Below are 102,463 nucleotides of genomic sequence, written 5' to 3' on the forward strand. Positions count from 1 at the left end.
CTCTAAATGAAATCGACAAAGATGGAGCCCACAACCGTTTTGAAGGAATAAGGTGAACGAATCCCATGAAGGACATTGTCTTCCACAAGAATAAATACAAAATCCTAAAGTTCAATTATGTGATTAACTTTAATTGTCTACACCATTTTTTTCTACCCATCATTACATACAATCCAGGGGGTTGGACATTTGAAGATTGTGTCACCACCATGTTTTAACCAACTGTTTCAAAGATTTTAATCAGAGTGGTTTGGTAAAGTTCCCCAAAACCGTGTTCATATTGGTGTTATATGAGAAATTAATGCTAAGTGTTTTTTTTTCTTAGGTAAATATTATTTTATAAAAAACGGATGAAAGAAATAAGAGACAGTTTCATTGCACATGTTGTATAATAAATAGAAAAAAATGCAAAAAATAGTCTATGTGGTTTACCTTATTTGCAATTAGTTCATTATAGTATCAAAATGAATTCAGATATCCTTGAGGTATTCCTTAAAAATAATTTACTCTCTGCAATTAAATTATCTCAACTAATTTAACAAATTTCGCTAATGTGACATGTCATAACCAATAAAATTATAATGTGTGTTATATTTAAATCATTGTCATATTAACGAAATTTGTTAAGTTAGTGGGTACGGAATTTGATTGTAGTAAATAAATTATTTTTTTGGCATACCTCATATACCTATGAGTTCATTTTGATATCATACAGAGTTATAATTATAAATCACATAAATTACATGGACTGATTTTGTACTTTTTCCAATTGTGGGTATCTAAAAGAAAACTGATCACCTAAACAGGAAGCTTGCTGTGTAAGGTAAAAGACAAACTAGGTATGGAAAGTAGAGAATTAAAAGAAATATAAGATAGACTATGCTTAAAAGAAAACTAAACTACCAAAAGGAAAGTTGTGCAATACAAGGAATTTGGCTTTGGTGGGAGACTACAAGGATTGCCGGTTGGAATCCCGATCGGACAGGAGTTCAACTAGTAGATTTTGCTAGAGCTTTCGAAAGACTTGATCGCACTTTTGTTTGAACGGGGTGCGATGAGCTTCTCTATCTTGCACGGAGCTTTGCTACGTCAAACATCATCTAAGACACATTAACAAACATATTTTATCTGTCGTGCAGCCAAGATAATGCAATAGTTGTATTGGTTTTAACATTTATTCATCAATTTCAACATCATTTGATGTAATAGTAGCAAAATTGTATGACTAAGCTGCTGCCGGATCCTCTTGATACAAAATTCATGGATGATCAAACACTTTACTATAATAATTAATATTTACAATAATTAATGGTGTATATATTCCTGTTGTTATTTGGTGTGATATCATATCAATATATATTTAGTTGAATTGGGTTTTGTCCTATTACAGAGATTATGATTAAAAGGTGTGAGAGCGGATTTGATTTAAAAATTATATTCTCATTCTCAATGTAATGATGGGCATGAAATTGAAAAGTGAAGTTATTTGTAATATGTTGTTCCTCCTGTTGGGAGTGGTGTTGTAGATAATGGTTTTTTAGTCATCACTTTCACATACACACAAGCACACATTAGTTGAAGAACATAAAGAATTGATCAAGTGGCATATTGTATGGCCAGTTTTCTTCTTCCGTTACTTCTTTTCTTTTTTTTTTATATATATATATATATATATATATATATATATATTTGTTGATTTTTCTTCTTTTAATTATGATGTTGATGTTACTTTTCTGAGATTCCATTGTCAACGACAAAGAGACTAAGACCATAAATCAAAATGCAAAACTGCATTCAGATTGCTTTTGGAATTCTATTTTTTTGATGATAACGATTGCATATATCTGCCAATTAATGGAAAGCTCCCAAAGACTAGGTTTTGATTGGAAATTGTCCATAGGTACTGGCATTGGAATGAAATGGTCCTTTCCATAAAGCAACCAGCTAACCAAAAATTGGAGCGAGATATGATTTACAATAATTTATTGTTGGAATTGCTAGCAATTTGAGCTGCAATTATGAGTCCCCCCTCTTCAGATGAGTAATATTAAAAATTCCTCTTGTTTTACTCAAAAAATGATGTGGTTTTTAAAATTACCATTAGGGTTATAATTAATCACTATTGAATTTTGATCAAATAATAATTTTAAAAGTCATCTCATTACTCTATTCAGATCCTTGCTAGAGATCTCAATCTCATATGGGTTGTCTCTTAATTTTAAGAGACATGTTATTCCTTCATCTCCTATTTTTCTCTTTTTCAAATTTACCATTAAATCTGTAACACCTGCATGTAGGTCATACGATTTAATGGTGGATTTAGAAAAGAAAAAGAAAAAAAGGAATGGAGATGAATTGAAGATGAATAAGAGAAGAAAAAATAGAATTTTTCCTCTAATTTTAAGAAAGTCTCAATTATTGCCAATTAAAATTAAAAAGAAGAAGAAAAGAGAATAGAAAAATGACAGATAAATATCCAAAAAATTGACTATTTTAATCTCATATAAAAAAACAATTTATACCCAAAAAAAATAGAAACATGGTGACAAAAAGAAAAAGAAAAAGAAAAAGAAAAAGAAAAAAAAAATATATATATATATATATATATATATATATATATATATAAGTGAATTTTCTCATTTTTGAGCTTGCTTCAACAATTAACTCTTCTAGCCCAGTTCCTCTGGGCCCAAATAGCGTAACCCAATTAAACAGATCCAACCCAATCAGGATTGCGATTAGCTTTTACTTCAAATTCAAACAGTTCGACCAGAATTCGATCAATTGCTCTCTCGTCGTCGATTTCACGCCAAAAAGCTAGGGTTTTGATCTTTGGATTTTTCCTGCCGAAGATACCCTTCTTCACCAGGGACCATGAACTGCGAAGTTTGCCAACTCAATGAATTGGTAGAGCATTCTCCACACACGCACACAGTCAAAGAAAATCTTTTGATTGAGTTAATCCGTGTATGATTCTATACAAATTTGTCCTATTCTTTTAATAAATGTTTGTTCGTAGGAAGTGGAGCACTTTGAGATACGAGAAGTTCTACGCTGTAAGATACTGTTTCAAATTTTGGCTTTTTTAAAAAATATTTCTTAGCGCTTTGGCTTACTATATTAAGCTTTTGGTTCTTTAATTTTATTAATATGGGAAATTTATAACTAGGGTGTATTATTTTTTTTTGAAAAACTAGGGTTTATTACTAATATATAAATATATTACCATTTATAAAGCTGTGTTATTTGGTAAGCTATATTACTGGTATATGCTATTTGGTAGTCATTTTTCAGATTTTGATGTATTATTCAAGTCCATTAATCTAACTTCAGGTTGAGCAATTCAAGGTATTTTGTTTTGATACGAATTACTTGGACCCTGTCTCTGTGTGAGGGAGGAATCTGTGACCCTTTTTCAGATTTTTTTTATTTTTTATTTATTTTTATTTTTTTTATTGACTGAGGTTGGGTTGTGGCACCATTTATTCGAGTAATGTTATAAGTCTTCCTAGAGTCATTCTAGGGTTCTCCCAAATGTGATGTGACTTTTAAAATTACCGTTGAATTTGAGCCATGATGCATTGAACTTTGATCTATTGGTGATTTTAAAAGCTACATCACATTTAGGATGACCCCAAGAAGACTCTAAGAAGACTTATAGCATTACTGCATTTACTCAACTCCGGTTGGGTGTGAAATTGGTTTTCTACCAGTGTCATCATTTTATCATAGTTGCAGCGGTAATGAAGATTAGAGGATAATGTTGGGAGACGCTTTTGTTTATGGCAGCATTGAAAGGATATTATGGCTAAGCAGATTAGAATAATATGCATTTTGTGCAATATTTATTTCTCTGCATGCTGTACTATGATAACACAATACAAAGGATGAGAGGACGACATGGGGGAAAATTCCATGGAGAATTTAGTTTGTTGTATGTGAGGATTGGTGATCGGTTATCTTCCTAATGCCCATGGCCGTGTTTAGAGTTGAGGTTGTTTCTGGTTGTATAATAGGCATAGCATGCCCAAGTGATTTTAATTTTTTGTGACAAACCATCTAAGTTTTTTTTTTTTTAAAGTTACATACTGTTGTTTATACTATTATTTCTATATTTTTAGCATTGACTACATCTGCACCTCAATTAACTTACTACTGTTTGTTTTAATCTTATCTGAAAACTCAATAATAATGGGTGCAGGCATACTACACACGGTTGTGTTTCATCGAGCTTTAGGTCTAGTGCGGCCCAAAGACATTGATTTGGAACTTTTTGAAATTACATATGTAAGTGATCTGTATTTCTTCTGTTGATTAGTTGTTCATTTCTCATACTTTTTAAGTAGTTAAGGCTCGGTGAAGTAGTCGGGACTTAATTTCCAACATAGTGCATTTCCTTTGCTTATTAGATATGTAACAATGATTTACAACAATTAATTGTTGTGTTGTGTGGCCTTTTACTTTTCTTGACTGAATAACGTTGTGCAGCAAGTTCCCACCAAAATAATGCATTCACATACCTGTATACTTCGAGAAATTGCTTAATGCCAATTGCAAATCATGTTACACTGCACTAGTAGAGACATATACCTACCTGTTTTGACACCTAAACAAGAAACCCAAATAATTTTTTCTTTGTTATTTAACGTTGGCCTAAGATAGCAAAATGACTACCTTTTTTGCTGGACATTAACAAGATTATGTTATGGCATCTTATAAAGCTTTTTTGAGATGTACATTCCTACGTGAAACAGTTTCATTCTAAATTGTACTTTTCCATGGGTGGTTGAAGATATTAAGCCTTTGATTTTGTTTACCTGTCTTGTTGTATAGGTGCAATGTGGCGATGCAGAACTTGAAAAGAAAATAGATGAAAAGATTGACCAATTCATTGGTTGGGTAGAGAAACACCCAAACAAGAAAAGTCAGGTTTGTGGTTAGCCAGTAGTTATCAGTTACCATGTTATAGGATATGTTGATAACTTGTAAATATCCTAAAGACCTTTATAAATTGGTAGAATTCTCTTAAAGGCTGAGACTATCAATCTTTAAAGTTGCATTCGCCACTTGACTAGTATGTTCTTATTTTTGCCTTTTGTCATTGTTGAACATGTTTTATCTATCAGGGACATGGACACACTGATTTGTGTGCATAATGCATATCAATTTTTTTTAGTTTGAATCCACTACTCAATTCTTAAAAAAAGGATTGGAGTTTCTGTTTCAGAAGATACCATTATCACATATATTCATTTTCCATTTTCCTTATATTTTGAATCTTGCCTTTTGGAGTTTATTCTAGCATATTGCAGCTTTTTATTTTTTTTTTACGAGCTCATAGATTTTACAATTAATAGTGGTTCATACAGGACTTTTGCATCATACCTTTTATTTGTTGTCAGCACTTCTTTTGCATCATTCTCTGTTAAGATGTAGTTTGCACATTTTTCTTTTCGATCTCACCTATTTACTGCTGCATTAACGACGCAGATATGCTTATCGTTCTATGAAGTGAAAAACAGACAGCCTTCTTGGTTCATCGCTAATAAAGTTGAACGCCTATATTGGGAACAATGGTATATCAATTTGAATGTAGCCCAACATACCAAAGCACATTCTAGCAAGTCCCATCATTCCAAAGTTGTAGTTGATCCCAGAGGTGCAATTCTTATTGTAAATTGAAATAAACATTTTCAAGTGCTTCACTCTTCCAAGATAAACTGATATCTTCTTTCCTCATTCTATTGAGTGCAGAGAGTGCACCAGAGGAGAGAAGTGCTCGCAGGGCAGCACTTGAAGCATCTCTCCGTGAGGTATTGTTTCAAATAATAAAATTTGTGAATGAGAAAAAGGATCATGTTCCTCCCATCCCAACTCTTGAAGGTGTTGTCTGTTTTCCCTTTGAAATCACTATCCCAAGGTGGGTTGTCTTTCCATATCATTTTATTTTAGTGGTGTCAATTTAGCTAGTTAGTTGTTTAATATGTTTATCTGCAAGTGCTATTATTTCTCATCTTCTATTTTGGAATATTTTCAAGTTTGTTGGTTCTTTTATTTTTTTACACTATGTCATAGAGTGGCTATTTATTGGACGAGTTTTATGCTATTATGAAGGCAACGTTGTGTCTTTTGGGCATGTTCATGAATTTTAGGTAATGAATTAAAATTTTCAAATACCATTCTTCTATTGCTTGATGATATTTCAGCAAAATAGATAATATGAAGCTTACAACATGTTTCTAAGGCAGGGAAAAATACTTATGTATTGAAGTTCAACTGTGAGCTAATAAACTGGAATCTGCAGTAGTAAGAATATTGAAATGCAGGAAAGGCGTGGTGCATTTCAATATTGTGTGGTTCACTCTCTGCCTGATCTATTTATGAAAACCATCCATGCATCAGTACCATTAGGTTTGATCTTGGCAAGCTATTCTTTAATGATAATGAATTCAAGCTTAGAACTGTGTGTTAATCCTTTTTTACTGTTCTTGCGACTGAACAAGCGGTTTTTGTGTGGAACAAGTGTATTTAGAAGTGTGTTCCTTGGGGTCAGATTAGATTTATTGATTGCCCTTCATGCCTTAATATGGTCCTGTTTCATATAATCAGTTCTGTTAGAAAATTTAGCTGAAGCTCATGCGTGGAGTGCTGATTTTATGTTCTACCTCCATTGGCCAGTTCTTCGGATTCTTTTGGAATGGACATTTTCAAGAGGATGCTCCAAACTGGGCATCCAACCATGCTGAGCTGATCATCAAATTTCAGGAGCTATACCACTTATTGCCATCGTAAAATGGATTCTTATGTACATGGTGTTTACAAACCTGTATATATGAGGTGGGTGCAGAGAGCTGCTGAGGTCGATTCTCTGGAATGTATGTGGATCCTAGTTTAAGATTAAGTTTATTTTTGTAAATTTTCTCCCTTTGAAAATAAATCCCCCACCCTCCATCCCCGGGTCACATTTTCGATCTCTCTCATGTTTATATCTTTTTATTATATACTGAATCGATACCAGTTTGATCGACCGGACCACATTCCACAGAGGTCATGATGTTGTTTCACATATTATAGGTAAATTCTAGGAGGTGCCCCTGACCTATTTGTCTGTATCATGCGTGGGATGTAAATTTTCATCCCCAAGCAGGGATAACATCCTAAATTAAATTCCCAGTTGGGTGTCATCTCCAAGCAATGCATCAATTTGCAATGCGGGTTTCCGATCTTTAAGCCTCTTTCAATCGTCCTCGCTCGTTGGGATCTCTGTAAAATCCCGACGGAAGTAACAAAAATGACCAAAATACCTTTTTATTAAATAAAAAATGTCTAAAAAGGAAAGAAAAAAAAAAAAAAAATCATGTGGGTCGTTTTTTTTTAAAGCCAACAGCATAGTTGTATTTGCATAAATTTTATAGCAAAGTAAGGGTAATTGAAAGAAGATGAAAGATAACATTGTCAAATTTTTAAAGCTTATGAGGATATTGAAAATTGGTCGGTAGTTCTTCCTTTGTTTTTTTTTTGAAGGGTAAATAAAGTTTCTTTCTTTTTTTTTTTTAAAGGAAGTGATATGTTAATGGTGACAAGAATAAACATATGACAATATTGTATAGGTCTTATATAACTTTTAATACATGTAACCAAAAATTTGGTTAAAAAATATTTCCTGGCTTGTTTTTAAAAAGTATATTAGAGCATTTCCATTAAGCTCTTTAAATTTCTTTAAATTTAACTTTGAAAATGTTTTTTTATTTTTTTATTTAACTAGCCACTTTTTAAAATTACCAAATATCAAACTCTCTAAATATTTATAGACTTAACTAAATATTTTTTTTTATTAATAAATGTAATTACTATGGAACTCACTTACTTTGATTTCATGTGAAAGATTTACCAAGATACCACATCAATAACCAAAATAATATTAAAAAAAATAAATAAATTTTGCTTTTGGTGTCTTTATATTTGGCGAAGAGTTAAAGCAAGTATTAAATTTAACGTTGAACTAATAATTTGATCAATCTCGTTAAAAGAGCCAAAAAAAAAAGAGCGTGTCAAGAGTCTTTTTGATACTCAACACTAGTTACCTTTCGTCCCCAAGAGGTAGCTTAATCGGCTAGAATTACTCATAATAAAACGGAGGTTATTAGTTAAAATCCCCCTCCCCTCCGATGAGAACATGATAAAAAAAAAAAAAAAAAAAAAACATTCGTTACCTTTCTCCCGGGAGATATAAAACGCCTTATCGCCACATGGAGAGATAAAAAGACGAAAGAGTCCTCCATTGCGCACCGTTTCGGCAACAACCACTGCTCTTCACTGAAAACATCCAAAGCTCATCTTCCTCTCCCGCTCCGATCCTACCATTTCTGAGGTAACACAACCAATCCCATCTTTCATATTCCCACTCTACCAAACAGCATTACACATCCATATCTACATGCCCCAATACGCATAACTGTGCACCCGTTTCGATGGCTACGATCTGCTAATTAGGGTTTTGGTTGCAGGTCAAGACCAGAGAAGTGAGAGAAAAAGGCAATAGCGATCTATGGGAGGTGGAGCAGATCACGGACATGGGGAGGCGGCCCACGGGGACTTCCGGGCCAAGGTGTGGAGCATGACGGGCGGCCCAAACTGCAGGCCCAAGCACTGGCGTCGCAACACCGCCATCGCCATGGTGGGCGTCTTCCTCATCTGCATCCCCATCGCGATGAAGTCCGCCGAACTCGAGGTTCGCTCTTCTCTGATCTCTTCTTTTTTCTTCCTTCCTTCTTGTTTTTCTGTGCGTTTCCTAGTCAATGTTTTAGTTTCTGTGTGGCTGCTGAGAAATGTAGGAGATTCAGGAAAATTGAAATTATGGATCTTTGGTTAGTCACCATTTCGGAGGTGATTTTCAATGTCTTGCGCGTGAAATACTGGTCAAAGAGCTGAAATTTTGGTTGTTGTCATGCAAACGAATGGATTCGGGACGGCAATTACAAAGCTGTTTCTAAGAACTGTGGATTTAGATAACAACTGTTTTGTGGGTTTATGAAGTTTCTTGAGTAGTTGCCTTTTGTATACATCCTGTATACTAAGGTGTCTCCTTTTTAGTAACGGCAAAATTTTATTATAATTGGTTTTGGAGGCTGAGATAAACAATTCTTCACCAGGATTGCGTGATTAGCTTGCTAGAATAGGGCACTTGAGTTGCAGATTAGCTTTCCTAGCCAGATTCCAACGTTTTGTTGGTCGAATAGCCTTCTTGTGTAGAAAAAGGTCGAATAGCCTTCTTGTGTAGAAAAAGGGCTGAAGGAACCAGTCCATGACTTAGCATTGGTGGAATGCTACCTCCAATTCCCTGTATGTTTGATAGAGCCATAGAATTCCCCCCCACTGATCGGAGTACGCCGATTACCCCCCTAACTGTACAAGATAGTTACCACCTATCATACAAAACACGACACCTTATTGATCGTATCAACTAGGCTAATTCCATGTACTTTATTGATCTGGCTAAAGTGCAAACTTCTTCCTTGCAGTGGTGGTCGGTTATGCTATTCTAAACTGCCACTTCATAGAAAATGTACCTTTTAGTTGAGCGAATGCATGGGACTATGCATTCCCTCTCTACAACAGATTAGTAGGCATGCCAAATTCTCATTAAACACACAGACACCCCCACCCACTCACCCACAGACACACCTGTTTTGTTGGTAAGTAATCACACACATGCCACATTAACTGCTTGTCTGTCATATCCTCTTATTCGTAATTTAGACACTTCTCTTCAAAAAGTTTGGTCCATTCATAGTTTTATATATTTTGTTACCATTTTCTATTAGTTGGCCTCATCCATATTGTGGCATTATAGTGCTCCGACAATTTAGTTTTAGATCTGTGTAAACTAATTTGTATGATGTCTCATATCAATTGATGAATGCCGCTTGGAAATTTCTAATCTTGAGGATAAGATGTGGTTCCATCTCATATATTGGATTAGGTATTTTGTGCCTGAGCTGGGCTGTGCTTGTGGTAGATGGTGGCATGGGTTTTTTTTACAAAGGCATAATTTGCATTCGACTAAGGTGTAAGCATCTTTCTTATGGGAGCTGAGAGTTTGTCAGTGGTATATTCTTACTTGAGGTTCGGTTAGGTTTGTTGTTAGTTACAATCACCTTGTTAATGCAAAATGTTCATGTGCACTGCATTAGAAGTGCCGCAACGTGAGAAAATGACTAAAGATTCCACTTCCATTTTTTTTCTATTCAACTAAACTCAAATAAGTCTTAATTGCTACCATCAATTACCTTGATTTGGAGAGAGTTGTTTTTGTTTTTTTTTTTTTGGACAGTTGCCATCAGGGCTGAAGGGAGGGGGACACCAAAAGGGCCATGGAGCCCCCAAGAATCTGGACCTGTATATGCTGCATTCCAGCATTCCTCTTATTCACTAAGATGAACCTTCAATGTAATCCAATGTTTGCAAGAAGGTTTTAAGTAGTAGTTAATGTGTACATGAGTTATTTGAACAAAACTAGCGAGGTGTTTCTCTTGCGTACTTCCTATGTACCCGGATTGCGCCTTTCTCTTTTAATGATTTCAATTACTTAAAAAAGTTATTTGAATAGAACTACATTCTTGTAAGTGATGATTAAGATGTGCAATGTACCATTCTTCAATGTTGTGCGTTCAAAGTCCGTTGACGTCTCTGTTTTGAAAATCAAATTGCTGATAATTTAAGGCATGACAGTCTACTAATCCTTTTGGCCTACGCATAATGGGAGTAATCAATAATCAAACTGCAGATCAACCTCAGGTCCAACCCATCAACTGGTGAACTTTCAATTATAAGCCCGGAACCTGCCCCGTCTTAAAGATTCATTTTCACAACCAGAGGCCTTTAGATAGCTTATCACCAACCCATGACCCAGCTCTCATGCTGTTGCTGACATTCCAATCATCAAAATTGTAAGGGAGCAATGTTCCCAATCAGGCTACTTCAATTCTGCCCCTCTTATAATCTAGACACACAAGATAAGAATTCATAACATTATATCTCATGACTAGATATTTTGTATATGCTAATTGATTTAAATTGTAATTTTGCATGGAAAGTGTTACAAGAAGTATGCTGTTCTGTAAGGACTCGAAAGTTTAGTAGTAAGTCAATCGTACATAATACAATTTTTTTTTTTTTAGATTTTATTTTAGTGGTATACATCCATCCTCTTGTAGATAAAAAAAATCCTAAATTTGACCCTAGTGGCCTTTCTGGCACGTAAAACATTTATTGCCTTTTAGGTAATTGGGTTTCGGGTTACTTTTATTTGGTGGTTGGCCGTGTGCATACACTTTTATATGTCATTCTATGTTTCTTGTATTTAGGTATTTTTTGGCATTTGTGATTCATCAAAAAAAGATCTGTTTGGCATTTGTGATGTGGAAGCTTCCACATTTGCGTCTAATATATCATCAGAAGTATCATTCTTCTCATTCTTTTTGTGACTTGGGACTACAATAATGGTTACTTGCCGGTTACCCTGTACATTCTTTTCATACATCATCAGAATTATCATTTTTTTAAAAAAAAAAAAATTAAATTGGCATCTGCACTTAGAACTCCTAAACAACATGTTTTCTGATGTGAGTTAGATGTCTTTTTCCTTGAATTACTTCGAAACAACACTATATTCTTCGATTACTTGATTTTGTATAAATTGATAGAGGACTAGTTCGACTATTTGAAACGTCTTATTTTCCCCACTGTACATATGTTCTTTTATCCTCTTATTATGGCCAAGATGAGTATAGCTAAGAGGACTTCATTTTCTGCAGCAACGGCCACATCATCCTGTTCGCCCAATTCCTTCACAGCTCTGGTGCAAGAATTTTGGAACTAAAGACTACTAAATCTGTCCTGGACTGTCATGTGAAGAAGTGTTAATGGAGGTTGGGTATCTAATTTCTTGCTGTTTGCTAGCATTCCTTGTATCTGTTGATTGCAGAGAATATGGGCAGTCTTCTAAGACTTGCTTTGGTAATGCTTTATAAGATAAGGATCTAGGCCACAGTGTGGGTTACCATCTTGTTATTTTATATATGACAAAAATAAGACGACTGTTTTGCTTGTTTTCATTATGAAGACTTATAAGATGGCCTACAAGTTCTGATGTTGAAAATCTTTTGATTCTTGTTTCAATCTTGTTGATGTTTTGGCTCAAAATTTTGAAGTTGAAAGGATGAGGATAGCGGTAGCTGGAAACGATAATAATTTGATGAGGACTGAATTGGTTAAAACTTGTTTGCCCTCCCATTGCCCATAGAAAGTGTGAAGATTAAATCCAAGGTATGTATCACAGTTGTATTTTTTGATGGCCTCACTATTTTATCGATCACCTAAATAAGTTCTCTGCCCCATTCCCAATTAAAAAGAGGGGGAAAGAGAAAAAGGTTCAAGTCCATCCGATTCTATAAACTGCACCCACCTTGCATTCTAGCTACATTGCTTCCCCATATGTGAAGTATTGTGCATCAGTGCATAAATATTTTATGATGCTCTCACACTATCTCTTTCTTTATGCTTTATCAAGAATAATTAAATGGTATAGAGAAAGAATAGATAACCGGATGAAAAATGTATTTGAAAAGCTATTAGAGAATCCATTATGGATGTTTGGCCGAAAATAATTACCTCGGTTTGCGCCTAAAGATTTTGTTCCTGACAGTAGCTGGGGTAAGAGTCGTAAGACTCCCTCCATTGCACTCTAATAGAATCATATTCCACTTTATTAGGTTAGCATTAGCATTAGCATTTTGCAATGGACCGCCGCAGGCCAATTTAGACACGGCCATCAAGTTCTCCTGAAGTTTCCCTTTTGCTCTTATTCTCCTTGTTTATTATTTTTCTATTCTGATTTTGATTCTTATTTCTTGGCTGAGCACAACCATCTGGGGCAGCCAAATCCCATGTTCCTAAAAATGTCCAGGTATTTTTGTAGCCACCAAATCTCAAATGGGCGAGGCATATTCTATACTCTTTTGACTTAATTGGAATAATATCAACTCAAATAATTCAATATTTTAGCTAAAAGAATGGCAGCAAATGGGAAAAAGAATGGTTTGACCTCACAGGAAACCAAATAAAAGTTCCTTGGCGTAGTCGTCTTAATCCATACTTTATTTTTTATAATAATTGGTTAGAAAAAGGAATAATTAAGTTCACACGGTAAACCTTTTGCCAGTGGGGTTTACAATTCACACGGTTATGACGAGATCATTCTCACTTTGTTTTTAATGGCCCTCTCTCCTTTTCCCAACTTTTGATCTTAATTAACACTGGTTAATTATGTCATCTAATTTGCCACATGCATTAATTTCGTCAACTTTTAGCCAACAAACATATAACATGAGCGATGAGCCATCAATCGTTACGCTAACTTCGGAGAAATTTTTGGTATAGAGATATTTTATAGACCGTGATTAGTGTGTTTCACCATAAAGTTTTTGTTAAAATATTTATTTTTATTTTTATTTTTTATTCGTTCAAATTGTTGAGATAAATAATAATTTATCATGTTATTAAAGTAAACGTCTTAAGTATCATCTTGTGGGCTTCTCAAGAAGAGGAAGCTAGAATGGAGGCAACGATCTTTGAAATGGTAGATGAGATTTTTCAGGGACTTGAGTGATGTCAGGGTATTAAAAGGGTTATAGTGTTACTAATCAGGGAGTTACTTTTTAAGATGAAGTGCGTGACGGCATAAAACCAAAGGATATCGCCAATCTAGTTGCCAGAGCTTCCCTATAATTTTTATTTTTTAAAGACAAAAATATTTGCAACCAACTCAAAACACATAAAAACTCAAATTGTTTTCTCCCTTCCACCAAATTTTTATTTTGGTGGAAGTTTGATAAACTCGCAAGTAGTCAAATACGACCTTTTGGCATTCTAGCAAAAGGCCGAAAAGAGATCCACGTGCCAAATTTTTATTAGTGCAAGCATCAACCTTTCTCAATGGTCCCTTAACTACACAAAAACCTTGACCCCCATCTAATAGAAACCAGTCCACGTGCTACCTACAACTCGTAATTTTCACTATAACCCAAAGGTAAAAAAATAAAAATGAAATATATATAATATATATAACATAGTTGCCCGTTTCTTCTCCGGGCAGTCCTACACCAATCCATCCACCATCCACAATCGAACTTTCGTACATTCCATCCTTGCCCGGAAATCTCGGGCAGCTACTGTGCACTCATTACTTTCCATATTCAACAGCTTCAACTGCCGGTTTCTTCGTAGACAACAAGGGGGGGTAGACGCAAAAACTCGGTACAGAATTTTTATTTTTGTATAAAAAAAAAGGTAAGAGAAAAAGATCGTATCCTTATAAATACAGCAAGGCCTCAGTTTGTCAACACTAACATTAGTTACTTTCTTGACCTAGCGTAAATTTTCTCGGGAAAATTTGCCGAGAAAGACCGGGAAACCAGGAGCGTAGGTGGGCTAGAGCCCGTGCTCCTGAATTTCGTTGAGTTTTTAAGTTGCAGATTTTGGTTGATTTTTCAAGGGTGTAGAATGTGGAAGCTTGCGCGATTCGCCGCGGCAAATCTGAGCCGATCGAGGCGGTTCTCGACAGCGATTCCTGGCCCGTGTATTGTTCACAAGCGTGGTGCTGATATTCTCCACGATCCCTGGTTTAACAAGGTCAAAGCTTTCTGCTTTTTAAATTTATTTGTTAATCAAAGTGTTTTTTTTTTTTTTTTTGGCTTAGTGCGCGGTTTTGTGATTAATTCCAGTATGATTGTGGGGAAATTTGTTTACTTGAAGTTTTGTGCTTTTATGGTGTTTTCTATTGCCTTTGAAAGTGAAAGTTATGTTTGTTTTAGCTTTTCGAAGCGAGAGAAGTACTTTCAAACTGCTATTTAAGCCGTACTTTTGAAAAAGTTGATATACTCGGGAATTATGTGGATTTTCTTTTTGGTGTGTGTTTTTAGCAACTTGAGAAGTGGTGGTGATACTCTCGTTGAAGGATGAATCTCAATAAATTACAGATTCGGTTTATTTTGGTTGTATAGCTAAATAGTGAAGGGTCAGCAATGCCAGTGAAGATCATAGAAGATGCAGAACTTGTAGTTGATTTTTTTTTTTCTTCTATTTAATGAGTTTCAGTAGATATTTTTATTTATTTATTTATTTTTGTTATAGATTTTGAGCGTAGATTCTAGAAGATGTGGAAAGTTTATTAGAATTTTCTTTATGGTATTGAAAGGATAATAGCAGTTGATGTGAAAATTTGCTGATAAATAGTGGCATTAGTTAATAAAGAGAAATAGAGACCCCAATTTTAATAATAATAATAATAAAAAAAAAAATCCACGTCTTTAACAATCACTAGGGTTGCTCTGACTGGAGGACTAAATTAGAAGGCTTCATAAGTTTGACTCTTGGGTTTGATGATTGAGACTAGCTTATGATAAATTTAATGCTTCAAGGGTCAGCATTAGAGCTGCTTGAGTGATAATGTTTATTGAGAAGGAAAAGGTGCTATAGGAATTTACATGGTTTGTTTCCTTGGTGTCTGTACTCAGAAGTTTTTGATCATTGTTAGCATATTTTTTCTATAATTTTTTTCACTAACTTGTGCAAATGGAGTAAATTCCCGTCCCCTGCCCTTGGGGCCAGTTACTTATAAAAAAAAGAAGAGTAAACTATGCAAATATTTTAAAGTATATTGTTAGCACTGTTATTATTTCATGCATCTCGAAATTAAACAATAAAGTTCATTGTATGTTAATAAAATGTATTTGAATAATGAGGAGTGCACTTGATGGAATTATGTGAACTTACTCCATAATTTTTCAAGAGCAGGATACTGGATTCCCTTTGACTGAAAGGGATCGTCTAGGGCTTCGTGGCCTTCTCCCACCTCGCGTGATATCATTTGAGCAGCAATATGCTCGTTTCAGTAAGTTTGAGTTCTATCTGTTCACTTAACTGCAACTGTAAACAATTCTATAAGGACTTGTTTTTGTGGGCCTTTTGATAGCTTTCTGTTCTTTAACCTGTTAGTGGAGTCATATCGGTCATTAGAGAAAAACACTCGGGGCCAACCAGATAGCATTGTTTCCCTAGCAAAATGGCGGATCTTAAATAGACTGCATGACAGGAACGAGACATTATATTACCGAGTAAGTACGTTTACAGGTTTCCAGTGTCTAGAATTTATAGCATTTATTAATTCTACTACAATTTAATATGCTTTATTGCTTTTATCTTCAGGTCCTTATTGATAACATCAAAAATTTCGCTCCGATAATATACACTCCTACAGTAGGATTAGTATGTCAGAATTATTCAGGGTTATTTAGACGCCCACGTGGAATGTATTTCAGTGCTAAGGATAAAGGAGAGATGATGTCCATGATCTATAATTGGCCAGCTGAACAGGTATTATGTGAATCTTGCTAGATAACGCAACCTAGTCATTCTCTCCCTTACTGAAATTTATAATCATCTTGTTTGTACTATTATCCTAGATTGAATAATCTTCTTGATGGTTAATGGTAGACTTATAACCTAAATCTGTGCATTGATGTTTCAAGACTCAAATATTGTGTTTCTAAAAACTAGTCGTAGTTTCTCTTGGTACAATGGCTCAGGTGCTATATCTAACAGTGTGGCTATCCTGATCAATGGTTATTTGAATTCCATTTGATCCTGGAAACACCACATACATTTCTTTCAAAACACAACATTCATTTTGTGCTTATCTGAAAAAAAAAAATTCATTGTTGTATCTCTTGCTAAAAATATTTGTACTAGTGTTTTCTTTTTCTGGACTAAATACTTAAATAAAAATTAAACAGTGCGGATATATATTTTTTGTTCATGACTTGGAAGCATCATTATTCTCAAAGTATTTAGAATGATTGCTTACAAAATTTTGCAGGTTATGGTTAGTGGTTTTTTTTTTTTTTTTTTTTTTTTTAAGTAAAAACTATATTCACAAAAGACCAGGAAAAGGAAAATGGGGTAAAAAAACCTTCAAATTCGATAATGAAATTCAGAGCATCAATAAATTCAAATAATGAACCCAAAAATCCACAAGAAGGATTAATTAAAATAATCAGTTAAGGGCTTGAGGAAAACCTTTTTGATCTCAGCTTATGGTTAGGTTTCTCATTGTGCTTGTCATATTCATATTTCCTTCTATGTTGCAGGTGGACATGATAGTCCTGACAGATGGCAGTCGAATCCTTGGCTTAGGTGACCTTGGAGTTCAGGGGATCGGAATCCCTATTGGAAAACTTGATATGTATGTTGCTGCTGCTGGTATCAACCCACAGAGAGTATGCTCTCTGTCTCTGTCTCTATCTCTCTCTATCTCTTTGTGTGTGTGGCGCTTGTGCACATATGCAAGTAGGCATGTGTCTATGCATGTTTGTGGGAATTCCCTTATATTCATGTGCACGTTTGGGTGCACACCCTTTATGCCTTTTATATTCATGCATGCACTGACATTAATCGCATGGCTGGGACAAGGAATATTATCATCCTTGATGGAATAAGCTTGCATTTTTTTACTTGATGCATGTGGATGTTTATGTATGCTTGCTTGTTAGTTATCTTCGAGGACATTTTTTTTTGGAGCTATCTCTAAGGATATTCATGTTTAGTTTATCCATCATACTTATTATGAATGAGCTGACAATCTATTCGCAATAGTCTAATGATCTGAAGTATAATCAGTTTGGGAGATCGCCTTTTATTTCTCTTCGATCTTTTTTTTTTTTTTTTTTTTTTTTTTTTGTACATGTTTACTAGATGTAAGGTTGGTAATTCTTCTATCACTTATATCATTCAACCTATGTTCATCTCTGACAGATACTCCCGGTTATGCTTGACGTCGGTACTAATAACCAAAAGTTACTTGAAGATCCTCTTTGTGAGTAACAAATATATAGATGAGCTTTTTTTTTTCTCCTTGCCTTATTAACTTTTATGACTTGACTACTGAGAGCAGTTGAATATGATTAGTTATTCTTAGATCATTTCTTGCTATGCTATCAATCGATTTATTCTCGACATCTTTTCATCTTCGCACTATGTAAATGCTTGTGAACCAATTCATTCTAGTAAATATCATGTGGACATCATTTCACATGATCTTAGTTTGACAGATTTAGGACTTAGACAACCTAGGTTGGAAGAAGAAGAGTATCTTTCAATTGTTGATGAATTCATGGAAGCTGTTTTCACACGTTGGCCCAAGGCTATTGTACAGGTTTTATTTCTTTTAGAAATAACTTTTAATAAATGTATACTTTCTACCAGTTTTTGACTTGATGGTTGGCCCAATTTGAACAGTTTGAAGATTTTCAAATGAAGTGGGCTTTTGAAACACTGCAACGATATCGTAAAAGGTTTTGCATGTTCAATGATGACATACAGGTGAGTACTTGTTGTGGTGTCCTGTTATTTAAATGGGCTTAAAGGAGTATGTAATGTAATGCAGAGTGCCATGGTAATATTATGGGTGCCTCTTCTGTTAAAACATTAGTGCTGACTTCATGTCCTATAGGGAACTGCTGGTGTTGCACTTGCAGGACTGTTGGGAGCCGTGAGAGCCCAAGGTCGACCATTGGCTGACTTTGTGAACCAAAAGATTGTTATGGTGGGAGCTGGGAGGTACTTGCAAAACTAACTTTAATGAGCTTTATGTTTGGCTTACAATTAATTTTGTGCTATTGGCATGTGCTTGTTCTTACAGCTTCTCTTGCCTCATAATTCTTTTTTTTTTTGACAAATAGCCTCTCTTTTTTCCCCTCTCCTGGCTTTCAGTGCAGGGCTTGGTGTTATTAATATGGCTATACAAGCTGTTTCAAGAATGTCAGGAAACAGTGAAACAAGGACAAAAAATCAGTTTTTCCTACTAGATAAGGATGTATAGTTCTACACTTTTCACTATGATCCAGGCATCTTGCTTCTAACATTACATAGCCATAACTATGTTGTTTAAAATATGCTAGGTGGTGCATGTTCTAAATTATTTGAAATACATATTTGTGTAAAACTAACAGTAACCTTATAGTCTTATTGATTATCAATTTTATTTATGGATTTTCTTTCTTCTTGAAATAATCATAAATCAATATGCCCCAAAAAAAAAAAAGAAGGGAAATAAAACCAAAGTGGCTATGAATGATGGTCACCTAGATATGTCATGAGATCATCTATTGGAGATTTCTTGTGTGTTTGAAAAAGAAAATGTCTGAATGCAGGGCCTCATCACAAAAGAGAGGAAGGGACTTGATCCGTCGGCATCACCATTTGCTAAAGACCCAAGAGATATTGAGGGACTCAGGGAGGGAGCTAGTCTAGTTGAAGTGGTATATCTTACATACTAGGCCTATATATGTAATAGTACTGATTATGTATGAGATTATGTTGAAAGATATTGATACAAGAGAGTTGAACCCCACTTTGCTTAGTATATGCATGTTTTCTTCAAAAGTCACACATTCTCTTTCAAAACTATAACAACTGTAATTTCTAAGAGCTTTATATTTTTATTTTTGAAGATTAAAAAGGTCAGGCCCCATGTGCTTCTTGGTTTGTCTGGAGTTGGTGGTATCTTCAACGAGGAGGTATAAACCTTTTTTTTTTTTTTTTATTTCATTTCACCATTTCCTTTCATATCTGACAACTTAACGACTAAATTGAAATAATGAAGGTGTTCAGTTAGAAATGCGTGTTGTTCTTATGACTTGCGTTTTGTACCATTCAACATATTCTTAGTAAAACAATACAAGATGGTGTGTGGAGTGCTTGTATCCAACATTTATTCTTGGTCGTTTAACTATGTATTATGAGGATATGAGTACCAGGTGGTTCATTTCTCAATTACAGGAATGATTTATGTTTCTATTAATTTTTCTTCACTAGTAGTCTCTTTTAAATTACCAGTAATCCGAAAAGTTTAAATTTATACGAAAGAATGAATTTATTATTTAATTAATCTTATAATACTTTCCCTAACGTGTGAACTCAAATTCTCCCTGAATAAGTTGATTTAATGCATAAAATATTTAATTTAAATGTGAAGTATAATATCGAGTTAAGGTTTGAACTTAAAACCTCCGTTTTGATACCTTATTTAATATCCAGTTATCTCAAAAACCAAAGCTGATAGGAAATAATTAATTAAAAAATGGAAAGAAAAAAAAAGGAAAAAGAAAAGAAAAAGGGGAAAAGATTCTGTTAATCCCAGAATATTGTACTTATGCATTGTGCTTTGGTAATTCAATCTTTTTGTTATTACTCCAACAATTTGGTTCATTTGATTCCATGAAATTGACATTTGTAACATTCACGGCTTTCATTTGTGTGTTCTCTGGAAAATGTTGTGTTCATTTTTGATTTAGGTGATTGCTTTGGTGTTACTGTGATTGGGTTTCTTATTGGTACTGGTTGAAATTTAAATTAGGTGCTTAAGGCAATGCGAGAATCTGATTCAAGTAAACCCGCCATATTTGCTATGTCAAATCCCACCATGAATGGTTTGTTTTTACAACTTTCATCAGGCTTTCACATTTTCTTTATGGCAACTGAGTTTCACTTATATGTTCTCTTTGCCTATTCGATGACAGCTGAATGCACTGCTGCTGATGCTTTTAAGCATGCTGGAGAAAATATAGTCTTTGCAAGTGGAAGCCCTTTTGAAAATGTTGATCTTGGTATCTCCCATTCTTATTGCTCTTTATCTTGTTTTGAGGTGTTTTGGCACCATATAGGTGAAGCATTGGCTTCCAGCTATTAAATATTGGAGCCATTGCAACTAAACTATGGCGTATAATTCTGGTCTTTTTGTTGATTTGTGTGATTGTTATGACCTTCCAAAATTTCACAAACTTGTCCACAGGGAATGGAAAAGTTGGCCATGTAAATCAAGCGAATAACATGTACCTGTTTCCCGGGTTAGGGTTCTTTCCTTGGTCATTTTTTTCTTACTAACTATGCTTATATCTTCACTTGATATAAAACAGTTGGCTGTAATTCAGGATTGGTTTGGGTACACTTCTCTCAGGTGCTCACTTTATTACAGATGGAATGTTGCAAGCAGCCGCTGAGTGGTATGAACTTTGAGTAGAGTTCTTGGTATTTTAATATTTGTTTGTGTCTGTGTTCTTCAGTCTTCACCACGGTGATCTATGCATTTGTTGGTACTTCTATAGAAAGTCTTTTAGGTGTTAGTTAGGCAATCCTTACAAGTTGTGTGTATTATTATCTTCTACGAGCATAATTAGAATTGCGTTGAGAAATAGAGTTTTTAACGTCAAAAAAAGATTTTTAGAAAAAAAGCTTCATTTTTAAGCTTTTTTTCAAAAGTGCGTTTAGGCCATTTTTAGATTGAAAAAGTCAAAGAAGTACCGTTGAAATTCTTTACCAAACAGGTAAGTTATTTTTAGCACAACTTTTTAGTTAATAAAAATACTTTTTAAGCTCTCTAACTCAATTCCAAATAGGCTCTAATTGTATTATATTTTGCGGCGTTGTTCACAATGAGGTTGCATGTACCCAAAATGGTCAAAGAGATTGTAGAATGAATAAATGAATAAATTAACAAATTGTATTTATCTATTTTTGTAGTTTTTTGTTGGTCCCAAAGAAAATATTTTCAGAGCTTTAAGAAGGCCTCTTGTAGTAAATGCCAATATTATGAGTTTTGTTAGCTATATGAAATTAGTGTAGTAAACTATATGGATATATCTCTTATCAATCATGGAGTTCGATGTATGAGATATATATTTTTCGTACTTGCAGTGTTTGGCTTTATGTCTGTTCTATCCTTGTTATACTTTCCACCACCTTAGTTTTGGAATGGCATGTGGTAACAATTTTGTGCGTGTCTAGGGTAGTTTGTAATGGTTTTGCATTCCTACGGAAAGAAAAACAAAACAAAAAAAAAAACAAAAAGGATTCTTGTGTTTCCTACTCTGGTATGAAGCTTTGTTAGGTTGCCATAAATTGCTAACATGGCGGTATATGTACAGCCTCGCTTCTTACATGACTGATGAAGATACTCAGAATGGCATCTTGTATCCATCTATCAATAGGTATTATCCTCGGCTCTTTCTGATGTCAAATGTGTGTTTCATTTGCCCTCTCTTCTGTATTTTCTCCTGATATGCTTCTAACAACTGAAAGGAGAGTCAATGCTCGTGTTTTTAAATGGATTTATTGAGTTAGTATGTTAGGATTATTTTTAACCGCATTCATCTAGTTTTTTGGTGTATGCACATCCATAACAGCCAGAGTCTGAGCACCAATATCATTATCAAGATTAGTTATAGAAAAACTCAACCCCCACCTTAAATGGAGACAATGGGATACAGTTCTTTTAGTGATTTGATATTATCTAATAACATTTAGTTATAAATATGTTTTCTGATGTTTTGCCATTGATGGCAAACATATGTAAGTCATGAATTGATGGTATGGTCTTGTCTATTGCTTTTTGCATCATGCAGCATTCGAGATATTACGGCAGAGGTTGGAGCCGCTGTTCTACGAGCAGCAGTCGCAGAAGAGCTGGCGGAAGGTCACGGTGACATGGGGCCTAGAGAGCTCAAAAATATGTCCAAAGTATGAGTGTTTTCAACTTACCATTTTACTGGAAACTACACTATTTTTTATAATGAATGATAAGCACGTTCAACTTTAAAAAGGAACTTCAGTATAAAATTACCTTAATAATCTTCAAATCTAACCTGACCACTGCATATAGAATTAATTCAACAGTAAAATATAAATATAAGGCAAATGCCCTATATGTGAATAGCTTTTATGCAAATTCTGATATTCTTAAAATATATTTATTTGTTTTGGTACAGGAGGAGACGGTGGAATATATCACGCGCAATATGTGGTATCCTATTTACAGTCCTCTTGTTCATGAGAAATAAGGCTCCCGTCTTTATGTGATTCTTAGAGGCTGTTTCATGTGGCTTACATCTCAAAGATCTGCAGTTAAACATCATATTTTTGGGGTTTTCCTGAATTCATAATTTAGAAGCTTAGAGACGAAGGGCGAAGGATGTAGACTGGAATGAAGCCCGCCTATAATCGATTCTGATAAAACCCCATTATCTTGATTTGTGCATTGTTGAAGTGACAAACTTAAATGTGCATAATTTTTTTGTTCTGTTATTACAAAATACTACTATTTCTGCCTTGTCAAGTTCATGGGTGAAATTTTCTTGGGTTTTTATTTATTTTATTATTATTATTATTTTTTTTTTTTGGGGGGTGGGTGGGGTTGACATGTAGCATGGTCAAGTGGGTTTGAGTTGGTCCAAGGATTTTAAATCCTTTTTGGCCAATCAAGCTAACCGTGTTTGGCAACTCATTTAAGCGGCTTGATATAATAATTAGTGTTGACAACTTTTGATATGATTTGTGAATTCGACATGAATTTAATATGAAATTAGTTAGTTAAGGTTGAAGAATTTTATCCGTTTAATTAAATTGATTGATTTATGGTCAATTTATATAGTCTTGTATTTAACCTTAATATGATTTGAACTTGACAATATTTAAGGCGTATAATTTTTGATGATTTGCAAACTTAATATAAAATTAAACAGATTATGATTAATTTATATAGTTTTTACATGTAGTGTCATCTCAAAAGAAAAAAGAGTTTTGAGGTCTTCGGGAGTGGTTGAGTGCTTGCATGTGTTTACACACCAACCGAGCTTTATAAGACAGTTGACCTGCAAAAAGAATAGGAAAAGTAAAGGCAATGGCCAATTCACCTGAAAAAAAACACATAAAAATGCTGAGTTAGGTAGACACATAATATTGGGTTGGCTTACTTGGGTAGCTTTTAACGTATTTGTATTTGGCGTCTATATGTTTTTGCACGTGGATCATGTGATGTGATGTGATTTAACTCAAGCGAATTTTTAACGCATTAAAATTATAAAATTCTATATCTACAGACTACATTGAGTTGAATGAATAAAAAAAGAAGAAAGTAACTAAACGACAAGGACGTTACAAAAATCTGTTCTGGTCCAACTCCAACTCCAACTCAATTGGTAGGTATAGTAATCCTATGACACAACTAAAAGCCCAACCTCATACTGTTGTACATCACACATTTTCTCGGATCAAATTCCAAGTCTCATAACCATGGCCGAAGCAACAAAGAGGTATTTCTTCAGTCCGTCCATGGTGTCTTATCTTTTACATTTTCCATCAAATCTCGGGCCACAAATCTAACAATCATCTTTCTCTTTCTCTCTTCTTTTATGGGATATAACAAAAAAAAAAAAGGTATGCAGTTGTTACAGGGGCAAATAAGGGGATTGGATTTGAAGTAGTGAGACAGTTGGCTTCAAACAGGTTCATAGTGGTCCTGACAGCAAGAGACGAGAAGAGGGGTCTTGAAGCTCTTGAGAAACTGAAAGACGCTGGTCTTTCTGATCATGTGGTTTTTCATCAGCTTGACGTGTCTAACCCTGCTAGCATTGCTTCTCTCGCAGATTTCATCAAAGCCCAGTTTGGAAAACTCGATGTCTTGGTATGATTCCAAGCTGATTTTCTTTTAAAAGTTTTGTCCCTTTTGGATCTTATTCTTCTTGAAATTCTCTCTGAAATCTCGATAAAATTGTGGTATGTCATCATCAAGGGGTAGAATCATCCATATAACGGGAAGGATTTATTAATTAACTTTTCCCTTTCTTTTTTTTTTTTTTTTTTTTTTAAAAAAAAAACTAATTCTTGTTGATGTAAACAAAATGAATGATGAAAGCTGAAACTGTGTGCAGGTGAACAACGCTGGGATTAGTGGAGTCATACTAAATGCTGATGTTGAGGTAACTACTTTCCAGATGTCTTTTCTGTGTTTGCAGCAGAGTAAATCTGAGTTTGAAATGGGATGCGCCTTCGGCGTTAACTTATAACAGCCACAAGTGTCTTGTGCAGTTGGTTGCAGTCCTTCATGTATTTTACTTGGGAGATCATTACTATATAATATTTTGTTTTGACAAATTGAAATTTTGGATAGTAAAGATGTAACACCCCACTTTCATATTGAGGAGAGATGAACATAGTAACGGTAGCAACCTAGTAAAGCCATGTGATGCTAGAGCACTTCTTGACATAGCCCTAACAAAGATATCAGGAATTAAGGGGAGAGATTATAACACCATATTCCCACATTAGAAAGATGAAATTCACATAGAGTGGTAGATTATAAAGGCACTCGTAGGTGTTTAAAGCTCACATGAGTTCCTAATTCGGTGAGATTTGTTGGGTGGTTTTGGGCCTCTCTTGACCTCAAAAACTAGCTTAAGAGTTGAGGTTTTTCATTACACTTACAAACTGATCACTAGCACCTTCCATAACCGATGTGGGATCACCCCAACAATCTCCCCTTTACACATCGGGCCCTGGGTCAGAGCAGAGACAACCCATTTATTCCATGGATTGTTGGGCTGAGACTTTTTGGTTGAACCTAGGCTCTGATACCAGTATTGGGTGGTTTTTGGCCTCTTTCAACCTTAAAAGTTAGTTCAAAATGTGAGGTTTTTCCTCACATTTATAAACAAACTACAAGCCCCTTCTACAACTGATGTGGGATAACCCCAACAAGATTAAGTTTTATAAGTGATTTTAGAGACCTCAAAATTAACTGAACTTTTTAAAATGATATTGCAGATGTGGTTAGTAGTTTTCTTAAGTCGTTCAATCATACAAACAAGTCTATCTTCATAGGCGGACACAACTAGGAAGGAATTTTCACTAAGGAAAAATATCATTCAAAATAGTGGTAATGAAAAAGCCATTCAAAATCTGAAGCTTCAATACACTCCAAATGTCAAAAAAATGGAGTATAAATAGTGATGAAGATTCTTCTGTTACCAAATCTGCTCGGGGGTATTTGCGGAGAGCGAAGGATAAGGAAGCTAATCAGTTGCATACGAAAAAGGTGACGCTGAGGGTGAAGGGCGATGCGACAAAGTTCGCGATGAAATCTGTTGAAGAGAATGAGAAAAGTCTTTTGATGGCCATTGATGAGGAGTTCGATATTGAATTTTATGTTCTTAAGGTCAAAGGAATGAGGGAGCTCAAGAATTTGGAATGCTCCGTTAATTTTGAGGCTAGGGGCGGTAGCTCGAGGAGGGTTAGGGGTGTAGGGTGATTCTGTGGGGTTTGTTGGGTTTGTGGGTTTGCCTTGGGTGTTTGTTTTCGAAGGTTGGGTCTCTTTGTGGATGCTCCTTGGGAGCTTAGGGCCTTATAGGGTTTGCTTGGGAGCTTAGGGCTTTATAGGGTTTGTTTGGGTGTTTCTTGGTGCTCTCGTTATATGCTTCTTGTGTACTTGGGTTGCGCTTCCTTGGCGTTTTGATATATACATTTTTACTTATAAAAAAAAAAATAGTGGTGAAGAAAAAACTACTCAAAATCTGCTTCAATTCACTCAGATCTTACTCTAGAGAATTTGCAAAGCACTGAAATGGGGAATGCTTCCTTATCTTTAACACTTAGCAAAAGGCCTTTGTGGAGGTTGAAAAAGAATAATCTTATCTCAAACCCATTCTTTTTCCTTGGAAAAAATTAGCATCTCCTAAGTGCTCGATTAGGGCCAATAATCAGGTACTATTTGCCTAGCTGCTTAGCCTTTTAGAATTCTTCTACCATGTACTGCGAGGTATTTGGCGATATTTACCAAGGGGTTGAATTCTTACTGCATGCAGGCAGGAGCTAATCCGCGTAAACTGACGCAAAATGCTGAGTTAGCAGAGGAATGCCTGTTAACAAACTACTATGGTGCTAAAAGAATGGCCGAAGCACTCATTCCTCTCCTCCAATTGTCCAGTTCACCAAGAATTGTTAATGTCTCATCCTCCATGGGGAAGTTGGAGGTATATAGAAATTAATTGTTGGCAAATTGGATAGAAATTTGCTTGAATTTGAAACCAGAGGATCTGCTTATTTTGGTTAATTTATGTTAGTTTTTCTTGTCAACACTTTCTGGCCCCAAAAGCTAAAAGCTAGAGGATCCTGCTTGTTTTGTTGATGTTGTTTCAGAACATACCAAACGAATGGGCTAAAAGAGTGCTGGGTGATGCTGAAAACCTGACAGAAGAGAAAGTGGATGAGGTATTGAAGGAGTTTATAAAAGATTTCAAAGAAGGGTCGGTGGAAGCCAAAAAGTGGCCTACTTTTCTTTCTGCCTATACACTCTCGAAAGCAGCCATGAATGCCCACACAAGAATTCTAGCCAAAAAGTACCCAAATTTCTGCATCAACTGTGTCTGCCCTGGCTTTGTCAAAACAGATATAAATGGCAACGCTGGTGTCTTGCCTGTCGAAGAAGGTGGTGCGAGTCCTGTCAGGTTAGCCCTCTTGCCCGATGGCAGTCCTTCTGGCCTCTTCTATGTTCGCCAAGAGGTGTCTTCTTTCTAATTGAAGACAAAACCACTATACAGCTTGCTGATAAAACTTATAGCTTGTAACTTTTCTACGCACTTTTATGTAAAAGACCTCAAATTTATAATTGGTGTGATCTGTGTTTCGTTGGATGGCATTGAACACATTGAATTTTTTTGGTTTTTTTTTATGGGAATGAACTCTTTGATAAAGGGTTGATCGATCTCCATTTAATACAGAAAAAAAAAAAAAAAGGTTCCCCCAAGACTTTACTCTGGTCTTCTCTGAGATCTTCACGTCACACCTTGTTGCTCACTTGCATGGTTCCGCCACGTATAGCCTTAATGCCCTTTTCTCTCCTCCATCTCTCATAGATCCGATTTCCTTTGCATGTGTCAACCTCTAGACTTCCACCATATTCTACCTCTCCTCGTAGACTTACATCGCTTTCTCTCCTCTTAAATCCCAATTCTACCACCCTTTCTGCTCTTGGCACCGGACAAAAAAACGTAACACACTCCTCCTCCTCCTATATAGAAATAAATTGTTGGCAAATTGGATAGAAATTTGCTTGAATTTGAAACCAGAGGATCCTGCTTGTTTTGGTTAATTTATGTTAGTTTTTCTTGTCAACACTTTCTGGCCCCAAAAGCTAAAAACTAGAGGATCCTGCTTGTTTTGTTGATGTTGTTTCAGAACATACCAAACGAATGGGCTAAAAGAGTGCTGGGTGATGCTGAAAACCTGACAGAAGAGAAAGTGGATGAGGTATTGAAGGAGTTTATAAAAGATTTCAAAGAAGGGTCGGTGGAAGCCAAAAAGTGGCCTACTTTTCTTTCTGCCTATATGCTCTCGAAAGCAGCCATGAATGCCCACACAAGAATTCTAGCCAAAAAATACCCAAATTTCTGCATCAACTGTGTCTGCCCTGGCTTTGTCAAAACATATATGAATGGCAACGCTGGTGTCTTGACTCTTGCCTGTCGAAGAGGGTAGTGCGAGTCCTGTCAGGTTAGCCCTCCTGCCCGATGGCAGTCCTTCTGGCCTCTTTTATGTTCGCCAAAAGGTGTCTTCTTTCTGATTGAAGAATGAAGACAAAACCACTATACAGATTGATGATAAAACTTATAACTTAGAACTTTTCTACTTCTTTATGTAAAAGATCTCGAATTATAATTGGAGTGATCCATGTTCCATTTGCTATTACTGTACTACTTCTTTGTATGGCATTGAACACTTTGAAGTAGAAAAGTCAGCTTAAAATCAAAATTTAATGACTCGGTTATGCAAAAGTAAGCATTTTATAGACCATTAAATTTAAAATAAAGGGTCATGATTTCGTAACATGAGATTCTTCAATTTTAAGTAATTGGAGAAAATCTCAATCCAATTATACACCACTTGGCACTGTACAGAAAAAACATGTTTTGTCACTAATCATATTAAAAAATGATATAAAAAACACATGATATTAAAAATTAATAATAATAATAATAATTTTTAAATGTTAAGGAATATGTATCATTTTTAAAAATTGTGTTGGAGAAAAAAAAATTTGGACATAAAATGCTCGCAAATCTTACAGCCTAACCTTTAAAAAGCAACATGTCTTCTTAGAAGCAAATGTTTTTTTTTTTAGTACTATAAAAAAGGCACATATCATTAAAAAGACATGTGCTTGCTGAGTTCTAAAAGTTCATCCTTCTCAATTAGGAAAATTCTGTCAAATAAATAAATAAATAAAACTTTTCCATTTTCCATAGTTTCATTCATTCTTAACCGGTTATCTTTAATCTTGTCCACAATCATTAACCAATGGTCTCAATTTGAAGTTTCAAAGCAAAAACCATTCAATCTTCAATTTTGTCCATGCGTTGTGTTGAACAATAAGGGGAGACACCATTGTTTAACCCATCAAATCATGGGGCCCCTTTACAATACTTTTGTAGTTTTTTTTTTATCGGTTAGAAAAATTTTGAATGGGACACGAGCACGACGACAAAAGCTAGTGGGAGTTGTTCATAATCATGTCCATAAAGTCATGGGCATGTTCAGTTTTCGTGCATTAAAATATTAAAAAAAAAAACTTCCTGCACGGCGTGCTAAGCATGCCATCACGACTCCCACAAGTAAAAAGACTCTACATGCGTCATCATACACGTCTCTAATTTCTTGAAACGAACAGCAACATTTCCTCCGCTTCTCAAGGATAATGTTAGAAGATCAGCTAAAAGACTAAGAGCTCTCTAACAGAAACCAACTGATAATATTCCTTGTTTCACTTATCATAAAAGAATCCTCAGATTCATCATCAATGGCAGGAGCCACAAACAGGTACTTTGCTTCTTCCTATTTAAGCATGACACCCATATATATATATATATATTTTTTTTTTTCTCTCTTTTCATTCGTTTTAATCTTTTTCTTCTTCTTTTTTTCCCAGGTGTGCAGTTGTGACAGGATCAAATAAGGGGATTGGGTTTGGAATATGCAGGCAGCTGGCCTCAATTGGGGTCGTGACGGTGTTAACTGCTAGAGATGAGAAAAGGGGCCTTGAAGCTTTTGAAAAGCTCAAAGAATCTGGACTATCTGAGTATGTTGTATTTCATCAGCTTGATTTGGCTGACCCTGTTAGCATAGCTTCTCTCGCAGATTTCATCAAAACCAAATATGGGAAGCTTGATATATTGGTACGATTCAAAATCTTAATATCCATGATTTTGTTTTTTGGTGAATTTTCAAGACACAATAAATGATGACAAATGTTAAAATTCTATGCAGATTAACAATGCCGGGATTATTGGAGCTATAACAGATGGTGATGCTTTGGCAGCTTCTGGCGCTGGTAAGGTAAGTTTTGTCCATATTATATCTTTTTTCTTGGGTAATTACATTTCAGTGGTAAGATTCCTTTTACGTAAATTACATTGTCTGATTGATACAGGGAGGTGATGAATCCAAAATCGATTGGAGTAAAATAATGACTCAAACTTATGAGTTAGCTGACGAGTGCCTAAAAACAAACTACTATGGCACCAAAAGAGTGACTGAGGCACTACTTCCTCTCCTTCAACTATCCGTTTCACCAAGGATTGTCAATGTTACCTCTTACTTTGGACAGTTAAAGGTATACGAAACTGCTACAAATATATTTCTAAACAAACTGGAGGGGTTTAAATTACTTTTTAGTAGATGTCGAGTTTTGTTGTTTTCAAATTAAATTGTCTTGTTGTGCTGTTTTAGAAAATACCAAATGAATGGGCTAAAGGAGTGCTAGGTGATGCTGAAAGCCTTACGGAAGAAAGAGTAGATGAGGTATTGAGTGAATTTTTGAAAGATTTTAAAGAGGATTCCTTGGAAACCAAAGGCTGGCCTGGTTATTTCTCTGCCTATATAGTTTCAAAAGCAGCTCTAAATGCCTACACAAGAATTGTGGCAAAAAAGTACCCATCTTTTCGCATCAACTGCCTTTGTCCTGGCTATGTCAAAACAGATATAAATCACAACCAAGGCTTGTTCACGATTGAGGAAGGTGCTGAAAATGTTGTAAGATTAGCGATACTGCCTAACGATGGTCCTTCTGGCCTCTTCTTTCATCGGAATGAAGTTTCAACTTTTGATTAAATATCATTCAATTCTATAGCCTCTTATCAAAATAAATAAAGAAGCGAGTCATCTTGATAGAGAGAAATGTATTGCATCAATATCAAATGAGTGTGCACTTTTCCTTGCATCTGATTCTCAATGTGTAATAGGTTACTTGAAGACCAATGTGTATCTTTAATGTCATATAGTGTCTATGCTTTAAGCATGTTTTTCACTTCATGTGTGTCATGTCAAATATATGCTTCTTCTTAATGCTACTTTTAAGAATGTTTCAGTTTGTGCTAAGTTTCTTGGGCAAGGCAATTAGAATATTAATTAAATAATTATTTTTTATTAGGACAATCAGTGATTTGACATGATATAAGAGCAATGGTCTTAGCTCAAACATTATTTCTATCAATTTACTTCTCATTTCAATTAAGTATTTCACATATTGAGTCGTTTTATGTATTTGGTTGCCCTCTACATTGTCATCGCTCTTTATGCAACGTCATTTTTTCGCCCCACTGAAGAATGTTATGGGCCTAAATAATAAAAAAATAAAAAATAAAGATAAACAAGCCTTTTCTAGGAGTAACCCTCCAAAATTTCTCACGAAATTGACAGGAATCAAAGTCTGTAGTTTTTCATTAGCTAGGCAATACTTATATATATTCTTAAAATAAATAACTCCATATTAGCTCCACAGCGCCTAGTTGCACACATTAACTCCATTAATTGAACATAAACAACCCTTAGACAAAGACAAATGGAGGATTCTAAATAAAACACCTATTATCAAACCTATTGCACCAATTTCCTTGTTGATAGAAATTTCCTACAAATTAGCCGTAAGAGCACAGTCTTTAAAAATGACATGTGCTTTAAGCATGTGAGAAGCTTTCTTATTAATAATATTAAAAATAGCATGTAAAAAGTACTTGCTATTAAAAAAAAATTATGTGATTCAAAAATCACTTTTTAAGAGGCCTAGTCCCAAAAAATATATATATTTGTCCATATTTTCATTAATTGCTTATCTGGTTATCTATAATCTTGTCCATATTTTAGTTTGCGTGTTCCTCAATAGACCAATGGTCTCAATTTGACGTTGCAAAGCAAAATTCAATTAATTTTCTAGAAACGTTATATTTTTTAAATTTTTTTCTCTGAAAGTCCGCTCCCAAATAATGTGTTACTATTCTATAAATCGATGACACATTTTCTTTCAAAATAATAATCTTATATGATGATGACATCATTTGAAAACTAAATTTTATAAAAACAATTTGAAAAGTGTGGCTCTTCTTATCATTTTTTAATCTTGTCCATAAGTTGAACAGAAGGGAGGAGCCAATGGTTCATCCATCAAATCATGGGCCCCTTTAGTTTGACTTTTCAAATTATCTTTAATTTTCGACTCTTACGTAATCTTTTTCTTTTTTTTTAATTAATGATATCCGTTTTATGAGGCATGACTCACCGCTAATTAAACTATTTTTTAAGAATTATTGAGCTATCTCTTGAGGACGAATTCTACAAAACCCATAAGAGAATAATTAGCACACCCAATATAAATAAGAGAAAATTGAAGTTCAAGAAATTGAATCTGAACCATTGATTGGCAACTGCAGGGAGGAAATTGGAGTTATAGACCGTAAGATACCAAAAGTGTTGACTGTTTTGATTCTCTCTCTCTCAAAGGGTAAAAGTGTGCTGCAGCTTTCAAAGTCAACTTTACTCTAAAATCGATATCTGGAAAACCCATTTGCCTTGCTCCCACTTTGCATCTCGTTTCACTTATCATAAAAGAGCCCAAGTTTCATCATCAATGGCAGGAGCGACAATTAACAGGTACTTTGCTTCTTCTTATTTCACGGTGTTTACGTAGAGGCATGACGCCCACTTTTGTTTTTTCAGGTGTGCAGTTGTGACAGGGTCAAATAAGGGGATTGGGTTTGGAATATGCAGGCAACTGGCCTCGATTGGGGTCGTGACGGTGTTAACTGCTAGAGATGAGAAAAGGGGCCTTGAAGCTGTTGAAAAGCTCAAAGAATCAGGGCTATCTGAGTATGTGGTATTTCATCAGCTTGATGTGGCTGACCCTGTTAGCATAGCTTCTTTCGCAGATTTCATCAACACCAAATATGGGAAGCTTGATATATTGGTATGATTCAAAGTCAACTTACTAAAAATCTTTTCATTCCTCTGTTTTCTGTATTTTCTGTACTTGTGCGATGAAATGAGAATTTGATCAATTACCTCCTCTTTTTTTTTTTTTTTTTTGGTTAGTGGTATAGAATATTTAGAAATAATTAATGAGTTTTCTCCTTCACGATTCTGGTTTTTGTTGAATTTATAAAACTAAAAGAATGATGACAATTGGCAAACGTTAAAGTTCCATATCTGCAGGTCAACAATGCGGGGATTTCTGGAGGTATAGTAGATGGTGATGCTTTAGCAGCTTCTGGCATTGGTAAGGTAAGTTTTGTAAATATTATCCTTTTTTTCTTTGGTTAATTACATTTCATTCCTTCATTTAATCACTGGTTATTTTAAAAGTTTAAGCCAATAAGCAAAAGTGAATTAGTTAATATTCTACTAGTGCTCCTCACATGGGAGCTCAACTCTTCCTCAATAAATGAATCATAATGTGTGGATTATTTAATTAATTGGAAAGTAAACTATAGAGCCAAAATTTGGACTCATGACTTTTGCTCCGATACTATATTAAATCATTGATTATCCAAAAAGCTTAAGCTGATAGGAAAGTAAATAAAATATTAAATTTACTATTTCATATTAACTTAAGTTTTTGGGATAACAAATGATTTAACATAGTACAAAAAGAAAGGTCGTACATTTCAATATAGAAAGAAAATCCATGTAGAATTGTTTTAGCCTCAGAGTACTTAGTTCACTTAAGAGGCAAGAGGATAAAGTTTAATCTGATTGATACAGGAAGGTGAGAATGCCAAAATCGATTGGAGTAAAATAGTAACTCAAACTTATGAGTTAGCTGAAGAGTGCATAAAAACAAACTACTATGGCACCAAAAGATTGACTGAAGCATTGCTTCCCCTCCTTCAGTTATCCGATTCACCAAATATTGTCAATGTTTCCTCTTCCATGGGGCAGTTAAAGGTATGAAACTACTACAAATAAATTTTCTAAACAAACTGGATGGATTTTACTTTCTAATAGATGTCAAGTTTTTGTTTTCAAATTAAATTGTCTTGTTGTGCTGTTTTAGAAAATACCAAATGAATGGGCTCAAGGAGTGTTGGGCGATACAGAAAACCTTACAGAAGAAAGAGTGGATGAGGTATTGAGTAAATTTTTGAAAGATTTTAAAGAGGGTTCCTTGGAAGCCAAAGGGTGGTCTTGTCTTCTGCCTGCCTATAGAGTTTCAAAAGCTGCTCTAAATACCTACACAAGAATCGTGGCCAAGAATTATCCATCCTTCCGTGTCAATTGCCTTTGCCCTGGCTTGGTCAAGACAGATGCAAACACTGCTGGAATCTTGACGATTGATGAAGGTGCTGAAAGTGTTGTAAGGTTAGCGCTACTATCCAGCGATGGTCCTTCTGGCCTCTTCTTTGATCGGAATGAGGTGTCGAGTTTTGTTTAAATATCATCCATTTCTCCTGCCTCTTGGCAAAGAAATAAAGAAGCTTGTCATCTTGATAGAGAGAAATATATGTATTACATGAATGAGTGTGCACTTTACCATGCATTTGATTCTCATTGTGTAAGCAAGTTTTTCACTTCATGTATGTCATGTCATATATATACTTTTTCTTGAAGCAACTTTTAAGAATGTTTCTGTTTGTGCGGAGTCTTTTGGGATAGGCCACTAGAATAATCGGTGGAGATTTGTGAACAAACCACAGGGCTGGTTGTTGGAATATTAAATAAATAAATAATTATTTTTTATTAGTTTAACCGATCCTCCATACCTTATACTAACCCACCTACTATTAATTTGCTGGTCAGGGATTGTGGGCCAACAAAGCATACGGACCCCAGCAACAATGCCCTCCAGAGTAGAGCTCCAACCATTGTGGGTTAGAAGCCCACCACTGCCTGATGGGCTAAGAGGAGCCCAATACACCAAAAAGCCCCTTTCTTCGGCGTGCCAAAACTCCCACAACTGACCACGTGCCATCATCCTCGTACTCCCCCACTCTTAACGGTTATAAATCCAACCACGTCATGCAACTGCATGCAGTCCCGCTAATTCGCATAAATTATTGAGCACGAGACGTCATCGCCGCCGGCTAAGCTTCAGAGTTCAGAAGATGACAAGAAGGCTTGAGGAGTTATCGAGTGATTATCCTTATTATTCTGTTCACACGACTTCAAAGAGGTAAAAAGATCCAACCTTCAAACAAAAATACTAATACTAAATACTACTATTTCTGCCTTGTCAAGTTCATGGGTGAAATTTTCTTGGGCTTTTATTTACTTATTATTTTTTTTTGGGGGGGGGAGGGTGGGTGAAGGTCAAGTGGGCTTGAGTTGGTCCAAGAATTTTAAATCCTCTTTTGCCAATCAAGCTAACCGTGCCGGGCAACTCATTTAAGCGGCTTGATATAATAATTAGTGTTGAAAACTTTTTATATGATTTGCGAATTTGATATGAATTCAATTTGAAATTAGTTAGTTAAGGTTGAAGTGTTTCACCGGTTTAATTAAATTGATAGGTTTATAGTCAACTTATATAGTCTTGTATTTAACCTTAATATGATTTGAACTTGATGATATTTAAGGTGTATTATTTTTTATATGACTCACAAATTCAATATAAAATTAAATTGATTAAGATTAATTTATATAGTTTTCACATGTATTTGTTAGGAAATTAGGACGCCGCTAATTCTTTTTGACAGGATATTGGGATTCAATTTGTCAAGAAAACAACAACACAATAAAATATAAAGGCACAAGACAAGAATTTATACGTGGTTCGACTAATACTGCCTACGTCCACAGAACACACCAGATATTTTTATATCACTTTGAATAAACTACAATTATGAATCAGCAGATTTCACTCACACAGTGTATCTCACACACTCTTGTGTTTTGCTCACTCTCTCAGAAAAACACTACTATTGTATTTTTCTTGCTCTTTTATGAAAGCACTCTCACTTTCTTTTAAGAAGCTCTCGTTGGTGTCTTATTTGCAAGTGGCCTTCCATTTTGTTATATAGGCAATTTCCTGCACCCATATTTCAAACATTTCGGTCACTTACTCTATAGCATAGCCCACAATTCTCCATTCACACCTATTTTTCTTCTTTCATCTAGAAGCCCCCTTATCTATTAGCTTTAATAAAGACAAATGATACAAGGCTTCTTAGAGGAATAAAGACAATCGGCCAAGGCTTTTAACAAAGCCCATTTTTGTCAAAGATTGCAGCTGCAATTATCTACATGGGAGAAATGTGATGGGTAATGAGAGTGAACCCAATTGTGAGCCACACTTTGCCAACAGTATTATCACCTCAAAAGAAGATATGTTTGGCAATAGGCCGGGTCGGCATTGTAGCTGGAACGACACTGTTTCAACTACAGTGCCAGCAGTAAAAATTGACTTTTTGCTTAATTTTTTTTTTTTTTTTAAAAAAAAGCCAGCCACCCCTTTCTCATCATTTTTCTTTTTTTTTTTAATATTTTACTTAAAAAAAAAAAAAATTAAGCAAAAGTCAATTTTTACTGCTGACACTGTAGCTGAAACGGTGCCAACCCCAGCCTGTTGCCAAACATAGCCAAAGAGTTTTGAAGTCTTCGGGAGTGGTTGAGTGCTTGCATGGGTTTACTCACCAACCAAGCCTTATGATGTGATGTGAGTGCTTGCATGGGTTTACTCACCAACCAAGCCTTATGATGTGATGTGAGTGCTTGCATGGATCATGTGATGTGATGTGATTTAACTCGTGCGAATTTTGAACGCATTGAGTTGAATGAATCAAAAAAAGAAGAAAGTAACTAAACGACAAGGACGTTACAAAAATCTGTTCTGATCCAATTCCAACTCAATTGGTAGGTATAGTAATCCTATGACACAGCTAAAAGCCCAACTTCATACTGTTGTACATCACACTTTTTCTCGGATCAAATTCCAAGTCTCATAACCATGGCCGAAGCAACAAAGAGGTATTTCTTCAGTCCGTCCATGGTGTCTTATCTTTTACATTTTCCATCAAATCTCGCGCCACAAATCTAACTATCATCTTTCTCTTTCTCTCTTCTTTTATGGGATATAACAAAAAAAAAAAAAAGGTATGCAGTTGTTACAGGGGCAAATAAGGGGATTGGATTTGAAGTAGTGAGACAGTTGGCTTCAAACAGGTTCATAGTGGTCCTGACAGCAAGAGATGAGAAGAGGGGTCTTGAAGCTCTTGAGAAACTGAAAGACGCTGGTCTTTCTGATCAGGTGGTTTTTCATCAGCTTGACGTGTCTAACCCTGCTAGCATTGCTTCTCTCGCAGATTTCATCAAAGCCCAGTTTGGAAAACTCGATGTCTTGGTATGATTCCAAGCTGATTTTCTTTTAAAACTTTTGTCCCTTTTGGATCTTATTCTTCTTGAAATTCTCTCTGAAATCTCGATAAAATTGTGGTATGTCATCATCAAGGGGTAGAATCATCCATATAACGGGAAGGATTTATTAATTAACTTTTCCCTTTTTTTTTATAAAAAAATTCTAATTCTTGTTGATGTAAACAAAATGAATGATGAAAGCTGAAACTGTGTGCAGGTGAACAACGCTGGGATTAGTGGAGTCAAAGCAAATGCTGATGTTGAGGTAACTACTTTCCAGATGTCTTTTCTGTGTTTGCAGCAGAGTAAAGCTGAGTTTGAAATGGGATGCGCCTTCGGCGTTAACTTATAACAGCCACAAGTGTCTTGTGCAGTTGGTTTGAATGCCATGGTTGCACTCCATCATGTATTTTACTTGGAGATCATTACTATATAATATCTTGTTTTGACAAATTGAAATTTTGGATAGTAAAGATGTAACACCCCACTTTCATATTGAGGAGAGATGAATTTAGTAATGGTATCAACCTAGTAAAGCCATGTGATGCTAGAGCACTTCTTGACATAACCATAATGAAGATATCATGAATTTAAGGGGAGAGATTATGACACCATATTCCCACATTAGAAAGATGAAATTCATATAGAGTGGTAGATTATAAAGGCACTCAAAGGTGTTTAAATCTCACATGAGTTCCTAATTCGGTGAGATTTGTTGGATGGTCTTGAGTCTCTCAACCCTAAAAATTAACTCAAGAGATGATGTTTTTCCTTACACTTATAAATTGACCATTAGCCCTTTCCATAACTGATATGAGATAATCCCAACAATCTCCCCTGCCCTTCACACCTTGCGTCTTGGGTCAGAGCTAAGATAACCCATTTCTTCCATGGACGGTTGGGCCGAGACTTGTTAATTGAACCTAGGCTCTAATGCCAGTGTTGGGTGGTCGTGAACCTCTCTCAACCTTAAAAGTTAGCTCAAAATGTGAGGCTTTCCCTCACATTTATAAACTGACCACCAGTCCATTCCACAGCTGATGTGAGATAACCCCAACAAGATTAAGTTTTATAAGTGATTTTAGAGACCTCAAAATTAATTAAACCTTTGGGAATGATATCGCAGGTATAGTCGGTAAGTCGTTCAATCATACAAACAAGTCTGTGGACACAACTAGGAAGGGATTTTCACTAAGAAAAAACATCTTACAAAATAGTGGTAAAGAAAAAGCCATTCAAAATATGAAGCTTCAATACACTCCCAATGTCAAAAAAATGATTTCAAAAATAGTGGTGAAGAAAAAACTACTCAAAATCTGCTTTGATTCACTCAAATCTTACACTAGAGATTTTGCAAAGCATTGACGTGGGAAATGTTCCTTATCTTTAATACTTAACGAAAGGTCTTTGTGGAGGTTGAAAAAGAATAATCTTATGTCAAAACCATTCTTTTTCCTTGGAATAAATTAGCATCTCCTAAGTGCTAATTCTTCTACCATCTACTGCGAAGTATTTGGCGATATTTACCAAGGGATTGAATTCTTACTGCAGGCAGGAGCTAATCCGCGTAAACCGACTCAAAATGCTGAGTTAGCAGAGGAATGCTTGCTAACAAACTACTATGGTGCTAAAGGAATGGCCGAAGCACTCATTCCTCTCCTTCAATTGTCCAGTTCACCAAGGATTGTTAATGTCTCATCCTCCAGTGGGAAGTTGGAGGTATAAACGTAACACACTCCTCCTCCTCCTATATAGAAATAAATTGTTGGCAAATTGGATAGAAATTTGCTTGAATTTGAAACCAGAGGATCCTGCTTGTTTTGGTTAATTTATGTTGGTTTTTCTTGTCAACACTTTCTGGCCCCAAAAGCTAAAAACTAGAGGATCCTTCTTGTTTTGTTGATGTTGTTTCAGAACATACCAAACGAATGGGCTAAAAGAGTGCTGGGTGACGCTGAAAACCTGACAGAAGAGAAAGTGGATGAGGTATTGAAGGAGTTTATAAAAGATTTCAAAGAAGGGTCGGTAGAAGCCAAAAAGTGGCCTACTTTTCTTTCTGCCTATACGCTCTCGAAAGCAGCCATGAATGCCCACACAAGAATTCTAGCCAAAAAGTACCCAAATTTCTGCATCAACTGTGTCTGCCCTGGCTTTACCAAAACAGATATAAATGGCAACGCTGGTGTCTTGCCTGTCGAAGAAGGTGGTGCGAGTCCTGTCAGGTTAGCCCTCCTGCCCGATGGCAGTCCTTCTGGCCTCTTCTATTTTCGCCAAGAGGTGTCTTCTTTCTGATTGAAGACAAAACCACTATACAGCTTGCTAATAAAACTTATAGCTTGTAACTTTTCTACGCACTTTTATGTAAAAGACCTCAAATTTATAATTGGAGTGATCCGTGTTTCGTTGAATGGCATTGAACACATTGAATTTTTTTTGGTTTTTTGATGGGAATGAACTCTTTGATAAAGGGTTGATCGATCTCCATTTAATACAGAAACAAAAAACAAACAAAAAAAAGTTCCCACGAGACTTTGCTCTGGTCTTCTCTGAGATCTTCACCTCACACCTTGCTGCTCACTTGCATGGTTCCGCCACGTATAGCCTTAATGCCCTTTTCTCTCCTCCATCTCTTATAGAACCGATTTCCTTTGCATGTCTCGACCTCTAGACTTCTACCATATTCTACCTCTCCTTGTAGACTTACATTGCTTTCTCTCCTCTCAAATCCCAATTTTACCACCCTCTCTGCTCTTGGCACCGGACAGAAAAACATTTTTTTTCTTCTTTAATCCATTAAAAAATGACATAAAAAACACAAGATATTAAATAATAATAATAATAATTTTTACACATTAAGGAACACATGTTATTTTTAAAGATTATGTTGAAGAAAAAAGAAATCAAACATACATTACTTGCAAATCTTAGAACTTAACCTTTAAAAAATAAAAAGTAACCTGTCTTTTAAGTACATGAGAAGCAAATATTTTTTTTGAACTTTTCCATAGTTTCATTCATTCTTACCCGGTTATCTTTAATCTCGTCCATAATCATTAACCAATGGTCTCAATTTGAAGTTGAAAGAAAACAACTTTTGTCTTTCATTAATTAATCATATAGAGGGCAAGAACTTTTGGCTTCAAAGAACTTTTCTTTGAAGTTTCAAAGAAAAGAATTTTTGGCTTTCATTATATAATCTCTGAAGTTTCAAAGCAAAAACCAATCAGGGAGAAACCAATGTTTAACCCATCAAATCATGGGCCCCTTTACAATACTATCGTAGTTCTTTTTTTTTATCTGTTAGAAAAATTTTGAATGGGACACGAACACGACGACAAAAGCTAGTGGGAGTAGTTCATGTCCATAAAGTCATGGGTTATTCAGTTTTCTAGCCAACCACACATAAAAAGAATGTACATGCGTAGTACACGTCTCTAATTTCTTGAAACGAACAGCAACATTTCCTCTGCTTTTCAAGGATAATGTTAGAAGATAAGCTAAGACCAAGAGCTCCCTGACAGAAACCAACTGATAATATTCCCTGTTTCACTTATCATAAAGAGTCCTAAGATTCATCATCAATGGCAGGAGCCACAAACAGGTACTTTGCTTCTTCTTATTTAAGCATGACACCCATATTTATTTTTTATTTTTTCTCTCTTTTCATTCGTTTAAATTTTTTCCTTCTTTTTTTTTTTCCCAGGTGTGCAGTTGTGACAGGATCAAATAAGGGGATTGGGTTTGGAATATGCAGGCAGCTGGCCTCAATTGGGGTCGTGACGGTGTTAACTGCTAGAGATGAGAAAAGGGGCCTTGAAGCTTTTGAAAAGCTCAAAGAATCTGGACTATCTGAGTATGTTGTATTTCATCAGCTTGATTTGGCTGACCCTGTTAGCATTGCTTCTCTCGCAGATTTCATCAAAACCAAATATGGGAAGCTTGATATATTGGTACTATTCAAAATCTTAATATTCATGATTTTGTTTTTTGGTGAATTTTCAAGACACAATAAATGATGACAAGTGTTAAAATTCTATGCAGGTTAACAATGCAGGGATTGCTGGAGCTGTAACAGATGGTGATGCTTTGGCAGCTTCTGGTGTTGGTAAGGTAAGTTTTGTCAATATTATATCTTTTTTCTTGGGTTAATTACATTTCATTCCCTCATATTACTTTTTGTTAAATCATCAGTAAGATTCTTTTTACGTATATTACATTGTCTGATTGATACTGCAGGGAGGAGATAATTCCAAAATCGATTGGAGAAAAATAGTGTCTCAAACTTATGAGTTGGGTGAAGAGTGCCTTAAAACAAACTACTATGGCACCAAAAGAGTGACTGAGGCACTGCTTCCCCTCCTCCAGTTATCCGATTCACCAAGGATTATCAATGTTTCCTCTTCCATGGGGCAGTTAAAGGTATGAAACTACTACAAACAAATTTTCTAAATAATCTGGAGGGATTTTAATTTCTAATAGATGTCAAATTTTTGTTTTCGAATTAAATTGTCTTGTTGTGCTGTTTTAGAAAATACAAAATGAATGGGCTAAAGGAGTGCTAGGTGATGCTGAAAGCCTTACAGAAGAAAGAGTGGATGAGGTGTTGAATGAATTTTTGAAAGATTTTAAAGAGGGTTCCTTGGAAACCAAAGGCTGGCCTGGTTATGTCTCTGCCTATACAGTTTCAAAAGCAGCTCTAAATGCCTACACAAGAATTGTGGCCAAAAAGTACCCATCTTTTCGCATTAACTGCGTCTGTCCTGGCTATGTCAAAACAGATATAAATCACAACCAAGGCTTCTTGACGATTGAAGAAGGTGCTGAAAGTGTTGTAAGATTAGCACTATTGCCTAACGATGGCCCTTCTGGCCTCTTCTTTCATCGGAATGAAGTTTCAACTTTTGATTAAATATCATCTATTTCTATAACCTTTTATCAAAATAAATAAAGAAGCAAGTCATCTTGATAGAGAGAAATATATTACATCAATATCGAATGAGTGTGCACTTTTCCTTGCATCTGATTCTCAATGTGTAATAGGTTACTTGAAGACCAATGTGTATCTTTAATGTCATATAGTGTATATGCTGTAAGCATGTTTTTCACTTCATGTGTGTCATGTCAAATATATGCTTCTTCTTAATGCAACTTCTAAGAATGTTTCAGTATGTGCTGAGTCTCTTGGGATAGGCAAGTAGAATATTAATTAAATAATTATTTGTTATTAGAACAAGCAATGATTTGACATGATATAAGAGCAATGGTCTTAGTTCAAACATCGTTTCTATCAATGGAGTTTTCTAAATAAAACACTTATTATCAAACCTATTGCACCAATTTCCTCATCGATAGAAATTTCCTACAAACTGGTTGCAAGAGCAGTCTTTAAAAATGACACATGCTTTAAGCATGTGAGAAGCTTTCTTATTAATGATATTAAAAATAGCATGTAAAAAGTACTTGCTATTAAAAAAAGTATGTGATTCAAAAATCACTTTTTTAGAGGCCTAGTCCCAAAAAATATATATTTGTCCATAGTTTCATTAAATGCTTATCTGGTTATCTATAACCTTGTCCATATTTTAGTATGCGTGGTTCCTCAATAGACCAATGGTCTCGATTTGACGTTGCAAAGCAAAATTCAATTAATTTTTGAAAAACATTATATTTAAAAAAAAAATTCTCTAAAAGTCTGCTCCCAAATAATGTGTTACTATTCTATAAATTGTCCAGCACTCATTCCTCTCCTCCAATTGTCCAATTCACCATGGATTGTTAATGTCTCATACTTCATGGGGAAGTTGGAGGTATAAACGTAACACACTCCTCCTCGTCCTATATAGAAATAAATTGTTGGCAAATTGGATAGAAATTTGCTTGAATTTGAAACCAGAGGATCCTGCTTGTTTTGGTTAATTTATGTTAGTTTTTCTTGTCAACACTTTCTGGCCCCAAAAGCTAAAAACTAGAGGATTCTGCTTGTTTTGTTGATGTTGTCTCAGAACATACCAAATGAATGGGCTAAAAGAGTGCTGGGTGATGCTGAAAACCTGACAGAAGAGAAAGTGGATGAGGTATTGAAGGAGTTTCCTATATTGCTTCGAAAGCAGCTTTGAATGCCTACATAAGAATTGTGGCCAAGAAGTACCCATCTTTTCGCTCCAACTGTGTATGTCCTGGCTATGTCAAGACAGATATAAACTATAACACTGGCTTCTTAACTATTGACGAAGGTGCTCAAAGTGTTGTAAGGTTAGTGCTATTGTCAAACAATGGTCCTTCTGGTCACTTCTTTTTTCGGAATGAAGTGTCAACTTTTGAGTAAAGATTATCCATTTCTGCAGCTTCTCACCAAAATTAAATAAAGAATTGAGTCATCTCGGTAGGGAAAAATGTGTCACATCAATATCTAATGAGTGTGCACTTTTCCTTGCATTCGATTCTCAATGTGTAATAGGTTACTGGAAGACAAATGTGTAACATTAATGTGTATGCTGTAAGCAAGTTTATCATTTCGTGTGTGTCATGCCAAATATATGTTTTTTCTTTATGTAAATTTTAAGAATGTTTCTGATTTCGCCGAGTCTTTTGGGATGGACAAGTGGATTAATCTGTGGAGAAATTAATGAGCAAAATAATAATTTTTTATTCATTTAAACTTTTAGGACAAGTGATGATTTGACATAGTATCGAGGTAAAGTTTTTAAGTTCAAATAGTAGTTTCGTCAATTCACTCACATTTTAATTAAATACTCCAGCGAACAATATACAATGTTGCCTTTTTTGCAGTGTTGTTTACACTCAGGCTGAGGTATTTGTCGGTCAGCGGCCTTTATGCATTGTCATTTTCTGCCCCACTAAAGGACGCACATTTTGATTGTCTTAATACTTTTCCAATGATCGAAACCTTCAATTTTTTTTTTTTTGTTTTTTGGATAATCGAACTCCTCTAAGGTAGGGCCACTTGATATACCCACCATTTTAGGTAAACCCAAGCAATAATTTTGGAATTGTTCACTACTAGATCCTCATCATCAGAAACATACATATCTGCACATTTTCTTTCCAATCAAAAAAATTCTTCATAACATATGCCCAATAGGAAGAATTACTTCCATTCAATCTAACACTAATGTCTGGAAGAGAATCATCTCTTTCATCCGCCATCTTCAAATTTCAATCGAATTGCAGAGACCAAGATCAAATAATGAAGCCGAGAAGGAATGTTAATACCTGGAGGAGTCCTGTAGAGGGAGATACAAAACCTGTTGAAGAGTTTTTCCAAGCCCACAAAGAAGAAGAGAGAAAGATTTCTGATAAGAAGAGAATTCCAGCGAGAGAGATGCATAAATACTCCATAATCAAAGAACGAGAGACAAAATAAATGACAATTCAGATTAAACTTATCAGATTCAATGGTTGATTTTCAAAATGGAAGAACCGAAGGATGAAGAATATACATAAAAAATAAAATAATAATAATAATAATAATAATAAAGCATCTCTGTATTAGCTAAGACCACTTCAATGAGAAAAAAATTCCAACCTCCAAACAAATAAAATACTTACTAAATCCGACAAGTTGAAACAGGAATCATGTTAAACAAAGAACTGAGCGGCTAACCTCCACAAGATGACAAAAAGGTTTCAGGAGTCAACGAAGAAGGCTGGGCTGCAACAGCTAACAAAGGTGGCTCAGATCAGGGTAGCGATTCAAACTCAAGCCACCCTCAACGCATAACTCTTCTTCTTTAATAGTGCTTTCACTTATCACACTCTCCCAACTTTCCATCATCAATGGCAGAAGCAACAAAGAGGTGGTTTGCTTCTTCTTTCATGCTGTTTTTTATACCCTCTCTCCCTCTTTGTTCGTTTTAAATTTTGGGACCATCTTTTTTATTTTTTGTTTTTTCAGGTATGCAGTTGTGACAGGATCAAATAAGGGGATTGGGTTTGGAATATGCAGGCAACTGGCCTCGATTGGCGTCGTGACGGTGTTAACTGCTAGAGATGAGAAAAGGGGCATTGAAGCTGTTGAAAAACTCAAAGAATCAGGGCTATCTGAGTATGTGGTATTTCATCAGCTTGATGTGGCTGACCCTGTTAGTATAGCTTCTCTCGCAGATTTCATCAAAACCAAATATGGGAAGCTTGATATATTGGTACGATTCAAAGTCAACTTACTAAAAAATTTTTCATTCCTCTGTTTTCTATTTATTCTGTACTTGTATGATGAAATGAGAATTTGATCAATTACCCATCCGTTCCCTTCTTGTTTTTTTTTTTTTGTTTTTTTTTTAATTATTGTTCTAATGATGACAAACCCTTTAAATTATATATATGCAGGTCAACAATGCAGGGATTTCTGGATGTATAATAGATGGTGATGCTTTTGCAGCTATGGGAGGTGGTAAGGCAAGTTTTTCAAGTATCCTCTGTTTTTCCTTTTCTTCGCCCAAAAAAAAAAAAAACAAAAAGATGAGTGCTCTGCTCTTGGACAAAATCACCCATCACAAAGCAATGTCTGTCTACCATTTTCTTTCTACAATTATTAATGCAGGAAGGTGCCACAATCGATTGGGAGAAAATAACGACTCACACTTATGAGTTGGCTGAAGATTGCGTGAGGACAAACTACTATGGCTGCAGAAGAATGGTTGAAGCACTTGTTCCCCTCCTTCATTTGTCCAATTCACCAAGGATTGTTAATGTTTCTTCTTTCTGGGGGAAGCTACAGGTATAAAACTAGTACAAATATAAGATCCCTCTTGTATACTTTCTATCAAGATTCATGCAGAGTTTTTATTTTCAAATTAAGCTGTGATTCATTTTCCCCTCAATCAAACATAAGTTTTCTTGTTCTGTTGTTTTAGAACATATCAAATGAATGGGCTAAAGGAGTGTTTGGTGATGCTGAAAGCCTGTCAGAAGAAAGAGTGGATGAGGTATTGAGTGAATTTCTGAAAGATTTTAAAGAGGGTTCCTTGGAAACGAAATGCTGGCCTAGTTTTTTGCCTGCCTACAAAGTTTCAAAAGCGGCTCTAAATGCTTATACAAGAATCGTGGCCAAGAAATATCCATATTTCCATGTCAATTGCGTTTGTCCTGGCAATGTCAAGACAGATATAAACCTCAACACTGGCTTATTGACTAGTGATGAAGGTGCTGAAAGTGCTGTAAAGCTAGCGCTGCTGCCCAACGATGGTCCTTCTGGCGTATTCTTTGAACAAAACAAAGTGTCAACTTTTGATTAAAGATCGTACATTTTATTAGTTTCTCGTTAAGAGAATAAATACCACATGGATACCTAAATTAACATGCTCTTTTTCCTTTGTACTCTACTTTTCTGTCGTGGTTCTCAATGCAATAAGCTACTTTCAAGCCAATGTACAACATTAATGTCATGTATTTTATGCTGAGAATCTTAGTAGGATCTCCATTTCAACAATCTTGAAAATAGTACAAGAACCCCTTCACTAAAAATAATAATAATTTAGGGACGTTCTAAAATGGGGTCGTTTTCACAAAACGACCTCATCAATGATCATTTTTATAGTAAAATAACTTCTAAAAAAGATGAGTTGTTTAAACAGTAAAACATTGTTCTAACGACCCTACTATCTGAGTAAGGTCATTTGAATAGTATTTGGTGAAGCATAATTAGTCAAGTCGATTTAAATGGTGAGAAATTTCCTCCAAAAGTCCAAGCACAAGTTAATGGGGGAGAAAGTGCTGCTCAATTTCCTCCTCTTGTTCGTTACTCTAGCTGGTCCAAAAACATTTTGGCTGCCTTCTACACTCGTCCAAACTTCATCTTCAAAAGGGATTGCAAAATCTAGTGTGGGGTGGGCTTTAAATTATCAATTATTCTAAATGGTAAATTTAATCCTTTAACTAATATTCTAACGCTCTGTCTCACGTGAGTTTAAATTAATTATCGTCGAGTCTCGACATATAAAATATTTAATTGAATTCCAAAGACAAAATTTGATATCATAGCCTTTGTTTTGATTTACTAATTATTTTAAAATTTTAAATTAATAAAAAAATTATGAATTCAATCATTTAAATAATATTATAATAAGCTCAAACTCATCCACACCTTCAAGCATGAGAGTATCTAAATTGATTTACCATGATAGTGAATGGCCATAGAAATGAATTATTTAAAATAATGGTGAATGAGTTGGTAAGTCACCTTGGAATTGATACTCTATCTTTAATATCTTAACTTGATAAAGAAAGTTTGACCACAAATATTAATTATATAGTTGGAAGAAAATCGAATGTTGGCTCAAAACAATGGTAGACACGAGAGGTAAAAATATTACATCTAAATGATAAGATTCTCTCCCAAGAAATGGAAATTATTTATTTTTTTATTTAGATTTTGTTTTGTTGTATTTTTAATTATATAGTTGTATTTTATCTGTAGATTTAATTGATAACAAATTAAGAGCATAAAATTCTTACAACACAGCATAAAACTTTGAAAATTTATAGTAAAATGCTATAAGGTTACAAAGTTATAAATACCAATCAGAATTTATCATAGCCAAATGCTATGAGGTGATAAAGTCATAGATATCAATCAGAAAATTCTTACAATTAAGTGCTATATAGGACTTCAAGTTTCTGTTAACCCATGTACCAGATCTGCACCGAGCAGATTAGATCTAGAACATGAGTAGCCTATATCCCAAAACACAAAAGGTCAAAAAAAAACAAAAAAAACTAAAAATTCAGCCATGAGAGATAAACCCCCACATCGATCTACTCCTTTTTCAGCCCAAAAGTCAAGAAACAATTCACATCATCAATCCAAAGGCCAGGACACAAAAAAAAAAAGACTTCCTAGACATCCTTAAGAAGACCTACCTTGGCGGATAAAAACGATCAAATCTAAGTTTAGAAACTAAATCTAAATCTACATTTACAAACTAGATCTAAATCAAACCCAAAAAAACAGAGACCCAAAAGATCATAGAGAAGACACCGAATCAATAACCTTATATTTATTTAAAGAAAGAATCTTGGACCTATGTTGAAAACATATCCCTCCCTCATGCCTCCCTCATGCCATGTCTTGCCCACTTTGCCCTTGAAAAAGAGAGAGAAATCTCATCGTAATAAACGATCTGACGTCTGGAATTTCTTGACCTTAGACCGTTACACGTGGACGACTCTGATTTATCCTTTTACAGCACCCAGCTTGTCAACGCTCCCAGTCCCTAGATCAAAAGACCCTCACTTCTCCAGCTATCCCTTCAACAATTTATATAATCCCCCGGGACTCCCCACTTCCGCCCTTAAAGATCTGCTTCAAATTCTGAGCTTAAAGTTTCATTTATTGAAGCAGGCAAGTTAACTATTTTCCATTTTGTTTATTCACTTGATTATTTGATTGTGTAACTACTAATTCTTAGCTTGGAGCTTGAATCTGCCATTTATTTTGAACTGAATGCAAATGTTTTCTTTTTCTCTCTGTTTTGTTTTCTTCGGTTTGGAATTCCAATTCTGTGGGATTTGGAAGTCTGGGTTTTGCTGTGGAATTGTTCTTCTGGGTTTAATGAGTAGGACCTGAGTTCCGAAACCAAACCAGATTTGGAATTCCACTTTGAATTCCAGTCCGAGCATTAGGTGCTTGCTGCCAAACTCGGCTGCGCATTTGATTTGTTTTCTTCGATGGATCGGTATAAAATTATCATCCACAATGATGGAAAGATAGACCTTTGGGATTGTAGCTCAAATGGGTTGTAGATAGATTGTAATGTACTTCGAGACCTTTTGGGATATTGTAAATGGAGATTTAATTTCTCAGAAAGTTTTAGAGGAGCTAGTTTGTTAAGTTTTTGTTGGAAGCATTGTGATATTGTGGATTTGGTGTTGCAGAAAAATATCTTGAGCGAAATGGCCATCAGGAAACCTGGTTTAATTGCTTTATTTGATGTGGATGGGACCCTTACTGCTCCAAGAAAGGTACCGATTTTCTTCTCTGATTCATTTTGTTTGTTAATTTTGTTCCATTATTGTTTATATTATTATGGTCACAGCAGCATAGGATATATGTAAGCAAGTTGTTGTTTCTTAGATTTATTGCATGAAAGTAACATTTCCATGCATCCGCTTGAAATTGTCTTTGATGCAACTTTTTTCCACTCAAATGCTAGGTGGTCACCCCAAAGCTGTTAGAATTCATGCGGGAACTTCGAAAGGTAATTGCTTAGCTATAAGAGGGGATTTTATGGGACTCTTTCTTGTATTCTCTTTTACCAACACTAAGAAGGCATTTGATGAGAGATATTTCTGCCTGCAGGTTGTGACAGTCGGAGTCGTGGGAGGATCTGACCTTATTAAAATATCAGAGCAGCTTGGGAAGACAGGTTTGCTCGATCTAGCTCTTAGTCATTGGCTCATAAGAGAAAGTGAGATGAGCTAGGAACCCAAAATCTGTTTGATTATTCCATTTGTTTCAACATGATCTAAAAATATACTTTGGTTCTTAGCTTTCAAATGCATTTTTCATGTGAATATTCGTCATGAACCTTGACAATCAAGCATTATCTTTTCTATGGATTATAAATGAGTTTTAAGTCTAAACTTTATAAGCATTATCCGATTGGTTTTCAATAGTTCTCAAAATCAGGGCCAAATGCAGTTGTCTACTTCACAATTTTTCATATGTACATGACTATACTATTAAGTGTCTCTTTTCTCTTTGCAGTTATTGATGACTACGATTATGTATTTTCTGAGAATGGTCTTGTGGCTCATAAAGATGGGAAGCTTATTGACACCCAGGTACTGTTTACTGCACAAACCCAGAATACAAAGAAAGCAGTAACATTTGTAACTGATGTTTATAAATTTAGATATCCACAAGAGACTTGAGCTAGAAGTGTCAAGATGGTTTTATTTAACTTGGTATGCTAAACTTCAAAAAGCAATTGATGCTTGTATACTAGTCCTTTGCTGACCTTTAACCCTTCCCTTTGACTTGTAATTTGCTCAGAAAAAAAGAGTCCTTTGCTGATCCATTGTGTACATCCCCCATGGAAGTGTTTGTTATTCTGGACAATTATGTATCACCTCCTATTTTGTTATTACACATTACCTAAGTTTGAAAATGCCTTTGGGTTGGTTTTGGCCTTTAAGGTGCTTGCCAACTATAAATTGCTTCTTTGGGAGTTATAACAAAACTTTATTATCTTTTGCATCCTTGTTTCTTAGTTTGATATATATTACCTTAATGGGTTTTGTTTCTTCATTTGTCCAGAGCTTAAAGACGTTTCTTGGAGAAGAGAAACTCAAGGTAATGACCTTCCTGTGTTAAATAAACGAACTGTTCAGTTTCTTATTTGGAAAATGCCCAATGTTTTATACTCTTAGGACACCTGGGATGGGTCTCTTGCACTTGTCCTTACATTTTCAGTGACTAGAACAATTAATTTCTCCCATACATGCTTGCTTGGATGCAAAGACCTCATCAACAATGACTAGAAGCATCTTATTAGTTGTTCTTCTGCGAGCCTATAGTAATAATGGATAGTGAGAATGGCTATGGGTGTAGGTTATAGAGTTGTATGGTAGACTAAAACTCTGTACAAAACATTTTCTAGCATACCATATTTATCAATTCCTTCTCCTGATGGATTGAAATTGTGCAGGAATTTATCAATTTTACACTCCATTATATTGCTGACTTGGATATCCCTATAAAGAGGTTAGTGTAAAGCCTAAGTATGTTTGTGTGTGTATTTTAAGCTTGGTAAGATTTTCTTTTTATATATGTTTTTAGGGGAACATTTATAGAGTTCCGAAGTGGCATGATCAATGTATCACCAATTGGGAGAAACTGCAGCCAAGAAGAAAGGGATGAATTTGAAAAGTATGACAAGGTAAAGAATCTTTGGTTCTTTTTGTTTCCCCCCCAAAATATCAAATTCTAAATTATTCTATTATCATAGAATTAACTTTTATGCGTTTGGGTATGCAATGTGGAAAAACACATGAAAATGATGTTTCAGGTTCTCAACATTCGACCGAAAATGGTTTCTGTGCTTCGTGAGAAGTTTGCTCACCTTAACCTTACATTTTCAATAGGAGGACAAATAAGTTTTGATGTGAGTTGTACTTAAAGATTATACTTTATCTTCATTATGTTGTGATGAGTCTTGATTTGGCCATAAATCAGAAGGCAAGTGAAAGTGCCATTGAATCTAATTAGGTGCATAATTCTTGTAACAGGTTTTCCCTCAAGGTTGGGACAAGACATACTGCTTAAGATACCTGGATGATTTTCATGAGATCCATTTCTTTGGTGACAAAACTTACAAGGTCAGCCCTTTAGTCTCATCATTATCTCTTTTGATTATTTTGATAAGTGATTTTGTTGCTTTCCAATATGGAGTTATGGTTCGATCCTGTTATATTGGACAAATTACTCCTTAGTCTCTCATAAGAGAGATGTAGATATACATCCTGCATGACATAGGAGTTCACGCATTTTATTTCTTATTTGTACATATATAAAAATCCTGTAATTCAAAATGTTGATAATCTTATTATGAAACTTGGTGGTATTTTCTTACTTTAAACCAAACTGTGGCCCCTTAAATTTTGGTTGATCAACTCTTTTTGGCATTTAGATATATATTTTGCTGCAAGTACTTGGCCACATATAATTTTAGTCTCGAAATCGACCAGTAGTGTTTTCATACCTGTATTATTTACCGTTCTTCACTTTGTTCTTCCTTTGTTCATACTAATGGAAGAGTTCTGGTTTTTTGTTTGAGCAGGGTGGGAACGATCATGAAATTTATGAATCAGAACGAACTGTCGGTCACACAGGTGAGATCCACATCTGAATTTCAACACATAAACAGGCTCCTTTGGAAGTGAAAAATCATCCATTTTTGCCTTTTAGTAGCATCTAAATGCACAATCCCATCATATGTGGACTAAGTACAGGACTAAGTGGTGGTGACACCAAGATTGACAATAGAGGACGTAAGATGACATTATTTCCAAAAGTCTTAAGATTTATCGTACATAGAAAATGTCAAAAATTTGTTTCAAGTGCCAAGCACACAAAAATGGATTCACTCCAAATGCAGTGAATTAGAACGGGTTGATTCATGATTGCTGAGAATCCAAAGATCAGTTGTTTCTATTTGTATTATCATATTGTTATTGACTATATGTTTTTTCCTTTCTCAGTTACCAGTCCTGAAGATACAATGGAGCAGTGTAAAGCTCTGTTCCTTGCAAATCCCTGAGCATTGGGCAACTTTTTGATTTTCCAAATTTATGCCATTTGTAATTTACATGTATGAATAATCAAGTTAGGCGAAGGATTCCTTTCTTTGTAAAAGAAGTACTGTAATTCATTCTTGAACTATGATATCTATGTATGCATGCTTTTATCTGATAAGCAATTACATTGTGATTTCTTATTCATTCACTACAGTACATTCTGTTTGGCATATGGGGTTCATACAATCTCCCCAAGATGTTGGATTTTTTTTTTTGGGGTGGTATCATTTCCAAAAACTAGTAGGAAATCCTTCAACTTCTGTGGGCTCTAGTGAAATAAAATATAAATTAAAAACCTCAATGTGTCCATTAAAAAATAAAATAAAATGACAAAAGCGGCTTTTTAGATTTTTGTGTTTATCATTAAAATAAAAAACTGATTTTCATTATCCTTAAAATTTATCTGAGCAATTACTCAGTTTGGTATTGTTAATCGTTGTTTTTCTTTTTGGTAATTACTAATTAGCCATTTTTAGATCTTGTTTTTCTTCCTCTAGAAAGCAGCTTCTCATTGTTCTTTATGGGTTTCTTCATTTAAACGGCATTCTAAAACAAACCCACAAAGAAGGGAGACCCAAAAGATCATAGAGAAGACACCGAATCTATAACCTTACATTTATTTAAAGAAAGAATCTTGGACCTATGTTGAAACATATCCTTCCCTTATGCGTCCCTCATGCCATGTCTAGCCCACTTTGCCCTTGAAAAAGAGAGAGAGAGGGAGAGAAATCTCTTCGTAATAAACGATCTGACGTCTGCAGTTTCTTGACCTTTGACCGTTACACGTGAACGAATCTGATTTATCCTTGTACAGCACCCAGATAGTATGTAGTTTCGCAGCTTGTCAAAGATCCCAGTCCCTAGATCAAAAGACCCTCACTTCTCAAGCTACCCCTTCAACAATTTATATAATCCCCCGGGACTCCCCACTTCCGCGCTTAAAGATCTGCTTCAAATTCTGAGCTTAAAGTTTCATTTATTGAAGCAGGCAAGTTAACTATTTTCCATTTTGTTTATTCACTTGATTATTTCATTGTGTAACTACTAATTCTTAGCTTGGAGCTTGAATCTGCCATTTATTTTGAACTGAATGCAAATGTTTTCTTTTTCTCTCTCTCTCTTTTGTTTTCTTCGGTTTGGAATTCCAATTCTGTGGGATTTGGAAGTCTCGTTTTGCTGTGGAATTGTTCTTCTGGGTTTAATGAGTAGGACCTGAGTTCAGAAACCAAACCAGATTTGGAATTCCACTTTGAATTCCAGTCCGAGCATTAGGTGCTTGCTGCCAAACTCAGCTGCGCATTTGATTTGTTTTCTTCGATGGTTCGGTATAAAATTACCATCCACAATGATGGAAAGATAGACCTTTGGGATTGTAGCTCAAATGGGTTGTAGATAGATTGTAATGTACTTCGAGACCTTTTGGGATATTGTAAATGGAGATTTAATTTCTCAGAAAGTTTTAGAGGAGCTAGTTTGTTAAGTTTTTGTTGGAAGCATTGTGATATTGTGGATTTGGTGTTGCAGAAAAATATCTTGAGCGAAATGGCCATCAGGAAACCTGGTTTAATTGCTTTATTTGATATGGATGGGACCCTTACTGCTCCAAGAAAGGTACTGATTTTCTTCTCTTATTCATTTTGTTTGTTAATTTTGTTCCATTGTATTGTTTATGTTATTATGGTCACAGCAGCATAGGATATATGTAAGCAAGTTGTTATTTCTTAGATTTATTCCATGAAACTAACATTTCCATGTATCCACTTGAAATTGTCTTTGATGCAACTTTTTCCACTCAAATGCTAGGTGGCCATTCCAAAGCTGTTAGAATTCATGCGGGAACTTCGAAAGGTAATTGCTTAGCTATAAGAGGGGATTTTATGGGACTCTTTATTGTATTCTCTTTTACCAACATTCAGAAGGCAGTTGATGAGAGATATTTCTGGCTGCAGGTTGTGACAGTCGGAGTCGTGGGAGGATCTGACCTTACTAAAATATCAGAGCAGCTTGGGAAGACAGGTTTGCTCTATCTAGCTCTTAGTCATTGGCTCATAAGAGAAAGTGAAATAAGGTAGGAACCCAAAATCTGTTTGATTATTCCATTTGTTTCAACATGATCTAAAAATATACTTTGGTTCTTAGCTTTCAAATGTATTTTTCATGTGAATATTCGTCATGAACCTTGACAATCAAGCATTATCTTTTCTATGGATTATAAATGAGTTTCAAGTCTAACCTTTATAAGCATTATCTGATTGGTTTTCAATAGTTCTCAAAATCAGGGCCAAATGCAGTTGTCTACTTCACAATTTTTCATATGTACATGACTATACTATTAAGTGTCTCTTTTCTCTTTGCAGTTATTGATGACTACGATTATGTATTTTCTGAGAATGGTCTTGTGGCTCATAAAGATGGGAAGCTTATTGACACCCAGGTACTGTTTACAGCATAAACCCAGAATACAAAGAAAGCAGTAACATTTGTAACTGATGTTTATAAATTTATATATCCACAAGAGACTTGAGCTAGAAGTGTCAAGATGGTTTTATTTAACTTGGTATGCTAAACTTCAAAAAGCAATTGATTCTTGTATACTAGTCCTTTGCTGACCCACTGTGTACATCCCCCATGGAAGTGTTTGTTATTCTGGACAATTATGTATCACCTCCTGGTCATTTTGTTATTACACATTACCTAAGTTTGAAAATGCCTTTGGGTTGGTTTTGGCCTTTAAGGTGCTTGCCAACTATAAATTGTTTCCTTGGGAGTTGTAACAAAATTTTATTATCTTTTGTATCCTTGTTTCTTAGTTTGATATATATTACCTTGATGGGTTTTGTTTCTTCATTTGTCCAGAGCTTAAAGACATTTCTTGGAGAAGAGAAACTCAAGGTAATGACCTTCCTGTGTTAAATAAACGAACTGTTCAGTTTCTTATTTGGAAAATGCCCAATGTTTTATACTCTTAGGATACCTAGGATGGGTCTCTTGCACTTGTCTTTACATTTTCAGGGACTAGAACAGTTAATTTCTCCCATACATGCTTGCTTGCATGCAAAGAACTCATCAACAATGACTAAAAGCATCTTCTTCTTTTTTTGATAAGTAATGTTTATATATCAAAAGCGCAGAGGGGCGCAACCCTAGTACACATGGAGTATACAAGGAAAACGACTAGCTAGAAGAACAATGACTAGAAGCATCTTATTAGTTGTTCTTCTGCGAGCCTATAGTAATAATGGATAGTGAGAATGGCTATGGGTGTAGGTTATAGAGTTGTATGGTAGACTAAAACTCTGTACAAAACATTTTCTAGCATACTATATTTATCAATTCCTTGTCCTGATGGATTGAAAATGTGCAGGAATTTATCAATTTTACACTCCATTATATTGCTGACTTGGATATCCCTATAAAAAGGTTAGTGTTATGAAAGCCTAAATATGTTCGTGTGTGTATTTTAAGCTTCGTAAGATTTCCTTTTTATATACGTTTTTAGGGGAACATTTATAGAGTTCCGAAGTGGCATGATCAATGTATCACCAATTGGGAGAAACTGCAGCCAAGAAGAAAGGGATGAATTTGAAAAGTATGACAAGGTAAAGAATCTTTGGTTCTTTTTGTTTCCCCCCCAAAATATCAAATTCTAAATTATTCTGTTATCATAGAATAACTTTTATGCGTTTGGGTATGCAATGTGGAAAAACACATGAAAATGATGTTTCAGGTTCTCAACATTTGCCCGAAAATGGTTTCTATGCTTCGCGAGAAGTTTGCTCACCTTAACCTGACATTTTCAATAGGAGGACAAATAAGTTTTGATGTGAGTTGTACTTAAAGATTATACTTTATCTTCATTATGTTGTGATGAGTCTTGATTTGGCCATAAATCAGAAGGCAAGTGGAAGTGCCATTGAATCTAATTAGGTGCATAATTCTTGTAACAGGTTTTCCCTCAAGGTTGGGACAAGACATACTGCTTGAGATACCTGGATGATTTTCATGAGATCCATTTCTTTGGTGACAAAACTTACAAGGTCAACCCTTTAGTCTCATCATTATCTCTTTTGATTATTCTGATAAGTGATTTTGTTGCTTTCCAATATGGAGTTATGGTTTGATCCTGTTATATTGGACAAATTACTCCTTAGTCTCTCATAAGAGAGATGTAGATATACATCCTGCATGACATAGGAGTTCACGCACTTTATTTCTTATTTTTACATGTACAGAAATCCTGTAATTTAAAATGTTGATAATCTTATTATGAAACTTGGTGGTATTTTCATACTTTAAACCAAACTGTGGCCTTTAAATTTTGGTTGATCAACTCTTTTTGGCATTTAGGTATGTATTTTGCTGCAAGTACTTGGCCACATACAATTTTATTCTCGAAATCAACTAGTAGTGTTTTCATACCTATATTATTTACCGTTCTTCACTTTGTTCTTCCTTTGTTCATACTAATGGAAGAGTTCTGGTTTTTTGTTTGAGCAGGGTGGGAACGACCATGAAATTTATGAATCAGAACGAACTGTCGGTCACACAGGTGAGATCCACATCTGAATTTCAACACATAAACAGGCTCCTTTGGAACTGAAAAAATCATCCATTTTTGCCTTTTAGTAGCATCTAAATGTACAATCCCATCATATGTGGACTAATTACAGGACTAAGTGGTGGTGACACCAAGATTGACAATAGAGGATGTAAGATGACATTATTTCCAAAAGTCTTAAGATTTATCTTACATAGAAAATGTCAAAAATTTGTTTCAAGTGCCAAGCACACAAATATGGATTCACTCCAAATGCAGTGAATTAGAATGGGTTGATTCATGATTGCTAAGAATCCAAAGATCAGTTGTTTCTATTTGTAGTATCATATTGTTATTGACTGTATGTTTTTTCCTTTCTCAGTTACCAGTCCTGAAGATACAATGGAGCAGTGTAAAGCTCTGTTCCTTGCAAACCCCTGAGCATTGGGCAACGTTTTGATTTTCCAAATTTATGCCATTTGTAATTTACATGTATGAGTAATCAAGCTAGGCGAAGGATTCCTTTCTTTGTTAAAGAAGTACTGTAATTCATTCTTGAACTATGATATCTATGTATGCATGCTTTTATCTGATAAGCAATTACATTGTGATTTCTTATTCATTCACTACATTACATTCTATTTGGCATATGGGGCTCATCCAATCTCCCCAAGATGTTGGATTTTTTTTGGGGTCATTTCCAAAAACTAGTGGGAAATCCTTCAACTTCTCTGGGCTCAAGTGAAATAAAATATAAATTAAAAACCTTAATGTGTCCATTAAAAAATAAAATAAAATGACAAAAGCAGCTTTTTAGATTTTTGTCTTTATCATTAAAATAAAAAACTAATTTTCATTATCCTTAAAATTTATCTGAGCAATTCCTCAGTTTGGTATTGTTAATCGTTGTTTTTCTTTTTGGTAATTACTAATTAGCCATTTTTAGATCTTGTTTTTCTTCCTCTAGAAAGCAGCTTCTCATTGTTCTTTATGGGTTTTTCCTGAGCAACGACGCTCATTTTTTCTTCATTTAAACGGCATTCTATTGCTCAGGAACCCAAAAGAACAATACCGTTTTAAAATGGTTTTCCCTTTTCCGCCAATGTTCTAGTTGTCGTTCATATTCCATTTAAACGTCGTTTTTCCTCATCTAAGAAATTACCTGGAACGGTAAGGTATGAAACGAACCTTCCTTCTTCTTCTTCCGCTGCGTCCTCACTGATACACTGATAAATACTCTCTCTCTCTCTCGCTCTCTCTCGACAATAGAATTCCATGGCTTGCGAGGCAGAGGATCAAAGCCCTAGATTCTTCGTAGCAGTACACGTAGGCGCGGGTTATCACTCTCCTTCCAACGAGAAATCCCTCAGGTCCGCTATGAAACGCGCGTGCCTCGCCGCTGCTTTAGTTCTTCGCAAGGTCTCTCCCTCTCTCTCTCACACACACACATTTCACTTTCCATTGCTTCTGTAAAACATGCATATTTCAGACGAAGCAAGGAAATGTTTGGTTTTGATGAGGACGATGATCGTGTCTTTAATTGAAAATATTTGAAAGCTAGGAATTTGATTGCGCTATAAATATATGCTTGACGTGTTTTGGTCTATTTGGTTCAGGGCTCCGGCAGTTGCTTAGATGCTGTTTCTGCAGCTATTCAAGTGTTGGAGGTATAGTTTCTTCTTTCCACATACGCTGTATGTATGTATATATGTATCCGTTTGTTCATTTGTTTATCTATTTGGCTGCGTGTTTATTGTATGATGCTGTTGTTATCATGCTTAGGATGTAATTATTCTTAATTCATATTATATCTCGGAATATTGGAGTGTCAATAAGTAAGCATAACCAATTTTCGAGAGGCTTTTCCGCTTATACTTGGGGAAAGAATTATTTTGGCAGTTAACACAGAGCAGGTTATGTCAAGTATGGGAATTCATTGTGTGATCTCTGAATTTGAGAGGATCTTTGGTTCCTCAGAAGCATCTTTTGTCTTTAGAATTTTTGGAGAATTTTAAATCTACTCGGTATGATATAGTAAGTTGCAGAATGGAATTTTCCTTTTTGAAGTTACAAAACATGTGGTCCTCAAATAGCAAGTGAGTGGAAGTTTAGCAGGAAATTCTAATTTGGTTTGCTGATTTTGGATTCCAAGATGATTTGATATTGCCTCTTTATTTTCTTTTACGAAGGATTAGAGGCTTTTCATTTTACCAAGAGGAGAACCATTTGATGCTGTGTAAGCTTTCATGTAGATCTGTTATATCATGTTTAGCGAGTTTTAATGATACCACTATTTCATTGAAGGATGATCCTAGCACAAATGCGGGTCGAGGCTCCAATTTGACAGAAGATGGTCATGTGGAATGTGATGCCAGTATTATGGATGGTGATTCTGGAGCATTTGGGGCTGTTGGGGCAGTGCCAGGTATTCATAATGCTATGCATTGGATATTTTATTGAGTTAACCAATTATGTTACGTGTCATCAGCAATTTCTTTGGTTTATATGATTCTGTTAACAAATTGGGCTTTACATTTTAGTTTGCAATCTTCATTTCACATAAATTTACTGAATGTCACGTGTGACATGGAAAACAAAATGTAGTTATTAATGTCTGTTTCGTATGTTGTAGACCAGGCATTCGAAATGCCATCCAGATTGCTACTTTATTGGCCAAGGATCAAATTATGGGATCTTCTTTGTTGGGTCGAATACCTCCCATGTAATGATTGCTCTACGTTGCTTCTCTTTTAACCTGTTGGAGGACTATGTCACTATGGCTCTTCCCTTTCATAAATCTGTTTTACTGTCCATTTCTAGATGTCTATATCCCCGAATGTATTATCAATCTTCATGAAATAGTCACTTTTCACTTGGGGATACATCAGTTTGCTAATAGTTTGATGGCAGATGATTTAATCAGAAGAACAAAAGTTAAACTCTGATGAAAATTAGTTATGTTCTACTAACATGAGGACTAATTTCAACTTCTGAATTCTTTTCATTTTTTTTTCTTTTACTTCAATCTTATTCCTGCAAAAATAATACCATGTTGCACAGCTTCTTGGTTGGTGAAGGAGCTCGAACATGGGCAAAGTCCAAGGGCATTGCTTTGCCAGCAACTATAGCCGAGGCTGACAAGGTCCATATCTTTTATTTTTTCACCTACAATTTTGTAACCTCTCACCCAACTCCAAAGGAGAGTAGATAACATATATCATGTCAAATATGTCAAGTTTACCTTTTAAAGTCACTTATCTTTCAGCTATAGAAATAGTTCTTGCTTATAACAATGGGTAAATTGATCTTGTGCATTTTGAAATAGTGGCTGGTTACAGAAAGGGCAAAAGCACAATGGAAAAGGTATAAAGTAATGGTTGATGATGCCAAAGCTAAAACAGAAATTCCTGCTGTGGGTATTTCTTGCAGTCTACAAGATACTGCTGCAATACCAGGTATTCCATCTTAGTTTGATTTTGCAAGGAGCGATTCATTCCATTTCAAAACTGTGAAGGTCTGTAGCGTGAACATTATCTGCACATCTGCCTTTTCTGGTAAGGGAAGCTGATAATACTATCCACCTTCCCGCTTTACACATGGTATTTTACCTGTGTTCTTTGTTGGTCCATGGTGCTTCTTAGGAGTATATTAGATTTAATCCTACCCTATGCAAGAAATTACTTAGTTCATAAATTAAAACTTCGCATTAAACAAATCACATTCGACGAACCTTAGGTTCATAAATCATTCCACATGTCTCTATCAGTTTCATTCTGGTGATGTTGCCTGGCATTTTCATATATATATAGCTTTGTTTGCTATATGCATAATACTGCATCTAGGTGGCTATAAGCTTATATTAGGGAACATTTTTAAGATTGAACTTCTCACAAGTGGACTATGAAAGTTACATTAATCATGTGTTTCTGTTATCAAGTATACGTGGGCTTTAACCAATTTTGTAAAAGCATCGTGTATGGTAGCTCTTTTTTTGTTTTGAATCAATAATTCAAGACTCCATAGAACTTTTATTGGATTTTTTTGATATTGCTGATTGTTTGATTTCCCTCCCGGGGGTTCTATGACTGAGTTGCATTTGTCTTTTGGGTTTAGAAGTGCAACCATGTATACCAAGTTCTTTGGAAGAGGATTGCGTCATGGACACTGTCGGAGTTATTTGTGTCGACGCTGCAGGTCACATAGCAACTGGGGCATCAAGTGGTGGTATTGCACTGAAGGTAATGAGGCTAGGCTTCTTGTGATATACATTTGTATTTCTTTACCGGCCTTCTTCAAGTATTGTAGATAATATCTAACTGGTCTCTCATTAAAAACACAGGTTGGTGGGCGTGTGGGACTAGCAGCAATGTATGGCTCAGGTTGTTGGGCATCCTCAAAAGGTCCCTTTGGGGCTCCTTTTATGGTTGGTTGTTGTGCTTCTGGTGCAGGAGAATACCTAATGAGAGGTTTTGCAGCTCGGGAGTGCTGTGTCTCATCATCAATGTATGCATCTCTATAATGAAAAAAAAACAGTTATAGCTTTTACTATCCTGAACATGAACCTTTTTTTGGTATCAGCGTCGGCCGACATTTAGCCTTTGCTTATTTATTATGTTGTAGTCTCAAACCTCCAAAAGAAGAGGTCAATTTCAAAGTGAGTCACAATTCAGAGTTTAAACTGTGTTTATCTAGTTGTTGATGTTATATTCTGTTCTCATGGGTTTAAACATGAGATGATACCTGCACTTGAGTATCTAACTTATTAAGTCTTCACTAGTTGAATCAAAATTGGCCTGTGATTACATGCCACTTACAAGACGTAGACATGATGGACAGAGATAAATAGAGACAGAAAGGGCAGCTTTTAATCATTAACAATTTTATCATTTCCCTAATTGAGTCTTTTGTAATACTAATCATCCATGTAAAGCGCATGATATGAATTTGACATGGTTATATTCATTATGTAGATCACAGGCTGGTCCTGCCTCTGCTTGCATGAAAGTTTTACGCTCTGTTGTTCAAGAGAGCAGTCAATACGGTACTGATAGAAGTGCTGGGATTTTACTTGTGCAAGCTGATGCTCCCATAATTGTGAGGCTGTTGACTTTTACTTTTCTATTAGCTTGTCTGGAAGGAATATGTATTTATTTGTTGCTTTAGGTTCCAGGAAATTTGCCAAAGCTCAAAGCTGTAGAGATTGCGGCTTCTTACTCTTCCTTGTCTTTTGGAGTAGGATATTTTGGAAACTCTATGGAACGGCCCAAGGTATCAAAATATGTTGAATTAACCTCTCTTTATTTCGTATTGCTAGCTTGCTATCAATTTTGAACCTAAATAGGAAGAAGAAAATTTGCTTGACATCAATCTCTGTGATACAGGATCATAAATCCCGTTTGACTTTGGACTAGTAGAAACTGACCTAAAACCATCAAACATGCCAAGTGGCAGTCAAGATGTTTCTTGACCATGAATGGCTTACACTGTGATCATCCAAAGAAATTATACCTTACAAAGATACTAAGAAGATTTTCCTGAGGTAGGTTAGAAGAATGTTGAGAGTTCAGTCGATTGTAGTGGGCTTTCTTAAAATTGAAATAGAAAAGAGAATAAACAATCACATTAAGCTGCATCATTTGCCTGCCTATTAAGCTCAATTGATTTCTGACATGGATTTAGAACCATTCGAAAATCAGAACCTACATTTTCTTCCTGTTATTGTCTTTCAGGTTTCAATTCTTAGGAGTACAAAACAGCAAAGCAAAACTGGGATAGACCATTTTGAAGCACGCATTGATCTTGTGGGTGAAAAATTGCAGTGACTACTGTTCTGTTTCTGGATTATTAGTGAAGAACAGGGCAAACTCATTCATATTCAGAATTGGAACTTAAGATCATCCGGCCACTGTTTGGTGGGTAGTGGTATTTCCAAAGACCCCCTGTTACTGGCTTGCTGCTTCACATAGCTCTTGCCTCCGGTTGCTGAAGCTAATGACCGACCAAGAATTGAAAGTCAAGAACAGGTGCTACCAACAACAGGGTCCCCCAATTAGACTGGCTGCAAAATTTGATGATGCTGTTCACAAATAATTGGTTCAAGCTTTTGAGTTCAATTGATGGATTAAAAAATTTCATTACAAATGGCTATTATATTTCTACTTTCAACTGAATTTAGAGGCACCTACTTTGAAATGTTTGTCGGCAAATGTACAGATGTTAAAATAGTGATTGCTTTAATTGTTTTATAACATGCAATCTCCATTAATAGAGGAAATTGGATGAGGACCATATTTATTCAACTCTCTTAAGAGTAAAGTGAGAATTTGGATGCTAATAGATTAAGAGTAATGCCATATATATACTATACTCACATCTCACTGAGTCAATATAAGCTTATGGACACTGCTACATTAGCCCAGTGAGATGAGAGTATAGTATATAACATATTTATTGACTAATTCTCCATCTTGGGTGACCTTGTCTCTATCAAAGAAAAACAAAACGGAGAAGAAAGTAAAATGATCATCAACATTCTCTGTTTTCTGAGCCTCACGAGGCTCAGAAAACTATAATTCAAAATTTAAGCATCGGACATAGCATATAACTTTTAGTTGGTTCCAGGGTCAAACCAATTACAGTAAGATCAAATGTAACAGATAGTTCTCATGGTAGCAATCTCTAAACACCATTCCACTCCTGTTTAAGGGTAGATGATAGCCGATAAATGCCGATTTTCACTTCAGATGCAATAACCTAATCACCATGTTTGCAAAGTCCCAAGCCTCCCATGAAACCAGCGCTTGCGTGGTTGCATAATCAACATCATTTATAAACCAAGGGACGATGCCGCCTATTGACTTCATCTAGAGACTCTAATATAATTCATTTCAAAAATGTAAACAACCAATGCTGAGATGAACTGAATTTGTGAACGAGGCATCTTTCCTTGTAACAGTAATTCAGAAAAATTCATTGGAAGTTGTGGATCCTCTTTGCTGAGGTGAGAGTATTTGAGAGAAGCATTGCTATTGTCATTGGACCTACTCCACCAGGAACTGGAGTAATAGCTGAAGCAATCTTGCAGGCCTCCTCGTAACAGACATCTCCAACCAAACGGTAACCTCGAGGGCTTTTGGTATCCTGTCACACGCACACACATGACCAGCTGAGCAATTTGAGTAACCTTGAGGACATTTGAGTAATTTCTTCTGTTCTCTTCCACAAATTTTTGAGGGAGGAAAATACAAACTAAGATCTGTGTGTGTGAGAGAGAGAGAGAGAGAGAGAGAGAGAGAGAAGTAATTAATTATGATGCAGAAGATCACAGAATTCTGCACACCTCAACTGGATTAATCCCAACATCAATAATCACTGCACCAGGCTTTATCCAGCTGCCCCTAATCATATTTGGCTGGCCTACAGCTGAAATAATAATATCTGCTTGTCTTGTGAACTCCTCAGGGTTCTTGGTTCTTGAATGGACAATACTGATGGTAGCATCTTCCCTCTAGCAATGTTTAGAACGCACATAATGATTTCATTGGAACAGAAGTGAATCTAATCATCAAATAATAATGCTTGGATGAATGAAGTCTCACTTGTAGCAGTAGAGCAGCTGGCATTCCAACAATATTGCTCCGGCCAATTACAACTGCCCTCTTGCCTTTGATACCAATGTCATATCTGTGCAACAATTCTATGCATCCTTTTGGTGTGCATGGAACAAACAAGGGTTCCCTATCCCGCATAGCTAGACGGCCAATGTTCAGTGGGTGAAATCCGTCCACATCTTTCTCAATGCTAACAGCATTTAAGATGTTCTGCTCATTCATATGCTGGTACAAATTCCAAGAAGACAAGAAAATCAGTTTCTTCATGAATCAAAGGCAGAAATAATTTTGAGGGTTCATACAAATTATATACAAATCTCTGTATATAATATTTGGCACACTCTATAACATCAAAGTTATACTGTCAAAGGGCAGTTAGTCATCCAAGGAAAAATGCATCTTCACAATGTTTTGTATACTATTTTCTCAACAAATCAATAACAGTCAATGGGCCACAATATCCACAGAAGTCCAAACACACCCTGATATTTAACTCAATAGTATCATAGCATAAACTTTATACAGACATGTACATGATAAGATCCATATATACATGTAAAAAGAAAAAGGGCTAATAACCTTGAAAACTTTATATAGAGCATACAAATTTACAGAATCACTAATAAATCGACTGGAATAATGATATTAATAACACACATTTTTCTCTAAATAAGAGACTTAACTCGACAAAGCCTTTATCCCAACTAACTGGTGTCAGCTATATAGAAAAGAATTACTGATTAAACCAATAGACATTAGCATGCGTTTATAGAGCCTATGAGGCATTTCAAAATATTGGTAAAGACCGCAGGATAAGAGGACTGTAAAATTTTTACAGAAAGCGTGACTTTCTTTTACAGTATAAAACATACTCCTATTTACTTTTGCATTGTAGCATGTTTCACCAAAGGAAATAAGAAGTTCAATTTAGAAGCGTACAGAAGGCAGAGGTAACTGAACAAGGATTCCATGAACTGAGGGATCATCATTGAAGTCTGAGATAAACTTGAGAACTTCTTGCTCTGTGGAATCTTCTGGCAAACGCACCTCAAAAGAATTAATCCCCACTGACTCACTAGCTTTTTTCTTATTGCGTACATAAGTTGCAGAGTCCTTCCTATCCCCAACAAGGATAACCGCTAATCCAGGAATAACACCTATTGCATCCTTCATTCTAGATACTTCAGCAGTTATCTCATCTCTGATTTGCTTTGCAACTGATTTTCCATCAATCACTTTAGCAGATGCTTCAGTAGCCGTTGATGCTGTACAAATAATCAATTATAATTACTCGAGCAAGAGACTTAAAAGACCAACAAATAAATTAAAGAGATTACAGCATGTTCACTTGGCAAACACGACCAACTGGCCTGATCAATAGGCAACACTAAATGCAGTAAAACCACTGTTGACATACCTGGATGTGAATTCCAGATAAGAGGTACTAATTAGTATATACCACTAAACAGTGAGCACTATCCAAATATCAGTTTCTTCAGACTCCAATTCTCAACATCGAAAGACAATACTATTGACAAAGACAGTAATTTGAGAAACCAGAACCGTGATTCATTGCACATATTCGACAAAATGCCCCGAATGAATAAAAGCAGAAAAGGACAAAAACGTTGTCAGTGTTAAGGGAATATATATATATATAAAAAAAAAAAAAAAATTCTCAGGTTCTAAGGTTTCCGACATTTTCTGAGCAACCAAACAGAAACGGAAGAGAAGGGAAGGGAGGGAAAGGGGACTCGTACCGGTGACGACTGGAGATGGTGAAGTAGAGGAGTGAAGAGTGAGGGTTCTCGAACTCGGAGAGCAGCGGCCAGGGGGTCCCACATGGAGACGTCCCACTGCTAACCGGCTAAGAGAAACGACGCCGTGTTGGCGGCTCAACGGGAGGAGCCGGGCGGTCGCGGAGGACGAACAGTCGCTGAAAATCATCGAAACCATTTGATAACAAATATCTGCTCTCCTTAGAGGACAGTGTTCCGGGAAGAATCTCAACGTCGTGTCTGCGAGCGGGTGTAGAATACCAGAGAGAATTTTCGGTTTCCCTGCTTGGAACACACAGCTCACTTTCCAAAGCGGGTTTGCGTTTATGGAAGAAGGACGATAGGGACCCAATTATTTTGCTCAACTTTGAGCCAATTTTTGCTTTATTTTTTAATTTTAAAAAAAATGACATTATTAAGAAGAAAAATATTATTTTTTATTTTTTTTAAAATACCAAATAAAAGAAGAACCAAAAAATATATTATTGCTTCACACATTTTTTTCATTTTTCATTTAATTTTTTTTAATTAAATAATAAGGCAAAATAATTGGGTCTTTAGCATTTTCCTTGTGGAATGGGAGTTAATTTCCATAGAAAAGGAAACGGCATGCCCTTTGTTTATGCTAGAAACATAAATGACAGGTTTAGTTGAGGCACCTGAGCCATTTGGACTTGGCCGAGGTATCTAGTATGTATTCTCCTCGGCCCGAGTGATCAACGGGGAGAAACCAACACATTGCTTTTGTGTCTCGAGATCAAACCACACTTGTATTAGGCTACTACGTCACAGCATTTGGGCTGTCTAATTTGCCCAAAGGTTTTTTTTTTTTTTGGTAATATAATTTGCCCATAGTTAATTTGCAAGAGATGTTCTCTAGTTATTAAAAACAGGATTTCCTTATGAGAAAGGAACGTTAGTGTCGCAGGGCGGAGGGAGGCTCGACCCCCAAAAATTACCCTTACTCCCCAGTAGAATCTTTTTTTTATATACTCTAGTTGCCCACCCTCAACCATTTATCAGAGGCATCGACGTTACCGGCAAGGCAAGAGAAGATAATGTTTCCTTATATCAGATTGACTTCAATTAGTTTGAGAGCTAAATCTTAGAAAGTTAAGTTAAACTCACGAAGAAGAAGATTAAAACGGAGCATTTAAAATCGCAAGGTTGAGGATTGAAAGTTTAAACGTATAGTTTCATCAAAGCACTGTTTATTACACGCATTGTTTCATTAAAACTTGAGAAACAGTAAAACCTTTAAAACGCAACCTTCAGCCATTTAGAGCGAGTCGTGACTTTTTGTTTCTTATTTTTAATTTTTTTTTTTCTATGCTATACAGGAAAGGGAAAGAAACAAATTTTTTGAAGATTAAAAAGTAACTTACTAGCGTAGAATAGAATAAAATAAAATACCTTGAGTCAAATTATAGCTACCGTAAAAATAAAAAATAAAAATAAAAAATTGAAAGGTTAGATCAAATTCGAAGATTTGAAGTTCGGGGTAAAACTAAAAAACATAAAAATTTAATTTGGGTAAAAATGTAATTTTCAAGGATTATATGGACATTTACCCAAAAAAAAAAAACCTGGAGAAAACATGGGAACATGGTAGTTCCGCCCTTGAGCATATATACAAAAAGACCTTGTTAACCATAATTTTTCAAAAATACAATTTAGAAAAATATGGTGACATTTTAATCCGCATGATTTAAAAAAATATGTTGATTGGTTGCTTGTTGATTTTGTTACTTACATTTTTTTAATCAATTTTTATTTTTTAATTTTGACCCCCTAAACTAAAATCCTGGCTCGGCCATTGGTCGATGGCGAAATGGATGGTGTCCAATTCCACGTTTTAGCTCCTTTAGCCATCTTGGAAAGGAAACAGACTAAGGTATCGGAAACAACTAGAAAGGTAAAGCTGTCCGTTTAAAACGTTCTTTACAAAACACGGTTGAGCAAAATTTATCCAACATGTCTAAACGAAAAAGAAAAAGAAAAAAAGAAAAGTGGAATGATTAATGCAAAGTACGTGTTCATGTGATTGCCTCTTTTTTTTTCTTTTTTTTCTTTTTTTTTTTTTTTTTCAATATCTGTACAAGTTATACCAACAAAAAATGTAATCCGCTACAAAGTTCTTCATGTTGTCTATTTTTTTATTTTATTTTTTTATTTTATTTTTTTATATTGCCAGCGTCCCTTCACTGACTTGGCTCTCGTCTGAAGGATCCGAGGATTGAGTTTTGGATTTAGTGCCCCGAGAAAATCCATAACCAAGAGAACTTCCGCTGTTTTCACATAGCTGCACAAATAAACCATATACTTTAAATACAAGCATTCCGATTTCAGTTTTATACGTGACAAACAAAAGTACATGGTTTCTCCATTTCCTAGTCAAATAGCTTCTTATTGTATTTATATTTGGGAGAATTAATTACCTCAGTCAGCTCTGACAGATGTCGGGACCTGAATTCGTTAATAGTCGCTGCAATTTCTGACATCGGCAGTTTTGCCTGAAGGGAATCAGAAGAGCTCAGATGAAAGAAACATGCTAGCCAAAAACAAGTCTTTGGGGCTGAAAGTAAGGGAGATCTGTTTTTCCTCCCCTTCATATGTAAAGTTACAGTTTCGTTCCATATATATATATATATATATATATAACAGATCTTCAGTGAGATGCATGGGCTATCTATGTATATCATAAAACACCGATATTTATCCATTAGACTAATCAACTCAGAATTTGATCAATTTGCTGGTTTATCATAATGTCAATATTTGTGAGAAAACCAAGGGTAACCGCTCCTTAATATGCTGACACAATCTGATGCACAAATTAGGGAATGAATCACACCTCTTCCCCCTCAATTATCAAATATGCAACTCAATTAATTTTTTCACACCACACGACTTCACACCAATTAATCACCCAGCATGCCATCACTTAACAATACTAAGAACATGTCAAAGCAACCAAAAACACAGAAGCTAATGTTGCAGTAACTTGTTATATGGGGCGATCAAGTTATTTACCTGAGAAAGAACAGCAGCTGCTAACTGTAGACTTGGTTCCAATGTCTCTGGGACAACCTATATAAGTTTTCTGACAGTGTGAGCGAGATATAACCAGAAAAGATGAAATCTAGAATAACTTTACACCCTTTTTTAACTTAATTTATAATATTTATTGATAAATAATGTGCAGCAGACAACTTACCGCTGTAGCCCCTGCCTTTTCCAAATTTAGGCCATGATCGACATCATGAGCACGGACAAAGGTCTTCACGTTAGGGAAATACTTGCTCAAAGCCCAAACGGTTCTATAATTTGCACCAGGACTATCAAGAGTTATTGCCGCTGCACATGCTCTTTCAGCACCAACTTTGTGAAGGACCTAGTCACCAGTATAAAGCAAGTTAAATAATGAACTGCACATAAGCATACTTTCATACAGTATGCCCCACCTCTCGACTGCCAGCATCTCCAAAAAACACAGGAAGGTCCAGGGAACGTCCAACTGCCACTCTATCACTGAAGACAACAGAGAACTGAGTTAAAATTAAATTTAACATTTTGCTTCTCCCTTCAAAGTTGCATTCAATCAAAGATTTTACAGAGATGTCCATAGAAGAGGATATAAAAAGTGAAATCTGAAGAAAAATTAGCATTAAACGATCATCAGTCCTTGTTATTTGCTTTAGTAATATTTTATTTCACACCAACTTGTACATTTCATTTGGCTAAAAGAGATATCAAAATTTCTTTTTTTAATTCTCTGCAAATTCCCCCTTCATGGCATTGGCAAAAATGTAATGTTCTGAGAAGAACTGAGCCATGCACACTAAGAGCCTATTTGGGATTGCGTTTGAGAAATAGAGCTTTTAAGTCAAAAAAAGTTTTTGGGCAAAAGCTTCATTTTTAAGCTTTTGTCAAAAGTGTTTTTTTGACTATTTTTATGTTTTTTAGACCCTTAAAAATCCTTTTAATTTTTTTACCAAACGAGTACGTTTTTCTTCAAACGGGTTTTTTGAGTGTTAAAAGCACTTTTAAGCCCCTCAAATGCAACCCCAAGCAGGCCCTAAGTGAATTCTAAAAACTACGTTTGCACATATATCAACATGTTGAGGATGACTACTTTCGCAATATTTTGAATGCATCCTTTTCTGAAAGAAAGAATACGCATACGATCATACATCCCAATAACAGATTAATATAATGGCACTAGTTGTCCTGAACTGAAAGAGCAATAATTGAAAATACATGCTAAGAGATTTACAAAGTCAATTGGTTACCTCCTCACATCAAGAGCAACAAAAGGAATCAGTCGCTCTGAAAGAAGCTGAGCAATGATCTGGGAACCAAAAGAAGAAAAAGATGCTACTGTCACAATAGCTCATAATTTATGTACATACAAGATTTGCCACAACACAAATTTATTTAAGCAGACCTGAAAATTACTGTAACAAAAAAAAAAAAAAAAAGACCTCCAAATTATTAACATACCTGGCCAACTCGTCCAAATCCACAAATGATTATGTGATCTTGCAAGTCATCTGTCTGGAAATAAACCAAGCCAAAATAAATCAAGACTAAGTGATGAATATATCTATACATTTGCCATGTCAATCTTAGATCACAAACAGATATCACAAACAGATAAGGGCAAATAAATTGTCTACTTGCAGTCACCGTACATACAACCCCAAGTACAAAAGTAGATTTGGCATAACCTCCTCATAAAATAAGTCTAGTAATGAACAGCAGCACTCGCAAATAGCAAAAAATAACAACACAATAATTGTAACAACCTAGGGTAAAACGCTAGCCACATCTGCGTTATTACTCCAAAAAGACTAATCAATTTAAAGTTTCCCTATAATTCTTTATAAAGCCCAATTTCACCTAGAAACTAGACAATGTGAGACTTAGCACTCATGACTCTCTTTATAAATCACACATATTATGTGGGTCATTTGTAACGACCCAGAAAAAAAATGCTAATCACGTCTGCGCCATCACCCCAAAAGGCTACTCAATTTGGAGCTTTCCTAAAATTCTTTATAAAGCTTAATTTCACATAGTAACTAGGCAATGTAAAACTTAGTATTCATAACTATCTTTATAAACCACATACTCTATGTGAGTTATTCCTCATCTTCCTAATATAGGACTGGAATGTTACAATAATCATATTGTGCTATTATAGGAAATGCAAAAGAAAAGGCTACCTAGATACCAAAATGTTTTGTAGGCCATAAAAAATAAATGATTGAAAATGCTAGACATTCACGCCAATCAAATGGGCCAGACATCAAACGCAGGCCCCAGCAAGCATGTATCACTAGTAGGGCCCATTTTATGTAGCTGGCCCTACCAAAGGCCGACAGTCATGACTGGCTGATGACTCCCACTAGCAAGCCCCATAAATTAAGGAAGCTGCCCACCTAAAAAGTTGGATGTCACCCTACCTCCTATCACAAAAATCAATGCAACCAACCTCTCAATGAGATTGTTCGAATACAAGTGGTGCTCAAACCAAAATTGACTATAGTGCACAGACTTCATGTTGAAATAAACCATCTTCACTTTCTTTAGCTGCTTTTTTCCCCCTGACAGAACTTTTTTTTTCATAAGTAAACTTCAAAACTCTGTTGTTAGAGCATGAGGTCGGATTTTCCGATAAGTAAATTTTTTTTCTGTTTACTTCTGTGAACTTAGAGTGGCAACAAGCCAAGAAGGAAACCAACCCAATATATGGACCTCAATTAGATTATATCCCAATTACTTTCAACGTGATTTACCACAACCAAGTACATTTGAACCTCAAAAAGGGCACAGGCTGCTGTAAACTGAATGCAAAAGAACTCCACAGCCTCGATACTAAGGCATTTAGCAGCAGATTAAAACAATGCCACTGCAATGCAGTTAAGAAAATATGGCCACTCTGCCCATCTCCATTACCTTGGCCACTTCCTTATTACATGAAAAAATAGTTAACTCCCATGAAAAGAGTTTCATTCAATCTTCTTGAGTATAAAATCACTTAAATTGTATCAGAATGGACAACTTATGATGATGAGTCACCAACTGTTATTGATAACTGCACTCCTGACTTGCAAAACACATTATATGGTTACTTGAAAACTGTAAAGAGCAACAACTGTTGGTGATACTGCCTGCTCTAGGTATCACTAACTGCTGAAACTAGCAATCTTTGCAACCAATAGCAGTGGGTTCTCATATAGAAATTTTACCTCACTCTCAACGGGTAATAAACTTCGAACATCATGCTGCTCAAAACGAGAGGCAATTAACTGGCCTCCAGCAGCAAGCCAAGGTGTGAGGGCCATCGAAATTCCCACCACCAGAAACAGCAAAGATGACAGCTGAGTAGACATTATACCCTGCAGAAAGGACAAGTGAAATAGTATTCTACTAAGCAAAGACATCATTTTTTTTATGAAAGATTGTATAAGTGATAATCATGAAGACGACAACAATCTATATTTTATCTCAGCTAATTAATTCAGCAGAATGAGTATGGTCCAGCATATGGTATAAAATTTTAGTAAAGCAGAATAATCTGCTAAATGCAAATCACCAAGTCTTGCAGATAAAACTTCAGTTTATGAGAAGGGAAACCTGATTAACAGCTTCACCAAAAGCCACAAATGCAAATTCTCCACCCGGAGCAAGAAGAAGACCAACTCTTATTGCGGATATGATTGAAATACCATAAAGCCTACCAACTAGTGCAACCAATAGAGTCTTGCCACCAATCAAGAGTCCCAATGTCCCACTGATCACTGGGAAGTTTGAAACAAGAAGTTTTGGGTCGATAGACATGCCAACCTGAAAACCACAAAGATTTCCATTAATTGCACATATCATTGTTCAATAAATTAGCAACACCGATGGGCTAAACTCAAGAAAAAATTCTCAGTAGAATATCCAAGTAACATTCTTGTAACCATCAATCAAACAATGATTATTATTCATGATTTGTAACTGATGGGCTAAACCATGATTATTATTCATTTTGATAAGAGTCCCATAAATAGCCAAAAGAATGCCTTGACAGGGAGATGGCCCGGAGCTGGAAGATACTAAACAGAGCGAAGTAAGATTTCCACATTTAAAATTCCTCTTATGAATTAATATCTTATCAAAGTGATAAAAAAAAGTAGCTTGACCATCAATAAACAAGGTTATGGAGCATTACAAAAAAGAAGAGAAAAAATAGAACTCAAAGAATGCCAAAACAAAGTACCTACCGTCATGAAGAAAAGACCCAATAAAAGACCACGATACGGAGCAATATCTGACTCAACCTGTAAGGAAAATTCAGTTTCTGCAAGGAGTAATCCAGCCAAAAATGCTCCCAATGCCATGGAAAGTCCAGCCTGCTCTAGGGCGGACAAAAAGAGAAACTTGTTACTTAAATAGAATACAAGAATAACAAATAGTAAAATGCAGAGTCATACCCTGGCCGTTAGGAGACTAGTCCCCAGAATAACAAGGAGCGTATTGGCAGAGAATATTTCTGCATTTTGATTTTCCGCAATTTGCTTATAGATTGGTCGAAGCAACTGGAAAAACCACAGAAAAGGAAAATAAATGCAAACCACAAGCTGTATTTCTTTGAATGAAAAATTTATAGAGATAAAAAAATAGCAGCCATTGTACCATGAAAGCAAACATCCCAAACATCATCTTATGAACAGACAGTGAAGTAATCCTTTTTTTCAATTTCTTTTTCTTAAAACTACATGTAGGTTTTCGCATCAGGATTTCGACAAAAAGGGTACAACAACCTAGAAATGTACTCTATTTTTCACTGGCAAATCCCACATGGCCCACCAAATTAAACACAAGCTTCATCAAGATCTCCCGAGACATTATTATCGACAACAAATAACCCCATATCAATAACAGTGCCAAGATCACATTACTCTCCAAGATATCTGAAACTTACCAAGCGACCACCAGCAATTATGGCAGTGATGGCAACTACTGCCTTGACAGCAGCCAGTCCAAGAGCTTCAGCAATCGCTTGGAAACCAATCTGAAGAACAACAGATTATTTTTCCCCAGATGACAGAATAAGTAGCACAAGAATCCATAACCATGAAAATAACAATAATAATAGACACAACTACAGAAGCAAGTAAATCTTGTCCAGATTTATGCTTCTAAAAGAAGAACACATAAGTTAATCTGAGTTATATGATCAACATTTAACTGCGAGTAAAAGGCAAGGATGGATGAAGAAGTTTAGGTTGATCAATAAACACATGCTTATGGAAGGAACAGCACCAAAGGCTGCATGTCATTTCTGTGATCTGAGCATAAAAGATTAAAAAGGAACACTAAAAAGTCTCTAGTTCCTAAACAACATTCTGAGGATAGGGAAAGAAAGAGAAATGAAAATTGGATATGAAACTCTTATTTACTGAGCAATTTGGCATATCCAACTGCAGTGTCGCACTTTTGTTTACTCTTTCAGTAGTTTAACATATTAACTTGACCTTTACATATATTTTCTTATGTTTTCTTCAGATCAACTGCCTTTATCCCTTATACAGCATATATCATAATGATTTTCACTAAGTATGTTCCGAACACATTTGAGTCACAAATAAGTACTGATATTGGCACACAAAATAAATATTCAAAACATTCATTGCCATATTTGATAAAATGAAGAAAAGGAAAACCAAAGTACAAGAAAATATTACCCCTCCTTTGGATGAATTAGGTGAAATAAGAGGGATGAGTATCAGCAAAACGACAACAGCCAAATCCTGTAAGAAACCAAAAGAAAAAATTAATTTTTTACTCTATATTTTGTTTTAAAGCTCAAAATGTATGTAATAATTAAAGGAGCAAGAGCATCTGAGAAAAAACAAGGAATGGATTTCTACACATTCTTATCAAGAAGCAATGCTGCACGGAAGCTGAATACCAATATTATGCATCTTTAGATTTTAGTTTCATATTTTCATCCTAGCTTACTGTGAAGAAACAGGCACATGGCACAGCAAGTAACAATATGTACATCACCAAGTAAGAAGCAGTTCAGTCAGGGACTGAATAAAAGAGCAGAAATATCTTGCACAGGACATTTATTTCAAGACAAGCACAGAATTTTCAAAACTAACCTGGAAAAGCAAGACAGAAAATGTAGCACGTCCATGGCGTGATGTGCTCTCACCTCGCTCCTGCAACACCTGCAAAGAAGGTCAATAAAATTTGATTCACTTATCTCTTGAAAAAAGAAGAAGCAAATAGTGGGTTCCTGCAGTTTTGACTGTCAATATATATATATATATATATAAAAAATTTACTGACAAGGTCAACAAGAGGCATCAGAGGCCGTGACGAGCCACATTATTGGATCATGGATCAAGTCCAACTGGCGGTTTTCAAAGATTTTGCAAGACTATAGAAAGTGATTAATATTGAAAAGAAGATGATTCAAAGAATACATGAGTCTATTGCAACGTATAATATGTTTAAGGATATTACATGTTATTGAAATGTTTGGTTTAGAAGGCTTATATTAATAATTAAAATTTTATTATAATATCTGTTCCCTTTTTTCATCAAAATGGGAGGAGTCTTAGTAGGAGGAAACAAGAATGTCTAGTGGGAGAAAAAAATGATCATTACCTGCAGGACAACAGCAGTGGATGATAATGCCAAGCCATTCCCAACGACAATTGCAGCAGGACCAGGCTGCCCACAAACAAAATGAACAACCAAGCCAACCACCACTGCTGTCACCAAAACCTGCATTTGTAATGAATATTAAGAATCTAAGGTGCAACCAAACACAAATGATAACCATAAGATGAAGTTCTCAATTACCTGGGCAGAGCCTAACCCGAACACATATTTCTTCATGGAACTTAGCCTTTCAACAGAGAGCTAAGAAATCAAGTTCAAAGCTTAAGTTTACTTTCATTAGGGCACATAAAATGTGGTAGAACAGCAAGATTTATAAAGATAAACCCCACCTCAAGGCCAATATTGAACAATAAGAAAACAACCCCAAATTCCGCAATTGCCTTTGTCCCATGCACGTGGCGAATAATGGAGAGACCATAAGGCCCAATCAAGATGCCAGCAGCCAAGTAACCAAGAACAGGACTTCCTGTACATCACAGCAGATAAGATACACACCATTAATGAAATGATATGTAAAAACTTTGGGCACAAATTTTAAAAATGAAATAAAGGCCTAGTGATATATGTGCAGATGATGGCCAGGTGCATAAAGGATCAGCAACATTTTAGTCACCAAAACCATTAAAGTCCTAAGCATACCACTTCTGCCTAAGTTCAGGAAAGCAAAACAGATGGCAAACAAGGAAAGTTAAATATAGAACAAGCAAAAGCTTTCAATTATATATGGATTAAGAATTATGTTCAATGATAGGGGATCATGCAACTAAATGCAACCTCATTATATTCGATAATATAAGTTGACGTTCAATGCTAGTGAAAGGTATATAGGAATTCAAATACCTCCAGGAATTTTCTGAAATATAGGCACAAATATAACACTAGCAAGCAATAACCACAACATGTCGAAGAGGGAAGCTTCCTCCTCGTTCACCTAATAAATAATTGAATACATAATCAGATCAACAAGTTCTACATGTGGTAGTAAAGACCAAAAGGCAGAAGAAGTGAAGGGAAATATGATGGCCTGCCTCTTGATGAGGAAGCATCGCTATTAGTTTTTTAACTCTCTTAGGTAGTTTCCGTAATTGTCGAACTAGAGGCTTTGCACTTGAGGAAACTTCTTCGATACCAGCTTCAATACTTGTGCTGATGACATCTGGAGGTTGCAGCAGCTGAGCATTCCTCTCTGCTCGATTAGCATAAAAGGTGACCCTGTGATAAAGTTCAGCATCTTGTGATCAGTGGAAGGCAAACTTTTACACTGGAAATAACAACCTAATTAAAGAATTAAGGCACAGGACAATCCTGAAGAACTAAGGAAGAAAAGCTATATGTAGACTTAAAGCATTCAAGTACTGCCTTCCTTCTTTCTTTGGTTTTTTTCTTTCTCCTTTTGATGAGTAAAAACCTTATTAACTAATCTGAAGAGGGGACAACCCGAGTACACAACCCAAGAAATATACAAGAGAAAAGCATAAATGGGAAAACTAGAAATGCAAAAAGTCGAAGAAACCAACAAGACCAATATTATTAGGATAAAATAGTCTGTCCTAAGTGTTGACATATAACATTCCCAAAGAAACAAATATCAGTCTCTCGGAATTACTTAGAACCTCAGAAGTGTCATGTCATTAAATCAGATGACTCATGCACAAATACTCAAAAAAATTCAGTAACCACATAATATACGAATTATCCTTTAGTAAAGCAGTACTGCAAGGATGAAAAGAAAAGACTTAGGGAGTGTTTGGTAAACCCTTTTCCACTCTCTTTCTTTTGTTACGGTAACTGAAGTGGATTGATGTGGAAAAAAGTAAGAATGTTTGGTATGAAAAAGTGAAAAAGTAGTATGGAAAAGTGAAAAAGTTTTGTTTTGTAGTATTTTTTTATTTGAATAGTAGTAAAAAGTAAATAAAGTGATAAAAAGTGAATGATGTGATATAAAAAATGAAAAAGTGAGAATATTTTGATGTTAATTGTTTTAGGAAAATGAAGCGTGAATAGTGTTGAAGGGAGGAAAAGGGGTTGCCAAACGGTGCCTTAAGGAACAAATATGTTAAACCAAGCAGTAGCATATCTAATACATACCCTGCTCCAAATAGCAACAATCCAACAACTAGATTGGGCAATTGCTTCCTTGCAGACTCCATGAGACCCTGGAAAACTGATGCTGGTGTCAACTCAGTCCCATCTGCAGTAAAAGAGAAAAAGGAAGCAGAAAAGAAGCGCGAAGATTTCTTCAACAATGCCTTGGGAGCATTAAAGGGTGAAGTCTCCTTAGTCAAATCCTTCTGCATATCCTGCTTTTTTGTTTGAACCACATTCTTTGATTTTTCTGCTTCTAGTTCAGCTTCTTTAGGTGAGTCTAAACTTAACTTTCCATTCTCATGATCACTCAAATCACCAGATATATTCAAGTATTCAGAACTCTGACTGCTTTTACCCAACTGGCTATCTGGTAAAGGCTTGGTACCTAAAAAGTCCCCATCAACTGGCACATCACTGTCCCTTTCAACAGGAGCATAGTCAGAAACACCTTGGACCATGCTCTCCTCCTCAACCACAGCCTCATCAATCAGGGCCTGTCCTTGGATAGCTTCTGGATGATCAAGATGAGAAATGGACAGAGATTTATCTGCCCTCTGTAATGCAATCTCTGCATCATTCACACGTTGTGTGGCCTCAAGTTCAAAGGCAACAGCCTGCTCTGCTAAAAGCATTATGTTTGCCACATCCTCCTCAGCTTTCAAGGCATTCAGCTGTGTTTTCTCTGCAACTTCGTTCAATCTGTCCACTTCCTTCTGCAACTCCTCCTTTTTACTCTGCAGGTGTCTCAACTCTGCCTCACAACTTGTCAAATTCTCCTCACATTTCTTAATCTCTTCCTGAGCAACTAAAAGCGTTTTTTCCTCTCCACCAATATTATTTTCCCCATCACTCTCTCTAGAACCTTCCAAAGAATCATTCCCTCCTTTTGCAGCCTCCAAAGATTCAACTGCCACCCGAAGCCTTGCCTCAGCTAATGAAAGAGCCATTGTCGCTTTTTGAACAGCTTCCTTGGCAATACACTCTTCATTCACAATCTCTTGAATGGCATCAAGGGAAGAATTAACATCATTCCAGGCATTTGCCACTTCGTCCTGCAAGGCTATCGCAGTTTCTGATATTCTTTGAGCCTTTTCCTCGAACATGGTACTATTAAGCCGTCCAACTTCCAATTCTTTTATTGCCTTTTGTAACAATTCCCTGAGTTCATCAACACTAGGTACCTCCACTTCTTCCTCCTGCCCCTCCTCCCGGGAATCATTTAACTCACCACCATCAACTCCTGAACCCTCATCACTACTTTTCATGAGTTCTACATTTCGACCATTCCCATTTACATATGCTAAAGAATCATTACTCTGACACCATGACCGAACCGCTCTTGAACCTTTAAAAACATTGTCAAACTTACAAAACAAAGATGGTCTTAAATTTGAACTCCACAATTGACTATCAAATTCCCCTGTGTCAACCATAATCGTATACCTAGAACTTCTAGAAGAAACAATTCTTTTTGTCTTCATACTCAAATGCGGCTTCAATACGAATATAGAATTACCCAGAAAGTTACAGCAAAAACGGCTACCTTTAAACTGCAAATACGACTCAGAACGACCCAAAGTCTTGTAACTTGTGCCCTCGCAGCCATGAAACACGTTTGGCTGCCGAAAGCTACAAGAAATATCCATATCTCTTAACCTTTGTGGAACAATATTCTACTGTGCACAAATCTTTGTATACACCCTACAATCCATTTCACGTGCTCACTTCGGCCTTAAGTCAAACACCTGGTGAAAAAAAAATCAATTTAACCAAACGAAACAAGTACTTACTATTATTGAATCAGTCCTAACTAAGATATAAACTCAATATTACTGAATCCAGTCCTCACTACTTAGATATAAAACTGATAAACCATGTATACATGCATAGGGATCTCGCATACACACACTCACACATGCGCACATGCATAAATGTATATTTTCATCCATAAAAAAATGTGATTGAATCCAAATTGTAACAATTCAAAGGTGCTAACAACAAACACAAGTAAAACACACAAAACGAACATAATTAACAGGTGTATACATACATTTCTGCGTATGGATACATGTAGCATGTAAGTATAAGCATATGTATATAAACGGGCAGGACCAACCGATCATCAATAGGAACTTTGGGGATCGAGCTGAGAAAATCAATGGCGGAGTGTTTGAGAAAGTTAGGGTGTAAAATGACGGAACTTGATAACAAATCGACTTGATATTTTTATGTTTGGACTTTGCTTGTTTGTAGTAAATGATTACAGTTTGTCTCTCTAGGCCCTGCTTTCTCTCTCTACTTTCTCGCTGTTTGTTTGGAAGGTGAGAAAGTGCAAGAAAGTGAGAGTTGGCCGAGAAAATGTGCTTATTGGTGGGTGGAGTATTTTTAACTCGGGTGCTTTTACGGGAATAGCCTTTAGGCCTTGGATGAGTGATATCACGCGATATATGCTGGGGATATTCTCAGAAATGACTGACTCCCAATCGCACTTAATGCGCGTGTGAAACCATCCAACGGTGCAATAGGTGGCGGCTGCCTGCGCAGTGCGCTTGTCGCGACTTGTGAGGAGAACAACCTTAAGCACGTCATTTTGTCCGGACAGGATCAGAATTTCCAATCTCTTCGAGAGCGCGTGATCTGAATCTTGTTTATTTTTATTTTTCTTTCCTATTTTGCGCTAATTGTTAAAAAATCCTTAAAATGGACAATTATCATCGAGACGAGACAAAAATTATCTATCCCAATTATCAATGATTTGGATAACTATTGTAAGAGATTTCATAGAGAATTCAGTCGTTCAAATAAATTTTGGGTTATTTGACCATCTATTCAAACAGTTTAAGATACAATTAAATCTTAAACTTTCTTACCATAACTGTTCAAATTAATAAAGTAAGTAATTATTATCAATTCCATTTTATCTTTGAATTTTTTTAAAAAGCAAAATAATAGTTTATACAATGGCTGATTGACATTACACATTAACACATTGAAACTATATATATATTTCTAGCACCTCACATCTCCAATGGAACCAAAACTATATATTTCATTAACCATGCCATTAACCATTTGAGAAAACCCTTAAAAACCTTTAAATTGATTTTTTTTTTTTTTTTGCTTGACATGTCCACACAAGGAAAGAGAAATGAGAGATTCGAATTAGTGACCTCAATTTCATGAGGCATGGTTCACAACCGATTGAGCTACTCCTTAAGGACAATATTTAAATTGAGATCACTGATGCCAGAAGAAAAAAACTATTTAGTGGAATATATTTAACCAATTTAGAGAAACCATCTATGCCCTCCCCCTTGGTGCTTGGGCTCAAGCCAGCCTCGATCCAAGCTTAAAAGCTTCTTGATTCTTATATGAGTTGAACCCTCATTTGCACCCTAAGTCATGTGAGTTTTTTTTTTTAATGGGAAAATACATATTATTCATTTTTTGTTACATCACAAATATGTTAAATCAAATATACATAAAATAATAATAATAATAATAAATAAATAAATAAAAATCCCACATATATGTTACATCACGAATTAAATTTCAAGTACTCTGTATAACATTACTCGCTTGAAGCAATATTATTCCGATACAGTGGGAGATAAGAAGGAACATTGTCATTTGTTGTTTTATAAAATGATGATTATGTAAAGTAAAACATGATGTTACCCATTGCTCTAATAGGAAAATTAAACTGGAGAAGCGAAATCGAATCATCATAATAGAATATCCATACCATGTTTGATAGAAGTGACGCATTCATCGAGGGTCTAATATGCTCCATCTCAAAGCTCAATTGAACTGGAAGATCCCCATGAGCAGAACCCCCAATTATACATTCCGAGAGCTGTAGACAGACAACACCAAGTGCAAAGTAAGTGTTTGATACAAGTATCCTCTTCTATTAATCACAGCATGCAAAGATCATCATATATACAGAGGGATAATTAGACCTTCGTGAAGAAAATGTACCATATATATTATATAGTATATAGTATTAACAGATTCTTGCTCTTCACTTGTTTATCGGTTAAGAATCAAAAGTGAAAGCAAAAACAGGCAGGGAAGTGAGGATGGGGAAGGAGGAATTTGATTAATGGTGCTCGGCATACCTCTTTCTTAAGGACAATTTCCGCATTCAATGCAGAGACCTTCACTTGTTTATCTGATATAGCTACAAAAACTGAGGCGACAAGAATGTGTTAGTCAAATAAAAACATGCAAATCTTAATATCTAAAAGCGGGAAAAAATGAACTTTTGCAAGCAACAAGAAGCCTCTGAGATGTCTAACATGATTTAAGAATTGTCTTTTAAGAATTAGATCATTCACTCACTGTACAGTAAGCTACAAGCCAATGGAATATTAGTTCTGAGTATCAAGGTGAATAATATCCACCTTTAGGGATGTTCTGTAGTATATAAACTAATTCTTATCATGTATTAAGAAATACTCTAATGATTTCAGGCGTCCCACATGAGTTGAATGCAATCTTAATTTGTGTATATAAGCTTTTTTTGACACTTTTTCGATGTAAGTTGACTTTTAAAGGTATTTTCGCTACCCAAAATTTGTATCATTTGATATTATACTCAACCAACCACCCACTCTATGTGGGTTACTCATTTTTCCTATATAGAACTAGAGTGTTAATTTGTAATGACTTAGAAAAACACTAGTCACATCTGCGTTATTACTTTAAAAATATTAACTAATTTAGAACTTGCATAGAATCACTTATAGAGCCTAATTTCATCTAGTAAGTAAATAATATGAAACTTAGTAGCCATAAACCTTTCTTATAAACCATTCATTTTTTATCCAGGCTATCTTTTCAATATAAGAGAGGCGTTAAAGCTTATGAGACTTGTTTCTGAAACACCAAGAGGGTGCAAGAGACTTATGAGAAGTGTGAATGAGAACCTCTCTTACAAAAAAAAAAAAAAAATGAGAACCTCAAAGAAACAGAACATAAAAATAGAGAACAAAACAACAGCTGCTTCTGAATTTCTGTCATTTCTACCATTTAACATTGACAGACGAAAAGCCACTTAAAATACACAACGTTTGCGAGTGTGAAATAGGTTTCAAGAGTAGCATTACTCGTCTATAAAAAAACTCCCGGTATAGTTAAAATACAGAATTAAACTGCTTTACCCAATTCTTTTACCCACAAAAAACAAAGAAAAATCAAACTGAAATTTTAATGGCAAATGCCAAAAAGATGAGTACCTTGGTGCCCATAGAACAGATGCTTGAGAATGCACCTAAACTCCTATGAAGGTATCGCAGCAACCAGATCCTATTCTGTTTCTGACTCATCCGGTAGTACTTGTTCAGGGTCCCTTTCAGTCAATTCAATTCCACGGTAGCGCTCTTCGAGAGTTCCTGATCCAAATTCACAATTAGACATCTTTAAGCCAATGAGAATTAATCCAGATCGAAGTGACCTTAAAAGAAAATTCAAGAAATAACAAGAAACAAGGTTGCCATCATATTCATACACAAACACCACAAGAGATTCTGCTCAAGAAATCTACACGAGCTGGGAGAAAAAGTTCCAAGAAATATTTTCTAAGAGCCAAATGCCAAGAAAGAAATTGAGTGAGAGGTACTTACTGCAATTCTTAAACATAAATTGGAGCCCGGGGCCCCCAATCTCATATAGGCCATAATTAATGGTGACCGAGCAGTACTCCTCGTCATCCACGATGGACAGGGTCTCGTACAAGAGATCGAGGTTGATACAGCCGATCCTCGAAGTGCTGGAAGTCTAATGATCGTAATTTCAAAACCCCCATGAGAATGCTGTCAGTTTTCAGGGCTATCAGCTCTATCCCTTCCGATGAGCACTTGATAATGGCTTTCCCAGCAATCTCAGTGAGCGGCGCCAAGGCCTTCCGAATAGACAGAGTCAAACCTTGGTTTGCCGTGATCTCTAACTCTAGCATCGTGGAGAGAGAGAAACGGGTTGGCGGGAAAGCTATGGAGCTCTCGGGAATTCAATTGATTAAAAGTTGGTTAACCCGGCGGTTATTAACTGGTTTTTGGTTTATTACACTCTAGAAAAAGTCAATAGCTCGTCTGCCGTATAAGCAATATACCACGCTAAAACGACGTCATTTGACAAACTGTCATAGATAAAGAAATTTTGGTTTTTGAAAATAAGAGAAATCTATGATAGTTTATGGTTAGAATGTTAATTTTCGGAAAATATTATTTTAAAGCTTTTAATTTCTAATATCAACGATCTTTGGTTGAATTATGGTATTATTTTTTTTAGGAAAAAGGATCAAATAACTTATTTTAGGCTTAAAAGTGTTAAGGGATTTTGTTTGGACTACGGAAAAAAAATTTGAAAGCTAATTTTAGATTGTAGATGAGATAATAAATAAATATGTGGTAATAAGGATAGAATGAAATAAAGTAAAATAAAATGCATAACAAAATGAAATAAGAAAGAGGAGAGCGGGGAGCGAGGTACATCTCAGTTGAGTGACCTCAAATTCGATGGGTTTCTCGACAGTTGCTCAAACAACTATCATTAAGCATTTCAATGGAACCGAAGCTATATATATTTCATTAACCATGCCATTAAGCATTCCAGAAAACCCAATGAAATTGTATTTTATTTTAATCAAATAAGAAACCTTTAAATTGAGATAATTGATGAAACAATGAAAAAACTATTTAGTGAAATATATTCGACCAATTTAGAGAAACCATCTATGCCCTTCCCCTTGGTGCTTAGGCTCGAGCCGGCCTCAATCCAAGCTTAAAGCCTCTTTGATTCTTATATGAGTTGAACCTCATTTGCATCCTAAGTCATGTAAGGTTTTTTTTTTTTATGGGAAAATACATATTATTCATTTTAAAATATAGTTTGTAACTAAAACTCTTGACATTATAAAATTTCAAGTCTAAAATCAACATGTCTACCAATAACTATTCATGTAACCCTAAAAAAAAAACAACAAAAAAACCACTAATATTATGTTATATCACGAATTTAATATCACGTATGGAGTAAAACATGATGTTACCCAGTGCTCCAACAGGGAAATTTAATTGGAGAATCGTAAATGAATCATGAGAAAATAGTATCCAGACCCAGTTTGATAGAAGTGATGCATTCATCAAGGGTATGATGTGCTCAATCTCAAAGGTCAATTCAGGAAGATCCCCAGCAGAACCCCCAATTATACATTCTGAAAGCTGTAGACAGACAACACCAAGGGCAAAGTAAGTGTTTGATACAAGTATCCTCTTCTATCAATCACAGCATGCAAAGATCATCATATATACAGAGGGATAATCAGACCTTCGTGAAGAAAATGTACCATATATAGGATATAGTATTAACAGATTCTCGAACTTCACTTGTTTATCAGTGAAGAATCAAAAGTGAAAGCAAAAACAGGCAGGGAAGTGAGGGTGGGGAAGGAGGAATTTGATTAATGGTGCTCGGCATACCTCTTTCTTAAGGACAATTTCCGCATTCGATGCAGAGAACTTCACTTGTTTATCCGTTATAGCTATAAAAACTGAGGCGACAAGAATGTGTTAGTCAAATGAAACATGCAAATCTTAATATCTAAAAGCGGGACAATATCAACTTTTGCAAGCAACAAGAAGCCTCTGAGATGTCTAACATGATTTAAGAACTGTCTTTTAAGAATTAGATCATTCACTCACGGTACAGTAAGCTACAAGCCAATGAAATATTAGTTCTGAGTATCAAGGTGAATTATATCCATCTTTAGGGACGTTCAGTAGTATATAACTAATTCTTATCATGTATCAAGAAATACTGTTCCGATTTCAGAAGTCCCACATGAGTTAAATGCAATCTTAATTTGTGTATTTAAGTTTTTTGACACTTTTTCAATGTAAGTCGACTTTTAAAGGTATTTTTTCTACTCAAAATTTGTGTAATTTGATATCCTAGTTAACAAGCCATATCTTTATAACCACACACTCTATATGGGCTACTCATCTTTTCCATACATGACCAAAATGTTAATTTGTAATAACTTAAGAAAAACGCTAGCTACTCTGCGCTAATTTAAAACTTCCATTGAATCACTTATAGAGCCCAATTTCATCAAATAAATAAATAATGTGAAACTTAACCCATATAAACATTTCTTATAAACCACTCATTTTTTTTATGCCGGCTATGAGACTTGTTTCCGAAACACCAAGTGCGTGCAAGAGACTTATGAGGAAGTGTAAATGAGAACCTCAAAGAAACAGAACATAAAAATGGAGAACAAAACAACAACTGCTTCTGAAATTCTGCCATTTATAACTGTTTATAAGAGTAATACTAACATCGGCAGACGAAAAGCCACTTAAAATACACAACGTTATGAGTGTGAAATGGGTCTGAAGAGTAGCATTACTCGTCTATAAAAAATCCCCCGGTATACTTAAAATACACAATTAAACTGCTTTACCCAATTCTTTTACCCACCAAAAAAAAAAAAAAAAAAAAACAGAAAAATTAAACTGGATCATCCAATTGAAATTTGAATGGCAAATGCCAAAAAGATGAGTACCTTGGGGCCCAAAGAAAGACAGATGCTTGAGAATGGACCTAAACTCCTCTGAAGGTATCGCAGCAACCAGATTGTATTCTGTTTTTGACTCATCCAGTAGAAAACCTTCAGGGTCCACTTCAGTCAATTCAATTCGACGGTAGCGCTCTTTGAGAGTTCCTGATCCAATTCACAATTAGTCAAGTTTAAGCCAATGAGAATTAACCCAGAGCTAGCAATTGTTCAAATGATCAATCTGTCATGTCCAAGATCGAAGCGGCCTTCAAAGAAAATTCAAGAAATAACAAGAAACAACCACAAAAGATTTTGCTAAAGAAATCTACACGAGCTGGGAGAAAAATTTCCAAGAAATTGAGTGAGAGGTACTTACTGCAATTCTTAAACACAAATTGGAGCCCGGGGAACCCAATCTGATCATATCGGCCATAATTAATGATGACCGAGCAGTACTCCTCGTCATCCACGAAGGACAGGGTCTTGTACAAGAGATGGACGTCGACCCAACCGATCCCTTCGGTGTTGCAGACGAAGTGCTGGAAGTCTAATGATCGGAATTTCAGAACCCCAATGATGCTGTCAGTGTTCATGGCCATCAGCTCTATCCCTTCCGATGAGTACTTGATAATGGCTTCGTCAGCAATCTCAGTGAGCGGCGCCAAGGCCTTCCGCAGAACCAGAATCAAACCTTGGTTTAGCGTGATCTGTAGCGTCGCGGAGAGACAGAGAGAGAGCATCGCGGAGAGACAGAGAGAGAGAGAGAAACGAGTTGGCGGGAAAGCTACGGAGCTCTCGGGATTTCAATTGATTAAATGTTGGTTAACCCGGTGGTTATTAACTGGTTTTTGGTTTATTACTCTTTAGGAATTACTAAGCTTACAAACAAATTTTACAAAAAAAAATTGACAAATTAATGTGGCACAACATGATTGGATATGAGTAAAATTCAAATTTTGTGAAACTCAATCATGCTGTATCACATCAGTTTGTAAAATTTTTTTGTAAAATATCTTTGTCATTACAGTTTACAGTTTGTGCTTTATATATATATATATATATATATATATATATATAATTCTTTAGTTTTTTTTTTTTTTTATCGCGATTTCAGTTTTTTTTTCGAGCTTTAAATTCAACAATTAACTCCTTGAATTTTGCCCATGTTTCAAATCCATCATTCTGTCAACCTTCGTTTGTTAAAGCCTTTTTCCTAGATAATGTGGTTGATGTGAAAAAACAATAATAATAATAAGAATGTTTGGTATAAAAAAGTAAAAAAGTTTTGTTTTATAATGATTTTTTAATTTGAATAGTAATAAAAACTGAATGATATGATATAAAAAGTGAAAAAAGTTACAATGTTTTAGTGTTGATTTTTTTGAGAAAATTGTGTATGAACAGTAATAAAAGGAATAAAAGCTTTGCCAAACAAAATCATAGCTCGTCTGCCATATAAGCAATTTACCACGCTAAAACAACATCACTTTCACTCCAAATTTTAACTCCATAAAAGATAAAGAAATTTTGGTTTTTGAAAATAAGAGAAATCGAGGATATTTTATGGTTAGAATGTTAATTTTCGGAAAATATTATTTTAAAGCTTTTAGCTTCTAATATCAAGGATCTTTGGTTGAATTATGGTATTATTATTATTATTATTATTATTATTATTATTATTTAAAAAAAAAAAGAAGGCTCAAATAACTTATTTTAGGCTTAAAAGTGTTAAGGGATTTTGTTTGGACTAGGGAAAAAAATTTGAAAGCTAATTTTAGATTGTAGATGAGATAATAAATAAATATGTGGTAATAAGGATAGAATGAAATAAAATAAAATAAAATGCATAACAAAATGAAATAAGAAAGAGGGGAGCGGAGAGCGGGGAGCGGAGTACATCTCAGTTGAGTGACCTTAAAATCGATGAGTTTCTCAACAGTTGCTCAAGCGGGGAGAAGGATTCTCTCCAGTTGAATTCAACTAGAGAGGATCCCTTTCCCTCAAGCGAGCCTATGGAAACTTTCCCACCAAATGTGCACACACACACATAGAGCGGAATGGAGGGCTGATGCTGGCCACCACACAATGGTCTTTCAACTTCTAAGTGCCATCCATGGCGATTGCGTACGGTTGTCATCCTAAGAGGGCAAGGGAGATATAACAACTCAAGAAAAAGCTCTAGGCTTATATGCGCTATCATTTCAAAAGGGTTAATCAATTTGAAGCTTTCTTATAATTTTTTATAAAGCTCAGTTTTACTTAGTAATTAAGCAATTTGGGACTTATGACCTATTTAGATGTGTGTTTGAGGGCTTAAAAGTGCGTTTAATACTTAAAAATTTCGTTTGAATAAAAAAAGTACGTGTTTAGTAAAAAAAACTTGAAAGCGCTTTTAAATGTCCAAAAAGCCTAAAAATTGTCAAAACACACTTTTAGCAACAACTTAAAAATATAGCCCTTTTTTTTTCTTTTTTTTTATTTATTTATTTTTTTTACTTAAAATCTCTATTTTTCAAATACAATCCAAAATATGCTCTTAAAACTCAGAACTATCTTTATAAACCACAAACTCTATGTGATGGCTATACTCCTCATTTCCTAATATAAGACGGGAGTGTTACAGAGGAGAGAGGGAATATCTCTTCCACAATGACCTTGACGAGGCCATTGGTGCCAATATCTCCTAATGTCACAAATAATGCTATTAATTACAATTTTATTTACTACTGTCAAACCATAAGTGGTATTGCTTGTGTTTTTCAATGAATATTCTTATACGCATTAACAACCAACGAAACCAATCTTACTTGCTCTAATAGAATAATGCTATAAATTACTCTTATGTCTTTTTTGTGTCACTCTAAAAATGATGTAGCTTCTAAAATCATCACTGAGCTTATGATTGATCATTATTGAATTTTAATTAAATTGTGATTTTAAAAGACACCTCATTCCTGAAGTGACACAAGAAGAACTTCTAGAATTACTCGCACTACTACCAATGTTGATGAATTGTAGGCTACTAATCCAGAACACACATATTCCACATTCTAATTAGTCTCAAATTTTGCACACATTTTTGTGTTATGCACAAGCCCCAGCCTTTTTCAAATGTTGAAAACGTTATTCCATTGTTACAATGTGTAGTGAAATGCAGTGAGATATATGAAGGAACATCGTTTCAAGCTGAGAAAGATTATTACAAATTTCATGTCATGCATAGCATCAGCTCCTCCTCCTCAAATGATGATATCATGGGATGTAAAACATGATAATTGATGAAAGAAATAAAAAACTATTTAGTGAAATATATTCGACCAATTTAGAGAAACCATCTATTATGCCCTCCCCCTTGGTGCTTAGGCTTGAGTGAGCCTCAATCCAAGCTTAAAGCCTCTTTGATTCTTATATGAGTTGAACCCTCATTTGCACCCCAAGTCATGTGAGCTTTTTTTTATGAGAAAATACATATTATTCATTTTAAAATTTAGTTTGTAACTAAAACTTTTATAATTATCAAATTTCAAGTCTAAAATCAACATCTCTAGCTAATAACTATTCTTGTAACCCTTTCCCCATTTTATTTATTAAAAAAAAAACTTTTACAATTATCAAATTTCAAGTCTAAAATCAACATCTCTAGCTAATAACTATTCTTGTAACCCTTTCCCCATTTTATTTATTAAAAATAAAAAAAAATAAAAAAAAACCACTTATATTATGTTACATCATGAATTAAATTTCAAGTACTCTGTATTGCATTACTCGCTCCTAGCAATATTATTCAGATACAATGAGAGATAAGAAGGAACATTGTTTTTTGTTGTTCTATAAAATGATGATTATATGAAGTAAAACATGATGTTACCCATTGCTCCAACAAGGAAATTTAATTGGAGATGAGCAATCGAATCATCAGAATGGAGTATCCAGACCCTGTTTGATAGAAGTGACGCATTCATCAAAGGTTTGATGTGCTTGATCTTAAAGCTCAATTGAACAGGACGATCCCCAGCAGAACCCCCAATTATACATTCTGAAAGCTGTAGACAGACAACACCAAGGGCAAAGTAAGTGTTTGATACAAGTATCCTCTTCTATCAATCACAGCATGCAAAGATCATCATATATACAGAGGGATAATTAGACCTTCGTGAAGAAAATGTACCATATATAGTATATAGTATTAACAGATTCTTGAACTTCACTTGTTTATCAGTTAAGAATCAAAAGTGAAAGCAAAAACTGGTAGGGAAGGAGGAATTTGATTCATGGTGCTCGGCATACCTCTTTCTTAAGGACAATTTCCGCATTCATTGCAGAGAACTTCACTTGTTTATCCGTTATAGCTATAAAAACTGAGGCGACAAGAATGTGTTAGTCAAATGAAACATGCAAATCTTAATATCTAAAAGCGGGACAAAATGAACTTTTGCAAGCAACAAGAAGCCTCTGAGATGTCTAACATGATTTAAGAATTGTCTTTTAAGAGTTAGATCATTCACTCACGGTACAGTAAGCTACAAGCCAATGAAATATTAGTTGTGAGTCGCAAGGTGAATTATATCCATCTTTAGGGATGTTCTGTAGTATATAACTAATTCTTATCATGTATCAAGAAATACTGTTCTGATTTCAAGCGTCCCCCATGAGTTAAATGCAATCTTAATTTGTGTATATAAGTTTTTTGACATTTTTTTCGATGTAAGCCGACTTTTAAAGGTACTTTCTCTATCCAAAATTTGTATCATTTGATATCATAGCCAACCAACCATGTCTTTATAACCACTCACTCTATGTAGGCTACTTATTTTTCTTAGACATGACCAGAATGTTAATTTGTAATAACTTAAGAAAAACGCTAGCCACATATGCGCTATTACCTTAAAAAAACTAGCTAATTTAAAACTTCATAAAATCACTTATAGAGCCTAATTTCATCTAATAAGTAAATAGTGTGAAACTTAGCACTCATAAGCATTTCTTATAAACCACTCATAATTTTTTATGAGGGCAATGAGACTTGTTTCCAAAACACCAAGAGTGTGCAAGAGACTTATGAGGAAGGGTAAATGAGAACCTCAAAGAAACAGAACATAAAAATGGTGAACAAAACAACATTTGCTTCTGAATTTCTGCCATTTATAATTGTTTATAAGAGTAATACTAACATCGGTAGATGAAAAACCACTTAAAATACACAACGTTACTGGTGTGAAATGAGTTTGAAGAGTAGCATTACTCGTCTATAAAAAATCTCCCGGTATAGTTAAAATACACAATTAAACTGCTTTACCCAATTCTTTTAACATCCCCAAAAAAAAAGAGAAAAATTAAACTGGATCATCCAACTGAAATTTGAATGGAAAATGCCAAAAAGAGGAGTACCTTGGTGCCCAAAGAAAGACAGATGCTTGAGAATACACCTAAACTCCTCTGAAGGTATCGCAGCAACCATATTGTATTCTGTTTTTGACTCATCCGGTAGAACTTCATCGGGGTCCATTTCAATCAATTCAAGTTCACGGTAGCGCTCTTTGAGAGTTCCTGATCCAATTCACAATTAGACAAGTTTAAGCCAATGAGAATTAACCCAGAGCTAGCAATTGTTCAAATGATCAATCTGTCATGTCCAAGATCGAAAGAAAATTCAAGAAATAACAAGAAACAATCACAAAAGATTTTGCTCAAGAAATCTACACGAGCTGGGTGAAAAAGTTCCAAGAAATGTTTTCTAAGTGCCAAATGCCAAGAAATAAATTGAGTGAGAGGTACTTACTGCGATTCTTAAACACAAATTGGAGCACGGGGCCCCCAATCTCATTATTAATGGTGGCCGAACCGTAGTTCTCGTCATCCACGATGGACAGGCCATAATTAATGGTGGCCGTGCAGTACTCCTCGTCATCCACAATGGACAGGTTCTGGTACAAGTCATGGAGGTTGACCCAACTGATCCCTTCGGTATCGCAGAAAAAGGGCTTGAATCCTAATGATCGGAATTTCAGAACCCCCATGATGCTGTCAGTTTTCAGGGCTATCAGCTCTATCCCTTCCGATGAGCACTTGATAATGGCTTTCCCATCAATCTCAGTGAGCGGCGCCAAGGCCTTCCGAAGAGACAGAATCAAACCTTGGTTTGCCGTGATCTCTAGCATCGTGGAGAGAGAGAAACGGGTTGGCGGGAAAGCTATGGAGCTCTCGGGATTTCAATTGATTAAAAGTTGGTTAACCCGACGGTTATTAACTGGTTTTTGGTTTATTACACTCTAGAAAAAGTTAATAGCTCGTCTGCCCATATATATATATATATACCACGCTAAAAGCCTAAAACGACATCATTTGACCAACTGTGTCACTCCAGATTTTAACTCCATAAGATAAAGAAATTTTGGTTTTTGAAAATAAGAGAAATCTATGATATTTTATGGTTAGAAACTTAGAATGTTAGTTTTCGGAAAATATTATTTTAAAGCTTTTAACTTTTAATATCAAGGATCTTTGGTTGAATTATGGTATTATTTTTTTTAAAAAAAAATGGATCAAATAACTTATTTTAGGCTTAAAAGTGTTAAGGGATTTTTGTTGGACTACGGAAAAAAATTTGGAAGCTAATTTTAGATTGTAGATGAGATAATAAATAAATATGTGGTAATAAGTATAGAAAGAAAAAAAATAAAAAAAATGCATAACAAAATGAAATAAGAAAGAGGGGAGCGGGGTGCATCTCGGTTGAGTGACCTCAAATTCGATGGGTTTCTAGATAGTTGCTCAAGCGGGCTTATGGAAACTTTCCCACCAAATGTGCACAAACACACACGCATAGAGAGGAGGAGGGCTTCTGCTGGCCACTACACAATTGTTTTCAACTTCTCGGTTCCATCCATGGCGATTGCGTACGGTTGTCATCCTAAGAGGGGCAGGGAGATGTAACAACTAGAGAAAAAGTGCTAGGCTTATATGCGATATCATTCCAAAATGACTAATCAATTTGAAATTTTCTAACAATTTTTTATAAAGCTCAAATTTACCCAGTAACTAGGCAATTTGGGACTTATGATCTATTTGGATGTGCGTTTGAGGTCTTAAAAGTGCGTTTAACACTCAAAAAGTTCGTTTAAAGAAAAAAAAAAACGTATTTGGTAAAAAAATTGGAAGTGCTTTTAAAGGTCCAAAAAGCCTAAAAATGGTCAAAATACACTTTTGGCAAAAACTTATAATTAGAGCATTTTTTTACTTAAAAATCTCTACTTTTCATACACAATTCGATACATGCTCTTAACACTCATATCTATCTTTATTAACCACAAACTTTATGTGATGGAGATACTCCTCATTTCCCAATATAGGACGGGAGTATTACAGAGGAGGGATGGAATATCTCCTCCGCAATGACCTTGACGAGGCCATTGGTGCCAATATCTCCTAATGTCTCAAATAATGCTACAAATTACAATTTTATCTTACTACTGTCAAACCCTAAGTGGTATTGCTTGAGTTTCTTAATGAATATTCTTATAAGCATTAACAACCAACGAAACCAATCTTAGTTGCTTTAATAGAGTAATGTTAGAAATCACTCTTATGTCCCTTTTGTGTCACTCCAAAAATGATGTGGCTTCTAAAATCATCATTGAGCTTATGATTGATCATTATTGAATTTTGATCAAACTGTAATTTTAAAAGCTACCTCATTACTGGAGTGACACAAGAAGGACTTATAAAATTACTCACACTAATACCAATGTTGACCGGTTGTAGGCTACTAAACCAAAACACACATATTCCACATTCTAATTAGTCTCAAATTTTTCACACATTTTTGTGTTATGCACAAGCCCCAGCCTTATTCAAATGTTATTCCATTGTTACAATGTGTAGTGAAATGCAGTGAGATATAAGAAGGAACATCGTTTCAAGCGGAGAAAGATTATTACAAATTTCATGTCATGCATAGCATCAGCTCCTCCTCCTCAAATGATGTAAAACATGATAATTGATGAAAGAAATAAAAAAACTATTTAGTGAAATATATTCGACCAATTTAGAGAAACCATCGATCTATTATGCCCTCCCCCTTGGTGCTTAGGCTCGAGTAAGCCTCAATCCAAGCTTAAAGCCTCTTTGATTCTTATAAAAGTTGAACTATCACTTGCACCCTAAGTCATGTGAGTTTTTTTTTTTTTTTTAATGGGAAAATACATATTATTCATTTTAAAATTTGGTTTGTAACTAAAACTTTTGCCATTATCAAATTTCAAGTCTAAAATCAACATCTCTAGCTAATAACTATTCTTGTAACCCTTTCCCCATTTTATTTATTAAAAAAAAAATCCATTATATTATGTTACATCACGAATTAAATTTCAAGTATTTTGTATAGCATTACTCGCTCCAAGCAATATTATTCAGATATAGTGAGAGATAAGAAGAAACATTGTTTTTTGTTGTTCTATAAAATGATGATTATATGAAGTAAAACATGATGTTACCCAGTGCTCCAACAGGAAAATTTAATTGGAGAAGCGTAAACGACTCATCAGAATGGAGTATCCAGACTCTGTTTGATAGAAGTGACGCATTTATTAAGGGTCTAATGTGCTCCATCTCAAAGCTCAATTGAACAGTAAGATCCTCAGCATAACCCCCAATTATGCATTCTGAAAGCTGTAGACAGACAACACCAAGGGCAAGGTAAGTGTTTGATACAAGTATCCTCTTCTATCAATCACAGCATGCAAAGATCATCATATATACAGAGGGATAATTAGACCTTCGTGAAGAAAATGTGCCATATATAGTATTAACAGATTCTTGAACGTCACTTGTTTATCAGTGAAGAATCAAAAGTGAAAGCAAAAACTGGCAGGGAAGTGAGGGTGGGGAAGGAGGAATTTGATTAATGGTTTTCGGCATACCTCTTTCTTAAGGACAATTTCCGCATTCAATGCAGAGAACGTCACTTGTTTATCCGTTATAGCTATAAAAACTGAGGCGACAAGAATGTGTTAGTCAAATGAAACATGCAAATCTTAATATCTAAAAGCGGGACAAAATGAACTTTTGCAAGCAACAAGAAGCCTCTGAGATGTCTAACATGATTTAAGAATTGTCTTTTAAGAGTTAGATCATTCACTCACGGTACAGTAAGCTACAAGCCAATGAAATATTAGTTCTGAGTAGCAAGGTGAATTATATCCATCTTTAGGGATGTTCTGTAGTATATAACTAATTCTTATCATGTATCAAGAAATACTGTTCTGATTTCAAGCATCCCCATGAGTTAAATGCAATCTTAATTTGTGTATATAAGTTTTTTGACACTTTTTCGATGTAAGCCGACTTTTAAAGGTACTTTTTCTACTCAAAATTTGTATCATTTGATATCATAGCCAATAAGCCATATCTTTATAACCACACACTCTAGGTGCGCTATTCATCTTTCCTATACATGACTAGAATGTTAATTTGTAATGACTTAAGAAAAACGCTAGTTACATTTATGCTATTACCTTAAAAAGACTAGCTAATTTAAAACTTCCATAGAATCACTTATAGAGCCCAATTTCATCTAATAAGTAAATAATGTGAAACTTAGCACCCATAAGCATTTCTTATAAACCACCTTTTTTTTTTTTTGTGCAGGCTATGAGACTTGTTTCCGAAACACCAAGTGTGTGCAAGAGACTTATGAGGAAGTGTAAATGAGAACTTCAAAGAAACATAACATAAAAGTGGAGAACAAAACAACAGTTGCTTCTAAATTTCTGTCATTTATGACTGTTTATGAGAGTAATACTAATATCAGTAGTTGAAAAGCCACTTAAAATACACAACGTTACGGGTGTGAAATGGATTTGAAGAGTAGCATTACTCGTCTATAAAGAATCTCTCAGTATAGTTAAAATACACAATTAAACTGCTTTACCCAATTCTTTTAACATCCCCAAAAAAAAAAAGAGAAAAATTAAACTGGATCATCCAACTGAAATTTGAATGGAAAATGCCAAAAAGATGAGTACCTTGGGGCCCAAAGAAAGACAGATGCTTGAGAATGCACCTAAACTCCTCTGAAGGTATCGCAGCAACCAGATTGTATTCTGTTTTTGACTCATCCGGTACAATTTCATCAGGGTCCATTTCAGTCAATTCAATTCGACAGAAGAGCTTATTGAGAGTTCCTGATCCAATTCACAATTAGACAAGTTTAAGCCAATGAGAATTAACCCAGAGCTAGCAATTGTTCAAATGATCAATCTGTCATGTCCAAGATCGAAGCGGCCTTCAAAGAAAATTCAAGAAATAACAAGAAACAACCACAAAAGATTTTGCTCAAGAAATCTACACGAGCTGGGAGAAAAATTTCCAAGAAATTGAGTGAGAGGTACTTACTGCAATTCTTAAACACAAATTGGAGCTCGGGGTCCCCAATCTCATAATTAATGGTGGCCGAGCCGTACTCCTCGTCATCCACGTTGGACAGGCCATAATTTGTGGTGGCCGTGCAGTACTCCTCGTCATCCACGATGGACAGGGTCTGGTACAAGTCATAGAGGTTGACCCAACTGATCCATTCGGTATCGCAGACGAAGCGCTGGAAGTCTAATGATCGGAATTTCAGAACCCCCATGATGCTGTCAGTTTTCAGTGCCATCAGCTCTATCCCTTCCGATGAGCACTTGATAATGGCTTTCACAGAAATGTCAGTGAGCGGCGCCAAGGCCTTCCGAAGAGACAGAATCAAACCTTGGTTTGCCGTGATCTCTAGCATCGTGGAGAGAGAGAAACGGGTTGGCGGGAAAGCTATGGAGCTCTCGAGATTTCAATTGATTAAAAGTTGGTTAACCCGGCGGTTATTAACTGGTTTTTGCTTTATTACACTCTAGAAAAAAGTTAATAGCTCGTCTGCCCATATCCATATATATATATATATATATACCACGCTAAAACAACATCATTTGACAAACTGTGTCACTCCAGATTTTAACTCCATAACATCAAGAAATTTTGGATTTTGAAAATAAGAGAAATCTATGATATTTTATGGTTAGAATGTTAATTTTCAGAAAATATTATTTTAAAGCTTTTAACTTCTAATATCAAGGATCTTTGGTTGAATTATGGCATTATTTATTTATTTTTTTATTTTTTTAAAAAATTGATCAAATAATTTATTTTAGGCTTAAAAGTGTTAAGGGATTTTGTTTGGACTACGTAAAAAAATTTGTAAGCTAATTTTAGATTGTAGATGAGATAATAAATAAATATGTGGTAAAAAAAAAAAGCATAACAAAATGAAATAAGAAAGAGGGGAGCGGAGTACATCTTGGTTGAGTGACCTAAAATTCGATGGGTTTCTCGACAGTGTTCAAGCGGGCCTATGGAAACTTTCCCACCAAATGTGCACACACACTGACACACACATAGAAAGGAATGGAGGGCCGCTGCTGACCATCACACAATTGTCTTCAACTTCTCGGTTCCGTCCATGGCGATTGTGTATGGTTGTCATCCTAAGAGGGGGAGGGAGATGTAACGCCTCAAGAAAAGGCGCTAGACTTATATGCGCTATAATTCTAAAATGACTAATCAATTTGAACATTTCTTAGAATTTTTTATAAAGTTCAGTTTGAGACTGAGCTTTATAGGCAATTTGGGGCTTAGGGTCTGTTTGAGTTTACGTTTAAAGGCTTAAAAATGCGTTTAACACTCAAAAAGTTTGTTTGAATAAAAAAACATTTTTTTACTTAAAAGCTTTATTTTTCAAACACAATCCAAAAGATGCTCTTTAAGACTTTAACACTCATAACTATCTTTATAAATAGCAAACTATATGTGATTAAGATGCTCCTCATTTCACACATATGGGATCAGAGTGTTACAGAGGCTCCGCAATGACCTGACGAGGCCATTGGTGCTAATATCTCCTAATGTCTAAGTAATATTATAAATTACACTTTTACCTTACTACTAACCAATCATAAGTGGTATTGCTTGTGTTTTTTAATGAATATTCTTATAAGCATTAACAACCAACAAAATCAATCTTAGTTGCTTTAATAGAGTAATACTAAAAGTCACTTTTATGTTCCATTTGTGTCACTCTACAAATAATATGGCTTCTAAAATCACCATTGAGCTTATGATTGATCGTTATTAAATTTTGATCAAGTTGTAATTTTAAAAGCCACCTCATTACTAGAGTAACATAAGAAGGACTTATAGAATTACTTGCTCTAATACCAATGTTGACCGGTTGTAAGCTACTAAACCAGAACACACATTTTTTGTGTTCTACACAAGCCGCAGCCTTTTTCAAATGTTGAAAACGTTACTTACTCCATTGTTACAATGAAATACAGTGAGATATAAGAAGGAACATAATTTCATGTCATGCATGATGCATAGCATCATCTCCTCCTCCTCAAATGATGATATCATGGGATGTAAAACATTAAGTTACCAGCTGCTCCGACAGGGATATTAAATTGGTGAAGTGCCATCAGATCATCACAATGGAGTATCCAGACCGTGTTTGATAGATATGACGCAAGCATGAAGGGTCCGGCGTAATCGGTGTCCATGATCACCTGAACTGGATAATCCTCAACAGAAGTTGCCCCAATTATACACTCCGAAAACTGCTGACAACACCAAGTGCAAAGTAATTCGTTAAAGTGAAAGCAAGAAACAGAGAATTTGATCAATGGGTGCTCGGCCTTACCTCTTTCCGAAGGGTAACCCGTACATGCAATACCGAGAACACCACTTGTGTTTCTGTTATAGTTATAGTAACTGCAGCCACAACCATGTGTTAGTCAAATCAAACATGCAAAATTATGAAAGAAACAGAGTCTAAAACAGAGGATCAAAATGAAGAACTAAACTTTTTCTGCCATGTATAAAGATTCCCTCACCACTGAAAAACTAAACTGCATACCCAATTATTTGAATGGAAAATGCCAAAAAGATGAGTACCTTCGTCCCCAACATCAAACAGAAGCCTGAGAATGTATCTAAACTCCCATGAAGGTACGGCAGCAAACACACAGTATTCTCTTTGTGACTCATTCCTGTATCCTTCTTCAGCGGCAGGATCATCAGGTAATTGCAAACCAATTCCATGTGGATGATAGGTGTCAATTACTGATTCAATTCACAATTAGACAATTATTACTCAAGAAAAACATACGTTTCAGTGGAAATTGAGCATACAAGATGTACAGAAGCTGGCAGAAAAAAAAAAAGTTCAAGAAATGTTTTTCTAAGTGCATAGTTTTTACAAGAGATCCGATTTCCTAGATTATTAAGTGCCAAGAAAGAGAATTTAGAAAGGAAAAACCGCAAGAAATTGAGTGAGAGATACGTCTTGAATTTATGAAGGTAATTTCGGTCCTCTGTTCGCAGTCTGGGGCTTGAAAGCAGATGAATTCCTCCCCCAAGTGGTCATATAAAGGATTTTGTGCAAGCATGCTCAGGATCTCGAATAAGCAATTGAGATCGACACCAGTGACCGCTTCGAAGTCGGAGGCAAAGTGTATGAAGTCTAGTGATCGGAAACTCAGAACCGCAAAGAAATCGTAGTCGTCAGTGATCCGTGCTATCAGCTTTATCCATTCCAATGAGGCCACGACAGTGCCGTTATCAGCAATCCAAGTGAGCGGCTCCACGGCCCTCCGAAGCAAAACTTGGTCTACCACGAACTCTAGCATGGTGGAGAGAGAGAGAGAGAGAGAGAGAAAAGGGTTGGCGGGAAAGCTATGGAGCTCAACGGGATTTCAGTTTCAATATTATGTTAAAAAGTCAGTTAACCTGGGGGTTTACGGATTGGGTTTCTGTTATGGTTTTTGGTTTATCATTATAATTTGTGCTGTTAATATCTAAAAAGGAAAAAAATTAAAATTATTCCTTGGAATTTTTTTTTAAAAATGATTTCAGTTTATTTATCACAAATTTAATAATAATTTTAAAAGTCATATCAATTTTGAGGACATGTTTATTGAGGATTCAATGATAATGATTGGAATTGCACAACCGATCCCTTCGGTATTGCAGACGAATTGCTGGAAGTCTAATGATCGGAATTGCAGAACCCCCATGAGAATGCTGTCGGTGTTCAGGAGGCTATCAACTCTATCCCTTTCGATGAGTAGTTGAAAGAGGCTTCCTCAGCAATCTCAATGAGCGGCGCTGAGAAAGAGAAACGGGTTGGCGGGAAAGCTCTCGAGATTTCAATTGATTAAAAGTTGGTTAACCCGGTGGTTATTAACTGGTTTTTGGTTTATTACAGTTTGAAAAAAAAAAAAAAAAAAAAAAAAGGGATCAAATAACTTATTTTAGGCTTAAAAGTGTTAAGGGATTTTGTTTGGACTACGGAAAAAAAATATGAAAGCTAATTTTAGATTGTAGATGAGATAATAAATAAATATGTGGTAATAAGGATAGAATAAAATAAAATGCATAACAAAATGAAATAAGAAAGAGGGGAGCGGAGGGACATCTTGGTTGAGTGACCTCAAAATCAATGGGTTTTCTCGGCAGTTGCTCAAGCGGGCCTATGGGAACTTTCCCACCGAATGTGCACGCACACACATAGAGAGGAATGGAGGGCCGCTGCTGGCCACCACACAATGGTCTTCAATTTCTTGGTGCCGTCCATGGTGATTGTGTACTGGTGTCATCCTAAGAGAGGGAGGGAGATGTAACGACTCAAGAAAAAACGCTAGATTTATATGTGTTATTATTCCAAAAAGACTAATCAATTTGAAACTTTCTTAAAATTTTTTATAAAGCTCAGATTTACCCAGTAACTAGGCAATTTGAGACTTAGTGCCTATTTGGGTATGCATTTGAGGGCTTAAAAATGCGTTCAACACTTAAAAAGTTCATTTGAAAAAAAAAAAAGAAAAAAAAGTAAATGTTTGGTAAAAAAAATTGAAAGCACTTTTAAGGGTCCAAAAAACATAAAAATGGTCAAAACACATTTTTGGCAAAAACTTTAAAATGAAGCTTTTGCCAAAAAAAAAAAAAAAAAAAACGATTTTTTAACTTAAAAACTCTATTTCTCAAACACAATTCAAAAAAATGCTCTTAACACTCATAACTATCTTTATAAACCACAAACTCTATGTGATTGAGATGCTCAAAATTTCTTAATATGGAACTAGAGCGTTACAGAGGAGGGGGTAATATCTCCTCCGCAATGACCTTGACGAGGCCATTGGTGCCAATATTTCCTAATGTCTCAAGTAATATTATAAATTACACTTTTTATCTTACTACTAACCAATCATAAGTGGTATTGCACTTGTTTTTTTTAATG

At 35.5% G+C, this 102,463-nt stretch overlaps 10 protein-coding genes, 1 non-coding gene and 2 pseudogenes across 18 annotated transcripts; 9 read left to right on the forward strand and 4 right to left on the reverse strand.

Annotated features, from left to right (window-relative positions):
- The first annotated feature begins 2,711 nt into the window (after positions 1-2,711).
- Positions 2,712-6,974, forward strand: LOC132188835 (autophagy-related protein 101). Of its 2 annotated transcripts, none has more exons than XM_059603401.1 (7): positions 2,712-2,907; positions 3,020-3,056; positions 4,202-4,287; positions 4,834-4,929; positions 5,491-5,659; positions 5,755-5,813; positions 6,679-6,974. In XM_059603401.1, exons 1-7 carry the CDS (start codon positions 2,875-2,877, stop codon positions 6,790-6,792), a joined length of 594 nt encoding a protein of 197 aa, XP_059459384.1. In that variant the 5' UTR covers positions 2,712-2,874; the 3' UTR covers positions 6,793-6,974. The 2 variants fall into 2 exon arrangements, with proteins under 2 accessions (XP_059459384.1, XP_059459383.1); XM_059603400.1 differs by having other exon boundaries at positions 2,719-2,907; positions 5,755-5,920.
- A 7,396-nt stretch (positions 6,975-14,370) lies between these two features.
- Positions 14,371-23,255, forward strand: LOC132186269 (NAD-dependent malic enzyme 59 kDa isoform, mitochondrial). Its single transcript, XM_059600157.1, has 19 exons — positions 14,371-14,691; positions 15,856-15,952; positions 16,057-16,175; positions 16,267-16,434; positions 17,208-17,336; positions 17,872-17,932; positions 18,168-18,271; positions 18,355-18,438; positions 18,569-18,675; positions 18,829-18,931; positions 19,269-19,376; positions 19,569-19,634; positions 20,474-20,546; positions 20,637-20,723; positions 20,909-20,963; positions 21,048-21,119; positions 22,041-22,103; positions 22,518-22,632; positions 22,881-23,255. Exons 1-19 carry the CDS (start codon positions 14,563-14,565, stop codon positions 22,950-22,952), a joined length of 1,812 nt encoding a protein of 603 aa, XP_059456140.1. The 5' UTR covers positions 14,371-14,562; the 3' UTR covers positions 22,953-23,255.
- Positions 16,600-16,725, forward strand: LOC132188900 (small nucleolar RNA snoR80). The gene has a single exon (XR_009440960.1). It is a non-coding gene; the product is annotated as a small nucleolar RNA snoR80 (small nucleolar RNA).
- An 821-nt stretch (positions 23,256-24,076) lies between the features above and the next one.
- LOC132186561 (uncharacterized) lies at positions 24,077-34,778 on the forward strand (annotated as a pseudogene).
- Positions 34,779-36,887: 2,109 nt separating this feature from the next.
- LOC132186563 (uncharacterized) lies at positions 36,888-46,873 on the forward strand. The gene is made up of 18 exons (XM_059600541.1): positions 36,888-37,173; positions 37,300-37,546; positions 37,778-37,825; positions 39,112-39,279; positions 39,475-39,845; positions 41,264-41,510; positions 41,602-41,670; positions 41,797-41,979; positions 42,089-42,467; positions 43,294-43,367; positions 43,563-43,634; positions 43,751-43,812; positions 44,350-44,371; positions 45,319-45,377; positions 45,476-45,722; positions 45,907-45,970; positions 46,125-46,297; positions 46,434-46,873. Exons 1-18 carry the CDS (start codon positions 37,154-37,156, stop codon positions 46,812-46,814), a joined length of 2,886 nt encoding a protein of 961 aa, XP_059456524.1. The 5' UTR covers positions 36,888-37,153; the 3' UTR covers positions 46,815-46,873.
- On the forward strand, positions 42,473-43,903 carry LOC132186219 ((+)-neomenthol dehydrogenase-like; annotated as a pseudogene).
- Positions 46,874-48,718: 1,845 nt separating the features above from the next.
- Positions 48,719-53,023, forward strand: LOC132186829 (phosphomannomutase). The gene is made up of 12 exons (XM_059600918.1): positions 48,719-48,919; positions 49,453-49,539; positions 49,731-49,775; positions 49,877-49,943; positions 50,285-50,361; positions 50,837-50,872; positions 51,228-51,283; positions 51,359-51,458; positions 51,588-51,683; positions 51,808-51,897; positions 52,359-52,410; positions 52,780-53,023. The coding sequence occupies exons 2-12, from the start codon at positions 49,471-49,473 to the stop codon at positions 52,836-52,838; spliced, it is 747 nt and encodes a 248-aa protein (XP_059456901.1). The 5' UTR covers positions 48,719-48,919; positions 49,453-49,470; the 3' UTR covers positions 52,839-53,023.
- Positions 53,024-53,550: 527 nt separating this feature from the next.
- On the forward strand, positions 53,551-58,038 carry LOC132188431 (phosphomannomutase-like). Its single transcript, XM_059602876.1, has 12 exons — positions 53,551-53,863; positions 54,400-54,486; positions 54,679-54,723; positions 54,825-54,891; positions 55,233-55,309; positions 55,732-55,767; positions 56,240-56,295; positions 56,375-56,474; positions 56,603-56,698; positions 56,823-56,912; positions 57,373-57,424; positions 57,795-58,038. The coding sequence occupies exons 2-12, from the start codon at positions 54,418-54,420 to the stop codon at positions 57,851-57,853; spliced, it is 747 nt and encodes a 248-aa protein (XP_059458859.1). The 5' UTR covers positions 53,551-53,863; positions 54,400-54,417; the 3' UTR covers positions 57,854-58,038.
- A 421-nt stretch (positions 58,039-58,459) lies between these two features.
- On the forward strand, positions 58,460-63,711 carry LOC132186428 (putative threonine aspartase). 6 transcript variants are annotated; one of them, XR_009440751.1, is made up of 12 exons: positions 58,460-58,831; positions 59,029-59,079; positions 59,717-59,837; positions 60,050-60,134; positions 60,473-60,554; positions 60,738-60,867; positions 61,526-61,650; positions 61,752-61,915; positions 62,383-62,506; positions 62,583-62,680; positions 62,794-62,951; positions 63,142-63,230. XR_009440751.1 is itself a non-coding variant. In XM_059600401.1 (12 exons), the coding sequence occupies exons 2-12, from the start codon at positions 58,688-58,690 to the stop codon at positions 63,232-63,234; spliced, it is 1,224 nt and encodes a 407-aa protein (XP_059456384.1). In that variant the 5' UTR covers positions 58,474-58,587; positions 58,682-58,687; the 3' UTR covers positions 63,235-63,711. The 6 variants fall into 6 exon arrangements, 3 of the variants coding, with proteins under 3 accessions (XP_059456386.1, XP_059456384.1, XP_059456385.1); XR_009440749.1 differs by having other exon boundaries at positions 58,465-58,831; positions 62,576-62,680; XM_059600401.1 differs by lacking the exon at positions 62,794-62,951 and having other exon boundaries at positions 58,474-58,587; positions 58,682-58,831; positions 62,576-62,680; positions 63,142-63,711.
- A 210-nt stretch (positions 63,712-63,921) lies between these two features.
- Positions 63,922-67,148, reverse strand: LOC132186430 (bifunctional protein FolD 4, chloroplastic). Its single transcript, XM_059600404.1, has 5 exons — positions 66,783-67,148; positions 65,962-66,287; positions 65,011-65,247; positions 64,752-64,919; positions 63,922-64,552 (listed from the first exon to the last, which is right to left on the reverse strand). The coding sequence occupies exons 1-5, from the start codon at positions 66,976-66,978 to the stop codon at positions 64,382-64,384; spliced, it is 1,098 nt and encodes a 365-aa protein (XP_059456387.1). The 5' UTR covers positions 66,979-67,148; the 3' UTR covers positions 63,922-64,381.
- Positions 67,149-68,690: 1,542 nt separating this feature from the next.
- LOC132186326 (K(+) efflux antiporter 2, chloroplastic) lies at positions 68,691-80,976 on the reverse strand. 2 transcript variants are annotated; one of them, XM_059600237.1, is made up of 21 exons: positions 80,695-80,976; positions 78,579-80,323; positions 77,519-77,702; positions 77,331-77,421; positions 76,820-76,956; positions 76,671-76,730; positions 76,473-76,592; positions 75,962-76,030; positions 75,539-75,604; positions 74,776-74,865; positions 74,285-74,389; positions 74,075-74,203; positions 73,443-73,652; positions 73,055-73,204; positions 71,304-71,357; positions 71,093-71,151; positions 70,265-70,331; positions 70,018-70,194; positions 69,834-69,890; positions 69,239-69,313; positions 68,691-69,102 (listed from the first exon to the last, which is right to left on the reverse strand). In XM_059600237.1, exons 2-21 carry the CDS (start codon positions 80,222-80,224, stop codon positions 68,983-68,985), a joined length of 3,666 nt encoding a protein of 1,221 aa, XP_059456220.1. In that variant the 5' UTR covers positions 80,225-80,323; positions 80,695-80,976; the 3' UTR covers positions 68,691-68,982. The 2 variants fall into 2 exon arrangements, with proteins under 2 accessions (XP_059456220.1, XP_059456219.1); XM_059600236.1 differs by having other exon boundaries at positions 80,629-80,976.
- Positions 80,977-85,582: 4,606 nt separating this feature from the next.
- LOC132186564 (proliferating cell nuclear antigen-like) lies at positions 85,583-87,881 on the reverse strand. Its single transcript, XM_059600542.1, has 4 exons — positions 87,518-87,881; positions 87,148-87,306; positions 86,060-86,130; positions 85,583-85,855 (listed from the first exon to the last, which is right to left on the reverse strand). The coding sequence occupies exons 1-4, from the start codon at positions 87,879-87,881 to the stop codon at positions 85,583-85,585; spliced, it is 867 nt and encodes a 288-aa protein (XP_059456525.1).
- A 7,726-nt stretch (positions 87,882-95,607) lies between these two features.
- On the reverse strand, positions 95,608-97,912 carry LOC132186571 (uncharacterized). Its single transcript, XM_059600553.1, has 4 exons — positions 97,534-97,912; positions 97,164-97,322; positions 96,060-96,130; positions 95,608-95,862 (listed from the first exon to the last, which is right to left on the reverse strand). The coding sequence occupies exons 1-4, from the start codon at positions 97,910-97,912 to the stop codon at positions 95,608-95,610; spliced, it is 864 nt and encodes a 287-aa protein (XP_059456536.1).
- Between the last annotated feature and the right edge of the window lie 4,551 nt (positions 97,913-102,463).

Source organism: Corylus avellana, chromosome ca7 (genome assembly GCF_901000735.1).
Source record: "Corylus avellana chromosome ca7, CavTom2PMs-1.0".
NCBI classification, from domain to species: domain Eukaryota; kingdom Viridiplantae; phylum Streptophyta; class Magnoliopsida; order Fagales; family Betulaceae; genus Corylus; species Corylus avellana.

Excerpts from the sequence above, each read along its gene's own strand:
- LOC132188835 (XM_059603400.1), top strand. The coding sequence starts at position 2,875 with ATGAACTGCGAAGTTTGCCAACTCAATGAATTG. Across the intron at positions 4,288-4,833 it reads AACTTTTTGAAATTACATAT|GTGCAATGTGGCGATGCAGA; the intron begins GTAAGTGATCTG and ends CTTGTTGTATAG. Across the intron at positions 5,660-5,754 it reads AGTTGTAGTTGATCCCAGAG|AGAGTGCACCAGAGGAGAGA; the intron begins GTGCAATTCTTA and ends TATTGAGTGCAG.
- LOC132186563 (XM_059600541.1), top strand. The coding sequence starts at position 37,154 with ATGGCCGAAGCAACAAAGAG. Across the intron at positions 43,368-43,562 it reads ACTTCATGGGGAAGTTGGAG|AACATACCAAATGAATGGGC; the intron begins GTATAAACGTAA and ends ATGTTGTCTCAG. Across the intron at positions 45,723-45,906 it reads ATGGGAAGCTTGATATATTG|GTCAACAATGCAGGGATTTC; the intron begins GTACGATTCAAA and ends ATATATATGCAG.
- LOC132186326 (XM_059600237.1), bottom strand. The coding sequence starts at position 80,224 with ATGGATATTTCTTGTAGCTTTCGGCAGCCAAACGTGTTTCATGGCTGC. Across the intron at positions 74,390-74,775 it reads TAATTGCTGGTGGTCGCTTG|TTGCTTCGACCAATCTATAA; the intron begins GTAAGTTTCAGA and ends TGGTTTTTCCAG. Across the intron at positions 69,891-70,017 it reads AAAAGGCAGGGGCTACAGCG|GTTGTCCCAGAGACATTGGA; the intron begins GTAAGTTGTCTG and ends AAACTTATATAG.
- LOC132186829 (XM_059600918.1), top strand. The coding sequence starts at position 49,471 with ATGGCCATCAGGAAACCTGGTTTAATTGCTTTATTTGATGTGGATGGG. Across the intron at positions 49,540-49,730 it reads CCCTTACTGCTCCAAGAAAG|GTGGTCACCCCAAAGCTGTT; the intron begins GTACCGATTTTC and ends CTCAAATGCTAG. Across the intron at positions 51,284-51,358 it reads TTGGATATCCCTATAAAGAG|GGGAACATTTATAGAGTTCC; the intron begins GTTAGTGTAAAG and ends ATATGTTTTTAG.
- LOC132186428 (XM_059600401.1), top strand. The coding sequence starts at position 58,688 with ATGGCTTGCGAGGCAGAGGATCAAAGCCCTAGATTCTTCGTAGCAGTA. Across the intron at positions 61,916-62,382 it reads TGCTGTGTCTCATCATCAAT|ATCACAGGCTGGTCCTGCCT; the intron begins GTATGCATCTCT and ends TTCATTATGTAG. Across the intron at positions 62,681-63,141 it reads ACTCTATGGAACGGCCCAAG|GTTTCAATTCTTAGGAGTAC; the intron begins GTATCAAAATAT and ends ATTGTCTTTCAG.
- LOC132186564 (XM_059600542.1), bottom strand. The coding sequence starts at position 87,881 with ATGCTCTCTCTCTGTCTCTCCGCGACGCTACAGATCACGCTAAACCAA. Across the intron at positions 86,131-87,147 it reads GTCTTTCTTTGGGCCCCAAG|TTTTTATAGCTATAACGGAT; the intron begins GTACTCATCTTT and ends TTGTCGCCTCAG. Across the intron at positions 85,856-86,059 it reads AAATTGTCCTTAAGAAAGAG|AAGAGGATACTTGTATCAAA; the intron begins GTATGCCGAGCA and ends TGTGATTGATAG.
- LOC132186269 (XM_059600157.1), top strand. The coding sequence starts at position 14,563 with ATGTGGAAGCTTGCGCGATTCGCCGCGGCAAATCTGAGCCGATCGAGG. Across the intron at positions 14,692-15,855 it reads ACGATCCCTGGTTTAACAAG|GATACTGGATTCCCTTTGAC; the intron begins GTCAAAGCTTTC and ends TTTCAAGAGCAG. Across the intron at positions 16,435-17,207 it reads ATAATTGGCCAGCTGAACAG|GTGGACATGATAGTCCTGAC; the intron begins GTATTATGTGAA and ends TCTATGTTGCAG.
- LOC132186430 (XM_059600404.1), bottom strand. The coding sequence starts at position 66,978 with ATGGTTTCGATGATTTTCAGCGACTGTTCGTCCTCCGCGACCGCCCGG. Across the intron at positions 66,288-66,782 it reads ACCATCTCCAGTCGTCACCG|CATCAACGGCTACTGAAGCA; the intron begins GTACGAGTCCCC and ends TTATTTGTACAG. Across the intron at positions 65,248-65,961 it reads TTCAGTTACCTCTGCCTTCT|CATATGAATGAGCAGAACAT; the intron begins GTACGCTTCTAA and ends AATTTGTACCAG.
- LOC132186571 (XM_059600553.1), bottom strand. The coding sequence starts at position 97,912 with ATGCTAGAGATCACGGCAAACCAAGGTTTGATTCTGTCTCTTCGGAAG. Across the intron at positions 96,131-97,163 it reads GTCTTTCTTTGGGCCCCAAG|TTTTTATAGCTATAACGGAT; the intron begins GTACTCATCTTT and ends TTGTCGCCTCAG. Across the intron at positions 95,863-96,059 it reads AAATTGTCCTTAAGAAAGAG|AAGAGGATACTTGTATCAAA; the intron begins GTATGCCGAAAA and ends TGTGATTGATAG.
- LOC132188431 (XM_059602876.1), top strand. The coding sequence starts at position 54,418 with ATGGCCATCAGGAAACCTGGTTTAATTGCTTTATTTGATATGGATGGG. Across the intron at positions 55,768-56,239 it reads TTGGAGAAGAGAAACTCAAG|GAATTTATCAATTTTACACT; the intron begins GTAATGACCTTC and ends GAAAATGTGCAG. Across the intron at positions 56,296-56,374 it reads TTGGATATCCCTATAAAAAG|GGGAACATTTATAGAGTTCC; the intron begins GTTAGTGTTATG and ends ATACGTTTTTAG.